This window comes from Myxine glutinosa, chromosome 1, assembly GCF_964187855.1.
Source record: "Myxine glutinosa chromosome 1, kmMyxGlut1.1, whole genome shotgun sequence".
Lineage (NCBI taxonomy): Eukaryota > Metazoa > Chordata > Myxini > Myxiniformes > Myxinidae > Myxine > Myxine glutinosa.
The window spans coordinates 33,934,749-34,078,927 of NC_136261.1; the positions used below are offsets into that span (position 1 = coordinate 33,934,749).

The following is a 144,179-nucleotide window of genomic DNA, read 5'->3' on the forward strand; positions in this document are numbered from 1 at the left end:
CCCCCCGTCATAGGTAGACGCACCGCAACATGTAGCCTCGCTGTAGTATAGTTACCAGCTGAATCGCTGTAGTCCACAGCAGGGCTCTGTAAGCTATTTGGGAGTAATACACATCACGACGTAAGGGTGACATTGTGTTTGGTCCATCCATTCCTTCTTGGGAGGGATTATGAGACGAATTTGGAGATAGAGGGGGATATGGGAGACAAGATGTAGAGACAGATTGTAAATACATGGGGGGCTAGGGTAGTGTAGCCAACGGTAGGGGTATGGACGGCTAGGGACGAGCTTGCTCTGCTCGCTCTTCCACGTCCCTCGCACCGCACCAGGCATGGTGGTGCCTGGTCACATTGTTTTTTTGTGTGCCACTGTGTGCTTTCCACTTGCTTGTGGTGCTTTGACTCCCCCCCCCCCCCCCACCCCAGGACCATTTTGGAAGCCGACCTGAGCAGCATCCATTCTGCACCCTTGTTCCGCCTGTGCAGCCAAACTGTGCAGCACCTTGCTACCATGTCCTTTTGCTGCACCCTTATTACATCTGTGCAGCTGACCTGTGCAGCACTTTGCTGCCAAATCTCTTGCTGCACCTTGCTTCACTTAAGGACCACAAGCCTTGTGGCCTTGCACCTCTGCTGTGCAGCATCTTGCTGCAAAATCATCTTGCACCTTCGGACCACTTGTTGAGTGGTATTGATGCCACGCAGTTGGACCATGTGAGAACGGCCCTGCTGGCCAATGGAAAGCAAATAAAAGCATTTTTATTATTGTGTGCTAGGGATAAAGAAGTTCTGCAAGTTTAGATGGCCCTGATGCTTCAAATGGCCTGTATGCCGGTCAGGGGGCCAGCCGGTTTGTTGGACGCACACAGAAGAAGCAAGAAGCAAGATGCAAGATGCAAGCAGCAAGTGTCACATTGAGTGTTTTGTTGTGTTTTCTCTCCCCTCCAATCTTCTCTTCCAAAAAGTACAGGTCCTGGGTCATAGAATTGTAAATATACGTGCGTGTAAATATAAGAATATTGCCCACCGGCTATGTGTTTAGTTTGAAAATTCCGGAAATACTCGAGTAGTTGTGGGTGTGAAACTGTTAGATAGCTGCTCAATGCAATAGGAGGGACATATTTAGTGCTAAAACTGTCGCACACATGGGTCAGAGTAAATGCTAGGGGGAACCACACCTATGTGTCACATTTAACGTAATGGTAATTTTGCATGCCAGGCTCTACCGGTTGTTCCACTGTTGGGGTCGACTCGGGACACGTCTGGTGAGAGAGGGGTGTAGTGTTGTGGTTTTGAGAATAAAGGATGACCCCCCCTCGTAGGTAGATGCACCACAACATGTAGCCTCGCTGTAGTATAGTTATTTCTTAGTTAATGTAAGGTAGTCTCCTTTCCTGTGTTAGTTTTGCGTTGAGTAGGCCAGTGAGCTTAGGTGTTCTTTTGGCGCTGAAATGCCACGTGCTCGGCCTGAACAAGTCTGGCAAGGCCGAAGGGAGGAGCTGCAGGCGGAGTGACCGGTAAGCGCGAGTCGCCAGTCAGAGCTCGAGCGGAGTGGCTCACCATGGCAACGGGAGGCGGAGCATGGAACATTCGGGTAAGGCCGGGGCGGAGCTATAAAACCCTGCCCCGAGCCCCCCGCGTCAGAACGCACGAGAACACGAGTTGAGCTGGAGAACGCGCAGGAGACGTGTCAGAACGAGAGAGAGACAGAAACACCCAGCCCCTGAACAAGTCGAAGTACTTGCAGTGAATTGCCTATTATCGTCGTTGTACACAAACTTTCCCCGTGCCCCGTGCCCTGCGCTCTGCGCTGTATTAATCGCGTTTGAGAAGACGACCCGTTCCGGGCCACAGACGCACGATCTCCTTCTGCCTGCCTTTTCCTGCATATGTGCCGTGACCGCCAGAGGGCCACACCGGGCGAGCTGCCCCGGAGCGACTGACGGCAAGGTGCGGTTGGCGCGTGAACTTTCTTCTTCCTTCTCCCCGAGTGAGTGAGGGGCCCTGTGTCTGGGTATAAGTTAAAACTGTTAAGCTTCTGCTCTGTGCCCCCTTTCCTTATCCTGATCACTGTACATTATAATAAATTGTGTTATTCTTCTTATTTGACCGTTCCCGTCCCTTCCATTAATTGGCCTCGCATAGTACGAATAAAACCGCTCGAATCAGGTTCCATAAAAGTAACGGCACGAGTCACGTGATACGCACACCACTCGGGTGTAATCGATAAGCGTGGCTTGTGCGAGGTCCGGTCCCCGTTTCTGTGGCAGCATGGGTCAAAGGTACGTGCGGCGTCGATCCGATACCCTTTTTCACGCTTGCTGCGGAAGTGGCGATTTGGCCTCGTGGACACGAAGCCCCAAGGGGAAAAAGGGGTTTAATCCCCCCATTTGTAACGTGGACGGGCTTCGGGAGATCCGCAACAATAGGTTACTCTCCATTTCATGGAGAGTAAACCTAATAATTGTCATGTGAAACCAAAACCACTTTCAACAGATTTCCATGAACTCTAAAGGAAAAAAACGACACTTATTACAGTATGAAAAACAAATCTGTCTTTAAATATCATCAATAATTAATTATTACTCAGTGTGACCCCGGCGGAGGGCTTCCTCGCGCCGGAGCTTGGAGCCGCGTGCGGACGGTGAACAAGACGACGGACAGATACCACATTTCCCCACACGAGGTTTTGGACAACTGCTGGGCTCTGAAGGCCGCATTGGGCTTGACGGTAGAGAATCGAAAGGAGGCCGTCTAATCTGCTCGCCTCACGCTTGTTGTGTTTTCGACGCGCGGAGTTCTACACCGCCATTTTGGACCACTTCCCGCATGAGTGGCCACCCCAGTTTCAACAGCCGCCAAGCTCCTGAAAGTACTCTTTGGGACGCCAAGCTAAGTGCCGGCTGAAGGGGTTTATTTTCATTTTATCTTTCCCTTGACACCACCCCCCCCCCCACCCCCCAGAATTTCCATGTTTTAATCGTTTCCCGGTGTGTACCCTGGATAAGAATAGGTACACCGTATCCCTGCGTGTCGTAAGAGACGACTAAGAGGGTTGGCGTCAGGAAGGGCATCCGGCCATAAAAAAAACATTGCCTCAAAAAGGGAACCATGACAATTACAACTACATATGGGCAGGGTACAGCCCGAAGTGGAGATCGGTTTCTGAGGTTTGGGACATGGAATGTAGGGACAATGACAGGGAGATCAGGAGAAGTGGTGGAAGTATTGGTCAGAAGAAGAGTGGACATATGTTGTGTGCAAGAGACGAGATGGAAGGGAAGTGGTGTGAGAATGGTGAAGGGTAGGCAGGGACAGAAATACAAGTTTGTGTGGCAAGGGTGCACGGAGGGCGTGAATGGTGTTGGTGTCCTGTTTTCTGAGGAGTTTGTAGACAGTGTGGTGAGTGTGACTAGAGTGAGTGATAGGTTGATGATGGTGAAAATGATGATTGGAAAGCTCTTGGTGAACGTCATCTCGGGATATGCTCCGCAGGTTGGTCGAAGCGATGAAGAAAAGGACAAGTTCTGGTGTGCGATAGAGAAGCTGATGGAAAACGTGAAAGATGAGGAAGTTGTTGTGGTAGGAGGAGACCTAAATGGACATGTGGGAAGGAGTATGGATGGTTTTGACGGAGTTCATGGGGGTTACGGATATGGTGTGAGAAATGGAGAAGGTGAAAGGATTTTGGAGTTTGCTGATGGAGCTGATTTGTTGATTTGTAATACTCAGTTCCAGAAAGAGGATAATAAGCTTGTTACATACACGTCAGGTGGGTCGACGACAACCGTTGACTACCTGATGGTGCGTAGGCGAGATAGGGGGCACCTTCGGGACACAAAGGTGATCCCGGGGGAGGAGGCTGTTTCACAGCACCACTTGGTTGTCTGCGACGTAAGGGTGAAAGGTGCGAGGAGAGCTCGGCGGGTGAAGTACCAACCGAGAATGAAGGTGTGGAGGTTGAAAGAGGTGACAGTAAGGGAGGCATTGAAAGTCGTTGGATGTCAATGAAAGCTTGCCTGTTGGGAGCCGTTGGTGAGGTATGTGGATGGACAAAAGGACCACCGAGGCACTCGGAAACATGGTGGTGGGATGATGAAGTTGGAAAGAGGATTGACGAGAAGAGGGAGAAGTTCAAGGAGTGGCAGAAGGCGAAGGGTACGGGAGCAGAAACAGCAGAGCATGAAAGTTATAAGGCAGCCAAGAAGGCTGCAAAGAAAGAGGTAGCAAAGGCGCAGGAGGCATGTAGGAAAATGTTCGGAGAACGCTTGGATTCGGAAGAGGGTCAGAAAGCAGTATTCAGGATTGCAAAGCAGATAGCGAAAGAGAGGTGTGATGTGATGGGGGTGAGTTGCTTGAAGGATGAAGTGGGACAAATCGTTGTCAACCCAGATGGAATTAAAGGAAGATGGAAAAGATATATGGAAATGCTGTTGAATACAGAGAATGAATGGGATGGCAACATAGAGAGTAACCCTGTTTTAGGACCGGCAGAGAAGATAACTGAGAAGGAAGTTGAGGAAGCGATAAAAGCAATGAAGGGTAGAAAAGCGGGAGGGCCGACGGGAGTTGTGGGAGATATGTTGAAGGCAGCAGGAAGTTGGGGTGTGAAGAGAATGACAGAGATCTGTAATCTGGTGGTGAAAAAAGGCCGCATTCCAGTGGATTGGGAACTGAGTACCCTCATCCCTCTATACAAGGGGAAAGGTGACCCTCTGGAGTGTGGCTCGTACCGAGCGATAAAGTTATTGGAGCATGGAATGAAGGTATTGGAAAGGGTGTTGGAGAGGAGGATAAGGAAGAAAGTGAAGATCGACGAAATGCAGTTTGGATTCATGCCAGGAAGAGGAACGACAGATGCGCTTTTCATTGTGAGGCAGTTGCAGGAGAAGTACATGGAGAAGAGGAAGAAGTTGTTTCTTGGGTTTGTTGATCTGGAGAAAGCATTCGATAGGGTACCACGCAAAGTATTGACATGGGCATTGAGGAAGTTAGGAGTGGAGGAATGGTTGATCAGAGTAGTGATGGCAATGTACAAAAGAGCGCGCACAGCTGTAAGGACGAAGGACGGGAACAGTGGTGAGTTTGAGGGGAAGGTGGGAGTGCATCAGGGGTCGGTACTAAGTCCACTACTATTTGTAGCTGTGATGGAGGTGTTGGCTCAGAACATAAAGGAGGGTTTACCGTGGGAGTTGTTGTATGCAGATGATCTGGTGTTGATTGCGGAAAGTATGGATGGACTGAAGGAAAAGATGAACACGTGGAAGGAATGTATGGAGACAAAAGGTCTGAAGGTGAATATCGGAATGACGAAGGTGATGGCAAGTGGTAAAGCATGTGGTGAGGTTGAAAGAACTGGGAAGTGGCCCTGTGCTGTGTGTAGGAAGGGTGTCGGAGTGAACTCCATTCAATGTACAATGTGTGCTGAGTGGGTTCATCAAAAATGTAGTGGTCTGAGAGGGTTATTAACCAGTGTGGCAGCTACATTCAAATGTAAGGTGTGCACAGAGGGAGCTGCAGATGGAGGAAATGTTGAGTTGGATCTTGGAGACGGCGTGAAGCTGGAAGGTGTGAAAACATTTTGCTACCTCGGAGACATGCTGAATGGAGAAGGTGGATCAGACTCGGCAACGGTTGCTCGAGTGAGATGTGCATGGAAGAAGTTTCGGCAACTGGGTGGCGTGCTGATGATGAGGGGAGTGTCGTTGAAGCTGAAGGGAAAGGTGTATGCTGCATGTGTGAGAAGTGTTATGATTTATGGGAGCGAGACATGGGTAATGAACGTAGAGCAGCAACGAAGGTTGGAAAGGGTGGAAATGCGAATGGTTCGGTGGATGTGTGGAGTTTCGTTGAGAGAGAGGAAGACAAATGATGAATTGCGAAAGATGATGGGAATAGAGCCTGTGATTGATGCTGTGAAGAGGAACAGGTTGAGATGGTTTGGTCATGTGTTGAGGAAGGATGAAAGTGACTGGTTGAGAAGAGTGATGGAAATGAATGTAGAAGGAAGCAGAGGACGGGGAAGACCGAAAAAGACTTGGCTAAAGATGGTGGAAGAAGAAATGCGGGCAAGGGGGTTAACAAGGAGAGATGCAGAAAATAGGGCAAAATGGAGAAGATTGTCATGGGGACCGCAAGGCTAACCCCCGCTCTAGCAGGGAAAATGGCCTTTAAAATGCATGTTGTTGTTGTTGTTGTGACCCCCTTTTGCCAAGAGAACTGCCTGAACTCCATTTGGGATTGATTTCATTAATTTATGGATTATGTTTGAGTTTATCTTTTCTCAAAACTGCACTCCAGAGCATAATCAGACTCCTCACATAAATTTTATATTTCTCTCAAATATGTTCACCCTTCAGTTATTATGTTAAGCCAAAGTATCAGTCAATAATAGCGATCATAAATTAAACAATATGGATACATATTTTCAATATTATGACAAATTGGTGTTTAAAATTGTGATTTGAGAAAGCTTGACATCATTTTAAGTAGACTCATACCTTTGCACCGCACTATATACATCACATACTCCACAATAAAGCTTTTATTCCTCCAAACATTTTGTCTAAGTGAAATATGTAAAGTTGCGCTCCTCCACCAGAGTGGTGTTGATGTTCCTCAGCTCTTCAAGAGAGCTGACAGACCGATATCCCAACTCAGCAAATGTCTCATGGCAAGCATTCTGCAGGAACTGAGCAATGTTATAATCCATCGAATGGCGCCAATTTTCAGCATTTTTCGCTGAGTCACGATGTGTCGAGTACGCAGAATGCCACCGAGTCTTGTCAGTCCCATGGGTGTTGAGTACAATCCAATTCGTAATAATAGGCTTCAATGGCAGCCCTACAAATTGGTATATCTCTCGGGCCTTCTCCAATGGCTTTCGAGCCAGATCTTCATATCGTACAAGCATATAACGTCCACTTAACCAGGCAGGTGGTTTCAAACCCAGGTGCATTGCCGGAAGAAAGGTTTTGCACATTGATGTAATGAGCAATGTGTTGGTTTGTGGAGGCATGGCTCCATTTTTTTTCCATGTCCTGTAGTCTTTGTATGACTGAAAAGCAGCCATTCGTGAAAAAAGCACTGCACGGGGATCTCGAACCAGGTGGATTACTTTGAGATCGAGACGTGAGTCTTCGGCCAAGAAACGAAGGTCAGCAACGTTGTTGAAGCGAACGGTTTTGAGCACCACGTGTGCACGCTTCTGGCACACTTCAGCGGCGAGTGTCAGGTTGAGATTACTGCACCTTTTAAAGCACACCGATTCGTCTTTAGCATTTTCGGCAGGACAAAGGGGTGGTGAGCATAAGGCTGTACTCGCAGCTCTCCTGAAAAGATGCTTTGTCTGGTGATGCTGAGGAAAAGGCTTCATGTAGGGCTCAAGGGAGTGCAGTTCACAGTCAAAAACATTCCGAAGCAAGTCACGGAATGCCCCCACCAGGACATTATAGTTTAACTTGCTTCCTAGAGGACCGGCCATTGACCAAAAAAACTTCTTGATGTGGTAGAGCGGCTCATACAGATAAAATATATCGGGATTTTGGTTGAAAAATTGCCCGAGGAATGAGGAACCAGATCGTGTCGTCGCGAGAATCAGAATATGCTTACGGGAAGCACTTTCCTCTGTTGGCTGGTTGTTGCTAGGATCGGGGCATGGGCAACCGAACCAGTGAGATACCTGACCCTCGTTCGGTGAACAGGAGCCTGTCCCACTCGAAACGTAACAATTTCCGAATCGATAACTCCTGATGGACTTCACGGCAACATATTGAATGCCAATAGTGAGGAACAAAAGGATGGCCAGGATTCTCCAGGAGCACCAAATAAACTTTGATTTCTTCTCATTTTCCTGCTTATTATAAGCGATCTGCAGGAAAACAAAAATGACAAAAAAAACTTTGAATAAGAACAGCACGCATCCTTTGTTATACTGCATTGCATTCTCTATGAGAGGAAATCTATAAATTAATGATGATGAGGAGTGAAGAGTGGTGGAGGGAGGTAAATGATGAGACAACAAAATTGAGAAAAGGAGGAAAATGGATGATAAGAGTGAGAAATGAAAAAAGGAAAGAGGGCAAAAGAGTGTGGGAGAAGGAAAATAAATTGGTAAGAGGAAAGATGTCTCTTATACAAACAGTATATCTTACTATAATTCACCAAATGTCCGTCCGTCTGTCTGTCTATCCATCTGTCCATTCCCAGGTACTGCAAAAAAGGCTGAACTGATTGCAACAAAATTTTGGGTGGGTAATCCTGGGACCCCCTGGAGTAAAATAGGCTATATTGTTTTCCCAATTTCAGCTTTGGTCTCCAGCATTTTCAGGTTTGGACTCCCACCTAACGTTATTGTCCCGGGTACCGCAAAAACGGCTGCACCGATCACAATGATTGGAGAACTCGCGAGATCTTGCCGGCGACGGCACGGTTTTTCGAAGCTGGACACGTTCTCCACGTTTTCAAAGTTAAGTAATTGTTCACAATTATATTTTTGTCGAAACTGCATTTATCTTTCGGTGTGTGTACATACGGTGTGTCCCCAGGAAGATTCTCTGTGTTAATCTTTCATAGATTAATCTTTTCTGTTTGCCCCGCGTGTGCGGCCTTGTAGCTCAGGCTTCCCCCCGTCGAAGTTTGTTCACTTAAGTTCCTGCCTTCACTGTTTTTGCTTGGTTCTTAGATTTTTCCCTTCTCCCCTGAACTTCCCCCAAAACAAAGAACAAAAAACAACAACATTTATTTCCTATTCTCCACGTGCGCTGTTTCGTGTGCTTCTGTCCACGTGCGCTGTCTCGCCCCGCCCCAATTATCTACATGCCTTCCATCTTTTGCCCTGTTCACATGACTCGTGGTTGTCCCTCTCGGCCCTCTCCCCGTTGGTATTTTTGTGAATATAAGATTGTTCTTCACGGTTCTGTTTAAATATGTTTAAACTTTCCCCATGCAGTGTTTTATTCAGTGGTATATTACAATACGCTGTTTTTCTTCCTATTTAAAAGGCTTTTTTCAATTTCCTCTTCAACTCATTCCACTTCAAAAAAAATTCAATCTCTTATAATTCTTCCTCACTCCATGCTCTAAATTCACATTCATTCCACCCCTCCTCCATCGTTCTTAAACGGATCGCTAACTTGAAAATCACAATGAACCCAATTTGTTATAAATGTTCGTCTTTCATTAATCATCCACTTTCTAAACTCCCACCTTGCCCCTCCCGTCCAAATCTTCCCCCTTGCCCTTCCACTCCGAAACTCCCCCCTTACCCCCTCCCCTCCTAAACTCCCCCCTCACCCCGCCCCTTCAAAACTCCCTCCCAACCCCTCCCCTTCAAATTATCCACCCTACCATCCCTCTCCAATTCTCCCCCATCCCCCCCTCCTCAAAGCTGACTCCACCCCACTTCATCTCCCTTCTATCTCATACCTCCACCTCCCCCAACCTTCTACTTTCCTCTGCCCCCCCCCTCAAACAACCCCTCACTGTGCCTCATCCCATCACCATCAAACCTTTCGTCCTCCTCATCCTTCCCTTTCTTGTAACTCTTCTGTAATCTCTGACACACTATCAACTGCTCTCCCTACCTCCCCCTCTCTCCTCATTAACGGTATGGACCTCAAACATCCGGTGGCCTTTGCTCAAACCTGATTGATCTCTCCATTCAGGTTGCTTCTGACAATCCAGACTTGATCTGCTTAACAGAAACTTTCCTCCTTAAAGATGTCTCTGATTCCTTAATATCTCTTCCTTGTTACTCCCTCCTCCGGTATGATAGACCTGAGTCTCATTCTGGTGGTAGGGTTACTATCTTTATCAAAAACTATCTTCCTCACTCTCCTTGCACTGTCCTCTCTCCACCCCACCCACAGGAATACCTCTGGCTACGGCTTCCTCTCCACTCCCACCTTTTGTTCATATGTGTTCTGTACCGTCCTCCAAACAGTGATGACAGTAGTGTAATAATGTTGCTTCTGGGACACCTCCGTTTAACATGGGAAATCCCTATCTAATGTCATTTACCCCCTTGTCTTTTTCAAAAATCATAAACACCTCTATTTCTCCCACCCTCATCTTTATGAACCTTTTGTCTGTAGTACCTATCCTTAATGTTGTTCATTAGACCACTCAAACACTACAAATATTTGTTTTCTCTTATAGACCTATCATCCTTCTTCTACATATCATCTGGCAGATTAATCTTTGACCCATTCACTTCCATATTGACCCTAAAGACCTCTATTTCTCTCACCCTGTTCTTTACGAACCTTCTAACCTTTTGACATGTTATCCTTATTCATTAGACCACTTAAACACCTGTGATCCTTCTGACCTCATGGACCTTTTAACCTTTTACTCTTAATATCATCTGGTGAATATAACCCACTCAAACATCGATCCGACAAATATTTGTTTATGCGTGGGAAATAATTTAATTCTCCTACAACTCTCCTCACCGTCTCATCCAACTCACCGGTATTTAAATTAATTCTCTTATTTGTTTTGTGAACTTTTTTACCAGTTGCCTTTTCAATTATACTTATTTGATATTTTTTACATTCATTTTGTTTTCCATTTATATACCACTCGAACCTTTTCTAATTAATAGCTCACTGTTGAGAAATGACGTTGTTTCACTTGGATAACTTCCAAGGAATTCTCTTTGTCTTGTTTCCTGTTTTTCACAAACACACGCCCTCAGTTTCCAAAAGCTGACAAGCACTTCAGTTCCCCGAAATACATTTTGTTCATTATAAAAAGAGAGGTCTCCGAATGGGACATTTAAACATTGTGAACGAAGATGAGCTTGTCTTATTCCAGTCTTTCCTCTGATGAAGAATACTCGCCAGGACATTGGTAAGTTCATTTGGTATTAAACACTGTTAATGAGAGCTTTGTATGTGATTAATTATACAACTAATAATTTATTTTTCCTATTCATTGCAGCAATTCAAATATTGTAAATATCCTGGCAGAATTTCAAGTTGTTTCTCAAGAGTTCCACAACGAACTGAATACGGGTTTGAATAACCTACCTCCGAGATGGTGGGCTCAGAATGAATTCAATGTTTCACCGTTCTTAGAAAATTCACGTGAAAGGTATGATAGAAAATAAAAAACGAGAGGTGTGTGCATGTGTGTGTGCATGTGTGTGTGTGTATGTGTATGTGTGTGCATGTGTGTCTGTGATTAAAATAGAGAGATCGAATTGTGAGGAACAGAAATGAAAAAATGAGATTGTGTGTGTGTGTGTGTGTGTGTGTGTGTATGTGTGTGTGTGTGTGTATGTGTGTGTGTATGTGTGTGTGTGTGTATGTGTGTGTGTGTGTGTGTGATGTTTTGTCAAGCTTACTTCAGCATAGTAATTTCTCCTTATTTTGTTTGCAGCCTCGAAGACCAAAGCTTGGAGTGGGACGATTTTGGACTCCATAGGAATGGTTATTTCCTACCAACCTGTGAACCTCTACATTTTCAACTCAACGATCTTGACGCTAAGCTGGATTTTTTCGAGGTAAGCATGTGTGTACGTGTGTGTGGTTCACCGTTTATAATAGGTACACCATATCCCTGCGCATCGTAAGAGGTGATTCAGGGTTGGTGTCAGGAAGGGCATCCGACCCTATATTAATAATAATAATAATAATACATTTATTTTGTATAGCGCTTTTCAAGACGCTTTGACATGGAACATAAATATGAAATAAATGTCTCTCCCCTCTTGTCTTTAATAGAAAGAGATTCAAAACCTGAAGACATCTGCTGAACCAACCTTTGACTTGTGCTGGGAAGAAATTGATGACTTATGCTGGGGAGAAGTTGAATGTATACCTCAAGAAAAATGTTTTAATAATATAAAGATTTTAATGTTTTCAATATTTATATATATTTGTTTTGTTTACAATTATTTAATTCTTAATTACAAAAAGAGAATAAAGGAGGGAACGGGGAGGTGCACCCCTGCCAAAGACCCTTCACCCCCCTCATCCCACCCCTCCCCTCCCCTTGTGTGTGTGGGGAAGGTGGGGGTGGGATGAGGGGGGTGAAGGGTCAAGGGTGGGGGTGCACGGAGGGTGGGGGATGATGGGTGTGGTCTGTGTGGGCGGGGTCTGTGTGGGCGGGGTCTGTGTGGGCGGGGTCTGTGTGGGCGGGGTCTGTGTGGGCGGGGTCGGTGTGGGCGTGGCTTATGATTTTTTATTTATTTAATTTTTTTTATTATTACCACGAATTAAATTAGCTAATATGGGTGGGGTGAATAGAAATGTTGTTTAATGAATTATTAGCTTTGTTTTTTGTAATTCTTGCGAGTAAAATGAACCCAAGATTTCTTCTCGATTTATATCATTTAATTTGTAAGTCCAAGGGTTTGTAGCCATTACATCAACGATTATAAATAATTCATTAGTCCATTTTTGTGTATAACCTTTCTCAAAATGGCTTTTCCATTTGTATATCCTTACAATATCACCAACTTTAAACTTGGGCTTTCTCAAATTAATCTCCTTTTCATATTCTAATTTTGTAAATGTTTCTGATGGTTTTGATTGTGTTGATGAATGAACTGTATTATTGTAATTATCTACAATATCCTGAATTAAATACACCCATTTTTGAGAACCGAGTTGTGTGAATTTTTTATATAATTTCTCTTTTAAAGTACGATTAAAACGCTCAATAACAACTGCCTTTCCTTCATTAAAGGTGCTGTATAATTTAATACCCTTCCCCTTAAGAAATTTCATGAATATTTTGTTATAGAACTCTGTTCCCTCATCAGTCCATAACTTCTTTGGTTTCCTTTTATCCCGATCAAATATTAGCTTAAAGGCTAACATTAAAGTATCACCCCTTTTATTTTTTAAAGGGACAACCCAGGCAAATCTACTCCTCAAATCAATAACGGTTAAAGCATACCTGTATCCCCTGTCATTATTCAATTCAATTAAATCAGCGGACCATATGTGGTCAGTGTATTTAGAATAAACCTTCCTTCTTTTAAACTTTGTGATTATAGGTTTGTGTAATTCTTCAGCCAAAAGCTCCTCAGTCTTGATGGCATCATTAGAGCCTAATAGTTTTTTGAGGAATAACCAAGACCAAGTTTCAATTTAGCATTTATCAAATTTCTCACAATAAACCTATCAACTTTCTCTCTCAACGTTGGATTTTGTATCAAAGACAAATTATACAACATTTCGCTGTCGGCTTTATGTTTTTCAGTCAACGTAGTGGTTTTCCCATAAGCAATATCATGCTTCATACACACTTCGTCAACCCTATTTGTAGGTTTAGACCAAGGTTTAGGATTGTCAGCCTCATCTAATCTTTTATCCAAGTTTGTTCCTGGACCACAGAAAGAATACCCTGGAAGGTGTAATTCCCCTGGAATTCCAGTTGTTGTAAATTTACTTCCTGACAGAAACTTTTGTATGTCTCCTCCTCTTTTAGGAGAGATGAATTGGCACTTTTTAGAGCCACATACTTGACATATTCCTTTTTGATAAACTCTATTATTTTTAGCTTTAACATAAGAGATATTTTTAGATTTAGTTTTCTTTTTACATTTGAGACAATAACTCATATTTATTTATCAGAAAAATTCCGACAGAGTATCAAAACCTTTTTGGTTTTCAACATATACATTTCAATCTTTATTTTTAAAACATAAAGAATCCTAAGGAATGCCTTCACTCTCTCCTCCATTTATTTACAAATAAAAACTAACTAAAGTCAATGACACCAACATCATCAATCACATAATCTTTTCCTTCTTCTTCTTCTTCTTCTTCACCACTTTCTCGTTTAAATCTCTGAAATTGAAGACATTGACGTTCTTATTTTTGAAACCATTATCTTCATAAGAGTTGTTAATTCTTTAATTTCCTCTTCGGTGCGTTGAGATTGATTTATTTGCTTTAATACACTCAATCTTTTATGAATCTCAGTGATTTCCATCTTTTTATATTTTTCCTCCCTCTCTCTTTGCTCCCTCTCCTCCTCCTCCATTTTCTCCCTCTCCTCCTTCTCCTTTTTCTCCCTTTTCTCCCTTTCCTCCTTCTCCCTTTTCTCCCTTTCCTCCTTCTCCTTTTTCTCCCTTTCCTCCTTCTCCTTTTTCTCCCTCTCCTCCTTCTCCTTTTTCTCCCTCTCCTCCTTCTCCTCCTTTTTCTCCCTCTCCTCCTTCTCCTCCCTCTCCCTTTCCTCCTTCTCCTTTTTCTCTCTTTCCTCCTTCTCTTCTTCAACTCCTTCCTCATCCCTTGCTACCCTTGAGTTTGAACCCCAAAGAATATTATACATATACTCATCTGGATTTTGAGATATTCTTGTATCTATAATTATTTTTCTCATAATAGGATACCAATAAGATTTGTTGACGATTTCTAAAAGAGTTTTATATTTCATAACTTTGAGAAGTTCATTTTTATTTAATATTTTAAACAAGTCTCTATTTGTGGGTTTAACAATATCAGTATAAGGCCAGTTTTTTATGACAAAATTCCCATGTATATGCTCCAAATCATAAGGTATGTAATACCGAGCACCCTTTTCTTGTAGGTATCCTTGAATACAAAAATTATAATTCTCTTGTAGTCTTCTTCCTGCCATTTATGTATCAGAAATATATGTGAGATTAATATTATGACAGGTAATACCACCCCATCTTCCCACTACCAAATCGGTTTGTATTCCTCGGCTTTCTATCCTTATCTCATTACCTTCCTTCTTTGTCATGCGAACCATCGCTATACTATCATATATTTTTATTTTCTTAAAATCACGTATTTGTTGTTTACTAATTGTACTTCCACATAAATCCTTATCTTCACCAAGTGGATAATATTCTTCTTTACGAGACTGATTTAAATCATGTAGGTCTTCTATGTTTATTGAAAAAGACCAATTATACCCTAAATCAGGCATATCATACCCCCATTTATTAATTCGCATATTAACTAAATGTCCTTCTTTATAAAATTTAATTGTAAGCAGGTAGTTAAATTCAATGAGGAAAGGTGTATGGTCAGTATAACCAGGTGTTGTGGTTGTAAATTTTACTTGTTTCACAAAACGTGCTGTTTTCTTTAAAGATATATATTGTGATAAATCACTGAATCTAATCAAGTCATTCGCATCTGTAGGGTTTGGATAATTGATTAATTTATAAGTATTCTTCATATTAATATTTTTACTTACACTATATTTTTGTCGTTCAGCCTGTGCCTTTGTATAATAATTTGATAAATCAATATCCTGAGAGGATTTTCCAAAGATAGAACCATCTTTTCCAACATAGGTCATTTATATTAGATAAAAAATGATATCATAAAAATTTTCATTATTGTTGAGTTGAAATAATACATATAAACATAATTGGCCACAACATTTAGAATTAATTTCTTGAACTTGGAATGTTTGATAAACACCATTCTGTAAGAATTGTATTACTTCAACAGGTGGTGGCATACCATAACTATCAAAATAATATTTATCCTGACTATTATGAATACAAACCCAATGAGAACCATTCTGTGTGTCTAAATTCATAATAATATTCTTTGTATTCTTATTTATATGTGTTAATTCATCTCTCATACAAATAACCACATTATCAATTTTTAGTGTTTTACAATACTTAGCTAGTTCTATATTTGACGTTGTATTCTTTCCAAATTGTTTAAACCATTTATCCATTTATTTATGAGAAAGATACAATCCATTACCCCGTTTAGTTAGTTTAACACCCGCTTGAGCGATAGAGGAAAGCATATCTCCAACCAACAATCTAGCTTTATCAGGTAGACTTTCAAGTTTTTGAGCAAAATCTACAATTACACCACTTCCACTAATTTGTTTCTCCAACTCCTTGTTATGTCTTTCCAATTCTTTTTGAGCTTTTAGTTGTGCCTTCCTTTCGTTAGCAGTTTTTACCGCTGCTGAAATACCACCAGTCAATGCTCCCGCCGCACTTAAACCAGCAAATAAAGGAATTAGAAACGGGAGAAATCCTCCTCTTGACTCGTCTATTGAATATTTCTTTAACATAGGTTTCGTCATTTTAATTTTAAGTGATCCAACATCATTTAGTGTTTTTACTTGTGTGTGTGTGAGTAAAACATCAATTCTTACAGCTCCTTTTCTTTGAATTGTATTAACATTAATAATACAAGGCTTTTGATTTTGAATACAAGATGTTAATTTATTAAGATTGATTTGATTAACATATACCCCAACCATTTATTTATGAGAAAAAACCTATGTGATATTAATCATAACACCATTATCTGTATTAATCTGTAATTCTGTTTCCTCCAAAAGCAAACAATATGCATTAACCTCTTCACTCTCCCCTCTTTCAATGTATAGAGAAGTATCCACTCGATTAGACTTTATAGTTTCCTTTTGAGAACTCAGGTCAATTGCGTAGATTGTATAAAGTTTTTGAAACGCAACCATATCCAAAATAGGATCATTATTACCATTACTTTCACACACCTTTTGGTAGGACTTGTAGGCTTCCGCATAATCATTTTTTTCCCAATCAATTTCCAATCTATCTCGTGGATAAAATGTGCCATCAAGAGAAACCCGAAGTTGTTTCACCTTAGCATTATCACTCAGCGCATTATTCTTATTAGTACCGTCCTCTCCATCTGGTTTTTTAAAAATGAGCCAGAGGTATCGTGGCTTTCCTTGAAGAACACCCAAATTCCAAGTGTAGGTAGTGTGTTCCAGTTTAACGTGTTGACATCTTCTTTTAAGGTATGATACATTTAGCGGTTTCTTTGAGTTAAGTCTTCTATTTAACATCTCTTCCGTTTTAAGATTAGGAGTATATTCACTGATATACCAACACAAATCATTAATAACAAATTTATTGTTGTCTCCAAAAGCATTTTCATCCCCAAAAAGCAACCTATTTACATTATCATTCCTTTGTAGTTGAAATCTAATTTTAAGACCATACAAAACTTTATCATAATCGCAAAATCCAAATATACCTTTAAGAGGTACTGCTACGGTAAAACTATTCACTGCTTTTGTTTCATCATTATACATTGACTTCCTTTGACTATAACCAGGGTCTGCGTTTGTACCCGTTGACATATCAGGAATAAAACCTTCAACAGCTCCCTTACCCATTCTATCACTAAACGAATATAGTGTAAATTTCATCATTTCAGATGTAGCAGAGACATAATCAACCGCTTCAACCTCTTGTGTTCCAATATACAGGCGGACACTGTCAAACATTTTCCAGAAGAAATCATTTACGAGTGTAGCATTAGTATTATTCGCAGCCTTAGTGAATTTAAATTTACACAGCAAGAAACTATCAGCTATATTCAAGTAAGTTTGTTGATTATTTATTTCAAAACTTTTTGTTCCATTTGAATTCCAGTCTGTTCCTGTTATAGCATTTACCTTAAAATAGTCTTCCTTTTTAGTGGAGTTTGAAATGATAATCGTATCATCCAAATCATAGATACTATCAATCGCTTCCATACTTGTATTTATATAGCATTAAAATTGTTGAAACCCTGACCCAAGTATTTTAATGATTTTTTGTCGTTCTTGTGAAGATAGTTGAGTTTTACCTTTTTTTATTTCTTTGATTGCTTGTAATTTATGAGACTCCTTTTGAGCATCTTTTATACTCTTTATAGCACCCGCAACGGAGCCCACGGCAGAAGCAGTTGAACCAATTAGGTCTTTATGTTTAAGGATGGTTGAACCAATACCCATTAGAGTATCAATTATCCCATCTCCTTTATTTCGAAATTGATGACCTACACCTCGTTGTCTCTTAGGTTTATAGTATCCTCTACCCACATACCTTGTATAGTCTGGTGAAAGGAACATGCCCTCCCCTGTAATTATTTTATATTTTCCCAACTCGTGTTTTCTCACAATAACCATTATTTATTTATTGAAAAACTTCACGTAGGTGAATTCTGATGGATATAATTTCATCATTAAAGGATATCATACGATTATCTTGGTCGGTTATCCTAAAATTTACTCTGTATATGGTTTTTCCTGACACAGGTAAATAGACAAGATTTTTTGGTTCCATATTAAATTTATAACCAATCGGGGTTGAGTATGCACTGAATGAAAATATTGTATTTGTTCTTATTCCATCGTTATAAGCACCATCAATCAAATCACAATGAATTAATACTGAATTTATACCGGAGGATATTTGGATAACATTATCACTGTAAAACGTCCCGTTATTTTCAATCTTTTTTGAAGAGAAACCCAATAGCTCTCTAAACGAATTTTCAATCGTGAAATCAACTTTATAATTATTTTTAAGTTTAATAGTTGATTTTGAAGTGTGTTTTTGAATATCTATTACAATATTTTTTGGTTCATCACCTTTTTCTTTCATAAGGCGAGAGACTTCTGAAGATATTTGAGAAATCTCGTAAGCTCCAGGTGAAACAGTTATAGTTTTATATCCACTTCCTGGATTATAACTAAACTTGCTGTTTTTCTCTGTGATATTAAACAAGGTATTATAAGTTTCCATCGACAATAAAGATGCCTCATATGAGGTAAGGGGGTCAAGTTGTAGTGGGTAAGGGAATGAAGCTGTGTAATCGCTCGTTGTGAAATTAAAACTAAGAATTGTGCTTCTCATCTTATTTAATATCTAATAAAATATCTTTGTATTGACATTTATTAATTATTTTCATATTCATCAACTGATCTAAAATGGCTGAGGATTCATTAAAACAATTGTTGTTTCCAGCCTTCTTACTACCTAACAACAATAATAGCCTATTAACTAATTGTGATGGGTCATTTGGAAGAAAACTAACACCTGAACCAAGTTTACTTAAAGCATCAATAATATGTTTCTCCTTCTCATTCTTCTTACTTTTACCAGCAACAGAAACTCCATAATCAAGTGCATTTAACAACTCAATATATACCCTATCTTCCTCTCTTTCCATATCAAGTGGTTCCTCAAAATATTTTGAACCGCTGAATCCGGGGTTTGTTAGAAGAAACATTAATCTTGGAGTTAATTTAACATTTGGTTGAGTAGAACTCAAGAACATCAATTCATCATTAAATATCAATACCTTTTCTTCCACAAGATGAAACACTGCTGGTTCTTCTGTTGGAATGAGACCTGCTCTGGTTTTTGAACCCGCCGAATATTCATTGTTTTGAAGAGCTTCCACAACATAATTAGGGGGTTGATTTACCTGCTCAAGTTTCCGAAATAATCCCTCGTCATCATATTCTAATTCACCAAGTTCTTGTTTTGTTATCTGACTAAAATCTTTGAGCATTTGAAGTTTTTTCGGAGTAAATTCTACCGTGGGAACTGTAGGTGAGTGTTGAGTTTTCAAAAGTGGTTTAAAGAATTTCTCTTGTTTTCTTTCAAAGGCTTCTTCACCAGTTAGTTTCTGTCTCCGTTTCTTCTTTATCTCTTCCTGTTGTTTAACAACTTTTGAAACTAATTGTTGATGTTCCTTAAACTTTCTTTCTCTTTCTTCGGTATTCATTTTCTGTATTTATTTATTGAAAAATATCATTTAGTATCTCATCTTGTTTCACAACAATATATTTATATTTTCCAATCGTGTGTTTCATATAATTTTCAAATTCTTTTTTACTACATAACGTAGAGCAATTATCTCTCCAAAAATTATTTACATCTATTGAATTTAACTTAAATAAAATAAAAGTATTGGCATTGTTTCTTATTGAGCGTCGAGGGAGTTGAAAATATGATTGACTAAGATATATACAATTACAAGAAGAATGTCTCCCTCTTGTATAGTAGCTATCCATTACTGTTTGGTTTCTCTCATTAACACAATCATCAAAGATGACGAGGTTCTTTTTTGATTTATCTAAATCTTGAGGTGAAGGTATATCATCCGTATTATCACTGAGAATACAAGTTATGGGTTTCGATTTTGATTTCTGTGTATCACAAAATAATTGTATTATATCTTCAATATTATAATCATTCAGTTTGTTTTGAAGTTTAAATAAACCGATAATGTCTTCCTTTTTAAGACCTGCATTAAAACCCTGTGAGAGTAGTTGATACTCGGGTTGAAAACTTGACTTTGTAAAAATTATTAAATTATCATAATCTAAAAAATTAGGACCAAGGAGCATCTTTAAAAGTAAACAGGTTTTCCCACATCCGCTTGAACCAACTATTAGACATCTCAATGAATTTGGAATGTTTTTATGGTTATTAAACTTTATCTTATTTTCCCAAACGGGTAAAAAATCATTCATTTATATATTTGGAAAACAAGTCATCTAACTTTTTTTGAGCTATTTTAGAAACTCTATATTTTATCCTGAGTTCGGGTTTAATTTCAAAATAATTCATTATTTTATTTATATAGTATCTTGTATTAACATTTCCATTAAAATTATTTTGAATAATAAATATCATTAAACCCTTATACATTTCCTCAATACAAAGAGTCTCTTTCCTTGTAAGAAATGGTGTATTATCACCATAATGCTTAACATTCATCTCTCTTATTAATCTTGTAAAGTAATTCATTTTTGGTTCTAATTTAAAAGAGTTATATGTTTTTTTATATTTCTTATTATCATTAATTAGAATATAATCACAGAATAAACATTGTTTATATGAACCCTCATTATTAAGCCCTATTCTATCACAAGCTGGACAATTCTCTAATTTATCATATGGAGAGTCTGGAAATTCTAAATATCCTTCAGAACTTATCATATTTATATAGTAAATTTTTACTTAAACTAAACGCAAGTTTATTCATTAATAAATACAATGTTTCAAAGCACAAAAGACAAATTTCAATCAATCTCTACTTCGGTGGAAGATATAGAAAAATATGTCAAAGATGTTAAATTGAACAAAGATAAATATGGAAATTTTTGGGTAAAACCAGTTATGGAAAATAACATGAGCCCCTCTATTTCATTTAAAGGAAGAGCTCTAACTATACCTGGAAAGACATCCATTAAAGTAAATCTAACAAAAGTTTCTCCTCTACTCCTGGCAATTTATTCAAAGCTTGAAAAAGTGATTGACCACGATACTTTGAAAAAGAATGATAAGACCATTAATAATTCTAGAGGAGACATTTGTATTTTCTTTAATAATCCAAAGGGTGTAGATCTAAGTAAAATGAATGATGTTAATATTTCTGGTGAAATGTCATTTCGTTCTATGATAGTTAGAGATTATTTAAAGATAACTTTTGATATTAAAAATGTAGAGATTGAATCCGTTAATGAAAGAAAGTATATTGGTATAGATGGAAAGGTTTTTTCTGCTAATTAAATATGAGTCATTACAGCAGTGAAGATTTTACTATTTCATTGAACTCGGACGATAGTGATGATAGTATTTCATTGAACTCGGACGATGGTGATGATAGTATTTCATTGAACACAGATGATAGTTATGATACTAATAGTTTGTGCTCAAATGATAGTTATGAGAGTAGCTTTATTGATGACTCTGAGTATGATTCTGAGTATTCATGTGATAGTTATGACTTAGATGATTCTGAGTGAAAAAGTGTTTTAGTTTAAGCACAGTGATATATATAAAACGGAGCTGTAAAGCTCAAAAGTGTTTTATTTTAAGCACAGTGATATATATAAAACACCACGTTTTCTCACGCTATAAATATGGTTTATTGTGATACTTGCGAGAAGGAAGTAAAATATTATAAACAACATATTCTCACCGCAAAACATACATACAACATTTTAAACAAACTTTCCCCTCTTCCACCTGAAACAAAACACTGTTCTACATGTAATAAAAATATCCTCAAGAAAGGCTTCAAAATACATCTTAAAACAAATCTACATTTATCAAATTTTATCACAACTAAAAACTCTGATGGAGCATTCAAAGGACATATTAAAATAAGAGTCTTTAACTTCAAACCTCCTGAACCAGAGTCTATAGTTGATGCTGTAGAAATAGTTAAACCTGCTGTTCAAACGTTGATTGAAAAAACACTAAAGGAAATGAAACCACTTAAATTTTATATGGGAGTAAAATTAGAAATGACAAAGGATGAAGGAGTTATAGATGCACCATACATGAGAACTGAGCCACACTTTATATCTTCATATCAAGATTTTAAAACATCAGGAGTCTATGATGAACTTATTAAACAAGAGCAAGATGTGGATAATTCAATCGTAGGAAGTGGATTCAATATAGGAAAAATTATTTACATAGACATTCATATTCTTAAATCAGATCCTCTAAAAGCTTCTTCTTACATTGATTTACCCAGTGTTATCAAAAATAGAAAAGCAGTTATCAATATCAAAAATAAAGACAATAAATGTTTTCTCTGGTCTATTTTAGCACACTTACATCCTCCACATTTTCATGATGAAAGAGTATCTCATTATAAAAAATATGAGAATACATTAAATACGAAAGATCTAAAGTTTCCGATGACTTTAAATGATATTCCTAAATTTGAAAAGATGAATAATTTATCAGTTAATGTTTATGGTCTAACAGAAACAAACAACATCCAGGTTTTAAAGCTTTCTGACAATTGTAAACAAACTCATATTAATCTTCTATATTTTAATTCAGGCGAAAATTCACATTATACATACATCAAAGATATTGCTAAATTAATAAAACCACAAGTCTGTAAGAGAACAAATAAAATATATATTTGTTTGCGTTGTCTTAACTTCTTCAATTCACAAGAAAGATTAGATAAACATTCAAATTATTGTGGCGAACATAAATCAACGGTAATCAATATGCCTAAAGAAGGCTCAAAGATCACATTCAAAGATGAAAATAAAAAGATCAAACATCCATTTGTTATATATGCTGATTTTGAAAGTATTTTAGAAAAAATTGATACTGCTTCTCAAGATCCAAAAGAATCATACACAAATAAATATCAAAAACATACTCCTTGTGGTTTTTGTTATTATATCAAATCATCCGTTGGTGATAAATATAACAAGTTAGAGATGTATAGAGGCTCAAATACCCCAGAGGAGTTTGTGAAACGACTAGAAAAAGACTGTGTTCGATTAACCAAGATAATGAGAGAAACCAATAAACCAATGTCCTTAACAAGTAAAGAAAAAAGGGAATTTATAAAAAACAATGTCTGTCATATTTGTGAGGAGAAAATTGGTAAAGGTCTAAAGGTTAGAGACCATTGTCATCTCACTGGTAAATATAGAGGTCCGGCTCATCAAAGTTGTAATATTAATTATCAACTCCCCTCTTTCATTCCTGTCTTTCTTCATAACAACGCTCATTATGATACACATCTATTTATCAAGGAACTCTCAAAGACTTCTGGAAGTATCTCAGCAATTCCAAACACGGATCAGAAATACATTTCATTCACAAAAACAATTCACACATCTCCTATTACTCATATCAGATTTCTTGATACATTTAAATTCATGGCAAGTCCATTGGTTAACTTGGTTCAAAATCTAAAAGAGTTTCCATGTCTTTCAGAGTATTTTTTAGATAAAGATTTTCTAACACAAAAGGGAATTTACCCCTATGACTATATGGACTCATTTGAGAGATTCAATGAAACACAACTTCCTTCAAAAGAAAATTTCTATAACAAATTAAATAATAGTCATATATCTGATAAAGATTATGTACACGCACAAAATGTTTGGGAAAAATATAACATCAAGAATCTTGGCGAGTATCACGATTTGTATCTCAAAACTGATGTGCTTTTATTGGCCGATGTATTTGAAGCCTTTAGATCTGTTTGTCGCACTGGATATGGATTGGATCCTGCTCACTACTACACAGCACCTGGATTGGCCTGGAGTGCGATGTTGAAAATGACAAAACAAGATTTGGATTTGATAACCGATGTTGATATGCTTTTGATGATTGAAAAGGCAAAAAGAGGTGGAATTTCACAAGTCTGCTCGAGTAGATACGCAAAAGCAAATAACAAATATCTTCCAAATTATGATCCAACGAAAGAGAGTTCTTACTTGATGTACTATGACGCGAACAACCTGTATGGCTGGGCAATGTCTCAGGCTCTTCCTTATGGAAAACTTAGATGGGTAAAGGAAAAAGACTACAAAAACGTTTTACAAGATGTATGTATCTCTACACAAAAAGAATTGGATGAAGAAAAAGTTGGTTATTATTTTGAAATTGATTTAAAATATCCAGAGGAACTCCATAACCTACACAAAGATCTCCCATTTGCTTGTGAGAAAGAAAGTCCAAAGAAAGAATGGTTGAGTGATTATCAACGATCGTTTGATATAGGTGAATCAACAGAAAAATTACTTACTACATTATATAACAAGAAAAATTATGTTCTACACCAAAGAAATTTGCGACAATATTTATCAAAAGGTCTAAGAGTAGAGAAGATCCATAGGGTTCTAAAGTTCAATCAAAGTCATTGGTTAAAGGGGTACATTGATTTTAATACACAAAGAAGAACAGAGTCAAAAACAGATTTTGAGAAAGACTTTTATAAATTGATGAATAATGCGGTCTTTGGTAAGACTATGGAGAATGTGAGGAAAAGACAAAATATCAGACTATCAACATCTTGGGAACAAGCATCAAAATTAATTAATAGACCGAGTTTTACTCGAGCTGAGGTCTTTACTGAGAACTTTTGTGCGATCCATTTGATTAAAGAGAGTATTGAAATGAACAAACCTATTTATATTGGAACAACAATTCTTGATTTATCAAAGTCATTAATGTATGATTACTTTTATAATAACTTGAGGAAGAAATATCAAAATGATGTTAATCTACTTTATATGGATACAGATAGTTTTATTTTGAAAATTAATACCAACGATGTTTATTCAGACATGAAAAGAGACATTAATATCTATGACACGAGTAATTACAGTCCAGAGAGTGAGTTGTTCTCTTCTAAAAATAAAAAGGTGATTGGAAAGTTCAAGGATGAATTAGGAGGAAATGTTATGAGTGAATTTGTGGGATTGAGGTCAAAGGCTTATGCTTATAAATACATTGTGAATAACGTTGAAAAGACTGATAAGAAGTTAAAAGGTGTAAAGAAAAATGTTATTAAAGAAACAATAAACTTTAAGGATTATTATAACTGTTTAACAACAAAGAAAGAAGAGTTTAGAAAGATTAATGGAATAAGAAGTTATAAACATCAATTATATTCAGAAGAGATAAATAAGAAAGCATTGGGGGCTTTTGATGATAAGAGGTTTATTTTAGAAAATGGAATTGATAGTCTCCCTTATGGTTATATAAGTATATAAGTGATAAGATATATATATAAGTGATAAGATATACATAAGTGATAAGATATATATAAGTGATAAGATATATATAAGTGATAAGTTAAAAAGGGGGGGGGGTTGGGGATTTTAACGGGCTACCGCCGCCTTTTTTACTATTATATAAATGATAGAACCAAGTATCAACCAGACTAAAGAGTGGAGGTGTAATCAACCTTGGTATATAAATGGAAAACATAATGAATGTGAAAAATATCAAATAGGTATAATTGAAAAGGCAACTGGTAAAAAAATTCACAAAACAAATAAGAGAATTAATTTAAATACCGGTGAATTGGGTAAAAAAGATGGAAATATTTTTGAGTGGACGGAAAACTTTGATGGTTGTCAGGAAAATATATACTTTAATTTTAAAATGGTATGTGGCACTGGAGGTGCTCAAACAAGAACATTGAGGGAGGTTTACCATTTTATCTTAGCTCAGTTAAAATATCTTAATAAAGAACCAAACTCAAACATATTTTTTGTTAATATATTAGATGGTGAAGAGAGTGGCAAGAGAATTAAATTATTTCCCACGCATAAACAAATATTTGTCGGATCGATGTTTGAGTGGGTTATATTCACCAGATGATATTAAGAGTAAAAGGTTAAAAGGTCCATGAGGTCAGAAGGATCACAGGTGTTTAAGTGGTCTAATGAATAAGGATAACATGTCAAAAGGTTAGAAGGTTCGTAAAGAACAGGGTGAGAGAAATAGAGGTCTTTAGGGTCAATATGGAAGTGAATGGGTCAAAGATTAATCTGCCAGATGATATGTAGAAGAAGGATGATAGGTCTATAAGAGAAAACAAATATTTGTAGTGTTTGAGTGGTCTAATGAACAACATTAAGGATAGGTACTACAGACAAAAGGTTCATAAAGATGAGGGTGGGAGAAATAGAGGTGTTTATGATTTTTGAAAAAGACAAGGGGGTAAATGACATTAGATAGGGATTTCCCATGTTAAACGGAGGTGTCCCAGAAGCAACATTATTACACTACTGATGACTCCATTTACATTTTGCTGTCTGACAACATGGACAAACTTCTATCAACTCATCCAAACTCTCTCTTCCTCAGATGTGGCGACTTCAAATGTCATCATGCCAGCTGGCTGGGTGGGGTTTCCTCTCTCACCAGCCATGGCACCTCAGCAAAAGACTTCTGCGCTTCATTGGGACTGACACAATCTGTCAATTTGCTGACCCGGATCTCAGTCAATGGAGTATCTTATCTTCTAGACTTGGTTATGACAAACCTCCCTGCAAATGTCTGCTGGTCTTCTTCTGCTACAATCAGTTCTTCTGATCATGTGCTTGTTAAAGTGGACATCTCTCTGGCCATTCTCAGAGAGCCTCCTCAGTGCCGACGAGTCTGGCATTTCACTCAGGCTGACTGGCACGGTCTGCAAGCAGCCATCAATCGTCTGGACTGGTCTCCCATCTATACTGCCTCTGACATCAATTCTTCCTGGGTATTCTTCCAAAGCAAACTGCTCTCTCTCATGCACAGATTTATCCCATCTCGTCTTCAGTTGTCTTACCCTTCCTCCCATCCATGGTACACTGAATCTTGTGGTGAGGCAGTTGCCCTGAAACAACTTGCCTTTGCCTCTTGGAAGGCAAATCCAACTGAAGGCAATCTCAGTTCCTTCCACCAAGCTCGGAACAAGTGTGTGTCTACCCTCAGGAGTGCCAGGAAGCACTATCTCTCCACACTCAAGAATGAATTCTCAAACCTGTCTCCTTCCTTCAAATCCTGGTGGCATCTGGCCAAATCCGTTTCTGGTGTTTGTTCCCCATCCATCCCCTCCCTTACCTCAAATGGCCACACAGTTGACACCGCACATGACAAAGCCGAATGCCTCAACTCGGTGTTTGCCTCAAAATCTTTGTTCCCAAACCCATCTCTCTCTGTTCCCACCTTACCCAGTCGAACCCAACTGCATCTGGACTCTATGTCCTTCTCTCCTGACAAGGTGGATAAGTTTTTGTCAAACCTCGACTCTGATTCTGCAACTGGACCAGACGGCATGAGACCACGGGTCCTAAAATCCTGCTCTGCCGCTCTATCTCACCCTCTCTCTGTACTCTTCACCCTCTCTTTTGTTCAAGGTCACCTGCCAGCATCTTGGAAATCAGGAAACATTACCGCTTTACACAAAAAATGTGCAAAAACAGATCCTTGCAACTAAAGACCAATCAGCCTGCTCCCAATTATCAGCAAAGTCATGGAATCCATCATTGCTTCGGATATCAAATCCTTCCTCTTCTCCAATGGCTTGATCTCCGATCATCTATTTGGATTCAGACCAGGTCATTCTCCTCTGGACATTTTGCTTCTGCTGTCTCAACAATGGATGGAGGTCCTCAATGCCAAACAGGAAATCAGAGCTGTCTCCCTTGACATATCACATGCCTTCGATACCGTCTGTCACCCAGCTCTGCTCACCAAACTCTCATCCTTTTGTATTATTGGAATTCTCCACGCATGGCTGGCGGACTTCCTCTCTAGTCATAGTCAACGTGTGGCCCTGAATGGGTTTCTCTCATCTCCTCTTCCTGTTCAGTCTGGAGTTCCCCAAGGCAGTGTTCTGGGCACTGTGCTTTTTCTGGTCTTCATCAATGATCTCCATGACTCTCTTGAAAATCCTCTGTATCTCTTTGCTGATGACTCTACTCTCTGTCACTCCATTCCTCATCCCTCAGATCGGCAGTCTGCAGCCTCCTCACTCTCTGCAGACCTGGACAAAATCACAGACTGGGCAAACAAGTGGAACATGTCTTTCAATCCTGACAAATCTCACACTCTTACGATGTCTCTCCGAAAAGACCGACTGGACTACCCTCCCATCCACTTTCTGAATAATCCTCTCCAATAAGTTCTGTCACTCAAGCTTTTGGGTCTCACTATCTGCCATGATCTTTCCTGGGAAAACCACATTTCAAATCTGGCCTCCAAAGCCAGTCGCCGACTGGGCATCCTCCGTCGTGCGAAGTCCTTCCTTGGCACAACTGAGCGCCTCACCACATACAAGGCTTTCATCCGCACCTCAATGGAATACTGCTCTCCCCTCTGGGCTGGTGCTCCTGCCTCACACCTAGCTCGTCTTCACACTGTTGAAACCAAAGTGTTCAGAATCATTGGAATCTCCCGCGATGAAGCTAACTCCGAGGGCCTTTCACTCACTCACCGCAGGCAGGTTGGTGGTCTTTCTGTCTTCTACCGACTCCTCTCTGGCCTTGCTCCCCTAGCTCTGTCTGGGCTCTGTCCCCCAAATATTCCTACAGGTCGCACAAGATCTGCCTGCAACCCTCCTATGGTTAAACTGCCAAAATCAAGACTCTCTGCTCACCTTCACTCCATCATTCCTCTTTTCTCCCACCTCTGGAACAAACTCCCTCACTCTCTTCAATCCCACTCCTACCTCCAGGTCTTCAAAACAGCTGTTCAACACCATCTCTTATCTTCCCCCATCCAAAACCTTGATCTTTTCTACCCCCGCTAATTTCACCCCAAATCCACTTATTTGAAATACCAACTTCTTTCCTGGGAGTCCTTGGTGTCCTTGTGTTTTATACTTCTCCCCCCCCCCTTCCCACGCCTCCGCAGCCCCCAAGCCATCTCCCTCCCACACATCTCCCATAGTCCCTGCCCTCAAATGTTGTGTTTGTGTGCTTCCCCTTCTCTCCCCATCTTGTCTACCGCTCCCTCTTTTTATATATTTTGTTTGTCTGTTTGATTTGTTTGTGTGATAAATGTTAGCTCTTTCACGAGCCTCGATTCTGTCTCCAAAAAAAAAAAAAAAAAAAAAAACATCGCTATGCTATCATATTTTTTTTATATTTCCTAACTCATGTATTTGTTGTTTGCAAATTGTACTTCCACATAACTCCTTATCCTCACCAAGTGGATAATATTCTTCTTTATGAGACTGATTAAAATCATGTAGGTCTGCTAAATTTATTGAAAAAAACCAATTATACCCTAAATCAAGCATATCATACCCCCACTTATCTATTCGCATATTAACTATATGTCCTTCTTCATAAAATTCAATTGGAAGCAGATCGTTAAATTTAATTAGGAAAGGTGTATGGTCTGGATAACCAGGTGTTGTGGTTGTAAATTTTACTTGTTCAACAAAACGTGCTTTTTTCTTTATGAATATATATTGCGATAAATCACTTAATCTCACCAAATCATTCACATCAGTAGGACCCGGATAATTGATTAATTTATAAGTATTCTTCATATTAATATTTTTACTTATACTATATTTTTGTCGTTCAGCCTGTGCCTTTGTAAAATAATTTGATAAATCAATATCCTGAGGGGATTCTCCAAAGATAGAACCATCTTTTCCAACATGTCATTTATATTAGATTTAAAATGACATCATAAAAATTTTAATTATTGTTGAGTTGAAATAATACATATAAACATAATTGACCACAACATTTAGAATTAATTTCTTGAACTTAAAATGTTTGATAAATACCATTCTGTAAGAATTGTATTACTTCAACAGGTGGTGGCATACCATAACTATCAAAATAATATTTATCCTGACTATTATGAATACAAACCCAATGAGAACCATTCTGTGTGTCTAAATTCATAATAATATTCTTTGTATTATTGGACAACTTTGTTAATTCATCTCTCATACAGATTACCACATTATCAATTTTTAGTTTTTTACAATACTTGGCAAGTTCTACATTTGACGTTGTATTCTTTCCAAATTGTTTAAACCACTGTTCCATTTATTTATGAGAAAGATACAATCCATTACCACGTTTAGTTAGTTTAACACCCGCTTGAGCAATAGAGGAAAGCATATCTCCAACCAACAATCTAGCTTTATCAGGTAGGCGTTCAAGTTTTTGAGCAAAATACACAATTACACCACTTCCAATAATTTGTTTCTCCAACTCCTTGTTATGTCTTTCCAATTCTTTTTGAGCTTTTAGTTGTGCCTTCCTTTTGTTAGCAGTTTTTACCGCTGCCGAAATACCACCAGTCAATGCTCCCACTGCACTTAAACCAGCAAATAAATGAATTAGAAACGGGAGAAATCCTCCACTCGTTTCTCTTGTTGAATATTTCTTTAACATAGGTTTTGTCATTTTAATTTTAAGTGAACCAGCATCATTTAGTGTTTTTACCTGCTCTCTTGTGAGTAAAACATCAATTCTTACTGCTCCTTTTCTTTCAATTGTATTAACATTAATAATACAAGGCTTTTGATTTTGAATACAAGATGTTAATTTATTAAGATTGATTTGATTAACATATACCCCAGTTTCTTCTTTCCTACTCATTTATTTGTTAGAAAAAATCTATGTGATATTAATCATAACACCATTATCTGTATTAATCTACAATTCTGTTTCTTCCAAAAACAAACAATATGCATCAACTTCTTCATTCTCTCCTCTTTCAATGTATAGAGAAGTATCCACTCCATTATACTTTATAGTTTCCTTTTGAGAACTCAAGTCAATTGTGTAGATTGTATAAAGTTTTTGAAATGCAACCATATGCAAAATAGGATCATTATAACCGTTGCTTTCACACACCTTTTGGTAGGACTTGTCGGCTTCCGCATAATCATTTTTTCCCAATCAATTTCCAATCTATCTCGCGGATAAAATGTGCCATCAAGAGAAACCCGAAGTTGTTTCACCTTAGCATTATCACTCAGCGCATTATTCTTATCAGTACCTTCATCTCCATCTGCTTTCTTAAAAATGAGCCATAGGTATCGTGGCTTTCCTTGAAGAACACCTAAATTCCAAGTGTAGGTAGTGTATTCCAGTTTAACGTGTTGGCATCTTCGTTTAAGGTATGATACATTTAGCGGTTTCTTTGAGTTAAGTCTTCTATTCAACATCTCTTCTGTTTTAAGATTAGGAGTATATTCACTAATATACCAACACAAATCATTAATAACAAATTTATTATTTTCACCAAAAGCATTTTCAACCCCAAAAAGCAACCTATTTACATTATCATTCCTTTGTAGTTGAAATCTAATTTTAAGCCCATACAAAACTTTATCATAATCACAAAATCCAAATATACCTTTAAGGGGAACTGCTACGGTAAAACTATTCTCTGCTTTTGTTTCATCATTATACATTGCCTTCCTTTGACTATAACCAGGGTCTGCATTTGTTCCCATTGACAGATCAGGAATAAAACCTTCAACAGCTCCCTTACCCATTCTATCACTAAACGAATATAGTGTAAATTTCATCATTTCAGATGCAGCAGAGACATAATCAACTGCTTCAACCTCTTGTGTTCCAAATTACAAATGGACACTATCAAACATTTTCCAAAAGAAATCATTTACGAGTGTAGTATAAGTGTTATTCGCAGTCTTAGTGAATTTAAATTTACACAACAAGACTCTATCAGCTAGTTTCAAGTAAGTTTGTTGATTATTTATTTCAAAACTTTTTGTTCCGTTTGAATTCCAGTCTGTTCCTGTTATAGCATTTACCTTAAAATAGTCTTCCTTATTAGTGGAGTTTGAAATGATAATCGTATCATCCAAATCATAGATACTATCAATCGCTTCCATACTTGTATTTATATCGCATTAAAATCGTTGAAGCCCTGACCCAAGTATTTGAATGATTTTTTGTCGTTCATGTGAAGATAGTTGAGTTTTGCCTTTTTAAATTTCTTTGATTGCTTGTAATTTATGAGACTCCTTTTGAGCATCTTTTATACTCTTTATAGCACCCGCAACTGAGCCCACGGCAGAAGCAGTTGAACCAATTAGGTCTTTATGTTTAAGAATGGTTGAACAAATACCCATGAGAGTATCAATTATCCCATCTCCTTTTTTTCTAAATTGATGTCCTACACCTCGTTGTCTCATAGGTTTATAGTATCCTCTTCCACAAAACATACCTTCACCCTTATAGTATGGTGAAAGGAACATGCCCTCTCCAATCCCATCTTTCGTAATTACAGACTTGGCATTTAATATGGAATATTTTTTTGTGGGGGTGAACTTACTTTTCAAGATGTCTTAGAACCAAAAGTTCATTGGAATTATGTTGAAAATATTCTAGATTTTGTTAATGTGATCTTTAAAAGAAACAAAAACCACATTTGACATTTTGAAACAAATAAATTGATCCTTGAAAGTGATGTAAACTGATATCGAACTCAATTCATGGACAGTACTGTGTTAAACTTCTGTACGTTTTCCAGAAGTATCTCTTTATTTTGCACATTAGCCAAATTTTTTTTTTTTTTAAACAAAAGTTAAATTACGACTGGGATTACGGACAGTAAAATTACAGTTCAGTACTTCGTGTAACCCCCACGAGCATTCAGGAGAGCACGTACACGTTGAGGCATGCTGTTCACGAGATTTGCCAAGGTTTGGACAGGAATCGCTTGCCATGCAGTGACAATAGCCTGCTGCAATTCACGCACAGTGGTCGGCTGCTGGTCCAAGTGGTCGATTTGATGCGTTAATTCTGCCCACAAGTTCTCTATCGGATTCATATCCGGGGACATGGCAGGCCACTCCATATGTTCTACACCACGGTCAGCAAGAAAGTGTTGGATCATGCGAGCACGATGAGGCCGTGCATTGTCATCTTGGAAGACAAAGTTTCCTCGAAAGGCTGCACGAGCAAATGGAAGCAATGTTTCTTCCAGAATTGCCCTGTACTTGAACTGGTTCAGGTTTCCATTCAGAACAACCAGGTCAGTTTTGCCCCCTGCATGAAAAGCAGCCCAAACAGTCACCCCACCACCTCCAGCTTGGACTCTTGGCACTATACAATCTTTGTTGTAGGCTTCATGCACTTGTCTGCACACTCGGACGCGGCCATCTTGATGATAGACCAGAAATCTAGACTCGTCACTGAAGATCACGTGATTCCAGTGTCCTGGCTGCCATTGACGGTGCTCTCTGGCCCACTGCAATCGGCGACGGCGGTGTTGTCTGGTCAGGCATGGCTTTCTCAGCGGACACCTGGGACGATAGCCTGCTTGAACCAGCTGTTGGTTGACTAGCCTTCTGGATACAGGCACATTTGTCAGTTGCTGCCACTCAGCCCTAAGCCGATTAGCTGACTTGGTACGGCCATTGCGGACTAACCGGTGCAGCTGGCGATCATCCCTCCTTGTGGTTCTGCGGGGACGTCCTGGCCTCGGTATTGGAGTAGGGACACCCCTCTAAGCATTTCGTTTCACGATCTTTTACACCTGACCTTGAGTGATGCCATACTGCCGAGCAATAGCACGCTGTTTCATGCCGTAATTTCGTAAAGCCACCACTCCATGACAAACAGCATTGTCGAGTTGACGGACCATCTCCAGAGGAAGCGGCAATAACTTTTGGAGACGTGCAGCAGTCGTTTTCCACTAATACAGAATGCAACAACCCTTGTATACCCGACTGTGAAGCCAATCACCTGTGATATAATCCTGTTGTTGACTTCTTGCTGCGACAGACAATCAGTGACATGGTTCTTTCAACAAATAAATCACCAAAGTGTAAAAGAAACTCACCAGATTGATATACTGAGTTAAGAAAGTAAACCCAAGTAAAGAAAAAAAATAATTCCATATTAAATGCCAAGTCTGTATTTTATATTTTCCCAACTCGTGTTTCCTCACAATAACCATTATTTATTTATTGGAAAACTTCACGTCGGTGAATTCTGATGGATATAATTTCGTCATTGAAAGAAATCATCCAATTATCTTGATCGATTATCCTAAAATTTACTCTGTATATGGTTTTTCCTGACACAGGTAAATAGACAAGATTTTTTGGTTCCATATTGAATTTATAACCAATCGGGGTTGAGTATGCGCTTAATGAAAATATTGTATTTGTTCTCATTCCATCGTTATAAGCACCATCAATCAAATCACAATGACTTCACACCGAATTTATACCGGAGGATATTTGAATGACATTATCACTGTAAAACGTCCCATTAGTTTAAATCTTTTTTGAAGAGAAACCCAATAGCTCTCTGAACTAATTTTCAATCGTGAAATCAACTTTATAATTATTTTTAAGTTTAATAGTGATTCTGAAGTGTGTTTTTGAATAGCTATTACAATATTTTTTGGTTCATCACCTTGTTCTTTCATAAGGCGAGAGACTTCAGAAGATATTTGAGAAATCTCGTGAGCTCTGGGTGAAACTGTTATAGTTTTATATCCACTTCCTGAATTATAACTAAACTTGTGGTTTTTCTCTGTGATATTAAACAAGGTATTATAAGTTTCCATTGACAATAAAGATGCCTCATATTCTTTTGTGGGGTTAAGTTGCAGTGGGTAGGGGAATTAAGCTGTGTAATCACTTGTCGTGAAATTAAAACTAAGAATTGTGATTCTCATTCTTATTTAATATGTAATAAAATATCTTTGTATTGACATTTATTAATTATTTTCATGTTCATCAACTGATCTAAAATGGCGGATGCTTCATTAAAGCAATTGTTGTTTCCAGCCTTCTTACTACCTAACAGCAATAATAGCCTCTTAACTAATTGTGATAGATCATTTGGAAGAAAACTAACACCTGAACCAAGCTTACTTAAAGCATCAATAATATGTTTCTCCTTCTCATTCTTCTTACTTTTACCAGCATTAGAAACTCCATAATCAAGTGAGTTTAGTAAATCAATATATACCCTATCTTCCGCATTTTCCATATCAAGCGGTTCCTCAAAATATTTTGAATTAGTATATCCATCTTTTGTGAGAAGAAACATTAATCTTGGAGTTAATCCAACATTTGGTTGAGTTAAACTCAAAAACATTAATTGATCATTATGTATCAATACCTTTTCTACAACAAGAATGAATACTGCTTGTCCTTCTTTTGGAATGAGACCTGCTATGGTTTTTGAATTCGTTAAATGTTCATTATTTTGAAGAGCCTTCACAACAAAATTAGTGGGTTGATTTATCTCCTCAAGTTGCCAAAATAATCCTTCATCATCATATTCTAATTCTCCAAGTTCTTGCTCTGTCATTTGACTAAAATCTTTGAGCATTTGAATTTTTTTCGGAGTAAATTATATCGTGGGAACTGCAGGTGAAATCATTTGTTGAGTTTTTTAAAGTGGTTTAAAATTTTTATCTTGTTTTCTTTCAAACGCTTCTTCACCCGTCACTTTCTGTCTCTTTTCCTTCTTGATGTCTTCCTGTTGCTTTACAACTTTTGAAACCAACTCTTGATGTTCCTTAAACTTTCTTGCTCTTTCTTCGGTATTCATTTTCTGTATTTATTTATTGAAAAATATCATTTACTGAATTGTAAAGGTTAATGGGGAAATTTTCCTTTTTTTCGTCATTATAATAGATGTGTTGAAATAAATCCTTTTCTTTAAATATTTCATCAAATTCTTTATTAGCATTAATACGAGTTGTTATTTCTTCTTCACTAATACTTGTATCTCTACTTTTCATACGTTTGCATTGAGTCTCCTCATCAATATCAAAACCAAATGATAAAATCTTAACTCCATCACCACGCAAATGTTTAATAATTTGTCTCATTCCTTCAGGATTAGTTTCTAAAATCCCAAGACCGTTAGATTTTAGTTTATTTAACTCACTCTTACAATGTGAATATTTTGTCGAACCAAGAGAGACCTCCTCAAATATTTGACCTTCATTCTTCAATCGCATATGTTCCTCCATTGACATGTCATAATAATCTTCATCTTCTACTTCTCCATGTCGCATGGTTCTAGTTGTTGTAGATACAATACGAATCACGGGATGTTTTTTAATAAAACTTGCAATCTTTTAATTTTTACTATTCAAGAACCTAGTTTTATGAAAGTTTTTTCCAAAAGCAGATTTACCCACAAGATTAATAATAATTGTTGTCATTTATATATGTAATTATCTTTAAAATTAAAATACATCCTTTAATATCTCATCTTGTTTTACAATAACCTATTTATATCTTCCAGTCGAATGCTTCATATAATTTTCAAATTCCTTCTTACTACATAACGTAGAACAATTATCTCTCCAAAAATTATTTGTATCTATTGAATTTAACTTAAAAAAAATAAAAGTATTAGCATTGTTTCTTATTGAGCGCCGAGGGAGTTGAAAATATGACTGACAGATAAATACAATTACAAGAAGAATGTCTCTCCCTCTTGTGTAGTAGCTATCCATTACTGTTTGGTTTCTCTCATTAACACAATCATCAAAGATAACAAGATTCTTTTTTGATTTATCTAAATCTTGAGGTGAAGGTTAACCAAAGCTTTCAGAATTATTGGAATCTCCCGCGATGAAGCTATCTCTGAGGGCCTTTCACTCACTCACCGCAGGCAGGTAGGTGGTCTTTCTGTCTTCTACCGACTCCTCTCCGGCCTTGCACCCCCAGCTCTCTCTGTGCTCTGTCCCCCAAATATTCCTACAGGTCGCACAAGATCTGCCAGCAACCCTCTGATGGTTAAACTGCCGAAATCTCGGCTCTCCGCTCACCTTCACTCTTTCATTCCTCTTTTCTCCCGCCTCTGGAACAAACTCCCTCACTCCCTTCAATCCCACTCCTCTCTCCAGGTCTTTAAAACAGCTGTTCACCACCATCTCTTATCTTCCCCCATCCAAAACCTTGATCTTTTCTACCCCCGCTAATTCACCCCAGATCCACCTTGTTTGAAATTCCAACTTCTTTCCTGGAAGTCCTGGCAGTGTCCATATGTTTTATACCTCTCCCACTGCCCCCTTCCCACGCCCCCCCCCCAAAGCCCTAGCCCTCTCTCAGATCTCTCGATGTCTCCATGTCTCTCGGTCCCTGCTCTCAAATGTTGTGTTTGTGTCCTTCCCCCTCTCTCCCCATCTTGTCTACCGCTCCCTATGTTATATGTTTTATGTGTCGGTTTGTCTTTCTGTGTGATTAATGTTCGCTCTTTCACGAGCCTCGATATTGTATACAAAACAACAAAAAAAAAAAAAAAAAAAAAAAAAAAAAAAAAGGTATATCATCCGTATTATCACTGAGAATACAAGTAATAGGTTTTGATTTCTTTGTTTTCTGTGTAGCACAAAATAATTGTATTATATCTTCAATATTGTAATCATTTAGTTTGTTTTGAAGTTTAAATAAACCGATAATGTCTTCCTTTTTAAGACCCGCATTAAAACCCTGTGAGAGTAGTTAATACTCGGGTTGAAAACTTGATTTCGTAAAAATTATTAAATTATCATAATCTAAAAAATTAGGATTAAGGAACATCTTTAAAAGCAAACAGGTTTTTCCGCATCCGCTTGAACCAACTATTAGACATCTCAATGAATTTGGAAGATTTTTATGGTTATTAAATTTGATCTTATTTTCCCAAACGGGTAAAAAATCATTCATTTATATATTTTGAAAAAAGGAGATCGAACATTTTTTGAGCTTTTTTAGAAACTCAATATTTTATCCTGAGTTCAGATTTAATTTCAAAATAATCCATTATTTTATTTATATCGTATCTTGCATTAACATTTCCATTAAAATTATTTTGAATAATAAATATCATTAAACCCTTATGCATTTCCTCAATACGAATAATCTCTTCCCTTGTAAGAAATGGTGTATTATCATCATAATGCTTAACATTCATCTCTCTTATTAATCTTGTAAAGTCACTCATTTTTGGTTCTAATTTAAAAGAATTATATATATATTTATATTTTTTATTATCATGAATGAAAAGATAATCACAGAATAAACATTGTTTATGCGCTTTTGACTCTGTATTTAATCCCACTCCATCACAAGCCGGACAATTCTCTAATTTATCATATGGAGAGTCTGGAAATTCTAAATATCCTTCAGAACTTATCATATTTATACTATTGGGGTCACCCGTGGTTATCCCATGGGCATGGACGTGTGTGACATTTGGACATCTTGATTTAGATGCTGCACATTAAATTTTACAAAATGGTTACTGGCAATTCATCAGATCCAGAAATGGTGTAATGAACACAATTTATTTATTTCACATAATATGTGACCCCTCACTCCTCTCCACCTGACACTCTCCTCTCTCCACCCTCAAGCCTCTCCAATCCCACTCCTCCTCACACTGCCCTCCAATACCTCCTCACACTGCCCTCCAATACCTCCTCACACTCCTCTCCAATACTCCCTCACACTCCTCTCCAACCCCTCACACTCCTCTCCAATCCCTCACACTCCTCTCCAATTCCTCACACTCCCCTCCAATCCCTCACACTCCTCTCCAATCGCTCACACTCCTCTCCAATCCCTCACACTCCTCTCCAATCCCTCATACTCCCCTCCAATCGTGCCTCACTCGCCTCTCCAAGCGCTCCTCACTCGCCTCTCCAATCGCTCCTTACTCTCCTCTCCAATTGGCCCTCACTCTCCAACCCCTCGCTCATCTCCAACCCCTACCCCTCTCCAACCCCTCGCTCCTCTCCAACCCCTCACACTCCTCTCCAATACCTCCTCACACTCCTCTCCAACACCTCCTCACACTCCACTCCAATCGCGCCTCACTTTCCTCTTGTTTGTGTGGATATGTGTGTGCGTGTGGGTGGTGGGGTGTGGGGGTGTTTGTGTGTGGGTGTGTGTGTGTGTGGATATGTGTGTGTGTGTTGGGGGTGGGGTGTGTGTGTGTGTTGGGGGTGGGGTGTGTGTGTGTATGTGTGTGTGTGTGTGTGTGTAGGGGGGGGATGTGTGTGTGTGAGTGTGGGGGGGGGGGGCAGGGGAGGGATGTGTGTGTGTGGGGGGGGGGGGGAGGTTGGTGTGTGTGTGTGTGTGTGTGTGTTAGGGGTCGGGTGTGTGTGTGTGTGTGTGTGTGTTGGTGGCGGGAGGGGGGGTGGGGGATGTGTGCGTGTGCTTGTGTGGGGGGGGGGGGGGTGTGGGGGTGTGTGTGCGTGTGTGTATGTGTGTGCATGTGGGTTTGTGTGTGTATGCATGTGGGGATGTGTTTGTGTGTGTATGTGGATGTTTGGATGTGCTTGTGTGTGGATGTGTGTGTGGGTGGGGGGTTGGGGGGGGGGTGGATATGTGTGTGTTTGTGTGGGGGGGGGGGGCGTTGGGGTGTGCGTGTGGAGGAGGGGGGGTTGGATGTTTGTATGTGTGGAGTGGTGTGTGTGTGTGTGTGTGGGGGGGGGGGGGGTGTGTGGGTGTGTGTGGGTGTGGGGGGGATGTGTGTGTGTGTGTGTGTGTGTGTGTGTGGATGTGTGTGGATGTGTGGATGTGCGTGTGTGTGGATGTGTGTGTGGGTGTGGGGGGGGGTGGATATGTGTGTGTGTGTGGGGGGGGGGAAGGGGGGTTGGGGTGTGCGTGTGGAGGAGGGGGGGTTGGATGTGTGTGTGTGTGTGTGTGTTTGTATGTGTGGAGGCGTGTGCGTGTGGGGGGAGGGGTGTGGGGGGGTTTGTGTGTGGTTCGGGGTGGGGGGGATGTGTGTGGGTGTGGGTGTGTGTGTGTGTGTGTGTGTGTGTGTGTGTCGGGGTTGTATCCAAGGGGGTTGTGTCAAAGCATGTCCAATGAAAGTGGGGTTGTATCAAAAGTGGGGTTGTATCAAAAGAGGGGTTGTATCAAAAGTGGGGTTGTATCAAAAGTGGGGTTGTATCAAAAGTGGGGTTGTATCAAAAGTGGGGTTGTATCAAAAGTGGGGTTGTATCAAAAGTGGGTGCGAGTAAACCGGTCATCACTGCCAGCAGTTTTAAAGTGGCAGTTCTAGTTGTTTTTTGTTACCGCAATAACTTAATAACAGCTGAAGGGAACTAAATCAAACTTGGTACAAGTATGGATAAATGATGTAAAGATAAATGGATTACATTATGGGGTCAAGAGGTCAGAGGTCCCGTTTCGTAAAAGTTCTGTTGCTGTGCTAACATGTGAACCAGTGATGGGATTTTGACAAAACTTGGTACAAGTATATTTTTTTAATGAAAAGATGAACTGACTAGATTTCAGCATCAAATGGCAAAGGTCATGTCAGGGAAAAAGGTGATACTTGAGAACAGCTGAAGAGATTTAAATCAAACTTGGTACAAGTATGTATAATGATGTAACAATGTGGGCACAGGCATATCGGTCAACGTTGCGACATTGAAGAGTGCTGTTCTAGTTCTCTCTGTCATCAAACCACTATATCTGTCATATTTTTATTCATATATCTATGACTTGGAGATATCCGTCTGCATGAGGCTGATGCTGATCAACACCATGTAAGGCTCAAAGATCAATGCCAAACCTTAATGGTAAGTAAAAAACAACAGTTGCTTTAACATTTTGTCATCACTTGTGCACTTTGTTGCATTCAGCGGTGAATAAATACACACAAACTAATCTACACATTTATACATGTACATATACAGAATTGGGCCAGGACCATTACCTCCGACAATCCCAAAAGAAGGTAGCAAAAATTGGAGAGGTTAAAGGCACTGCAAGTCAGAGTCTATACTAGCTGTCTGCAAGGTAGACAAACTACCTGAAAGTTTAAGGGCAAGGGGAAAAAAGAAACTGCTTATCAACAAAACAAAGAGAAATGAGTTTGAGCAGAAATGTCCCCAAAACTCAAGAATATCCTCAACTACTGAAGAGTGACAGCTTTTGGAAGTACTGGTTAAGATTTACTGACTACCTGCGATTAAGTTGGTAATTAAACATTTAGTATTGTAGTATTACAAAACAAGCGACGTTTAACAGTCATGGCTTATTTAGACGCAGCTTCAATTTTGAAAACTTTGGCAGAGAACGAGATAACCTGTTCCGAAAAGTGCATCTCCAACAATTCCAACATTGCTGAATGTTAGTTCAGAACTTCAACAGGAACGAGTGAATACCTCTTTGGTGAAAGTATTTGTTTTAACAGCGATGAAGGAGCTTGTTCGCATATTAGATGTGGGGCAAGGATATTAGCAGCGAATTAACACAATTGAACATGGGACATCAGCATCAATAGCTTAGTCACACTGAAATGGAAACACCAACCGATCAAATTCAATGTAGCCTAACAATCAAAATCAACAAAATTAACTCGATATCTGTGATCACAAAGCGATCGCCAAGGTTAAGCCTCCCAGGCATTCACGATGCAATAATTGCCATATTATTTTCGGACAAACATATGACCTTGACCTTCAACATCTGGGGATAGAGGGTAAATTAAGAAAATGTGTCCACATCTAAAATATATCCATTAAGCTCAACATCAGGAAAATCAGAGGAAAATTATTCAAGTTATGATCAAAAAGGTGTTTGTTGTTAATGAGGTCACAATCCGAAAAACGTAGGCCTTGGGCACAAATACAATATCAGGTGCACAACTTCAATGCAAGTCCACTATTATGATGTACGAATATCTTATAAAGCCAAACGGTCTTTGAGATTCCCCATTGGCAAAACTGAGCGATGAGGAAAAACGTGTTTTTTTCAGACTGCCATTTGACCTTGACCTTTAACCCAGAGGTGTATGATGTAAATTAAGCATAAATGCGACTTGATCTAGGCCTGCCTTTCTCAACGGGGGTCTGAGGACCCCAAGGGGGCCACAGAGTGCCGCCAGGGGGTCCGCGAAATGGCAGAGGAAAATTATTGACTCTGCGATTGTTAACCATATAGTGCTTCCATTGGTTAATTTTTAGTACTTGTACAACCACTCACTATGGGTGCGGCAGGGTGAGTCATGTCAGGGAGGGGGGTGATATCACACATCGCGAAAAACCTTTGTGGAGGAGGGATATTGTTTTGTAATAACATTAATATTATGCTATTGTAGCGGTTACCGGAAGCATGACACAATTACCTTGCACCGGCCGATGACGCAACTGGCGAGCGGTCACTTGTCCAGACTCGCCCGGGCGTGTCCAGACTTGCCTTTCCCTGGCGAACACTTAGCTTACCTATTTGCATACCACGCCCCGCCTGAGAGGCGTGGCTTTTGTGTGTTGAGCTTTACTTATAAATTGCCGCCCGTTCAATGGGCTGATTCAGTGCTTTTGAGTTCTTTCGAGTGAGCTGGAAATAAATAGCTCAGTGAAACTTCATTCCTGGCGTCGTTCATTTTGTCCGGTTTTATCGTGCGAGCATAGCTCCCACAATTGGTGACCCCTTTTCAAGAACATGGCGATGGAGTCATCTGTAGCTTTGAAGCTCCCGGGCTTTTGGGAATCGCATGCGGCCGTCTGGTTCGCCCAAGCGGATTCTCTCTTCGCCCTGCGGAACATCACGGAGGACACGACGCGCTACCACCATGTGGTCTCCGTGCTCAACGCCTCCACCGCAGCCCGGGTCCTGAGCTTCCCACAGAACCCGCCGAACGCCGACAAATACGGCGCGCTCAAAGGCCTACTCCTCGGTGCGTTTGGACTCACGGAGACCGAACGCGCGCGACAACTACTCGACCTCCCGGAGCTGGGTGAGGCCGGTCCATCCGAGCGCATCGACCACATGCTGGCTCTAATCGGCGACCACAGCCCAGATTTCCTCTTCCGCGAGCTGTTCCTCCGGCAGCTACCCGGACAGGTATGGTTAGCTTTGGCTAACTCGCCCATCACGGACCCTCGCGCCCTGGCCAAGGAGGCCGATAAATTTTTCTCGGCCAGGCGACACGTCAGAGCGGCCGCCTGGAACCCTGGGCCGACCGAGGCAATGCCCGCGCCACGACCGGCGCCACCACCGGCCGAGTCAGGGCCACTGGCGGCAGCGGCCGCCGCGATGCCCCGTCGACCGAACCCGACGCGATCGCCGGAGCCTCCACCAGAGCGGACCATGTGCTATTACCACGTCAGGTTCCGGCAGAAGGCCAGAATGTGCTGCCCACCATGCACTTTCGGCAGGTCGGGAAACGACCAGGCCAGCGCTCGCTGCCTGCCATGAGCGTCGGCCATTCAGGCAGCCTTCTTTTATCACGGACACAGCGGCCGGGCGGCGTTTTTTGTGCGACACCGGCGCTCAGCTGAGCGTGATACCTGCCTCGGTGCAGGACAAACAGGCCGCGCTGTGCGGCCCCGCCTTGGTCGCCGCAAACGGGTCCTCCATCCGCACCTTTGGTTCGCGCAGCGTCGCATTCTGCTTCGGGGGCCAGCGCTTCAGGTGGGACTGCAGCACGGCGAATGTGCCCATGGCCTTGCTGGGAGCAGATTTTCTTTGCGCGCATGGGCTTTTGGTCGACGTGAAACGGCGTCGGCTCATCAATGCGGAGACCTTCAGCTCGCTCGCTTGCTCATTGAGCGGCTCCGCACCAACCAAGCTAGCCTGCGCGCTCCCGGCCGTGGACCATTTCACCCGCCTACTCAACGAGTTTCCCACCCTCACGCAGCCGACGTTTTTGGCCGTCGCCGTCAAGCATGGTGTCAAATACCACATCCCGACCACAGGTCCACCGGTCTACGCCAGGGCTCGCTGCCTCGACTCGGCCAAACTCGCCGTGGCGAAGGCGGAATTTGATGCGCTGGAGCGATTGGGCATTGTGCGGCGCTCGAATAGTGCGTGGGCCTCGCCCCTGCACATCGTGCCCAAACCGGGTGGCGGATGGCGACCATGCGGCGATTACCGCCGCCTCAACGATGCCACCACCCCCGACCGGTACCCGATACCACACATACAGGACTTTTCCACCCATTTGGCGGGGCGGGTGATCTTTTCCAAGGTCGACCTCATCCGGGGCTACCACCAGGTACCCGTCCGGCCAGCCAACGTGCCGAAGACGGCGGTAATTACACCTTTTGGCCTCTTCGAGTTCCTTCGCATGCCGTTCAGCCTTAAGAACGCAGCCCAGGCCTTCCAGCAGCTGATGCACAGCGTGCTGCGCAACCTCACCTTCCTTTTCATTTACCTGGACGACATTCTTGTCGCCAGCACTTCCCGGGCGGAGCACCTCATCCACCTGCGCACACTTTTTGAGCGCCTCGGCCAGCACGGCCTCATCATCAACCCGGCGAAATGCCAGTTCGGCATAACGGCCGTCGACTTCCTGGGGCACTGTATCACGAAAGCATGGGGCCGTCCCGCTGCCCACCAAGGTGGAGGCAGTCACAAGTTTCCCGCGCCCCCGCTCCATCAAGGTCCTACAGGAATTTTTGGGGATGGTATATTTCTACCACCGGTTCGTGCCTCGCGCCGCCCAACTCATGCGCCTCCTGTACGAAGCCCTCCGGGGCAAGCCGGCCAAGCACGACGTCGCCTGGACCACAGAGATGGACGCGGCGTTCACGGGTGCTAAGCTGGCCCTCGCCAACGTGACCATGTTGGTGCACCCGGCGCTCGACACACCCATCACCCTCACCACCGATGCTTCCGACTACGCGGTGGGTGCCGTGCATGAACAGTGGGTGAACGGGGCTTGGCAACCGCTGGCCTTCTTCAGCCGGCAGCTTCGCCCTAACGAGCGCAAGTGTAGCACTTTCGACCACGAGCTCCTCGGCCTTTACCTGGCTGTTCGCCACTTCCGCCCTCTTTTGGAGGGCCGCCCATTCACGGCGTTTGTGGACCACAAATCCCTGGTCTTCACCATGGCCAAGGTTATGGAGCCGTGGTCGGCCCGCCAGCAGCGCCACCTCTCCGCCATGTCCGAATTTACGACGGACATCCGGCACGTCGCGGGCAAGGACAACGCTGTGGCCGATTGCCTCTCCCGGTCCGGCACGAACACCGTCCACCTGGGTGTGGACTTCGCCCGCATGGCGGCCGACCAGACCGCCGACTCCACGGTGCAAGCCATCCGGACAGCGGACACAGGCCTGCGGTTGGCCGACACCCCCTTCGAGGACACAGGCACGGTTCTCCTGTTCGACATTTCCCTGGGCCAACCTCGCCCCATCGTGCCCACCGGATGGCAGCGGCACATTTTTGACGCCCTCCATGGCCTTTCCCACCCGGGCCGGAAAGCATCACAGAAGCTCATGGCAGCAAAGTTCGTCTGGCACGGGCTCCGTAAGGACGTCCGCGACTGGGCCAATGCCTGTGTCGCCTGCCAACGCGCGAAGGTCCACCGGCACACACAGGCCCCGTTGGCACCATTCGACGTGCCCCCGCGGCGCTTCAACCACGTCAATGTGGACCTGGTGGGACCCCTGCCCTCCTTGCGGGGCTTCACCCACCTCCTCACGATGGTGGACAGGACCACCAGGTGGCCGGAGGCCATCCCGCTGGCATCAATGACATCCGCCGACGTGGCGCAGGCCTTCATTGGCACCTGGATTACCCGTTTCGGCGTGCCCTCGGACATCTCCTCCGACAGAGGCCCGCAATTCGCCTCTGAGCTTTGGGGCGCGGTCGCCCAGGCCTTGGGGGTCAAGGTACACCGCACCACGGCCTACCACCCCCAAGCCAACAGCTTGTGAGAGCCGTTCCACCGCTCGATGAAGGCCGCTCTCAGGGCCAGCCTCCAGGACGACGGCTGGGCCGACAGGCTCCCGTGGGTCCTATTGGGCCTCCGAACGGCCCCTAAAGAGGACCTCCAGGCTTCCACCGCCGAGCTGGTCTACGGCCAGCCACTGCGCGTGCCGGACGAATTCATCCCTGACGCCACCGGCCCCTGGTCCGCGGCTCACAAACGCTCGGTCCGCCAGGAGGCTGCCAGGAGATTTGCCCACATGCCCACGTCCCACCACAGCTGCCCCCAACCCCACGTCCCCCCAGCACTTCGCACTGCGGAGTACATTTTTATCCGGCACGACGCACACCGGGGACCGCTCCGGCCACCGTACGATGGACCTTTCCGGGTCCTGAAGAGGGACGACAAGTCGTTCATCATCGACATCGGCGGCAAGCCGGACCGCTTCTCCATGGACCGCCTCAAGCTGGCCCATTTGGACCTCGACCAACCTCCACGATTGGCCCTTCCTCCACGACGGGGCCGTCCCCCGTCAACCAAGCCCCCCGTCCGACCATCCACCACCACGCCACCTACCACCCCACACGAATCGCCAGGGGTCATTTCGGCTGGGTCATCAAGACCCCCCTCAAATTGACTCTCCCGGTGTATGTTTATTCTGGGGGGGCGAATGTAGCGGTTACCGGAAGCATGACACAATTAGCTTGCACCAGCCGATGACGCAACCGGCGAGCGGTCACTTGTCCGGACTCGACCGGGCGTGTCCAGACTTGCCTTTCCCGGGCGAACACTTGGCTTACCTATTTGCATACCACGCCCCGCCTGAGAGGCGTGGCTTTTGTGTGTTGAGCTTTACTTATAAATTGCTGCCCGTTCAATGGGCTGATTCAGTGCTTTTGAGTTCTTTCGAGTGAGCTGGAAATAAATAGCTCAGTGAAACTTCATTCCTGGCGTCGTTCATTTTGTCCGGTTTTATCGTGCGAGCAGAGCTCCCACACTATTATCATTAGTGTTTTTATAACTTTTGGTATCAGAAGCGGCCTTGGAAAAATGCCATGAAAATGCCACGTTAACGGCAGGAAGGGTCATGTTATTAACGCTTGTGGGGTATATAGACGACAGTAGATCTTCGCTGAGTTCCGTTCATTGACATGATAAGCATAGATTTCCTCACACATGTCCAGATTCCTCCAAATTTATTTCAGTTTAGTGTTAAACAGCATTAGCGACTCTTTCAAAAGGTAATCATAAGTGTTTGGGGTTTATATTTGTATTTCTGGAATGTGCCGGTGCCCCCACGAAACGTCATCTATATTACTAGTACCGACTGCAAAGCCGCAATGAGCCGGCGAAGCCAAAGCCTCTTGCCACTATTTTACCCATCACTATGGCATCAGTAGGTTAGGTAGTTGGTAGTAGGTAGGTGTAGTAGGTACCGTACCTGGTAAGACTTGGTAAAAGAGAAGAGCAGACAGTCCTCCCCAATACCTGCATACAATAAATGTCACAAGAAGCTTAAGGAAGTAACTATACGATGTGCTAGCTTAAGGCCTATTTTAAGAAATTTTAACTGGGCTTAACATACGTTTTCACCGTATGTGTGTAGTCTTCTAACTTCAGTCGCTGCCAGGGCTGGTTCTCTCTGGGCACTGCGGCTTCCTCCACCAGAAGAAGTTAGTTTGCAGTGATTAATTCGGTGAATTCCGTCTCAACTTCGGATATTTCCGGCCGTGAAAAACTATCCATATTTCTAAACTAAATATGTAAACCGCTTATACCATATTTCTGGCCTTGAAAAACTATCCCCGACGGCCTCGAGATTTCTAAAAAATAATTCTTCGTCAATGTTTTTTTTTTTTTTTTTTTTTTTTTTTTTTTTTTGGATACTGAATCGAGGCTCGTGAAAGAGCTAAGAATATTTGACGCCGTTTTCACCGTCCGAAACGCGTAATAAGCTTTAAAAAAATATTTTTTCAAATGCTCGAATCTCATTGGTTCTTGTGTTTGATGACGATTTTCGTTGAAGATAACGAGATTGGTCTTAACGTATTTTAATTACTAATTAGAGGTTCATTAGATTGTGAATCAAAGAATGACGGGTGAAACAAACTCCTATTGAACTCTTTCGCAATTGTTTTATGCAAACTTCCACATCCGGTCGATGGCGGCCACCATTGAGTGATTTCATTTTAGAAATATTTTTGCAAATGCTCGACTCTCATTGGGTCCGGTGTTTGGTGACGTGTTTCGTTGAAGATAACCAGGCCCGTGCGGGCCGATGTTGGTCTTAAAGTATTTTAATAATACATTGGAGGTACATAAGATTGTGAATCAAACAATGACGGGTGAAAGAAACTCCTAAAGAACGTTTTAAATTTGTTATGCATACTTCCACATCCGCAAGATGGTGGCCTCCACTGCGCTTCGGATTCTCGAGCCAAGGCATAATCAGGTTTTCAACAGAATACGTACGCGTTCATTGACAACACCGGCTTCGCCGGCTATAATAGGCTACGGTGATTCTGTTGGACGTCTGTTCCGGGGGTGTGGCTTACTCGGTTTGCAGAGTAGCTCCACCCACTCCTCCTTCTCGAATAGCTTTGAGGCCTGTTTAGTTAGGCCCGTGCTGTCTTTCTCTCTCACACAGGTTTATTTCAATTCTAATTCGATATATCATTTCATTTTTCGCAGTCGCTAACATAGTTTTAGACTCGGTTGAAAAAAAACGGGAAGAAAATCCGATCCGATCTTTCGGATCTTGAGTCTCTCTCACGCCTTTATCTCCAATCTAACTCACCATCTGATTTCATTTTTATTGATGGTTTTAGACTCGGTGTCAGCAACGCGGGAAAACGCAGAGATATATTTTTAAAAATACACCATATCACCGCCCAACACCGCCAACAAGTATCATACACCGCCCAACATGACACAGATGGCAACATGTCGACATTATCGCTTTTTCTTTAAACCGAGTGAACCGAGTGAACCGAGCCGAACCGAATAAACCGAGTGAATTCACCGAGCGAATTTCATCCAATTCCACCGAGTTTCATGAAATTACCGAGAGATATTTCTTCGTTTTTATTTTATTAGTTACCAGCAGAAGTACCCAGCGTTGCCGGGCGGGGGAGGGGTGAAGGGCACGAACACTTTAAACATGTATATACATGTGGGATGTGGGATATATACATGTGGGACATGTGTACGTGTGTGTGTGTACGTGTGTGTGTGTGTGTGTGTGTGTGCATATATGTGTGTGTGCGTGCATATATGTGTGTGTATGTGTATGTAGGCTAACCCCCGCTCTAGCAGGGAAAATGGCCTTAAAATGCATGTTGTTGTTGTATGTGTATGTGTATATATATATATGTCTGTGTGTGTGTGTATGTGTATAAATATGTGTGTGTGTGTGTATATGTGTCTGTACGTGTGTGTGTGTTTTTGTGTGTGTGTGTGTGTGTGTGTGTGTGTGTGTGTGTGTGTGTGTGTGCATGTGTGTCGATGTACGTGTGTGTGTGTGTGTGTGTGTGTGTGTGTGTGTGTGTGTGTGTGTGTATATGTGTGTGGGTGTATATGTGTGTGTATATGTAAACATGGGCCGGTGTGTGTGTAAAGTGTGAGGAGGTATTGGAGAGGAAAATGCAGAGATATATATTTTAAAATCGCGCCATGATGATAAACGAAAATACACCGCCTAAAATAACAGTCGACATATATTTAAAATTCGTCACACACATCCATGCCCGTGGGATTCCCACGGGTGACCCCGCTAGTTATATTATATTATTATATCTCTATTATAATAGCCGTAGATGATTCTGTCTGTCTGTCTGTCTGTTGGGCGTCTGTCCGGGGTGTGGCTTACTCGGTTTGCAGAGTAGCTCCACCCATAGCTCCACCCATTCTGGGAGAGGCTTCATATGATTATAAACAAATATTCACCATTTTATTAACTCGCATAGCTTTGAGGCCTGTTTTGTAGGCCCGTGGTGTCTTGTTCTCTCTCCCAGTTTTATTTCAAATCAAATTCGATATATCATTTCATTTTTCACAGTCGCTAACATAGTTTTAGACTCGGTTGAAAAAAAACGGGAAGAAAATCCGATGAAAGTTGCCGTTTATAGAACGAAATGATTTCTCAAACGCCTGTAACTTCAAGGCCATTGAGTCTCTCTCATGCCTTTATCTCCAATCTAACTCACCATCTGATTTCATTTTTATCGATGGTTTTAGACTCGGTGTCAGCAATAATTGAGAACATTCCACACACGCGGGAAAATGCAGAGATATATTTTTAAAAATCGCGTCATGGTGTATCATACACCGCCCAACATGACAACGACGGCAACGTATCGATATATATTAAAATTTCGATATTAAAGCGCGGCGTTACGCGCGCTGCTTGTGAGCAAGGAGGAAGCGGACAAGCGGTAACATATAAACGTCTTTATTGTAAGACTACACTGTAACACTGAAAATGCTCCGGGCTGGTCGCCCGGTGTATATCATGAGGCCACGCCTACCCCTCGGGCGTGGCCACCGCCCACTTGGTGCGTGGAATGATGTCACCACGCCAGTGGGCTTTTGTGTCCGCCACACGTGCCCCCCCAGAATTCCCGCACACCTGGAAGGCCAGTTTGCGGGGCAGACGAATGACCCGGCCGAAGCGCCCCCTGGCGATCGGCGGCGTCCGGGGTGCAGGGATGCCAGGTGGGATGCCCCTGGCTGCCCCTGGGATGGGTGCAGGACCGGGGGGCGGCGTGGCGGCGGGGCTGGGCGGTGACGGGGGTCCGCCCGCAGGAGGGCGGCCCCAACGTGGGGGTCGGGCCACTGGCGGTGGATGGTCCACATCGAGGTGGGCCGGCTTGAGGCGGTCTACCGAAACGCGGTCAGGAGTACCGCCGATGTCCAGGGTGAAGTGCTTCGCCCCGGTCTCCAGCACGCGGAAAGGCCCGTCGTACGGGGGCCGCAGTGGTGTCCGATGGGCATCGTGGCGGACGAAGACGTACTCCGCCGTGCGAAGCTCCGGGGCGACGTGCGTCGGTGGGTGCCCGTGGCATGCCGTTGGCACCGGGGCGAACCTCTGGGCGGTCTCTTGCAGAGCGGAGCGCTGCTGTGCCGCGGACCATGGTGCCGTGGAGTCGGGGAGGAACTCGCCCGGCACCCGCAGCGGTTGCCCAAAGACCAACTCCGCCGCGGATGCGCGCAGGTCCTCCTTGGGCGCCGTCCGGAGGCCCAGCAGGACCCAGGGGAGCCTGTCGACCCAGCTGCCGTCGCGGAGGGTGGCCCGTAGCGCGGCCTTCAATGAGTGGTGAAATCGCTCACACAGGCCGTTAGCCTGGGGGTGGTAGGCCGTGGTTCGGTGCAGCCGGACCCCGAGCCCCTGCGCAACCGCCCCCCAGAGCTCCGAGGTGAACTGGGGGCCGCGGTCGGATGAGATGTCTGAGGGGGCGCCGAACCGGGCGACCCAGGTGGCGATGAAAGCCTGCGCGACATCGGCCGCCATTGTCGACGCCAAGGGCACGGCCTCCGGCCACCGGGTGGTGCGGTCCACCATGGTGAGGACGTAGGTGAAACCCCGCGAGGGGGGCAGAGGTCCCACCAGGTCCACGTGGACGTGGTCAAACCGGCGTTCCGGCACCGTGAACGGGGCCAACGGGGCCTGGGTGTGCCGGTGCACCTTGGCGCGCTGGCACGCGAGGCACGTCCTGGCCCAGCCGCGGACGGCCTTCCGGAGGCCATGCCAGACGAACTTGTTGGCGATCAGCCTTTGGGAGGCCCTCGCGCCCGGGTGGGACAGGCCGTGGATGGCGTCAAACACCTGGCGCTGCCAGCCCGCGGGCACGATGGGGCGAGGACGCCCGAGGGAGACGTCGCACAAGAGGGCAGCGCCCGCGCCGTCGAACGGCACCTCGGTGACGCGGAGGCCCGTGGCGGCGGTCCGCAAGGCCTGGACGTCGGGGTCAGCGGCCTGGTCCGCTGCCATCCGGGCATAGTCGATGCCGAGGTGGACTGCGTGGGCGACAGCCCGGGAAAGGCAATCCGCCACCGGGTTGTCCTTCCCCGCGACGTGCTGGATGTCCGTCGTGTACTCGGACACGGCCGAGAGGTGACGCTGCTGCCGGGCCGACCATGGCTCGGTGACCTTGCCCATCGCGAAGATCAGCGGCTTGTGGTCGACGAAGGCAGTGAACGCCCGGCCCTCGAGCAGATGGCGGAAGTGCCTGACCGCCAAGTGAAGTCCGAGCAACTCGCGGTCGAAGGTACTGTAACGGCGTTCGGGCGGGCGAAGCTGCCGGCTAAAGAACGCCAGCGGTTGCCAAGCTCCACGCACCCATTGCTCGTGCACCGCGCCCACCGCGTAGTCCGAGGCATCGGTGGTGAGGGCGATCGGTGCATCGGGCGCCGGGTGCGCGAGCATGGTGGCGTTAGCCAAGGCGAGCTTCGCGCCCGTGAACGCCGTGTCCATCTGCTCGGTCCAGGTAACGTCGCCTTTGCCCGGCTTACCTCGGAGAGCTTCGTGCAGGGGGCGCAGGAGCTGGGCGATACGGGGCAGGAACCGATGGTAAAAGTTCACCATGCCCAGGAACTCCTGCAGCCCTCTGATCGTGCGGGGGCGCGGAAACCCCTTCACCGCCTCCACCTTGGCCGGCAGGGGGACGGCTCCGTGCCTGGTGACACGGTGCCCCAGAAAATCGATTGTGGTGGCGCCGAACCGGCACTTTGCGGGGTTTACAATCAGGCCATGCTGGCCCAGGCGTTCGAAGAGCGTGCGGAGGTGGCGTAGGTGCTCTTCGCGGGACGCGCTGGCGACGAGGATATCGTCCAGGTAGACGTAGACAAAGTCCAAGTCGCGCAGGACGCTGTCCATCAGTCGCTGGAACGCCTGAGCCGCATTCTTCAGACCGAAGGGCATGCGCAGGAACTCGAAGAGTCCGAATGGCGTGATGACCGCCGTCTTCGGGATGTCCTCCGGCCTGACGGGGACCTGATGGTAGCCGCGTATGAGGTCCACCTTCGAGAAGAAGGACCTGCCCGCCAAACGGGCGGAAAAGTCCTGAATGTGGGGGACGGGGTAGCGGTCGGGAGTCGTGGCGTCATTGAGACGGCGATAGTCCCCGCACGGTCGCCATCCCCCGCCGGGCTTCGGCACGATGTGCAGCGGCGACGCCCAAGCGCTCTCTGAGCGCCGAACGATGCCGAGTCGCTCCAGGGTAGCGAACACCGCTTTTGCCACCGCCAGCTTTGTCGGCTCGAGGCGGCGTGCTCGGGCGTAGACCGGTGGCCCGACGGTGGGGATGTGATGGGCCACCCCGTGCTTGACGGCCCCCGCTGAGAAGGTGGGCCGCGTGAGGGCCGGGAAGCTGGCGAGGAGGCGGGTGAATGCGTCCGCTGCCGGAAGCGTACAGACCAACGTGGCCGGAACCGAATCGTTCGGCAAGCCGCTTGGCAAGCCGCCCGTTGAGCTGGGCAACGCACAAGCGAGCGAGCTAAACGTCTCGGCCTGGACAAGCCGTCTGCGCTTGACGTCGACCAGGAACCCATTAGCGCACAGGAAGTCCGCGCCAAGCAGTGCCATGGGCACGTCGGCGGTGACGAACGTCCATCGGAAAACCTGCCCTCCAAACCGCAGAGAGAGGCAGCGTTTTCCGTACGTACGGATGGGCGTCCCGTTCGCGGCAAGCAGCGCGGGGCCCCCACCCGCGGCGTGCTTGTCTGACGTGCCGGCGGGAATGACACTCACCTGCGCTCCCGTGTCGCACAGGTAACGGCGCCCGGAGAAGGTGTCCGTTATGAACAGCAGGCTGCTCGAACGGCCGGCGCTCATCGCCACTATTGAGCGCCGGCCCGGGCGTTTCCCGACCCGTTGAAGGAGCACGGCGGATGACACCGCCGAGCTTCGTGGCCGAACCTGGCGTGGAACCAGCACCAGGTGGTGGAGCTGGGGGAGCGCGGCTGGCTCCGCCAGGCCGGTGGAGTTGGCGGGTTTCCCCGCGGTGGCGGTTTTCGCCGCGGCGGTGGGCGGGGCGTGGCGGCGCTCACGAGGCGCGTATCAGCATGCTGCTGAACATCAGCGTGCTGTAGAAGCGGATGCTGTGGAACATGCTGCTGAACATCAGCGTCGAGGGCCGTGACGGCCACGCCGACGCTCGCCCGCGTGTCCGAAGCGGCGAAGTACCTGTCCGCCTCGGCTGCCAATGCTCGGGGTTCCGTTCGCTCGGTCCCGGCCAACGCGAGGCGAACCTGCGCTGGAAGTTGGCGCCGGAAAAGCGCCCGGAATAGCGAACCGGGGGCCTCGTCGCCCAACAGGGACAGCATATGGTCCATTCGGACCGACGGGCGCATCTCACCGAGCTCGGGGAGATCCAGGAGGCGGTCGGCACGTGCGTCGTCCGTGAGGCCGAACGTGGCTAGGAGTAGCTGCTTGAGTGTCTCGTACTTGTGGCCGTCCGGTGGGTGGCGAAGGACGGACACAACTCGAGCGGCCGTGCCGGGCCCGAGGGAGGCGACGACATGGCAGTAGCGCAGGTCGTCGTTGGTGAGGCGCCGAAGCTGAAACTGGGCTTCGGCTTGAACGAACCAGACCTCGGCCTGGGCCTCCCAAAATTCGGGAAGTTTAATCGCCATTGCCATGGCGTCGTGTTCGGAAGGATCGCTACAGCAGATCCAACGTCGAGGGTCACCAGTAAAGCGCGGCGTTACGCGCGCTGCTTGTGAGCAAGGAGGAAGCGGACAAGCGGTAACATATAAACGTCTTTATTGTAAGACTACACTGTAACACTGAAAATGCTCCGGGCTGGTCGCCCGGTGTATATCATGAGGCCACACCTACCCCTCGGGCGTGGCCACCGCCCACTTGGTGCGTGGAATGATGTCACCACGCCAGTGGGCTTTTGTGTCCGCCACAATATATCATTTCATTTTTCACAGTCGCTAACATAGTTTTAGACTCGGTTGAAAAAGAACGTGAAGAAAATCCGATGAAAGTTGCCATTTATAGAACGAAATGAATTCTCAAAGGCCTGTAACTTCAAGGCCATTGAATCTCTCTCACGCCTTTATCTCCAATATCTGATTTCATTTTTATCGATGGTTTTGGACTCGGTGTCAGCAATAATTGAGAACATTCCACACCCGCGGGAAAATGCAGAGATATATTTAGAAAAATCGCGTCATGGTGTATCATACACCGCCCAACATGACACCGACGGCAACGTGTCGATATATATTTAAAATTCGATATATCATTTCATTTTTCACAGTCGCTAACATAGTTTTAGACTCGGTTGAAAAAAAATGGGAAGAAAATCCGATGAAAGTTGCCGTTTATAGAACGAAATGAATTCTCAAAGGCCTGTAACTTCAAGGCCATTGAGTCTCTCTCACGCCTACGCCTTTATCTCCAATCTAACTCACCATCTGATTTCATTTTTATTCATGGTTTTAGACTCGGTGTCAGCAACGCGGGAAAACGCAGAGATATATTTTTTAAAATACACCATATCACTGCCCAACAGCCAACAATTATCATACACCGCCCAACATGACACAGATGGCAACATGTCGACATTATCGCTTTTTCTTTAAACCGAGTGAACCGAGCCGAACCGAATAAACCGAGTGAATTCACCGTTTACTTTTGATGACAGTCGTCACAAAACGACATATATTTCTTCGTTTTTATTTCATTCAACATTATTAGCCGGAAGTAAAATATGGTTCAGGAAATATATCACCGCCCAACAGCCAACAGGTATCATACACCGCCCAACATGACACAGACGGCAACATTTCGACATTATCGCTTTTTCTTTAAACCGAGTGAACCGAGCCGAACCGAACAAACCGAGTGAATTCACCGTTTACTTTTAATGACAGTCGTCACAAAACGACATATATTTATTCGTTTTTATTTCATTCAACATTATTAGCCGGTAGTAAAATATGGTTCAGGAAATTACCGAGAGATATTTCTTCGTTTTTTTATTTATTAGTTATTTGCGCATACACTTTAAATAGGTTTATTTGAAATGTTTAATTTTCATAATGTAATTAATTTGTCATTTGATGATACACTTCCGCTTGATACACTTGATACACTTTCGAGACACTTCCTCTTGACTCGTGACAATTCATGCGTTGCGTGGAAACTTCCATTTCCAAAATGAATGACAGTCGATGAAGAACGCAGACTTGAACAGGATGCAGCAAGAAAACGAATGAGAAGGGCGAACGAGTCCGTCGTCGTACGTCAATGCAGACTTGAACAGGATGCAGCAAGAAAACGAATGAGACGGGAGAACGAGTCCATCGACGAACGTCAATGCAGACTTGAACAGGATGCAGCAAGAAAACGAATGAGATAGGAGAACGAGACAGTTGAGGAACGTGAACACAGACTAGCACAGGATGCTGCTGCAACAACGATGAGGAGGGAGAACGAGACAGTTGAGGAACGTGAACACAGACTCGCACAGGATGCTGCTGCAACAACGATGAGGAGGGAGAACGAGACAGTCGAGGAACGTGAACACAGACTCGCACAGGATGCTGCTGCAACAACGATGAGGAGGGAGAACGAGACCCTCGACGAACGTGAACACAGACTCGCACAGGATGCTGCTGCAACAACGATGAGGAGGGAGAACGAGACCCTCGACGAACGTGAACACAGACTCGCACAGGATGCTGCTGCAACAACGTTGAGGAGGGAGAACAAGACCCTCGACGAATGTGAACACAGACTCGCACAGGATGCTGCTGCAACAACGATGAGGAGGGAGAACGAGACCCTCGACGAACGTGAACACAGACTCGCACAGGATGCTGCTGCAACAACGATGAGGAGGGAGAACGAGACCCTCGACGAACGTGAACACAGACTCGCACAGGATGCTGCTGCAACAACGATGAGGTGCGAGAACGAGACCGTCGATGAACGCCAACACAGACTCGCACGGCATGCTGAGCAACAAAGACGTTGGAGTGCTCAGCAAACATATACAACCGCAGCCATAATGAATCCGGCCGAAGTATCCGATAATATTGTTCAAGAGCATAATTGCGGTCCAATGACGTCACCATGTGTGTACTGTTCTGCACACCATTTCACAAATGAATCAACAGGACAAGGGGATGGATTTACACTGTGTTGTTCCAAGGGAAAAGTTAAATTGCCTCCACTATTTGCCGTACCTGCTCGACTGCAACAACTTTATCAGGGTGACGATGGAAAATGTCGCAACTTCCGAGACAATATCCGGAATTACAATTCGGCATTAGCTTTTGCATCAATGGGTGCTCAGATCTCATCTCCTCCAGGAAATGGACCGTACTGTTTCAAAATCCACGGTCAAATTTACCATCGCTGTGGTCCATTACATCCATCACATGTACATGAACAAGCACAATTTGCACAATTATTTATTTTGGATACAGCTCAAGCTACAAAGGAACGTATGAATCGACCTGAGAATCACAGATGTTTGCAAGAATTGATGGCAGAACTGCACAACATACTATCTGACGTTAATCCTTATGTCACATGTTACAAGACTATGTTCGAGCGTGAACAGGAAGAAATCAGGAAAGCTGTCCTTGAAGATCGCCTCCCTTCTACCTTGGAAATGCATTTTCGTCGACTGTGTGCAGACGACCAAAGACGTTACAACATACCAACTGCTGATGAAATTGCTGCTGTCTTCGTTAGTGGACAAGATGGTGAACCACCTGCAAACAGGGATTACCAGGTTCATTTGCATGACCAGGGCTTACACAATCTCTCTCCACTTTCCTCTCACATTGATCCCATGACATATCCCATTCTCTTTCCACATGGCGAGCCTGGATGGATGATAAACATGCCTCACCAGCGACAGACTGCGGTTCGAAACAAGGTAACTCATCGTGAATTCTATGCCTACCGACTGGCTATTCGAAATGAATTCAGCACTATCCATTCTTCGGGGAAATTGTTCCAGCAGTATGTTGTCGACGGATATTGCAAGGCAGAAGCAAATCGACTGCAATACTTCAAACAAAATCAGGAAACCCTTAGAGCCATGGAATACAGAGGACTACTGGACCACGTCCAGAACGTTGCTGCTGATAACCAATGTCCTGTCGGTCGTATCGTCATTTTGCCTTCGAGTTTTGCAGGGAGTCCAAGAGCTATGCAGCAGAACTACCAAGATGCTATGGCCATTGTTCGCAAATTCGGAAAACCAGATATTTTCATCACGTTCACGTGTAATCCAAAATGGACAGAGATACAAGAAAACATCGGACAACACCAACGAGCTGAAGGCAGACCAGATTTAGTGGCACGCGTGTTTCATCTGAAATTAAGAGTTAATCAACGATATAACGAAGAAGCACGTGTTGGGCAAAGTACGTGCATTTCTCTACGTCGTCGAGTATCAGAAGCGTGGCCTACCGCATGCCCACATATTACTCATGCTGTGCCAAGAAGATAAAATTTGTACCGCTGAAGACATTGACAGAATTGTTTCCGCACAAATTCCTAATTCAAATGAGTCACCAGAGATCCATTCCTTGGTGAAGTCTCACATGATACATGGTCCGTGTGGCACTTTAAATCTCCATTCGATTTGTGTGAAAGATGGAGTGTGCAGTAAAGGCTTTCCAAAAGCATATGCTGCAGAGACACTTGCGAGCATAGATGGCTATGCCCTTTACAAGCGTCCCCCAAATGGACCCACCATAACCGTTCATGGAACCGATGTTGATTGCCAATATGTGGTCCCATTCAATGCTTATTTACTGAAGAAGTACAGAGCACACATCAACATTGAGGTTTGCGCAAGCATAAAGAGTATAAAGTACTTATTTAAATATGTGTACAAGGGACACTTCTGTGCCAGCATCGAAATTCGAGAGCGCGGGAGAGTGGAGGTGGACGAAATAAAGACCTATTTGGACTGCAGATATGTCAGTGCCCCAGAGGCAGCATGGAGATTGATGGAATTTGAAATGCACAAACAGTCCCATTCCATCACCAGACTTGCGGTACACTTACCTGAATTGCAGACTGTTGTGTTCAGGGATGGTAACGAGGAAGAAGCCATTGTACGACATAGGGGTACAACACTTACAGCTTGGTTTCAGTTAAACCAGAGAGACCCTGAGGCACGAAGTTATCTGTACCATGACATTCCAAAATATTACGTATTTGAAAATGGACGAAAGACATGGAAACTTCGACGCCAGGGCGGCAACAAGGTTATCGGACGCATGGTTTCGGCAAGCCCTATGGACATTGAGCGCTTTCATCTTCGTGTACTCCTGCTGCACTGCCCTGGTAAAACATCATTTGAAGATCTCAGAACCGTAGATGGAGCAGTTTGTGAAACATACAAGGATGCAGCCAGGAAATTACATTTAACAGAAGATGATACAGAATGGGACAGGTCCTTAGCTGATGGAGTTATCTTTGCCATGCCACAACAATTGAGATCTCTTTTTGCAACCCTATGCATATTCTGCACACCAACAGACACGTCGGCACTGTGGGAAAAATATAAAAACGACCTTTGCAAAGATTTTGTGCACAGCGGCCATATCTTGGAACAGAGTATTTTCATGGCATTGCGAGAAATACAGTCCTTCCTCCTGAGACATGGACAGACCTTGGAAGCATTTCAGTTACCAGTACCTCCAGACACTGTTGAAGATCTTTCGAGCGATGATTATCAGTATGTGCCGGGAGATGAACATGAAAAAGGTGAAAACAACAGACAACTACTAATTGATGACCAAATCAAAATTGTAGATGAGGTTCATTGTAGGGACCAGTACACAGGCAACCGGTTGTTTTTCGTTGATGGACCGAGTGGAAGTGGCAAGACCTTTCTCTATAATACGCTTCTGCACATCTTGCGAGGCCAGTGTCGTTTGGTTCTTCCAATGGCGTACTCGGGCTTTGCAGCAACATTGCTAGCAGGGGGCCGTACATCGCACCATCGATTTAAATTGCCAGTGCCCATTTTGGAAAACTCCACATGCAACATATCATCTACAAGTAAAGATGCAGATGCTCTAAGGAAGGCCAACCTATTCATTTGGGATGAAGCACCTATGGCTCCAGCATATGCTTTAGCGGCTGTTGATCGATGTCTCCGGGATGTAACCAGCAACAACATTCCTTTTGGTGGAAAGGTCTTACTTCTTGGTGGGGACTTCAGGCTGGTTTTGCCCGTTGTACCTCACGCTGCACCTGCAGCAATCATCGCCACATGCATCAAGCGTAGCAAGTTGTGGCCAAAATTCAAACAGCTGAACTTAACATCAAACATGAGAGCTAATGATGACGAAGAATTCTCAAAATGGTTACTGTCGGTTGGAAATGGGACTGTGGAAACAATTCCTGACTCAGATTTAATACGACTGCCTGATCGTATCTGTGTAGAAGACAACATTTCTTTAGCAGAGGCTGTTTTCGGTAATTTGAACGAAATCCATTCAAACTATGATGCGCTGGCACAACGAGCCGTGTTGTGTCCAAAGAATGAATCCACATTTGTGATCAACGATGAGATACTGGATGCATTTCCTGGGGAAGAAAAGACATACTTCAGCACTGATTCCATTGTCTGTGATGACCCTGAAGAGGCACTAAATTATCCTATGGAATTCCTAAATCAATTAACTCCTTCTGGAATGCCATTGCACAAACTTCGTCTCAAAGATGGTGCTGTCATCATGTTACTCCGTAACTTTGATCCGAAACAGGGACTGTGCAATGGTGCAAGATTGGTTGTTAAAAGATTGTTGCCAAACATAACAGATGGAGAAATCATTTCTGGCAGTCACAAAGGAACACGCACATTTATACCCAGGATTAGTATTGCACCTTCCGATACAACACTACCATTCGTACTCAAACGCCATCAATTTCCAGTTCGTGTGGCATTCTCTTTCTCAATAAACAAGAGTCAAGGTCAAACATTACACAAAGTTGGGATTTACTTACCAGAACCCGTCTTCAGCCATGGCCAATTATATGTTGCATTGTCGCGTGCTAAACGATTTGAGGATGTCAAGGTAAAGGTAGTCAGTAATGGCCAACAGGGAAAAATTGATGGCCACAGTGGAAACTTCAATGTTGTTTACCCGGAGGTCCTGCAGTGGCACCATTCAGGCAACAAAAGGAGGGCACGAAGGAAAATAGTTAATTACTCCGACACATTTAGTTGCGGTGATTGAAAAATCACCGGACCATTGTTGCTGTTTTGATGCTTTTTACTGCTGTTTTGATGCTTTTTCACTGCTGTTTTGATGCTTTTTCACTGCTGTTTTTTCACTGCTGTTCTGATGCTTTTTCACTGCTGTTTTGATGCTTTTTCACTGCTGTTTTTATGCTTTTTCACTGCTGTTTTGATGCTTTTTCACTGCTGTTTTGACGCTTTCCACTGTTGTTTTGATAGTGTTTTGATGCTTTTTCACTGCTGTTTTGATGCTGTTTCACAGTTGTTCTGATGCTTTTTTGCCGTTTTTTTAAATATAAAAATCTCATTTCAAAAAAAAAAATTCAAAAAAAATCTCACAATGATGTATAATTCACCGAAAACGTTGAAGCAACCGCATAATATTACGGTGATGTTTAATTCTGAGTGAGAATAGTTCTAAATTTTAAAAACTTTCTTCTGATATTTGTGATTTATTTCAAACAAACTGTATTTCCCATCTACACTGGCATGTATTCCTATTAACGTTATGTAAAGTACATAAATTGTGTGGATTACATCATTTGTGGATGTGATCAATTGCCAGTAACCATTTTATATAACTGAATGTGCAGGTGCAGCATCTAACTCAATATGTCGAAATGTCACACACATCCATGCCCGTGGGATTCCCACGGGTGACCCTGCTAGCCTATATTATAATAGCCGTAGGTGATTCTGTTGGACGTCTGTCCGGGGGTGTGGCTTAGTCGGTTTGCAGAGTAGCTCCACCCATAGCTCCACCCATTCTTGGAGAGGCTTCATGTAAACAAATATCCACCATTTTATTACCTCGAATGGCTTTGAGGCCTGTTTAGTTAGGCCCATGCTGTCTTTCTCTCTCACACAGGTTTATTTCAATTCTAATTCGATATATCATTTTATTTTTAACAGTCGCTAACATAGTGTTAGACTCGGTTGAAAAAAAACGGGAAGAGAATCCCAAGAAAGTTTCCGTTTATAGAACGAAATGAATTCTCAAAGGCCTGTAAACTAAAGCCCATCTATTGAGAGTCACCCTCACGATTTTATCGAATTCACCATCTGATTTAATTTTTATCGATGGTTTTAGACTCGGTGTCAGAAATAATTGAGAACATTCACGCACATACGGGGAATTGCCGAGATATATTTATAAAAATCGCGCCACGATGATACACGAAAATACACCGCCTAAAATAACATTCGGGGAAAATGTCGACATATATTAAAAATTCGCTTTTTCTTTTCCGTTAAGATATATTACTTTTACCTTTTATGAGAGTCGGCACAAAAACGACATGTATATCTTCGTTCTTTCTTATTTCATTCAACATTATTATCCGGAAGTAAAATATGTTTCAGGAAATTACCGAGAGATATTTCTTCGTTTTTATTTCATCAGTTACGAGCAGAAGTACCCAGCGTTGCCGTGCGGGGGAGGGGGGAAGTGCACGTACACTTTAAACATGTATATACATGTGGGATGTGGGATATATACATGTGGGACGTGTGTGTGTGTGTGTGTGTGTGTGTGTGTGTGTGTGTGTGTGTGTGTGTGTGTGTGTGTGTGTGTATGTATGTGTGTCTACATGTGTGTGGGTGCACGTGTGTGTATGTGTGTGTATATATGTGTGTGTGTGTGTATATATGTGTGTGGGTGTACGTGTGTTTGTGTGTGTATGTGTATACATATATGTGTGTGTATACATATATGTGTGTGTGTATACATATATGTGTGTGTGTGTGTGTGTGTGTGTCTGTGAATAAGAGAGAGACCGAATTGTGAGGTACAGAAATGAAAAAACGAGGTGTGTGTGTGTGTGTGTGTGTGTGTGTGTGTGTGTGGGTGTACGTGTGTGTGTGTGTGTATGTGTGTGTATATGTGTGTGTGGGTGTGGGTGTACGTGTGTGTGTGTGTGTCTCTCTATATGTGTGTGTGGGTGTGGGTGTACGTGTGTGTGTGTGTGTGTACATGTGTGTGGGTGTGGGTGTACATGTGTGTGTGGGTGTGGGTGTGTGTGTGTATGTGTGTGTTTATGTGTGTATATGTGTGTATATATGTGTGTGGGTGTACGTGTGTGGGTGCACGTGTGTGTATGTGTGTGTATATATGTATGTGTGTGTATATATGTGTGTGGGTTTACGTGTGTTTGTGTGTGTATGTGTATACATATATGTGTGTATACATATATGTGTGTGTATACATGTATGTGTGTGTATACATATATGTGTGTGTGTGTCTGTGAATAAGAGAGAGACCGAATTGTGAGGTACAGAAATGAAAAAACGAGGTGTGTGTGTGTGTGTGTGTGTGTGTGTGTGTGTCTCTATATGTGTGTGTGGGTGTGGGTGTACGTGTGTGTGTGTGTGTGTGTGTGTGTGTCTGTGTGTGTGTGTGTGTGTGTGTGTGTATGTGTGTGTCTATATGTGTGTGTGTGTGTGTGTGTACGTGTGTGTGTGTGTGTGTGTGTGTGTGTGTGTATGTGTGTGTATATATGTGTGTGTGGGTGTGGGTGTACGTGTGTGTGTGTGTGTGTGTGTGTGTGTGGGTGTGGGTGTACATGTGGGTGTGGGTGTGGGTGTACATGTGTGTGTATGTATGTGTGTGTGTGTGTGTGTGTGTGTGTGTGTGTGTGTGTGTGTGTGTGTGTCTGTGTCTGTGAATAAGAGAGAGACAAAATTGTGAGGAACAGAAATGAAAAAACGAGATGTGTGTGTGTGTGTGTGTGTGTGTGTGTGTGTGTGTGTATGTTTGTGTATGTGTGTGTATATATGTGTTTGGGTGTACGTGTGTGGGTGTACGTATGTGTATGTATGTGTGTGTATATATGTGTGTGGTTGTACGTGTGTTTGTGTGTGTATGTGTGTGTGGGTGTGCACGCACATGCATTCACATGTTTTCAGAAGTAAATACATTGTGTAGATTACATCATTTGTGCATCTGATAAATTGCCAGTAACAATTTTGTGAAACTGAATGTGCAGGTGCAGCATCTAACTCAATATGTCGAAATGTCTCACACGTCCATGCCCGTGGGATTCCCACGGGTGACCCCAGGGCCGATTGGAGCGGAGAGTGAGGGCCGATTGGAGCGAAGGCGAGGGACGATTGGAGCGGAGAGTGAGGGCCGATTGGAACGGAGAGGAGTGTGAGGTGGTATTGGAGAGGGGTGTGAGGAGGTATTGGAGAGGAGTGTGAGGGGTTGGAGAGCAGTGTGAGGGGTTGGCGACGAGTATGAGGGCTTGGAGAGGAGTGTGAGGGGTTGGAGAGGGGTTGGCGTGTATACATATATGTGTGTGTGTATACATGTATGTGTGTGTGTATACATATATGTGTGTGTGTGTGTGTCTGTGAATAAGAGAGAGACCGAATTGTGAGGTACAGAAATGAAAAAACGAGGTGTGTGTGTGTGTGTGTGTGTGTGTGTGTGTGTGTGTCTCTATATGTGTGTGTGGGTGTGGTTGTACGTGTGTGTGTGTGTGTGTATGTGTGTGTCTATATGTGTGTGTGGGTGTACGTGTGTGTGTGTGTGTGTGTGTGTGTGTGTGTGTATGTGTGTGTATATATGTGTGTGTCTATATGTGGGTGTGGGTGTACGTGTGTGTGTGTGTGTGTGTGTTTATACCCCTCGCCAACCCTCATACCCCTCGCCAACTCCTCACACTGCTCTCCAACCCCTCACACTCCTCTCCAATACCTCCTCACACCCCTCTCCAATACCACCTCACACTCCTCTCCGTTCCAATCGGCCCTCACTCTCCGCTCCAATCGTCCCTCACCTTCGCTCCAATACCTCCTCACCAATATGTATACACACACATGCACAAAAACACACACACACATATATACACACACACACGTACACACACGTACAGACAAATGTACATCGACACACATGCACACACATGCACACACATACACACATATGCACACATATATATATATATATATATATATATATATATATATATATATATATATATATATACACACACACACACACACACACACACACACACACACACACACACACACACACACACACATACACATGTCCCACATGTATATATCCCACATACCACATGTATATACATGTTTAAAGTGTACGTGCCCTTCCCCCCTCCCCCGCCCGGCAACGCTGGGTACTTCTGCTGGTAACTAATAAAATAAAAACGAAGAAATATCTCTCGGTAATTTCATGAAACTCAGTGGAATTGGATGAAATTCGCCCGGTGAATTCACTCGGTTTATTCGGTTCGGCTCGGTTCACTCGGTTTGGCTCGGTTCACTCGGTTTAAAGAAAAAGCGATAATGTCGACATGTTGCCGTCTGTGTCATGTTGGGCGGTGTATGATACTTGTTGGCTGTTGGGCGGTGTTGGGCGGTGATATGGTGTATTTTAAAAAATATATCTGCGTTTTCCCGCGTTGCTGACACCGAGTCTAAAACCATGAATAAAAATGAAATCAGATGGTGAGTTAGATTGGAGATAAAGGCGTGAGAGAGACTCAATGGCCTTAAAGTTACAGGCCTTTGAGAATTCATTTCATTCTATAAACGGCAACTTTCATCGGATTTTCTTCCCGTTTTTTTTCAACCGAGTCTAAAACTATGTTAGCGACTGTGAAAAATGAAATGATATATCGAATTTGATTTGAAATAAAACTGGGAGAGAGAGCAAGACACCACGGGCCTACAAAACAGGCCTCAAAACTATGCGAGTTAATAAAATGGTGGATATTTGTTATAATTATATGAAGCCTCTCCCAGAATGGGTGGAGCTATGGGTGGAGCTACTCTGCAAACCGAGTAAGCCACACCCCGGACAGACGCCCAACAGACAGACAGGCAGACAGAATCATCTACGGCTATTATAATAGAGATATAATAATATAATCCATATTATAAGCATGAAAGGTTGTCTGTTTGTTTGTTTGTTCGTTCTGAAACAGCGTCGCCATTTCTCAACGGATCTTCACCAAATTTGGCACGGGGGTCCCTATGCACCACAGAATCACTGTTGAACCAAAACATTCCGCCACCCCCCACCCCCACGCCCCTGGGGACCAAATTTGCCATTTCTCAACGTATCATCACCAAATTTGGCACGGGGGTCCGTATGCACCACAGAATCACTGATGAACCAAAAAATTCCACCGCCCCCCACCCCCACCCCCTCGGGGACCAAATTTGCCATTTCTCAACAGATCTTCACCAAATTTGGCACGAGGGTCCCCATGCACCACAGAATCACTGATGAACAAAAAAACCAGACCACCCCCACCCACACCCCCCGGGGACCAAATTTGACATTTCTGCACTGCCTCCAAATCAAAGCTATTTCATCCTAGGATACTCACTCATGGGATGTTTCAGTAGGCAATTGTTCACAGCCATTTGCAATAATGTTTACAAATACTGGTATTTTCAGTGCAAAAGGTAAGATATAGTTATATTGATTTTGGTGTCTGTTTTTCAGTCAATACGCATATTGTTTTTCACTCAGTGTTGTCATATACTACTCAACACTAACGTTTCAATAGATTTGTGTTTTTGTCCTTTCTTACAGACAATCACTTCTCAGTAACTTCGTAAATGGGACCTAAGAGGCAACGTTCTGCAAGTGCAGATGCACATGCAATACAAGTACAACAAAAGAGACAAAGAGAGTCCTCAACAGAGAGAGAAGCTCGACTTGCAGCCCAGCGAGCCAGACAGGCACAACTGAGATCAGCTCGAACTCCTGCTCAAACACAAGCGCGAATTGCTGCACAGCAGACCAGACAGGCACAACTGAGATCAGCTCAAACTCCTGCTCAAACACAAGCGCGAATTGCTGCACAGCAGACCAGACAGTCACAACTCAGATCAGCTCAAACTCCTGCTCAAGCACAAGCGCGAATTGCTGCACAGCAGACCAGGCAGACAGCACTCAGGGCTGCAGAAACTCCGGCCCAGACAATTTCTCGAAAAGCAGCTGATTTAGCTAGACATTCAGCAGCCAGGGCAGCAGAAACTCTGGTCCAGACAAGAGCACGACTTGATGCACACTGCACCAGGCAGACAGCAGCGAGAGCAAGCAAGTGGCAGAACAAGAGGCTTGCTGCCTTTCAATATGACTCCTCCATCAACTATGAAGGTGATTCTATTGTTCACATAGGTGGAATGTATGTCATCTGTAAACACTGTAGAGCAAAGAAGTGGAAGGCTGAATCACCTGGAATGTGTTGTGCTGGAGGCAAAGTGCTTCCCCCACCCCTCACAGAACCACCTGAACCACTAAAGTCACTTTTAGCTGGCAGCAACAGAGACTCCCACCATTTCTTGGCAAACATACGAAAGTACAACTCCTGCTTTCAAATGACCTCATTTGGTACTGCAAGCATTGTGCAGCAACAAGGATGGATGCCAACTTTTAAGGTTCAGGGACAGGTTTACCATTTGGCTGGTTCGCTTTTGCCCTAACCTAATGAAGACCCAAAGTTTCTTCAAATTTATTTCCTGGGTGATGAGCAGCAGCAGGTACAGCAGCGCTGCAGAAATATTACAACTGTCAGAGAGGAAATTGTGCTGGCCCTTCAGCAGATACTCCATGCTCATAATAAGTATGTTAAGAGTTTTCGCACAACTTTGCATAACCTAACACAGCCAAACTGGAAAGTAATCATCCATGCTGACAGAACTCCAACAGGACAGCATCCACGGCGCTTTAGTGCTCCTACTGTTTCGGATGTGGCTGTCCTCATATCGGGACAATAATTCAATCGGCGAGACATCATTCTCCAGCAGCAAGTTGACAAACTGATTCGTATTTTTGAAATTAATAAGGCCTATGATGCCTTGCAGTATCATCTCATATTCTGGAAAGGTGAGGATGGATACCACTTTGAACACCAAAGACGTGATGGAAAAAAGTGTCTGCCAATGACTTATATTCCTACAGAATTATGGTCAGACAAATGGACAGTCATATTTTGCGATATGGTCAGCTCTTCCGCCAATTCATTGTTGACATGTATGACAAGATTGAGTCTGAGCGATTGTGCTACATCAGACACAACCACAAGAGATTAAGAGTGGAAAGCTATGTTCACCTTAGAGATGCAGTTGCAAATGATGGTCATGCTGCCAATGTTGGACAGTTGGTTATACTGCCCTCTTCCTTCGCAGGGGGTCCTCACTACATGCATGAGTACACACAGGATGCCATGACTTATGTTTGCTACTATGGTAGACCTGATCTGTTTATCACTTTTACCTGCAATCCTACATGGCCCGAGATCACAGCAGAACTTATGCTTGGTCAGACAGCCCAAGACAGGCATGATCTTCTTTCCAGAGTGTTTCGCCAGAAGCTTATTTCACTTATGAATCTCATCACAAAGGTGCTGTTTTTGGAGATTGCAGATGTTGCATGTACTCCATTGAATGGCAAAAGCGTGGATTGCCACACATTCACATTTTTGTCTGGCTTAAGGATAAGATTCATCCAGCTCAGGTAGATGATATCATTAGTGCAGAGATTCCAAATCCTACCGAGGACAAAGTATTGCACGAAGTAGTGGTGAAGCACATGCTCCATTGTCCCTGTGGTCACATCAACACTCATTCTCCTTGCATGAAAGTGGGAAAATGCACAAAATGAGACCCCAGACCTCTTACAGAAACTCAGACAGATCAGGATGGATATCCTTTGTACAGAAGAAGAAAGCCAGGTGATTGGGGCTTCACCACTACTCTCAGAGTAAAACAACAAGAAATTGTCATTGACAACCAGTGGGTGGTTCCCTTCAACCCTCTCCTTTCACGCATCTTCAAATCACACATCAATGTTGAAGCATACTACTCAGTCAAGTCTATCAAGTATGTCTTGAAGTACGTCAACAAAGGTACTGATCAGGCAGTCTTTGGTCTGCAGAGAGAGAGGAAACCAAAAATGATGAGGTATCAGCATATCAGATGGGTCGTTACATCAGCAGTAATGAGGTTGTGTGGCGTATTCTCAACTTTCCCATTCATGAACGCCAGCCCAGTGTTATGCATCTTGAGATCCATTTGGCAAATGGGGAAAGAGTTTACTTCACAGAAGAAACCGCGCTGCAGTGAGCCCAGCAGCCACCTAGGACCAAACTAACTGCATTCTTTGATTTGTGCAAACAGGATTCCTTTGATAGAAGTCTTCTCTACTATGAAGTGCCCAGATATTACACCTGGCAAGAAGGGAAAAAGGCATTTCATCCATGAAAGCAAGGTGCAACAATCCCTGGACACCCTCACATCAGATCCAGTCAAGTGTTAGGTCGTGTCTACACTGTTCATCCCAGCAACTCTGAGTGCTTTTATCTCAGACTCCTCCTGCACAACATTCATGGTCCAACCTCATTCTAGGATCTCAAGACAGTTGCTGGATATGTCTGTGCAACATACCGTGAAGCTTGCCTGAGAAGAGGTCTCTTGGAAGATGATGCACACTGGAACAGTACCTTGGAAGAGGCTGCAGTCTCGCATTCTCCAAGCAAGATGAGGAGCCTCTTTGCTATCATTATCTGTGCCTGTTCACCATCCAATCCTGAGCAACTTTGGCATAATCACCAGGACAGCATGGCCAGTAAATCAATACCAGTAAATACTGTCCATACCAGTAAATCCACCAAGGAATGGCTGAAAAGAAAGAAATGGAGGGTTGTGGAATGGCCAAGTCAAAGCCCGGATCTAAATCCCATCGAGATGTTGTGTGGGGATTTGAAACGAGCTGTGCATGCAAGAAACCCCTCAAACATCGCACAGCTGAAAGAATTCTGCATGGAGGAGTGGGCAAAAATTTCTCTCAGTCGATGTCAGAGACTGGTAGACAGTTATAAGAAATACCTACTTGAGGTTGTTTCTGCCAAAGGGGGCAATACCACTTATTAGAGCCAAGGGTGTACTTACTTTTACCAGATGTGAAATTTTATTTATGTTTATTTAAATTATACAATGGACTACAAAATGTAAATGTTTCATGATATTTGTTATATTATATCACCTTTATCTATCAATATTGTTGAAATGAAGATCAAATAGCTGTATGTTAAAATATGTTGAAAAAGTCAAAACTTTACATGGGGTGTACTTACTTTTTCACGTGACTGTATGTCAGGGATCTCCTTCGAACTTTTCTGTTGTTTCTTCGAAAAATGTTTTGGTGCATAATAATCTAGAGAAGTTACTCTTTCTATCCATATAAAAATCTCAGTTTTGGTCCTTGTGCTAATAGTTTGACTCTCTTCGGCTTTTTCTCGCTAAGAAAATGTCCCGAAGTGTCTGCTTTTGCCAGAACCAGTCACATATCTTACTATAATTCACCAAATGTCCGTCCGTCTGTCTGTCCGTACTTTCGAAGGTACCGCAAAAATGGCTGAACCGATCGCAACGATATTTTGGGTGGGTAAACCTAGGACCCCCTGGATTAAAATAGGCTATATTGTTTTTACAATTTTTCCAATTTTCCAGTTTTTCCAAACACAATGGAATAATATTTACCGATATGAACAGTGATGTGGCTTTTGTTGAAATTCTTCAAATATTGTTTAGATTTTGATGAGAATTACGAACCTGCAGCGAATCCGGAAGTGGACAGATGACGGCAATGCACGGGTTTGATAATATCCCAATACAACCGTCATTCAATCTAATGTTAAATTGTTAAACGTTAATCACGTTAATCGTTTTGTTAAAGTATCAATTGATGATTGGAATTGAGTGAATACAATTACAATTTTGAATTCGTAATTGTGTTCACCAAACCGTACGGAACTTCACATCAGGATTTAAATATTTGTTCATGTCACAAATGGTGTTAAAAGTTTATTTTTTATATTAATGTTATTTAATTTGTGATTGGAGTTATGCTGTTTGGAATGAAAAAAGAGATATCGAGTTCAAGTGAATGACGGATTGCCGTGATGGTTTCTACTTTCTAAACGTGAATTCGCGGATCGCCATATGCAGATTCGCCATTGTCTGGGAATGGAACACACGTACCTGTTTGTTTGCGAACGGGTACGTTTTTCATGGAAGTCCTTCACGAACTTGCTGTCCATGTCTGATGTGCGACTGAAGGTGCTGCAGTAATGTGGAATTTATTGGTTTCATGCTTTAGCATTCACCGTTTCTGCATTGTCTGTTTGCTTCTGGCCTCTCACCACTGTGTAGCATGGGTACCTCACTAGTCTTACTATAATTCACCAAATGTCCGTCCGGCTGTCTGTCTGTTCGTCTGAAGGTACCACAAAAACGGCTGAACCGATTGCAAAGATATTTTGGGTGGGTAATCCTAGGACCCCCTGGAGTAAAATAGGCTATTGAAGGAGCTGGGGCTCCCACGTCGATCGGAAGAATGGACGCAACAAAAAGCTGGAATTCATCCGAGTTGCTTTAGTCAAATCAAACACTCAGGCACTCTGAAAACCCGTTTATCGGGCAGCAATATATATACCTATTATCCCGGAGCGTTTGCCCAGGCCCGGCGCCAGGGGGCTGGCCCAGCGTCCTGGCTGCGGCCTGGCAAGTTGAGGGCGAGCCTGCCCGGGCATACCCGGGCATGCCCGGGCGTCCCGACCGAGGCCTGGCAAGTTGAGCGCGGGCCTGCCCGGGCGTCCTGGACGAGCCCGGCATGGTGATCGCTCCGCGTCCTTGATAGGTGCAAGGCGATTGTGAAAACCCAGCGGCAGCCGCTACACACGTCCCCCCAGAATCGACTTGCACCGGCAGGGTCAATTTGAGGGGGGTCCTGATGACCCGGCCGAAGCGACCCCTGGCGGGTCGTGGGAGGGGGTCCGGTGAGGTGGTGGGCGGTCGAGTGGGGGGCACCATGGACGGGGGGCGGCCTCGCCGCGGCGGAAGGGCCACCCGTGGTGGGTGGTCGACGTCCACGTGCGCCGGCTTGAGGCGGTCCACCGCAATCCGGTCCGACCTGCCGCCGATGTCGATGACGAACGACTTGTCGTCCCGTCGCAGCACCCGGAAGGGCCCGTCGTACGGCGGCTGGAGTGGCCACCGATGTGCGTCGTGACGCACAAAAACATACTCCGCTGTGCGGAGTGCTGGGGGGACGTAGGACTGGGGGTCACCGTGGTGGGATGTTGGCACGGGGGCAAACCGTCGGGCGGCCTCCTGGAGGTCCGCGCGCTGGTGAGTTGCGGACCAGGGACTGGTAGCGTCGGGCACGAATTCGCCCGGGACGCGTAGCGCCTGGCCATAGACAAGCTCGGCGGTGGATGCCTGGAGGTCCTCCTTGGGGGCCGTGCGGAGGCCCAAAAGGACCCACGGCAGCCGGTCGGCCCAACCGCCGTCTTTAAGGCCGGCCATGAGCGCGGCCTTCATGGAGCGGTGGAATCGCTCGCACAACCCGTTTGCTTGGGGGTGGTAGGCCGTAGTACGGTGGAGCTTGACCCCCAGGTTGCGGGCGACCGCGCCCCACAGCTCAGAGGTGAACTGTGGTCCGCGGTCTGACGAGATGTCCGCCGGTGCGCCGAAGCGGGCGACCCAGGTGGCGATGAAAGCCTGCGCCACGTCGGCGGTGGTGGTGGAGACGAGGGGAACGGCCTCCGGCCACCTGGTGGTCCTGTCCACCATGGTGAGCAGGTGTGTGAACCCCCGTGACGGGGGGAGGGGGCCCACCAGATCCACGTTGACGTGGTCGAAACGTCGTTCGGGCACGGTGAAAGGTGCCAGCGGGGCCTGGGTGTGTCGGTGGACCTTGGCCCGTTGGCAGGCCGTGCAGGTGCTGGTCCAATCGCGGACGTCCCGACGAAGGCCGTGCCAGACGAAACGCGCCGACACCAGCTTCTGGGAAGCTTTCCGGCCCGGGTGGGAAAGGCCGTGGAGGGAGGCGAAGATGCGGCGTTGCCAGGTGACGGGCACGATGGGGCGAGGCTGGCCTTGGGAGACGTCGCAGAGCAGGACAGTGTCCGCGCAGGGGATGTCGGCCAGGCGGAGGCCCGTGTCCACCGCCCGGAGGGCTTGCACCGTGGTGTCGGTGGTTTGGTCCGCCGCCATAAGCGCAAAATCCACGCCCAGGTGGACCGCGTTCGCGCTGGCCCGGGAAAGACAGTCGGCCACGGCGTTGTTTTTGCCGGCGACGTGCCGGATGTCCGTGGTAAACTCCGACACGGCGGAGAGGTGGCGCTGTTGGCGGGCCGACCATGGCTCCGTGACCATGGCCATGGCGTAAACCAACGGCTTGTGGTCGACGAACGCCGTGAAAGGTCGGCCCTCCAGGAGGTGGCGGAAATGGCGGACGGCCAGGTGTAGACCGAGGAGCTCCCGGTCAAACGTGCTGTATTTGAGCTCGTTCGGCCGGAGCTGCCGGCTGAAAAAAGCGAGTGGCTGCCAAACCCCATTCACCCATTGCTCATGTACGGCGCCCACCGCGTAGTCGGAGGCATCCGTGGTGAGGGCGATGGGAGCGTTGAGCACCGGGTGAGCGAGCAGTGTTGCGTCGGCGAGGGCCCGCTTTGAGCGTTGGAAGGCCGCATCCATTGCTGTGGACCAGGCGATGTCGTGCTTGGCCGGCTTGCCCCGGAGGGCTTCGTAGAGGGGCCGCATGAGTTGAGCAGCGCGGGGCACGAAGCGGTGATAAAAATTCACCATTCCCAGGAATTCCTGCAGGGCCTTTATGGTGCGGGGACGCGGGAACGTGGTGATGGCCTCGACCTTGGTTGGCAGCGGCACGGCCCCGTTCTTGGTGATGTGGTGGCCCAAAAAATCAACGGCCGTCGTGCCGAAGTGGCATTTGGCCGGGTTGACGATGAGGCCGTGCTCGCTGAGGCGCCCGAACAGTGTTCGGAGGTGGAGGAGGTGCTCGGCCCGGGACGTGCTGGCGACGAGGATGTCGTCCAGGTAAACGAAAAGGAACGGCAGGTCACGCAGCACGCCGTCCATCAAGCGTTGGAACGCCTGAGCCGCGTTCTTGAGACCAAACGGCATCCGCAAGAACTCGAATAAGCTGAACGGCGTGATGACTGCCGTTTTAGGGACGTCGGCCGCCCTGACAGGTACCTGGTGATATCCCCGTATGAGATCAATTTTCGAAAAAATGACCCGTCCCGCCAGACGGGCGGAGAAGTCTTGGATATGCGGGATCGGGTACCTGTCGGGGGTGGTAGCGTCATTGAGACGGCGGTAGTCGCCACACGGGCGCCATCCACCCCCCGGCTTGGGCACGATGTGCAGTGGCGAGGCCCACGCGCTATCGGAGCGCCGCACGATGCCGAGGTGCTCCAACGCGTCGAATTCGGCCTTCGCTACGGCGAGCTTGGCTGGGTCGAGGCGGCGGGCCCTGGCGTAGACCGGCGGGCCCGTGGTTGGTATGTGGTGCTCGATCCCATGCCGTACTGCGACGGCCGAAAACGTCGGCCGCGTGAGGGCCGGGAACTCCGTGAGCAGGCGAGCAAACTCGTTCGCCGCCGGGACGGTGCATGCCAGCTCGGTCGGCGCGGAGCTGCTCAATGTGCATACCAGGGAGCTGAAGGTTTCGGCGTTGATTAAACGACGCCGTTGGACGTCCACCAGCAGTCCGTGTGCGCAGAGGAAGTCGGCGCCGAGCAGAGCCATGGGCACGTTTGCGGTTACAAACGTCCAAGCAAAGCGTTGGCCGCCGAAGCAGAGGGTGACGTTGCGCGGGCCGAAGGTGCGGATGGTCGATCCGTTGGCCGCAACCAAGGAGGGGCCGCAAACCGCGGATTGCCTGTCCTGGTCAGAGGCGGGTATGACGCTCAGTTGGGCGCCGGTGTCGCACAGGAAGCGCCGTCCGGACGCTTTATCCGTGATGAACAGTAAGTTGCCCGTGTGGCCGGCGCTCATGGCTGGTAATGAACGCCGGCCCGGCCGTTTCCCGGCCTACCGAAGGTGCACGGGGGTCGGCATGTCCGGGCCTTCTGTCCGAACCTGGCATGATAGTAACACCACGCTTGGTCAGGTGGAGGCCCCGGTCGTCGTGCTGGAGGTGGTCGGCTCGGTGTAGCGGCCGCCAATTGCGTCGGCAGTTCGGCCGTCGACCGTGCCGGGTGCTCGGGCGCCATGGGTGTTGCGTCGGACGGCGGTGGGTCCCATGTCGCCGCTGCGACGCGCTGTCCTGCGGCGGAGATCTTGTCGGCTTCTCTGGCAAGGGCCCGGGGATCTGTGATCGTCGTGCTTGCCAGGGCGAGGCATACCGGGTTAGGCAGCTGACGGAGGAACAGCTCCCGGAACAGGAATGCCGGAGAGTGCTCGCCGAGCAGTGAAAGCATGTAATCCATTCGCTCGGAAGGGCGCGTGTCGCCGAGCTCAGGCAGGTCGAGCAGGCGCCGTGCGCGTTCCGCCGATGGGAGGGCGAAAGCATCGAGGAGAAGCTTCTTAATCGCGCCGTATTTGTCAGCGGCTGGCGGGCTCTCGAGGAGGCTCAGGGCGCGGGCTGCGGTAGCCGAACCGAGCGCAGCTACCACATGGTGGAAGCGGGTGTCGTCGGCCGTGATGCCTCGCAGGGCGAACAGGGACTCCGCCTGTGCGAACCAAACCGCCGCGTGAGCCTCCCAGAAGGTAGGCAGTTTAAGGGCGACTGCCGTGTCCATGTCGGTAGGTCACCAATGAAGGAGCTGGGGCTCCCACGTCGATCGGAAGAATGGACGCGACAAAAAGCTGGAATTCATCCGAGTTGCTTTAATCAAATCAAACACTCAGGCACTCTGAAAACCCGTTTATCGGGCAGCAATATATATACCTATTATCCCGGAGCGTTTGCCCAGGCCCGGCGCCAGGGGGCTGGCCCAGCGTCCTGGCTGCGGCCTGGCAAGTTGAGGGCGAGCCTGCCCGGGCATACCCGGGCATGCCCGGGCGTCCCGACCGAGGCCTGGCAAGTTGAGCGCGGGCCTGCCCGGGCGTCCTGGACGAGCCCGGCATGGTGATCGCTCCGCGTCCTTGATAGGTGCAAGGCGATTGTGAAAACCCAGCGGCAGCCGCTACACTATATTATTTTTTCCAATTTTTCCAATTTTTCAGTTTTTTCCAAAAACGATGGACTAATATTTACTGATATGAACAGTGATGTGGCTTTTGTTGAAATTCTATGTACCAGTAGAGAGTAGATCGACTCCCGATGAACTCTTCCTATATAAACGTGCGGCTCCGAAGTAACACAGCAGCGTGTGCAAAGCGACTGAGAAACAGGTGTAGCGGCCGCCTCCGTGTTCCAGATTCGGCGCACACTCTTCACACATAAACGTGCGACTGAGAAAGACATGTAGCGGCCGCTTCGTTTTGCAGAATTCAATCTTTTTTCAAAATGGGCGCCATGTACTGTTTAGATTTGATGATTTGCATGTGATATGATTCAACGGATGTTTATATGAATCGTTTAAAATAAAAAAGCCTTCAATTTCTGATATTTTGCCTTTTCATTTGGGCTTCCCAATGGAAGCCCAGCCCGTAGGGCGGGGTACCGTTGCTAGTATATATAATTTCCTTCTCATCTCACGGCACCCACCCCCCTCACCTCCCCCCACCGCAACCACGTGTTGTCTCACCCCTCCCCTTCTCTGTCCTCCATATCTCCTTCCTCTCTGGCAGATTCTAACCTTTCTCGTTCTTCCTCGGATCCGCTTTCACCTAACCTTCAAAGTATATATATACATATATTAATGAAGAAAATAAAAAGGAGGCCCCTCCTCCGGTACTACCAAATTCCTTATGCACCTCCCTGTTCCGTCGTTCTCTGCTTCACTTGCCTTGTTAATCTCCTATTCTTCTGCTCCTCCTCCTGAAGCTGTTATGCACTTCATCATCCCCCTTGTTATGCCTCCCTGCCCTCATTTCAATGAATACCCAGACAGTGTTCACGATTTTGTTTGAAAATGTTTAAACTTCCTTCTACCGTGCTGTATACACTCGCTAATTACAACTCACTCTTTTTCTTCCTTTTCAAAAGGCTGTTTGCAAATTGTTCATTAAATCATTCCGTTTAAATTTTTTTTAAATCTTGTACAACTCTTTCTTTCTCCATTCTCTAAACTCACCTTTATTCACCCCTCCTCTAATGTTTTCAAACATATCTCTGACTTGAAAATTATAAGATACCCAGTTTGTAATAAATGTTCAATTTTCTTTAATCGTTGAAAACTTTCAAACTCCCAACCGACACCCATCACCCCTACCCCTCTCCTTCAACCTCTTCACTCCTTCTAAACACCCCATCAACCCTCCCATTTAAATCTCCCTCCTCACCATTCTTCTTAAAATCTCCCCTATCACCCCTCCTCCTCAAAGTTTCCTCTTAACTCATCCACAAAGCTGCCTCCCCCATGCCTCCTCTCTCCTCCAACACATTCCTCCACCTCCTCCAACTTTCTACTTCGATCTGCCCCCCCTCAAACAACTCCTCACAGTGCCTCATCCCATCACCATCTAACTTTTTGTCCTGCTCATACTTCCCCTTCTCCAAGATATCTTCTGCAATCTCCAACACACTGTCCACAGCTCTCCCTACGTCCCTCTCTCCCCCCTCTTCTTAGCCTACCCATCCCCTCTCCTGTATCCGATGCACCCCCTCCCTCTTCCTTAACGATATGGACCTCAAACATCCATGGTCTTGGCTCAAACCTGATCTCTGCATACAGGTTGCTTTTCACAAACCAGACTTGATCTGCTTAACATAAACTTTCCTCCTTCAAGACGTCTCTGATTCCTTAATATTTCTCCCTGGTTACTCCCTCCTCCGGTATGATAGACCTGAGCCTCGTCCTGGTGGTGGGGTGGCTATCTTTATCAAAAACTCTCTTTGCCTCATGAAAGGGTAATCCAACTGAAGGCAATCTCAGGTCCTTTTGCAAAGCTGTGTGTTGTACCGTCCACCAGACAAGTGTCTACCCTCAGGAGACCCAGGAAACAATATCTTTCTACTCTCAAGAATGAACTCTCAAACCCGTCCCCCTCCTCCAAATCCTGGTGGCGGTGTCTGGTGAAATCTGTTTCTCATGTTTGTTACCCTTCCATTCCCTCTCTTCATCAAATGGCGACACAGCTTACTCCGCCCGTGAAAAAGCCGAATGCCTCAATTCTGTGTTTGCCTCAAAATCTTGAGTCTTGAGGAAGGGGGTGGTAAGGGAGGGGAGGAGGGGAGGTGGGGAGGAGGGGAGGTGGGGAAGAGGGGAGGTGGGGAAGAGGGGAGGAGGGGAGGGGAGGAGAGGGGGAAGGGGGAGGGAGAAGGAAGCGGAGGGGAGGGGGCAGAGGGGGTGAAGGGGGAGAGGGGGGTAAGGGGGAGGAAAGGGAGGGGATGGGGGAGGGGGGGGGGTGCAGGAGAGGAAGGGTGTTCATATACTGTATGTATATATATATATATCTGTGCAGCGTCTGTCCTGTGTTGTGTTGTCCTGTGTTGTCCTGTGTTGTCACTGAACTACTTTCTCAAACTTTTGTGAAATCGTACCAACCTTCTGGAATGCACATATCTCTCCCGTCGGTATGTCCTACGGGTATTTGTTTTGAAAAAAATGTTCAATTGTTTTTTTTTGAATTTTTTGGGGAATTTTTTTTTTTCAACTTCAATTGTTTATAAAATGTGATATCACGTATATTACAAATACATTTGTGCAAAATAATTGTTTGAATTATGATTGGTTTAAACCATGACAAAACGGCAACTCGGGTACAGTCATTTATCTATATATCTACACATCTGGGCAGTGTCTGTGTTGTCACTTAACGACTCCCTCAAACTTTTGTTTCCGTGGTTGTGAAGTGTTTTGATTTACGTGGTGGTGAGGTATTTATAATTACGTGGTGGTGAGGTATTTATAATTACGTGGTGGTGAAGTGTTTTTAAATGACGTGGTGGTGAGGTGTTTTTAATTTCGTGGCTGTGAGGTGTTTCTTTTACGTGTTTTATGGCTGTGAGGTGTTTTAGATTTTGTGGTGGTGAGGTGTTTTTATTACGTGTTTTATGGCTGTGAGGTGTTTTTATTACGTGTTTTATGGCTGTGAGGTGTTTTTATTACGTGTTTTATGGCTGTGATGTGTTTTTATTACGTGTTTTATGGCTGTGAGGTGTTTTTAATTTCGTGGTGGTGAGGTATTTTTATTACGCGTTTTATGGCTGTGAGGTGTTTTTATTACATGTTTGATGGCTGTGAGGTGTTTTGAATTACTTGGTGGTGAGGTGTTTTGAATTATGTGGTGGTGAGGTGTTTTGAATTACTTGGTGGTGAGGTGTTTTGAATTACTTGGTGGTGAGGTGTTTTGAATTACTTGGTGGTGAGGTGTTTTGAATTACGTGGTGGTGTATAATCATTCCTAATTTCCAGTCTGCACCGACCCCTCCCCTATGTATGTGCTGAGGAGTTCTTTCTTGAAAAAAAAAAAACATTCAACCTGAATCTTCAACCTAAATTGCCTATAAAAATGTAATATCACAAACACAACAAATACATTTGTGCAAAGTAATTGTTTGTATTATGATTGGTGTAAATCATGACAACACAGCAACTCAGGTACAGTCATTAGCCTAAGCTAAAATAAGCCCGTTCCTCAGTAACGACGCGCGAGCCGAGCCAAGCTTGTGTGTATATATATATATATATATATATATATATATATATATATATATATATATATATATATATACACAGTCACGTGAAAAAGTAAGTACACCCCATGTAAAGTTTTGACTTTTTCAACATATTTCAACATACAACTATTTGATCTTAATTTTTTTTTTTTTTTTTTTGGATACAAGATCGAGGCTCGTGAAAGAGCTAACATTAATCACACAGAAAGACAAACCGACACATAAAACATATAACATGGGGAGCGGTAGACAAGATGGGGGGAGAGGGGGAGGAACACAAACACAACATCTGAGAGCAGGGACATCGAGAGATCTGTGGGAGGGAGAGGGCTTTGGGGAGGGGGGAAGGCATGGGAAGGGGGGGGGGGGGCGGGTGGGAGAGGTATAAAACATATGGACACTGCCGGGACAATATTGATTCAACAATTCAACAACAACATTTCAACAATATTGATAGATAACGGTGATATAATACAACAAATATCATGAAACATTTACATTTTGTAGTCCATTGTATAATTTAAATAAACATAAATGCAAATTTCGCATGTGGAAAAAGTAAGTACACCTCTACATTTATCACTACTTCAAATACCTAAAATTAGAATCAGGTGCATCAGCTCAGCTGCAAATGATTAGAACATCGTTAGAGAGGATCTTGGAGGAACCTGTCTTATTTAAACCTCAGACATTTAGTTTGGTTTGCTCTTTGTTGTTGAAGTGTGCGGCGTCACCATGCCTAGATCAAAAGAGCTCTCTGAGGCCTTTAGAAAGAAGGTTATAGATGCCTACGAGTCTGGGAAGGGATTTTAAAAGATCTACAAACAATTTGAAATCAATCATTCGACTGTCCAGAAGATCATCTACAAGTGCAGAAGATTCCAAACAACTGCCAACTTGTTCAGGCCAGGCCATCCCAGCAATTTCAGCCCGAGAGCAGACCGCAAGCTGCTGAAAGAAGTCTCTAAGAACCACAGAACGTCATCACGGGACCTACAGGTAGCTCTTGCCACTGTTGATGTCAAAGTGCACGAGTCTACCATTAGAAAGAGGCTGCACAAATTTGATCTACATGGGAGGTGTGCCAGGAGGAAACCTTTGCTGTCCAGAAAGAACATCAGGGCAAGACTAAAGTTTGCCAATGAACACATAGGCAAGGACCAGCACTTCTGGAACAATGTGCTCTGGACAGATGAGTCAAAGGTAGGGCTATTTGGCCACAGTACCAGAAGACATGTTTGGCGAAAACCAGAGACAGAATTTGACCACAAGAACCTGATACCAACTGTAAAGCATGGTGGTGGAAATATTATGGTTTGGGGCAGCTTTGCTGCATCAGGGCCTGGGCAGCTCACCATCATAGAATCCACTATGAATTCTTCACTGTACCAGAGGGTGCTTGAGGATAATGTGAGGCCATCTGTCGGAAAGTTGAAGCTCAACCGAATGTGGACCTTGCAACATGACAATGACCCTAAACATACCAGTAAATCCACCAAGGAATGGCTGAAAAGAAAGAAATGGAGGGAGGGGGAGGGGGAAAAGGGAGGGGGAGGGGAGAAGGAGAGGGGGGAGGGGAGAAGGGGAGGGGGGAGGGGGAGGGGAGAAGGAGAGGGGGGAGGGGGAGGGGAGAAGGAGAGGGGGGAGGGGGAGGGGAGAAGGGGAGGGGTATGGTGGAGGGGGTAGGGTGGAGGGGGAAGGGAGGGGGGATGGAGGGGGGAGGGGGAGGGGAGAAGGGGAGGGGTAGGGTGGAGGGGGAAGGGAGGGGGGGATGGAGGGGGGAGGGGGAAGGGGGAGGGAAGGGGATGGCCAGTCAACAATGACGTTGCAGTTCTAATGGTCGGAGAGCAGCACAACAATCGGACATAGTCCTGCATATTCGCAACAGCACGAAGCGGATTTTGGAGACTCACCGATCCTGTGACGTCCTCCAGTACCGGCGTTGCCGGGCGGGGGAAGGGAGACCCGTACATTCCCAACCCGTACATTCGCTCTCTCGACTCAAGCTCACTCGGACAAAAGCCTCGCACAAATTACACCGTGAAGGCCCAATGGTCACGTCTATGCCACAAATCACGGGCGCACTGAATTGAAAATATATAGAACGCTCATACTCCGTGAAAAGTGAAGCAGCCGTGTCGCCATCTTGGTCAGCACGACTCGACCAACTCGCTTTGCGGATCTCGTTTTGTGCGGCAATAAACTGCTCCAATCGGTTACGGAAGGGTTGTGGAAAGACGTTTCACAGCTGTTTCAAAGACATTTAATTCATATCGCACAAAATCGATACAAAACACGATCGCATAAAAGGTGAAAAAACGTGTGACGTGTGATGGGATGGAACATCACGTGATCGCTCTGAGCGAATCAGTCTGGCGGCGGGAATGGAACATCACGTGATCGCTCTGAGCGAATCAGCGAGCTGCTCTGGAACCGGCTGAGATTAGCGGGTACTTCGCTGAAATGCGCTGAGGTAAATATGAATAAAAAATATGGATCTCGTCAAATATGGTCTCGGCCATGTTAGTCCCAGGCTCAATGGCTATGTCTATGCCAAATATCAAGTACGTGAGCCTCTCCGTTTAGGAGTCTATCGGTAACATTACACACACACACACACACACACAAACTGTGTTTTATATGTACTAGGGCATGCCCGTACGTGGGTGCAATGCCCGTACGTGGGTACGTGGGTACGTGGGTGCGAGTACGGTGACAATCCCCCCCCCCTCTATTTACATGAAATGGTTTGGTCCATGAAATGGTTTGGTCCATTCGCAACGCCAAAGCGAACGGCGAACGCTTTACATGAAATGGTTTGGTCCATAAAATGTTTTGGTCCATTCGCAACGCCAAAGCGAACGGCGAACGGCTTGCGAGTACAGTGACAATCCCCCCCCTCTATTTACATGAAATGGTTTTAATTAGTTTTAAAACATAGTTTAACGCCAACATAGCGGCAACATAGTTTGCCAACGTGAAAAAATGAATACGCTCTCAAATGTGCCGTCCGAGGCAGAGTGTGTTCGCCACGTTCGGCACACGCGATAACTCGCTGCTCTCTGATTGGTTGAATCGTTTTTTGGACATAGCTCGGTAAGTACTTGTCCGATTAATATGAAACCTTGAAAAGGCACATCCTCGGGTCCCCAGCAATATACCTGGCAAGTTTAAAGTATATCGGACCCGTGGTTGTCGAGAAACAGCGGTCACAGACAAACATACAAACACACATACACACATACACACAGAGATTAATGGAATTATAGATAGATGTATGTATATATATATATATATATATATATATATATATATATATATATATTGTTACAGACGCGGCTTTGGTGTTATTTACCGAGCGGTTTGGTATGACCACGTCTGCACAAGTTACCCGATTATACCCGAACGTTGACTAATCGCGCTACGCTAGGTCAATGAAGGAAAAGACACACGGCTGGATTACAATGACACGACACCAAGGGTTACGGTTCTCAAGACCTCCGGAGGAGATTATATTAGGGCGGAAGGTCAGATTACAACTACAAGAGGGACATCATAGAAAGACAGGCACTTAGACACACTTATATTAACCCCAACAGACGACAGATAAACGGGACAAGGCTGACTCACACGGGGATTGATGGTAAGGACAGGCGGGTTGGTCGATGGCTCCAGGTGCACCTGGGCTCGGGGCAGAATCGACCCGGTCCGGTCCAGAGATGCGGGGAGGTATTCAGCGCTCGTACGTGGCAACTTCTCTCTCCAGGCTGGGGGCGCATCTCACGTCACATCCGGTGAGTCGTCGCGTATATCCGGCGGGGAGCGACACGCCCTCGGCTCGTTAGCTCCGCCCCAGATGGAATCGGTCCGTTGCTTCTCATTGGGTGCGTGGGGGGGTTACCAGGCTCCGCCCTTGACGAGGAGCTGACGGCCAGCCCCTTCGTGGTAACCCCGTCGGAGCGCATGGTCATGGCGGCTAACCGAGCCGGTGTGAGGACGCACACTCCCCGCGCCGCCCCCCTCTGCTGTTGTAGTTGTTGTTGTTGGAGCTTCTTCATGGGGAAGAGATGCGGAGAGGTATGGGGAGGTCCTAAACTCACTACTGGTGCCATATAATCACATTCTGGTGCAACGAAGAGTCAGAATTAATGGAAACGAGTCCTTAACTGACATAGACTAAGAATAACTAGCAAGATGTCCTATAGTTGTCTACGTGAGATGCGGTGAACCTGGGTGCGACATTTAATGGGGGGATTAGGGGAAGGTCGGGTCTACTGGGTGTTGTTTACAGACAATGGGACTAGGGAATGGGGGATTGGGGATAGTTGGGGAGTATTGGGGAAATAGGGGAATATTTACAAGCGGATATGGAGGCCAAATTCCATATTCGCAACATTGCACCCTTCTCTACCCTCGGGGCGTCCCGACCCGATAAATTCTTACCTATTTTAGTGTGGCACTCAGATGTAGTTCCCTCTACTATTAACTCTACCCTGAGTGCGACAGTTTTACAGATATTCACAAATGAGTAAATATGTCCCCCTGCGACGTTGCACCCTTCTCCTCACAGAAACACACCCACAGGATAACCGAATCCGGAAAGAATTCGCAAACTAAACATACAGCCGGTAGGGAGCATTATTTACAAGACTACGCTGATATTTACACTACGATCCAGGACCTGTTTTTGGAGGAACACATGCAGATGTTATGCATAGAGAGAGCACGCATGCTAGCATCGATACACCAACCCACGAGTGCTCTGTGGCCTACGGCCTTTAATAATGTGCAGAGCACCCCTTCCCAGCACCAAAAGCACCACCCCATCACACAGTCAGCACCATCCGGTGCACCAATAAAGTGTTTAGTGATCATTGTGTGGTGTCGCAGCCGGCCGATGTTCTGCCGCTGGTCTTGCCTTCGTGTGGTGCACTTGGCCTTCTTGTTTCCTTCAAAAAAATAAAGAAAGGCGCCAACCGCGTCCATTTCTCTATTGTGGCCATCAGGGGGCCAACTGTTAGTGGTTCACCTTGTATGGCATAGGTGCCACGTTGACCCATAGGTCCATCCATGGGTGGTGCTTGGCCGCAAGAACTGCGGTCCATGGTGGGTGGCCACAAACATTGCGGTCCATATGGTGTATCGATCCCAGCAGCAAGCAGCGAAAGTGCAGGCCCACAACTGCGGAGCCAGCACCTCTCTCTCCTCTCTCTCTGCCCCAAAGCCAGATCCTCGGAGGTGGGAGACAAAAGAAAAGACAAGTGAGTAAGGTGGTAAGGGCGCAAAAGTGCATGCAATGTAAGGTAATGCACACTGGGGGCACATGGGAACCAGGTGAGACAGGTACGTTCCTACCGTACGCCCCCCCCCCCCCCCACCAGGTAACCTACATGGCCCCTCCCTTACCCCTTACTGTATCCACAAAACACAACACTACCCATAAACATCTACTTTACAAATCCACAAACATCCCTACTGTCTTCCCCGTTCCTCCCATAAACCAAATTCGTCTTCTCTCCCTCCTAACCAATCAAATTTGCCATTCTCAACTCTCATCAAAATTTGCCATCTCCAACTCAACATCATAATTTGCCATTACCAATTCATCATCAGTCCCTCCTAGGGAGGGAGAGATGGAATCACCCCAATGTCTCATCCACGTCGTGATGCGTCTCACAAATCCAACAGCAATCCTTACTTCCTGCAACACAACAAAGAAAACACAGGTGTGGAGTCATCATCATCACCACAGGTAAGTGGCTGCGTATGGTGCGACAGGTTCATCAATCCTAACTATCTCCTAAATGACTTTAACAACTTTACACTACCCGGGGTCTTTCTCCGGCCAAACCATTGGCCCTCTTACACTATGGGTTCTAAAAACCAATTCCTATTGGCCAAACTGTGGTGCTTTTCAATTTGGGGTCTCACTCCCCCCGATTCATCTCTCGGTGCCCTCGTACAATTTCTGGGCTGCGACGTGTAACTCTCCCAGCAGGTCTACCCACCTGCACACCTCCACCACTGCAGTTGCCTCCGAGCTTACCTGCTCCTTACCCTAACCTAACTACCTGGGGAAGGCCCTCTGGCACTCTCCCCACTCGGTGCCCTCTCTGGCACTGGGCTGCCCGATCCACACCCGGGATCCTCAGGCACCCACTCACAACTACCGGCTCCCAGAGCCCACCTGCGGCCTCACCTGGCCGACATCCTCACAGTGCTGGAGTGCCCAACCAACTACACACACTAACAGGCTACACGCCCAGCCATTTCCACGACACTAATGCACCCATCCACAACACCAGTCTGCAACCGCACCACAAATGCCAATATCCAACCACAATTTACCTGTACCCTCTACCTAACACTTACACTACCCGCCCCGGGTACTCGTGAAAGGGGTCCACTCTTCCCCCCATCCACACCTTCGCACCATGCACACCACTCCGTACCACTTACTCCAACTCTCTCCACACACCTGCACTTGCACACCTGTGCTCTCACTCTTGGTGCCGCCTGCACCCTTCTCTCCCCAAGCGCATTCGCGCTGATCCACCACACTCATTACTCATACACTGCTCCACACTGCTCCACTTCTCACACAGCATCATCTCATCTAACTCCTCCCCTCTGAAACTTGCGCTTCCCAGTCGTCCCTTTAAACTATTGCGCTCCCACGTCATTATTAATCCACACTAATCTACCTGCGTCCCCACTACAGGTATCAGTCACTAACTAAACTTAACGTCACCTAATGTCATCTTCGCTAGATCCCTACACACGATATCCTAACCCACCCGGGCTAGTTTTCACTGCCATACACCCCATAATCTATAGCGCATTTGCCCCACATGGGAAGGGTGGCAGGGATGCCATTCTTACCCACCGGGCACATCGCTCACTACCAATTTTGCACATCAAATTTCAACAAATTAAAAATTTGCCAATCACTACCCATCATCTGCCAATCACTACTGCCAATCCTTTGCCAATCATCAAATTTTGCTTTTCTCTAATTTTGGGTCCAAAACACTAACCTCATCACCCAGTCTACTCACTACTGCCTCTCGGTGCGCCAATTCCCGTCCAAAGCCCGGCTTCGTAAAGCCAAGCCATGAATGCGGGTTGTTCTGCGCCAGCGGCTGGATGCGTCCGGCACTCGGTGCAGGGACGGGGGCTTACCCGGGCCGAGATCCCACGCACCATCTCGGCGTGGAGCCATCCCATGGCCCGATCTCGACCTGCCGGCACGTCTTAACAAAACGTGGTCACCATGACGACCCTTCCTATTGGGCTGCCAGCTCCGCCTAGTGGAGCACAGACGCGGCCGTTCAAAGCGAGGCCCGGCACGCACCGAGGGCCCGCTTCGGCTAAAAGTCGACCTAACTGCTGCTCCGTTTAACGTCGATGCTTCACCTGCATGCTTACACCCCGCAGCCCGTTCCTTGCTCACACATCCAGCCGTCTCCATGCTCCTCGTACCTTTCCTCACACACCCAGGTACTCTCATTCCACTCACAGCCTTGGTCACACACCTGACCACCGAACACCTTGGCACACATTCGTCGCTCGCACACCTCACCAACACACCTCTTCGCGCCCCTTCCTCGGTCACCTCCTCTGTGACAATCACAGGTGTGCTCCCACTCGCACACCCAACCATGTGCCTCACTACCAATTCCAGCGTGCATTCCCACTCACGCTCTACCATTCCAGGTGTGCATCCTTCCATTCCAGGTGTACATCCTCGTTCACCTGTCACAACCAACTCACGCTCCGTTTCACTCTCACTACTCTCACCTCCACTCTTGACAGCGCACTCACCCTTACTCTTGACAGCGCCCTCTTTCCTCATGCACCTGTCCGTCACACACCTTTCTCGCGCACACTCTCCCGTTACACCCTCTGTAACACTCACCACAGGTGTGCATTCTTCCTTGCCTTTGACAGCGCACTCTTTCCCCATGCACCTGTCCATCACACACCTTCCTCGCGCACACTCCTGCGCACACTCTCCCGTCACACCCTCTGTAACACTTACCACACCGCGCTTCCAGGTGCTCCCTCGCACACGCGCTACGACCGACTCACTCTCGCCAGCACACTCACTCCTCGGCGTGCACTTTTTCCTCACACACCCCAGAGTCGGACTTTCTCGCACACCTCCTTTTTTGCACACCAGACCTGTCGCACACTTCACCAACGGCCTCTCACGAACACCCGGGTCCATCTCGACCCCCAAGCTCATTAAATCCCCTGGCGCATCATACGCACGACCATATTGGTCACCACTTACACCGGGTCCTCTTCCTCTTCCCTTCTCCTCCATCACCTGCGAATCCCTCATCCGGTTAATGAGCACATCACCACGATCCAAACACAGACTTTGGACCAATTCTTTTATCTCCTCTTTTATCTCTTTCTTATCCCCTCTCCGTCGCTTCTTAATTTCGCTCACCCCTTCTTCCACTTCTTCTAATTTCTGCTTCACCTCTTTTATTCCCCGGTACGTCTCCTCAAGCTCGTCCTCCAAGGCTACCTTGACCGTTTCCATGTGCGTCCTCACCTGCCGGTCCTTCGTCTCCATTACCTCTATCACCTCGTCCAACCTCGTTGTCAGTCCCTCACGTACCATCTGACATTCCCTCTTCGTCGCTATCAAGTCATCTTTTAGTTCCTTCTGTGTCGCCTTTAACCCTCCTATTACCGCTGTGTTCTTCTTTACCTGGTCCGTTAGTTCTTTTTGTCCCTCCGTCAGCTGTTCCACCCCCAGCGTCAACTCCTCTATACCCCCTTGCAATTTTACAGTCCCCTTTCTCACCTCCTTCTCCATGCGCTCCTTACAGTGCCTCACCTCCTCGCGCACTCCTCCGACCTCCTCACTCACTCCTCTCCTGATCTCCTCTCCCATCACTTGCATCTCCTGCCCAGATGCCACCCTCATCTGCTCCATTTCCTCCCTGTGAGCATCCAGTTTGGTTTCTACCCCCATTCTGACCCCCTCTATCTGCTGCCCCATTTGTTTAACTTCCCTTTCCGCTTGGTCCCTCATGTCCCTCAATTTGCCTTCCATACTGTTTTCTAACCCCTCTAACCCCTTTTGCATCCCTTCCATTTGATTCTCTTGAGCGGCCATTCTGTTTTCTACCCCCATTAACCCCTCCTGTATTTCCCCTAATCTATCGTCCAATTTCCCAAATTTCTTGTCTAATCCCTTAAAATTATTGTCTAATCCCTCAAATTTGTTTCCTAATCCCTCTATTCTACTCCCTAACCCTCCGATCTGGGCCCCCATGTTTTGTTCTAACCGTTCGCTATTCTGGGCCATAAGGGCCTTCATTTGTATAAAAAAAAGGTTCAAATCCACCGGTGGCGTTACCACGGTCGCGGGCGTGGGCGCCGTGGCCATGTGCGAGGCGCCATTTTGTGCGTCTGCTACCCCGTGCGCGACGACGCTATTTTGCGAATCTGCTACCCTCACTGCTTCGCTCTCCTCTTGTCCCTCAATTTGGTCCTGGACCAACCCTGCCTCACTCTCCACTACCGGACCCCAGCTGTCTTGGTCTGCCATAGCGCGACTTTCAAAATTCGGGTTTTTATTTTCGTATAACAATTCAAATTTCGCCGTTATAATTTCGCGCGGGAAACGCGCTCCGAATCGATTCTACTACAAATTTGGGCCTAATAAATTTAGTCCCGGGTCCGAATTCCACTCCTCGACACCAATTGTTACAGACGCGGCTTTGGTGTTATTTACCGAGCGGTTTGGTATGACCACGTCTGCACAAGTTACCCGATTATACCCGAACGTTGACTAATCGCGCTATGCTAGGTCAATGAAGGAAAAGACACACGGCTGGATTACAATGACACGACACCAAGGGTTACGGTTCTCAAGACCTCCGGAGGAGATTATATTAGGGCGGAAGGTCAGATTACAACTACAAGAGGGACATCATAGAAAGACAGGCACTTAGACACACTTATATTAACCCCAACAGACGACAGATAAACGGGACAAGGCTGACTCACACGGGGATTGATGGTAAGGACAGGCGGGTTGGTCGATGGCTCCAGGTGCACCTGGGCTCGGGGCAGAATCGACCCGGTCCGGTCCAGAGATGCGGGGAGGTATTCAGCGCTCGTACGTGGCAACTTCTCTCTCCAGGCTGGGGGCGCATCTCACGTCACATCCGGTGAGTCGTCGCGTATATCCGGCGGGGAGCGACACGCCCTCGGCTCGTTAGCTCCGCCCCAGATGGAATCGGTCCGTTGCTTCTCATTGGGTGCGTGGGGGGGTTACCAGGCTCCGCCCTTGACGAGGAGCTGACGGCCAGCCCCTTCGTGGTAACCCCGTCGGAGCGCATGGTCATGGCGGCTAACCGAGCCGGTGTGAGGACGCACACTCCCCGCGCCGTCGCCGCGCCGCCCCCCTCTGCTGTTGTAGTTGTTGTTGTTGGAGCTTCTTCATGGGGAAGAGATGCGGAGAGGTATGGGGAGGTCCTAAACTCACTACTGGTGCCATATAATCACATTCTGGTGCAACGAAGAGTCAGAATTAATGGAAACGAGTCCTTAACTGACATAGACTAAGAATAACTAGCAAGATGTCCTATAGTTGTCTACGTGAGATGCGGTGAACCTGGGTGCGACATTTAATGGGGGGATTAGGGGAAGGTCGGCTCTACTGGGTGTTGTTTACAGACAATGGGACTAGGGAATGGGGGATTGGGGATAGTTGGGGAGTATTGGGGAAATAGGGGAATATTTACAAGCGGATATGGAGGCCAAATTCCATATTCGCAACAATATATATATATACGTATATATATATATATATATATATGTATATATATATATATATATATATATATATATATATATATATATATATATATATATATATATATATATATATATATGTATATATATATATATATATATGTATATATATATATATATATGTATATATATATATATATATGTATATATATATATATATATGTATATATATATATATATATATATATATATATATGTATATATATATATATATATATGTATATATATATATATATATATATATATATATATATATATATATATATATATATTGTCGCGCGGACCCTTCGGTTAATACCAGGGCTCGCAGATGGACCAGAACGGATTTACTTGAGGAGACGACCAAACATGGACTCAGCTATAAAATGCGGGAGGAAGAAGGGAAGTGGAAGCTGTGGCAAAAGCGCTTATCTTCAGCGAACCAACGGCAGCTGCAGGGAAATTAATCAACTCGACAAACAAGATTTAATGTACAAAAATAAACACGTTTATTCCCGGCACCCGATAACAAGGAACGCGATGGTAATCAAATAATGGGCCTAAATTGGGATCCCACACACCAGACTCCACTACAGGACATCGGAATGAATTACGAAAAGAAAAACGTTCATTATGCAATTGTGAATGTGGTGCGTCCTTATCTCTCCTGTCGTCTGGCGTCTCCAAGCTCCGCTGCACAGCACGAGTCCCCTCGCTCCAACACCACAGCACCGCAAAGGCCCGAGCCAACGCCCACTCTAGGCTCCTCGTCGACCGCCCACGAGGTCCGCGCACCACTCTAAGCTCCAGAAGCACCGATCGCACATGAGGCCCCAAAGCACCAAAAGCACCGCTCCAAGCACCACGCAGATGGTGAGCCAACGACCACCAGGACCTCTCAATACCAAGAAGAAAAGCACAGAGAGCACAAGACAGCCAGGGAGGGACGTGCACAAGAGGCAGCGACGAACCCAAAAGCTAGAACTCGAGCAAGAGCTGGACGTGCAAGAGTTTGAGGTGGACATGCAAGAGGGCCAGAGGGACGTGCTGCGCAAGAGAGAACTGGATGTGCAAGAGGGCCAGAGGGACGTGCTGCGCAAGGGAGAACTCGATGTGCAAGAGGGCCAGAGGGACGTGCTGCGCAAGAGAGAACTTGATGTGCAAGAGGGAAAATGTCGTTCGGCGCGCCCTCATATAACCTGGGCTGTGACGTCAGCCTTGGCGCACCACCAACCAGCGCCCTCCACCGAACCTTCCAGCTTCGCGCCTCCCGCACTCGTTGGCTGGAGGTTCGCGCCCACCATGCCGACCAATCACAGGCCTGTAGCGTGGTGATAGCTCAAGGCACTCGATGTGGCTAGGCCTGCCGGAGGTGTAGCTGGCTGCGGCCCATGCGGCGGTGCCCCGAACTGGTCTCTTGCCTGTTCTCTTCCGAAGTCCTTGTCAGGGAAGGGAATTATTTAATGTTGTACTAAGGGCCTGTTGTGAAATCCCCAGTTCACAGTTCAAATCATTACATTTCCACAAGCGCATTTCAAAACTCTCAATAATTAATCACTCATCCGTTTTTCCATTCTCCACGACCACATAAAAACACATAACCACAACACTAACACAAACGCCACCCACAAGACTCTGTGTGGCACCCATTCCATCCCCCTCACCGGCCATGTCATCACTCGCACCCACCTCCGAACTCCAAATTCCATGGGTGCCAGGCCATTCCACCGGCCATGAGCAGAGCTGGGTGCCAGACCGTATCGAAGGCACGTGATATGTCAAGGTAGACATCTCTGATTTCCTGTTTGGCATTGAGGACCTCCATCCATTGTTGAGACAGCATAAGCAGCATGTCCAGAGTAGAATGACCTGGTCTGAATCCAAATTGATGATCGGAGATCAAGCCATTGGAGAAGAGGAAGGATTTGATATCCGAAGCAATGATGGATTCCATGACTTTGCTGATAATTGGGAGCAGGCTGATTGGTCTGTAGTTGCAAGGATCTGTTTTTGCACCTTTTTTGTGTAAAGCGGTAATGTTTGCTGATTTCCAGGATGCTGGCAGATGACCTTGAGCAAAAGAGAGGGTGAAAAGAACAGAGAGAGGGTGAGATAGAGCCGCAGAGCAGGATTTTAGGACCCGTGGGCTGATGCCGTCTGGTCCAGTTGCAGAATCAGAGCCGAGGTTTGACAAAAACTCCTCCACCTTGTCAGGAGAGAAGGACACAGAGTCCAGGAGCAGTTGGGTTCGACTGGGTAAGGTGGGAACAGAGAGAGATGGCTTTGGGACACAAGATTATGAGGCAAACACAGAGTTGAGGCATTCGGCTTTGTCATGTGCGGTGTCAACTGTGTAGCCATTTGAGGTAAGGGAGGGGATGGAGGGGGAACAAACACCAGAAACGGATTTGACCAGACGCCCCCAGAATTTGGAGGAAGGAGACAGGTTTGAGAGTTCATTCTTGGGTGTGGATAGATAGTGCTTCCTGGCACTCCTGAGGGTAGACACACACTTGTTCCGAGCTTGGTGGAAGGAACTGAGATTGCCTTCAGTTGGATTTGCCTTCCAAGAGGCAAAGGCAAGTTGTTTCAGGGCAACTGCCTTGCCACAACATTCAGTGTACCATGGACGGGAGGAAGGGTAAGACAACGGAAGACGAGATGGGATAAATCTGTGCATGAGAGAGAGCAGTTTGCTTTGGAAGAATTCCCAGGAAGAATTGATGTCAGAGGCAGTGGAGATGGGAGACCAGTCCAGATGATTGATGGCTGCTTGAAGACTGTGCCAGTCGGCCTGAGTGAAATGCCAGACTCGTTGATGCTGAGGAGGCTCTCTGAGAATGGCCAGAGAGATGTCGACTTTAACAAGCACAAGATCAGAAGAACCGATTGGAGCAGGAGAAGAGCAGCAGACATTAGCAGGGAAGTTCGTCATAACCAAGTTTGGAAGTGAAGATACACCATTGGCAAAGATCCGGGTCGGGAAATTGACAGATTGTGTCAATCCTAGTGAGTCACAGAAGTCATTTGCTGAGGTGCCATGACTGGTGAGAGAGGAACCCACACCCAACCAGCTGGCATGATGACAGTTGAAGTCACCACATATGAGGAAGAGAGAGTTGGGATGAGTGGATAGAAGTTGGTGCATGTTGTCAGACAGTGAAATGTAAATGCAGTCATCACTGTTTGGAGGACGGTACAGAACACATATGAACAAAAGGTTAATGAGCGGAGAGGAAGCCGTAGCCAGAGGTACTCCTGGGGGTGAGGTGGTGAGAGGGCAGTTCGAGGAGAGTGAGGAAGAGAGTTTTTGATAAAGATAGCCACCCCACCACCAGGACGACGCTCAGGTCTATCATACCGGAGGAGGGAGTAACCAGGAAGAGATATTAAGGAATCAGAGACATCTTGAAGGAGAAAAGGTTCTGTTGAGGAGATCAAGTCTGGATTGTCAGAAGCAACCTGTATGGAGAGATCAGTCAGGTTTGAGCGAAGGCCCCGGATGTTTGAGGTCCATTCCGTTAATGAAGAGAGAGGGGGAGCATCAGGTACAGAACAGGGGAGGGGAGGGGTAGGGTAAGATGAAGGATGAGAGGGGGAGGTAGGGAGAGCAGTTGATAGTGTGTCAGAGATTACAGAAGCGTTACAAGAAAGGGAAGGATGAGGAGAACGAAGGTTTGATGGTGAAGGGATGAGGCACAGTGAGGGGTTGTTTGAAGGGGGGGGGGGTGCAGAGGAAAGTAGAAGGTTGGGGGAGGTGGAGGTATGAGATAGAAGGGAGACGAAGTGGGGAGGAGGCAGCTTTGAGGAGGAGGGGGGAGGAGGGAGAATTGGAGAGGAATGGTATGGGGGGAGATTTGAATGGGAGCGGTTGGGGGGGAGTTTTAAAGGGGAGGAGTGATGGTGGAGTTTAGGAGGGGAGGGGCAAGGGGAGAGTTTAAAAGTGGAGGGGAAAGGGGGGAGTTTAGGAGTGTAGGGGCAAGGGGGGGATTTGGAGGGGAGGGGCAAGGGGGGAGTTTAGGAGTGTAGGGGGAAGGGGGGGATTTGGAGGGGAGGGTTAGAGGGGAGTCTAGAAAGTGGATGGTTAATGAAAGATGAATATGGATAACAAATTGGGTTTATTGTGATTTTCAAGTTAGCAATCCGATTAAGAACGATGGAGGAGGGATGGAATGAATGTGAATTTAGAACATGTAGTGAGGGAGACGTGTAAGAGATTTAATTTTTTTTTTTTTTGAAGTGGAATGAGTTGGAGAGGAAATTGAAAAAAGCCTTTTAAATAGGAAGAAAATAGTTGTTGAAACCTTCAGAATCAAGCTTTCAGAATCATTGGAATCTCCTGCGATGAAGCGAACTCCGAGGGCCTTTCACTCACTCACCACAGGCAGGTAACTCCGTTCCCAGCTCTATCTGTGCTCTGCCCCCCAAATATTCCTACAGGCCACACAAGATCTGCCAGTAACCCTCTTCTGGTGAAATTGCCAAAATCAAGACTCTCTGCTCACCTTCACTCCTTCATTCCTCTTTACTCCCGCCTCTGGAACAAACTCCCTCACTCTCTTCAATCCCACTCCTCCCTCCAGATTTTTAAAACAGCTGTTCACCACCATCTCTTATCTTCCCCCATCCAAAACCTTGATCTATTCTACCCCCGTTAATTCACCCCAAATCCACTTTTTTTTTGAAATACCGACTTTTTTCTTTCCTAGAAGTTCCAGCAGTGTCCATCTGTTTTATACTTTCCGACCACCCCCCCCCCTCCCCTGCCTTCCCATGCCTCCTCCCCCCAAGCCCTCTCCCTTCCACAGATCTTCCGTTGTCCCTGTTCTCTGCTGTTGTACTTGTGTGCTTCCCTCTCTCTCCCCATCTTGTCTCACGCTCCCTTTTTTGTGTTTTCTGTGTCCGTTTTTTTTTGTGTGTGATTGATCTTAGCTCTTACACGAGCCTCGATCTTGTATACAAAAAAAGATAAAAACATTCTATGCCTTATTGCGATTACTATAGATATACATCACATGGGCACCCAGCACACTCTCACGGGGGAGGGGAGGGTAACGAACAACGAAGAAAACCTAACAGCACAAAGGCTGCGATGCTCCCAAATTTCTCTCCTCGTGGCGCCAACCGTCCTTTTGTCGCCACTGAGAAGCACGAGCAGGTAATGCCGATCCCAACACGGACCGGCAGAGTGAGGTCGATCGCCAGCATGGCAGAGTGACCCAGGCCAAGAGGGGAGCACACGTGCCAGGCCAACAATCCAGGCCCCAGGAGTGGAGCACGCGTGCCCAGCGAATCCAGCAGAGTCAGACAGGCCCAGAGCCAACAAAGAGACAGGCCCAGAGCGTAGCATTGCCGGTGTAGTGGCCTGCGAGAGGGAGACCAGCCAAGAGCACAAAATGTGCATGTACTCAGTGAGGCGAGAGAGACTGGGCAGAGAGAGAAGTGTCCACGTGCTGAGACGGCTGAGAGAGAGAGAGAAAGAGTCAATGTAGGTACGTGTTAGGTCCACAATGTTCAAGAACCAAGAGCCATCACAACTGCGACCGCCTGTGACCAAGAGCCCGGACCAAGAGACCAAATGAAACGTGACCGCCTGCGATGCCAGCCACGAACCAAGAGAGAGAATTAATCTCTTTAAAATCCCTTTGTTCACCCTCCAAATAAATATTGGAGGTCTCCTGGCTCCAGATTGGTGGAGCCAGTAACTCCGCCCACAAGCTACCCCACAGTGACTTTCACCCTAATTGGTGGGTTTCTGAACCTGGACACCATGGTGTGCATTGGAGCCTGGTGCATTATCCCTTATAAGTGGAGGATCTATATTTCCTTTCCCCAATGCACAAAGACATAAAATATGAATGAATGAATGATCGTTTTAAGGCCATTTTCCCCCGCTAGAGCGGGTGGTAGCCTTGCGGGCCCCATGACAATCATGGTTCCCTGTTTGAGGCAATGTTTTTTTTATGGCCGGATGCCCTTCCTGACGCCAACCCTTGGTCACGCTCTTTCGATGCGCAGGGATACGGTGTACCTATTCTAAACCGGGGTACACACCGGGATCATTCATCCCAGCAAGCTGGTACTCAATTTGCCGACCTCGGAAGGATGACAGGCTGAGTCAACCCCCCTGGCGTTAATTCAGCGATCGACCGGGATGCGAACCCAGGATCCCAAGCCGGCACCCTAACCGCTAAGCCAACACCAGGCTCAATAATAACCCAAAAAGACATAATAACCCAAAATAAGGGAAAGGGACTAAGGTGATGGTCTGCCATGAAATAACTCTTCTAAGTGACCTGTATGGTGGATGCCATTACTTTTTTTATGTTTTCCCAAAACCGCAACACGACCCACTCTCCTCTCCAGACTTGTCCCGGGTCGTTCACACATGTGAAACGCAAGGTGAGACGGTCATTTACCATTACCTTTAATGACAACAACAACGACAAAACAATAAAAAACATGGTGTGGGTGTCTATCCCCTATCTACTTACATTTGACTCTAAACCTTACCCTTTGCGTGTGCGACAATTTAAACTAGATATGTCCCACCTAATGCATTGGGGACTAACTAACAGACACGACAACCTTATAAAAAAATACAACTAAAATTGCCGGAATTTTTGAAACTACAACACATACCCGGTGGGCATACACAATAAAGCAACTTATTTACAAATACCGACCCAGGACCTCTAAATGAAAATTCAGCAAGAGGGCACCTTCTGAACATTCACCATTAACACGGCAGGCCATATGCCGTACACAGTCAATTTTTAAAAAATGTATAAAAATGGCCAGTCAAATGAAAACAAGTAAGCAGCTTAAAATGGCAGCGAGGCTGCAGCAAGCATGGTGGTTGGTCTGCAGAAAAACAAACAAAAACAAACTGTGGTCCTGGTCGGTCCATGCGCTGGCGCAGCATGGGGCAATCCGTTAAACATGCGTGTGTGACATGACAAGGCGGCAGCAGAAGGCAAGGCAAACAGGCAAGGCCAAAATATGGCATGGCAGACTGGCAAACTAGGCCGGCAGATGATGGTGCCCGGCCTCATACTTGTTATGGGGGCAGTAACGTGGGGCAGCAGATCAGGCGGCCGGTTGTGGCACTAACCTAATCCTAACTATGCCCGTTAAATGCCGCTAACGACCTCTACCCCCTTTTTCGTCTTTTTAACCTAATCCTACCCAATATGAGCCCTTAAACCACTGAAATAAAACCATTCCTCCAGGGTTCATTAATCCCTCCTAACTTCACCCATCTCCAGGGAGAACACCAAAACACACACGGTGCCAAATTAATGAGGTGGCGTGGCACCACGAGCCTCACCGGCGGGGCAGCCCGATGGGAGGTGTGCTTACCCCTACTAAACAATTTGGGACACAACGGGTCCTCGCGAAGGCCAATTAATCAACCCTGTTATCCAGCGGCCTCAAACACACACAATGGTACCAAGAGGAAGCATCCCTACTCTTTTACATACCCTCTGGGTCACGTGGTTCCCCCACGGACTCAGGCTCTCGCCTTTGGTTCCGCACATGGTGCCAAGGAATCCCCGACACCGTGCCTCCAGATGCGTGCTGCACGCCCGACACGCCACTCGTGCCGTGAACCTCCCGCAAAGTGCACCATGCGGGCCCCGCCCACAGCCGCGGTGGTCACGCCTGCTCTAGCCGTGCACAAAGCACCGGCCCCATGGCACGTTCCCGTTCCGTGCACCGTGCTTCCAAGCACGACTATCCCACATGTCTGAAGGTCTGGCGTACACACAACCCCGGATCCCCATGTGACCCCTACCCACAGTCTTGCAGGTGTCCCCGCTAACCCGCCAATTAGCACGAGGACATGGCGGGAATCTCCATAGCTTCCCGCAGCCTTTCTCCATGGTTCTCTCGGGATACCCCTTCGCCTAAATCTGGCCTTGCTGCCCCGTCCTTCTCTGTAAGGTTTACCGGAGCGATGAAACGCGCCCAATTGGCAGGGTTTCTGTTTCAACCGCCGGGTTCGATATAAAACCCGAGGGGAGCATTTCTAAACCCCTTTGACTTTTCTATCTTTGCAAAGGAGACCTGCATGTATGCTCCCCCATGCAGCGCCCCCCTGCACCACCCCTCCAGTCGGCTTTCTCCGTACGGGTTCAAATCGGTAACACTCTGGGGAAGCCGTTTTAAATTTAAAACGAAGTCTTCCGTCTCCACGAACGGCTCCCCCAGTCGTGTTCCTTCAATCTCCTCGAGATCCACTCTGATCGCGCCCTCGTGCACTGGCGCCACACTCTCTCTTTCGCACTCACTGGTGCACGCGTGCTTACTCATGCAGGCATGCACAGAGTGCGCAGCTTCGACGAAGCGGGCCGTCCGCTCACCGCTTGCCAAAGCACACAGCTCGCAAGTCGGGCACGCCGTTTCCACTAACCTGACCCGTGCTGCCGGCCCGGGTATGAGCTCGGATGGCGCGCCCGCAGACCTGCACACCACATACGTGCACTCTCACACTCAAGCACGCACACACCCCCATGGAGAGTCCCTGTAAAATTCCCGGACTCCCCATTGACACCATTGGTGAATGTGTTCGCGCACCTGGTCTTGGCGAAAAAGGCCAGCTCCGCCCCGTGATCTGACTCCTCTGCCGACTCCATCAGCACGGAAGTGCACACCTGTGGGGCCCCGCACTCCCTGCACGTAATTTACACCGCACGTTCTTCGATATCCTCCCTTCCCGCTTCTGTTATAAATAAACTATCATTCTCACGATGCGGCTTTTTACAATTCTCCATCTCCCGTGGCTCTGTCTATCCCTTCACCCGTAATGGCACTGTTCCCTTTTTCCCTCTATATTACCCCTGGCCTCACCAGCTGCCATTACACTCTGCTCACCATGCACAGACATCGGGTGAAATCTCACTCCTGGACACCAAATGTGTTACGGTGCTCGGACAGGAATTCTACTCCTGAACACCGAATATGTTATGGTCCGGGGTTCGGGTTTACTACGAGGGGGTTAACCTCCGTTCCCTCCCGACCTTACCGGACCTGCGGCTGCCGCGCATTAATAACTTTGTACTTAGCAGGTTGCGAACCAGCAACTACGAACACCGATTGCTCCGTCACACGATAGCCACGTGACGGTCCCAATCGGGAAATGCACCAAAGTACTCTCTGGCGGTACACCAATTTAGAGGGCTGAGCGAAAACCGTTGGTAACCGCTGAGGTAATGCTAATGTCGTTACAACCGATGTTAATCTTGGCGCTGGCATTGGCAGATCAATGAAGGAAAAGACTTTCACGGACAGAGGGAAAGGAAAACGTTTAACAATTTGATTTATTACAAATACTGACAATGTAATTATTCAATCAGAAAGAAAAAAGGACGAGAAGCAGGAACTCAGCTTCTTCTATGCCTTATTAAAATTACTTCAGATAAACACCACATGGGCCCAGCACACTTTCACGGGGAGGGGAGGGGAATGAACAACGAACGTAGGAAACCTGATAGCACAAAGGCTACGATGCTAGGGATGTCTCTCAGCACGGCAGAGTGAAGTCGATTATTATCAGCACTGACTTGGGAAGGTAGGTCGTGCGCACGTGCACCAAGAGAGAGTCCGGCAGCCAGTGGAGAACAATGAACATGTGCAAAACGAGCAAGTTCAAGGCCTTTGTCGTGTTTACTTTTTAATGGTTTCTCAAAACCGCAACAATACATATATACATACATACATACATGTGCTCATCTGTGAGCTGTTGAACATGTTTTTGAAATTTCATGCAGCTATAATACTGTGAGCACACTTGGGATGGATTGTTACAAATTCATGTAGGTGAGAGAAAATGAGGCATACAATGAAATGCCATTATTTTTTCTTTTTTAAAAGTTTTTCCTTTTTTGTATACATAATCGAGGCTCGTGAAAGAGCTAACATTTATCACACAAACAAATCAAACAGACAAACAACCAAAGTATATAAAAAAGGGAGCGGTAGACAAGATGGGGAGAGAAGGGGAAGCACATAAACACAACATTTGTGAGGGACATCAGGAATGTGTGGGAGGGAGAGGGCTTGGGGGGAGGCGGCATGGGAAGGGGTGTGGGGGGTGGGAGAAGTATAAACACAAAGACACGAAGGACTTATTTTTAGGATTATTGGGTGAATATCAAAGAGCAAAGGACAGTGAAAATGGTGTTCTTGACAAAGATAACCATACTACCTACAGAGTGGGGAGGGGTTCTTCAGGACAGGTGTTCATAATCATCAAAGATTGTCACAAATCAAAAACCAGAATATTTTCTACCCTCATTAACTTCACCCAAATACCTCCGACTTCCAATTTTCCAGTTTTCCCTCCTTGGTGTTTCCTTCCTTAGCCATCTCATCCACCCAGTGCATGTGTGTTTTGCCTGCTGTTTTTCTCTGTTATGTCCTGATCCATTCAGTGTATTGACTCTTCAACGAGCCTCGACTATGTATACAATAACAATAACAATAATAATATTTTATATATACATATATATATATATATATATATATATATATATATATATATATGGAACTTTCAAAAATCAAAAGCGAATAGCTCGGTAAAAACACGGAAGCATAGCAGGCAGCTGGTGAGAAGTACATTTCTGTTAAACATGTTCTTCATTGTCTGGAACTGGCACATTGACTTGGAACTGGCTGTTTTGTGCCAATCATGGACTATCTTCGACTGTAGGCACACAATACTCATTGGGTCTGGCATGTTTACAGTTTCCAAGAGACTTATGTGTGCATGCTTTTACCAACTCAGAAGAACACACACTCAGCTGAACTCCGCATAGAGTCATAGACAATGAGAAAGCAATTAATTCCTCTTACATTCCGTGTACATTATGATTGAGGGATTTTTTTTGGGAAATTTCCACCCACCATTGTTTCGATTCTGAAAAAAAGAAAGGGAGAACAGACATCTCAATGCATTGTAAAAAAACATGAAAATACTTTCAATGTTAAAGGTCTAAAGTTCCCAATGTCATTGACAGATATTCCAAAATTTGAGAAAATGAATAATCTATCTGTTAATGTATATGGAATAACGGATGGAAAGAAAGTTGAGATATTGAAAATTTCAAATAACTATAAAAATGATGAAACACATAGCTTACTCACTGGGATTGACACAATCTGTCAATTTTCCGACCCGGATCTCAGCCAATGGAGTTTCTTCTCTTCTAGATTTGGTTATGACAAACTTCCCTGCTAATGTCTGCTGCTCTTCTTCTGCTCCAATCGGTTCTTCTGATCATGTGCTTGTCAAAGTGGACATCTCTCTGGCCATTCTCAGAGAGCCTCCTCAGCGTCGAAGAGTCTGGCATTTCACTCAGGCCGACTGGGACGGGCTTCAAGCAGCCATCAATCGTCTGGATTGGTCTCCCATCTCCACTGCCTCTGACATCAATTCTTCCTGGGAATTCTTCCAAAGCAAACTGATCTCTCTCATGCACAGATTTATCCCATCTCGTCTTCAGTTGTCTTACCCTTCCTCCCGTCCATGGTACACCGAATCTTGTGGTGAGGCAGTTGCCCTGAAACAACTTGCCTTTGCCTCTTGGAAGGCTAATCCAACTGAAGGCAATCTCAGTTCCTTCCACCAAGCTCGGAACAAGTGTGTGTCTACCCTCAGGAGTGCCAGGAAGCACTATCTCTCCTCACTCAAGAACGAACTCTCAAACCTGTCTCCTTCCTCCAAATCATGGTGGCGTCTGGTCAAATCCGTTTCTGGTGTTTGTTCCCCCTCCATCCCCTCCCTTACCTCAAATGGCCACACAGTTGACATCGCACGTGACAAAGCCGAATGCCTCAACTCTGTGTTTGCCTCAAAATCTTTAGTCCCAAACCCATCTCTCTCTGTTCCCACCTTTCCCAGTCGAACCCAACTGCTCCTGGACTCTGTGTCCTTCTCTCCTGACAAGGTGGAGGAGTTTTTGTCTAACCTCGACTCTGATTCTGCAACTGGACCAGACGGCATCAGCCCACGGGTCCTAAAATCCTGCTCTGCCGCTCTATCTCACCCTCTCTCTGTTCTTTTCACCCTGTCTTTTGCTCAAGGTCATCTGCCAGCATCCTGGAAATCAGCAAACATTACCGCTTTACACAAAAAAGGTGCAAAAACAGATCCTTTTAACTACAGACCAATCAGCCTGCTCCCAATTATCAGCAAAGTCATGGAATCCATCATTGCTTCGGATATGAAATCTTTCCTCTTCTCCAATGGCTTGATCTCTGATCATCAATTTGGATTCAGACCAGGTCACTCTACTCTGGACATGCTGCTTCTCCTGTCTCAACAATGGATGGAGGTCCTCAATGCCAAACAGGAAATCAGAGCTGTCTCCCTCGACATATCACGTGCCTTCGATACGGTCTGGCACCCAGCTCTGCTCACCAAACTCTACTCCTATGGTATCCATGGAAATCTCCATGCATGGCTTGCGGACTTCCTCTCTGGTCGTAGTCAACGTGTGGCCCTGAATGGATTTCTCTCATCTCCCCTTCCTGTTCAGGCTGGAGTTCCCCAAGGCAGTGTGCTGGGCCCTGTGCTTTTTCTGGTCTTTATCAATGATCTCTCCGACTCTCTGGAAAATCCTCTCTATCTCTTTGGTGATGACTCCACTCTCTGCCGCTCCATTCCTCTTCCCTCAGATCGGCAGTCTGCAGCCTCCTCACTCTCTGAAGACCTGGACAAAATCACAGACTGGGCAAACAAGTGGAACATGTCTTTCAATCCTGACAAATCTCACACTCTTACTATGTCTCTCCGAAAAGATCGACTGGACAACCCTCCCATCTACTTTCTCAACAATCCTCTCCAAGAAGTTCTGTCGCTGAAGATTTTGGGTCTCACTATCTGCCATGATCTTTCTTGGGAAAACCACATTTCCAAGCTGGCCTGCAAAGCCAGTCGCCGACTGGGCATCCTCCGTCATGCGAAGTCCTTCCTTGGCACACCTGAGCTCCTCACCACGTACAAGGCTTTCATCCGCAGCTCAATGGAATACTGCTCTCCCCTCTGGGCTGGTGCTCCTGCCTCACACCTAGCTCGTCTTCACGCTGTTGAAAGCAAAGCATTCAGAATCATTGGAATCTCCCGTGATGAAGCTAACTCCAAGGGCCTCTCACTCACTCACCGCAGGCAGGTTGGTGGTCTTTCCGTCTTCTACCGACTCCTCTCCGGCCTTGCTCCCCCAGCTCTCTCTGTGCTCTGTCCCCCAAATATTCCTACAGGTCGCACAAGATCTGCCAGCAAGCCTCTGATGGTTAAACTGCCGAAATCTCGGCTCTCTGCTCACCTTCACTCCTTCATTCCTCTTTTCTCCCGCCTCTGGAACAAACTCCCACACTCCCTTCAATCCCACTCCTCCCTCCAGGTCTTTAAAACAGCTGTTCACCACCATCTCTTATCTTCCCCCATCCAAAACCTTGATCTTTTCTACCCCCACTAATTCACCCCAGATCCACCTTGTTTGTAATTCCAACTTCTTTCCTGGTAGTCCTGGCAGTGCCCATATGTTTTATGCCTCTCCCACCCCCTTTCCCATGCCTCCCCCCCAAAGCCCTCTCCCTCCCACAGATCTCTCGTTGTCTCCATGTCTCTCGGTTCCTGCTCTAAAATGTTGTGTTTGTGTCTTTCCCCCTCTCTCCCCATCTTGTCTACCGCTCCCGATGTTATTTGTTGTATGTGTCGGTTTGTCGGTTTGTCTTTCTGTGTGATAAATGTTCGCTCTTTCACGAGCCTCGATCTTGTATACAAAAAAAAAACAAAAAAAAAAACACACATTGATCTTCTGTGCTACAGTTTGGGGAATAAAATCGAAAAATAAAATAAAATCTATCCGTGCAAGCGGTCTCAACTTCTTTAACATGAAATTCTTGAAATCATTATTTAACATGCCAAAGAGAGATTAAACCAACATTCAAAATACTGGAGGAAGCATAAATCAGCGGTAATTAGTATGCCAATAGTAGGTTCAAACGTTGCATTCAAAAATGTAAATAAGTCAATAACGCATCCATTTGTGACATACACTGATTTTGAAAATATCCTTGAAAAGATAGATACTGTTTCTCCAAATCCAAATCAATCATACACAAATAAATACCAAAACCATATTCCTTGTGATTTCTATTATTATATCAATTCATCTGTTGGTGATGAATATATTGCTGTTGTTGTTCTCCTCGTCTTCCCTTTAAGGAGTGAGGATCGATGGTACCAAGCTCCTGCTTTATTAATTATTTATTGCTCCCTCTTTGTTGCTCTTGTTGTTTGTTGCTCTTGTCTTGGTGTTGTTCTTGTTGTTGTTGCTGTTGCTATTCCTCCCTATTATTATTTATTGCTCCTTGACCACAATACTCCTCCCACACCACTCAGTTAACTCTCTCCACCCTCCAACCACCCCACTTTACTTGTATCCCTCTTAAAACAATCATCCCATCTCAACCTACCACATCTCAACCTCTTTGCCATTCTTTCTTCCCCCCATCCACACCAAATGTCCAGCCCATCTCACTCGGGGCATTTCACCAATCTCCCCGTCAAGCTCATCTGCACACCAATCTCCTCTCTCAGGTCATCCATCCTCCTTCTGTCTGCCCTCTTCACTCCCACAATCCACCTCACCCAGTTGTTCTCCCAAACCTGCAGCCTCTGTTGTTGTTTCTCTGTCAGTGCCACCATCTCCAGATATAATAGGTTAGAATTCTATCGAGGAGAACATGCTTCCCAAGAGTTTGTCAAATGCCTTGAAAAATATTGCATTTCATAAACTAACATAATGTTAAAAAATATTTCTATCAATGCCATTAACAGTGAGAAAAATAAATTTAATATCTGTCACATTTGTGGGGATGAAATAATTATTGAAGGTCCAAAGGTAAGAAATCACTGCAATCTCACTGGGGAATATAGAGGTCCAGCTCATAAAATTTGTAATCTTAAATTTAAACTTCCCTCTTTCATTCCAGTCTTTCTTCACAACAACGCTCACCATGACACACATCAATATTATACAACAGGATTGTCTGTCTGTCTGTCTGTCTGTCGAGTGTCTCAAAACTACTCTCTCAGTAAGCACCTCGCCCCAAGCGCCCCCCGCCCTTCTGTGCAACGTTTTGGCGTCCCAGCAGGTGTCGTAAGGTAGGAAGGAGGTTTCAAAATTCCTTAATAAAATTATATTTTTGAAATACCATCGTGACGGAGCTGCTGCCGATGCGGAAGTGAACAAGATGACAACACTTTGCTGATTTGATCAAATCTCAATACAATCATGATTTAACTTTATATTTTGATATATTAATACTATTGTGTTAATACCCCCATCACACCAAACTAGTTCTCAATACGTTCGTGAAAATGTTGTCGAACGGGCTCCAACTGTGTATGAATGTAGTGGACGTAGTAGCAACTATTTACAGTCTTTTTACGAACTTCATGGACGGGCTCGGACGGGGAGGGTGCTCTAGAACTTTGAGCCTGCTCAAAATTTTATCCCGTCCATCCCGTTCTCCAACATCCCCATCTGACTTGGAGGCATCAGAGGCTCCAGGGGATACAGCTCTCTCCGTCTCCCTCTCTTGAATTGGACCTTCATGGGCAGGCTCAATAGTCTCAGCAACTTCAGGGGGATCTGCATGGCCTTCAGCAGGGCTAGTTGTGCTTGATTTCGCTAGCCCTGTCTTTCTGAATCGACTTCTCTTTGGAGGCATGATGATCGGAGATTGTATTGTAGATGTGTACAGCTCGGAGCCCTGAACTTGAATGAGGACTGGCTACAACGCGCTCGGTATTCATAGCAGTCGGGCCAGGACAGGCCAGGACGCGAGTACACACGCACTAGGGACGAGATGAGGACGTAGTGCGAACGAGTTGGTCGGGTTAAGAATTAGTTAGAACTGGCTTGGACGTATTGTGAACGAGGTAAAATGAGGTAGAACGAGGTTGAACTGGTTAAGAACGGGTTAGGCTATGAGCCAAGGGGGTTGGTCGGTACCATACAGATGGAGTAAGGCTCATTGTGATTTTTAGCAAGATATATGTCCCTAGATATGAAAAAAAAGTGATAGCAGTGTATAACTCTCGGCCATCTCTGTGTTATCACCCGAAATATTATTATACGCCCGCTTCGCTTCGCCAAAAAATGTGATATTTGCTAAAATTGGAATAAATATGTTTTTAAGGACCACAGAGTGCCAATAATTTGCATACTGGATGCCAACAAATATAGTAATAGAAATATAGAACATTTGTGGGGGTTATTTATCAAAATATTGATATAATGACAAAAAATATGTTAAATTTAGTGAAAAAGTGATCGAAATCGCTTCGAGTTCAGAATTCACATTGTACATTTTTGTCAATATTTCAAAAATGAAAACTCCCAGAGTAACATTTGACCCCTCAAAATCTTCGCAAGGAACCACTGCATTGGAATATATCATTACTTTGTAATATGGTGGTTGTTTGGGGCACATATTTTGGCAAAGTTCAAAATATGTTCAACCATACCCCCTAATTTTGATATTTTGGAACGAAACATAGCTTTTGAACATTTTAGGTTTATTCGTCTACTACTTTTGGTATTAGCTAGTATCCTAAAGTAGGTTTGTAACATCAGCTACATTATATTTCACAATGCATGCAAACTTGCTCCACACTCTAGGTTTATCATGATCTCTCGAACAAATACGATCTCGATCTCGATCTCGGCACTCTGTGGTCCTTAAAAACATATTTATTCCAATTTTAGCAAATATCACATTTTTTGGCGAAGCGAAGCAGGCGTATAATAATATTTCGGGTGATAACACAGAGATGGCCGAGAGTTATACACTGCTATCACTTTTTTTTCATATCTAGGGACATATATCTTGCTAAAAATCACAATGAGCCTTACTCCATCTGTATGGCACCGACCGGTCAATTTGGGGGGTCTGGCTCATAGCCTAGGTTGAGAACGGCTACGGACGGGCTCGAACTGCTTCGAAACGTTGTCGGCATGAGGTGAACGGGCACTTTTACACGATCTGAACTGGATACAAACGGACTGCAGACTGGCTAAGAACGAGATAAGAACGAGATAGACGTATTGAGGACTGCTTATGAACGAACTAGCATCGTATTTTACGCCAAACTACGCATTCTACCGTGATCACAGCCCGTTCTAGTATTTGTTTTAGAACGGGGTAGAACGGGATAGAACTACTTTGGTGTGATGCTAGCCTAACTTGTGATTGGAATGATGAATGATGCTATTTGGAATGAAAATTATGGATATACTAGCAGGAGTACCCGGCGTTGCGCGAAGGGGAGGGGGGCAAGTGGGGGGCAGGGGGGAGAAGGAGGCAGGAGAGGGAGGGGTGAGGAAGGGAGTGGGGGGAGTGGAAGGGGGTTCATCACCTTTTCGTCGAATATATGCTGCTGAATGTGCCGTTCATCACGTTTCTGAGTTAAGTGTGATGCCGATCAGGCAGAAGAAGAAGCCTTACTACCAACTTTGTACACTTCCGGAATTGTTTGATTTATTTGTGTTCAAATGTCTGGTGATTGTTTTGTATTTATGTATGCGAATGTGTACTTGTATATAACTTTCATTAATTAAAAAAGGCTTAGGCACTATCGAGTTTTTTTTTTTTTATCCAAAAAAATGAACTTTTTTTTTTCAATTATATTTTTTTGTTGTTGTTTTGCCTAAAACATGCCCAGACACTTACTGATGAACCTCTGAGAGTTTGACGAAAATCCGTTCAGCCATCTCTGAGAAAAATGGCAACACACAGACAGACACACAGACACACACACACACACACACACACACACACACACACACACACACACACACACACACACACACACACACACACACACACACACACACAGACCAACAGCTCTCTTATATAGCAGATGACATAAGGGTGAGAGGAAATGACAGTGTTTCCATCCGTGACATTCGCGGATTCCCCAGTTGCAGTTTCGCCATTGACTGGATATAGCAACATTCAGACTGGGTACGTTTTTGCGCAAGTCCTTCACGAATCTGCTGTCAATGCCTGATGTTCGCCTGAAAGTGGCACAGGAATGTGTAATTTTTATTGGTTCATGTTTTAGCATTCGCCATTTCCACATTTTTTTTGCTTTTGGCTTCCAACCTGTGCATATCACGGGTACCTCGCTCGAATTTTTTTATATAAAGAAATTGAGTAAAACCAGTGGATACATTTCAACCATTGCCAACACAGACCAGAAATACATCTCATTTACAAAAACAATTTACATATCTACAAAAACAATTTATACACCTAAAAAGAAAAGAATGTCAAAGAAAACCCATATTAGATTTCTTGATACATTTAAGTTTGTGTGAAGCCAATTATTTAAATTGGTGTCAACTACAAAAAAATTTCAAATTCTCCAATGTTATTTCTCAAATCAGGAAGAAATTGAACTCCTTCAACAAAAGGGTGTATATCACTATGATTATTTGAACTAATTTGAAAGGTTCAAAGAAACAGAACTCCCCTCTAAAGAATGTTTCTTTAATGAATTAAATAAAAGTCATATTACTAATAAAGAATATACCCAAGCAGAAAAGGTTTGGAAGAAATTTGATGTAAAAAATATTGGGGAATAACATGATTTGTATAGAAAGACTGATGTTATTTTATTCATTGATGTATTTGAGGCTTTTAGAATAATGTCATAATAAGCATTCATATGGATTAGACCCCGCTGACTATTTCACTGCTGTTGGAATGGCTTGGAGAGAGAGCTATGCTAAAGGAGATTAAACAGCCATTGGAATTCATTGGTGATTTAGATATGATTTTGATGATTGAGAAGGTTAAAAGATGTGGAATATCACGAGTCTGTTCTAAGTAATATGCAAAAGCAAACAACAAATATCTTCCTAACTATAATGCCACAAAAGATAGTTTTTAATTGATGTATTATGATGCCAACAATTTGTATGGATTGGCGATGTCTCAATCTTTACCGTATGGAAAACTGAAATGAGTTAAAGAGAAACATTATGAAAGTTTTACAAAACATTGTTATGTCTTCACAAAAGGAATTAGATAAAGAATAAGTTGGGTATTACTTTGACGTTTATTTATAGCATCTACAAGAACTCCACAACAATCTACATCTACAAGAACTCCACTCCCGCACTCTCACCACCTTAAACTCCTCGGTTAAAACCTGCCATATGTCTCTGATAAGAAACGTCCAATAAAAGATTGGCTCAGCAGTTACCAACAATCACTTCTGACCACAAATTCATATAAACCAACAGAAAAAACTTTTAATGACATTATATTGTGGCGGACACAAAAGCCCACTGGCGTGGTGACATCATTCCGCGCACCAAGTGGGCGGTGGCCACGCCCGAGGGGTAGGCGTGGCCTCATGATATACACCGGGCGCGCAGCCCGGAGCGCGCCAGTGTTACAGTGAGCTCCTGAAATAAAGACGCTTATAAGTTACCGCTTGTCCGCTTCCTCCTTGCTCGCAAGCAGCGCGCGTAACGCCGCGCTTTACTGGTGACCCCCTCGACATTGGATCTGCCGGAGCGATCCTTCCACACGCGACGCCATTGCCATGGCCAACTTCATCAAACTTCCCGAATTTTGGGAGGCTCAGGCCGAAGTCTGGTTCGTCCAGGCCGAAGCCCAATTTCAGCTTCGGCGCCTCACCGGCGATGACACGCGCTATTGCCACGTCGTCGCCTCCCTCGGGCCCAGCACGGCCGCTCGAAATGTGTCCGTCCTTCGCCACCCACCGGACGGCCACAAGTACGAGGCACTCAAGCGGCTACTCCTAGCCACGTTCGGCCTCACGGACGACGCATGGGCCGACCGCCTCCTGGATCTCCCCGAGCTCGGTGACACGCACCCGTCGGTCCGAATGGACCATATGCTGTCACTGTTGGGCGACGAAGCCCCCGGTTCTCTATTCCGGGCGCTTTTCCGTCGCCAACTTCCAGCGCAGGTTCGCCTCGCGTTGGCCGGGACCGGGCTAACTGAACCCCGAGCATTGGCAGCCGAGGCGGACAAGTACTTTGCCGCTTCGGACACGCGGGCGAGAGTCGGCGTGGCCGTCACGGCCCTCGTGGCTGATGCTGCTGATGCTGCTGATCCACAGCATCAGCTTATACAGCATACGCAGCATGCTGATACGCACCTCGTGACCGCCGCCATGCCCCGCCCACCGCCGCGGCGAAAACCGCCGCCGCGGGGAAACCCGCCAACTCCACCGGCCTGGCGGAGCCAGCCGCGCTCCTCCAGCTCCACCACCTGGTGCTGGTTCCACGCCAAGTTCGGCCACGAAGCTCGGCAGTGTCATCCGCCATGCTCCTTCAACAGGTCGGGAAACGCCCGGGCCGGCGCTCAATAGTGGCGATGAGCGCCGGCCGTTCGAGCAGCCTGCTGTTCATAACGGACACCTTCTCCGGGCGCCGTTACCTGTGCGACACGGGAGCGCAGGTGAGTGTCATTCCTGCCAGCACGTCAGACAAGCACGCCGCGGGTGGGGGCCCCGCGCTGCTTGCCGCGAACGGGACGCCCATCCGTACGTACGGAAAACGCTGCCTCTCTCTGCGGTTCGGAGGGCAGGTTTTCCGATGGACGTTCGTCACCGCCGACGTGCCCATGGCACTGCTTGGCGCGGACTTCCTGTGCGCTAATGGGCTCCTGGTCGACGTCAAGCACAGACGTCTTGTCCAGGCCGAGACGTTCAGCTCGCTCGCTTGTGCGTTGCCCAGCTCAACGAGCGGCTTGCCAAGCGGCTTGCCGAATGGTTCGGTTCCGGCCACGTTGGTCTGTACGCTTCCGGCAGCGGACGCATTCACCCTCCTCCTCGCCGGCTTCCCGGCCCTCACGCGGCCCACCTTCATGGCGGGGGCCGTCAAGCACGGGGTGGCCCATCACATCCCCACCGTCGGGCCACTGGTCTACGCCCGGGCACGCCGCCTCGAGCCGACGAAGCTGGCGGTGGCAAAAGCGGCGTTCGCTACCCTGGAGCGACTCGGCATCATTCGGCGCTCAGAGAGCGCTTGGGCATCGCCGCTGCACATCGTGCCAAAGCCCGGCGGGGGATGGCGACCGTGCGGGGACTATCGCCGTCTCAATGACGCCACGACTCCCGACCGCTACCCCGTCCCCCACATTCAGGACTTTTCCGCCCGTTTGGCGGGCATGTCCTTCTTCTCGAAGGTGGACCTCATACGCGGCTACCATCAGGTCCCCGTCAGGCCAGAGGACGTCCCGAAGACGGCGGTCATCACGCCATTCGGACTCTTCGAGTTCCTGCGCATGCCCTTCGGTCTGAAGAATGCGGCTCAGGCGCTCCAGCGACTGATGGACAGCGTCCTGCGCGACTTGGATTTTGTCTACGTCTACCTGGACGATATCCTCGTCACCAGCGCGTCCCGCGAAGAGCACCTACGCCACCTCCGCACGCTCTTCGAACGCCTGGGCAAGCATGGCCTGATTGTGAACCCCGCAAAGTGCTGGTTCGGCGCCACCATAATCGATTTTCTGGGGCACCGTGTCACCAGGCACGGAGCCGTCCCCCTGCCGGCCAAGGTGGAGGCGGTGAAGGGGTTTCCGTGCCCCCGCACGATCAGAGGGCTGCAGGAGTTCCTGGGCATGGTGAACTTTTACCATCGGTTCCTGCCCCGTATCGCCCAGCTCCTGCGCCCCCTGCACGAAGCTCTCCGAGGTAAGCCGGGCAAAGGCGACGTTACCTGGACCGAGCAGATGGACACGGCGTTCACGGGCGCGAAGCTCGCCTTGGCTAACGCCACCATGCTCGCGCACCCGGCACCCGATGCACCGATCGCCCTCACCACCGATGCCTCGGACTACGCGGTGGGTGCGGTGCACGAGCAATGGGTGCGTGGAGCTTGGCAACCGCTGGCGTTCTTTAGCCGGCAGCTTCGCCCGCCCGAACGCCGTTACAGTACCTTCGACCGCGAGTTGCTCGGGCTTCACTTGGCGGTCAGGCACTTCCGCCATCTGCTCGAGGGCCGTGCGTTCACTGCCTTCGTCGACCACAAGCCGCTGATCTTCGCGATGGGCAAGGTCACCGAGCCGTGGTCGGCCCGGCAGCAGCGTCACCTCTCGGCCGTGTCCGAGTACATGACGGACATCCAGCACGTCGCGGGGAAGGACAACCCGGTGGCGGATTGCCTTTCCCGGGCCGTCGCCCACGCAGTCCACCTCGGCATCGACTATGACCGGATGGCAGTGGACCAGGCCGCTGAGCCCGACGTCCAGGCCTTGCGGACCGCCGTCACGGGCCTCCGCGTCACCGAGGTGGCATTCGACGACGCGGGTGCGGCCCTCTTGTGCGACGTCTCCCTCGGGCGTCCTCGCCCCATCGTGCCCGCGGGCTGGCAGCGCCAGGTGTTTGACGCCATCCACGGCCTGTCCCACCCGGGCGCGAGGGCCTCCCAAAGGCTGATCGCCGGCAAGTTCGTCTGGCATGGCCTCCGGAAGGCCGTCCGCGGCTGGGCCAGGACGTGCCTCGCGTGCCAGCGCGCCAAGGTGCACCGGCACACCCAGGCCCCGTTGGCCCCGTTCACGGTGCCGGAACGCCGGTTTGACCACGTCCACGTGGAACTGGTGGGACCTCTGCCCCCCTCGCGGGGTTTCACCTACGTCCTCACCATGGTGGACCGCACCACCCGGTGGCCGGAGGCCGTGCCCTTGGCGTCGACAATGGCGGCCGATGTCGCGCAGGCTTTCATCGCCACCTGGGTCGCCCGTTTCGGCGCCCCTCAGACATCTCGTCCGACCGCGGCCCTCAGTTCACCTCGGAGCTCTGGGGGGCGGTCGTGCAGGGGCTCGGGGTCCGGCTGCACCGAACCACGGCCTACCACCCCCAGGCTAACGGCCTGTTTGAGCGATTTCACCGCTCATTGAAGGCCGCGCTCCGGGCCACCCTCCGTGACGGCGGCTGGGTCGACAGGCTCCCCTGGGTCCTGCTGGGCCTCCGGACGGCGCCCAAGGATGACCTGCGCGCATCCGCGGCGGAGTTGGTCTTCGGGCAACCGCTGCGGGTGCCGGGCGAGTTCCTCCCCGACTCCACGGCACCATGGTCCGCGGCACAGCAGCGCTCCGCTCTGCAAGAGACCGCCCAGAGGTTCGCCCCGGTGCCAACGGCATGCCACAGGCACCCACCGACGCACGTCGCCCCGGAGCTTCGCACGGCGGAGTACGTCTTCGTCCTCCACGATGCCCACCGGACACCACTGCGGCCCCCATACGACGGGCCTTTCCGCGTGCTGGAGACCGGGGCGAAGCACTTCACCCTGGACATCGGCGGTACTCCTGACCGCGTTTCGGTAGACCGCCTCAAGCCGGCCCACCTCGACGTGGACCATCCACCGCCAGTGGCCCGACCCCCACGTCGGGGCCGCCCCACTGCGGACGGACCCCCGGCACCGCCCAGCCCCACCGCCACACCGCCCCCCGTTCCTGCACCCATCCCAGGGGCAGCCAGGGGCATCCCACCTGGCATCCCTGCACCCCGGATGCCGCCGATCGCTAGGGGGCGCTTCGGCCGGGTCATTCGTCTGCCCCGCAAACTGGCCCTCCAGGTGCGTGGGAATTCTGGGGGGGCGCGTGTGGCGGACACAAAAGCCCACTGGCGTGGTGACATCATTCCGCGCACCAAGTGGGCGGTGGCCACGCCCGAGGGGTAGGCGTGGCCTCATGATATACACCGGGCGCGCAGCCCGGAGCGCGCCAGTGTTACAGTGAGCTCCTGAAATAAAGACGCTTATAAGTTACCGATTGTCCGCTTCCTCCTTGCTCGCAAGCAGCGCGCGTAACGCTGCGCTTTAATATGATAAAAAGAATTATATTATGCATCAAAGGAACTTGAGACAATTTTTTTCTGCTAACTTGAGAGTAAAGAAAATTAATTTGGCTCTATTCATTGTTCCCTCTATCCTTCCAAGTCTTCCAGTCCCTGCCACTGTAAAGCATCCCCATAACATGATGTTGACACCACCATGTTTCATGGTATGGATGGTGTTAGATGGGTGCTGAGCTGTGCTCAGTTTCTGCCAGATGTAGCACTTTGCATTCAGGCTAAATAGTTCAATTTTTGTCTTATCAAACCACATAATCTTTTGCCTCATGCTCTGAGTCTTTCACGTGCCTTTTTGTAAACTCAAAGCGTGCTGTCATGTGCCATTTTCTCAGAAGTGGCTTCCATCTGGCCACTCTCCCATAAAGCCTAGATTTGTGAAGTGCTGCAGAGACTGTCGTCCTTCCGGCAGGTCCTCCCATCTCAGCCAAGGAACTCCATAGTTCTATTGGAGTGGTCATTGGTTTCTTGTTCACCTCCCTGACCAAGGTCCGTCTTGCTTGTTGCTCAGTTTGGTTGGATGACCAGCCTTTGGAAGAGTCTGGGTGGTTCCATATTGTTTCATTTCCTAATGATAGAGCTCACTGTGTTGTTGGGAACTTTCAACGTTCTAGAAATTGTTTTATACCCTTCCCCAGATCTATGCCTCCTCACAATTATATCTCCGAGTTATATGGACAGTTCCTTGGACTTCATTGCGGAGTTTCTGCTCTGGCATGCACTGTCAACTGTGGAAACTTATATAGAAAGGTGTGTTTCTTTCTAAACAATGTCCTGGTCACAGGTGGACTCCAATCAAGGTGTAGAAATCTCTCAATGATGATCAAAGGAAATTGGATGCACCTGAGCTCATTTGGGAGTGTTATAGCAAAGGGGTTGAATATACACTACCGGTCAAAAGTTTTAGAACACCTCAATTTTTCCAGTTTTGATTGAAATTTAAGCAATTCAACTCCAGTGAATAACATGAAATGGTACAAAGGTAAGCAGGAAGACAGACAGACCATTATAACCCTTAAAAGTGTAGGTATTTCCTTTCGAGAAATTGCAAATAAAGTCAAGGTGTCAGTGAGTACAGTTTCCTACACCATCAAAAGGCACTTGGAAACTGGAGGAAACTCTGACATGAAGAGGTCTGGCAGACCCAAAGCCACAACAGAATCAGAAGACAAGTTTCTGAGAGTCAACAGCTTGCGTGATAAGTGGCTCACAGGACAACAGCTTCAAGCACAGCTGAACACTGGTCGAAGTAAGCAAGTCTCAGTTTCAACTGTGAAGAGAAGACTTCGAGCTGCAGGTTTGACAGGTCGAGTGGCAGTAAGAATGCCATTGCTAAGATGGCAAAATAAGAAAAAGAGGCTTGCCTGGGCCATGAAGCACCACCAGTGGACTACTGAAGACTGGAAGAAGGTCTTATGGACCGATAAATCAAAATGTGAAATCTTTGGTTCATCATACAGGGTTTTTGTACGCCGTCGAGTGGGCGAAAAGATGGTTCCTCGGTGTGTGACACCAACTGTCAAACATGGAGGAAGAAGCGTGATGGTCTGGGGCTCTTTTGCTGGATCCAGAGTCGGCGACTTGCACAGAGTGACTGGCACCCTGAACCAAAAGGGCAACCACAGCATTTAGCAGCACAATGCAATACCCTCTGGTTTGCGCCTAGTTGGTCAGGGGATCATCCTACAGCAAGATAATGATCCCTAAACACTCCTACGGGCTCTGTCAAAATTACCTTCGAGGAAAAGAACAAGACGGTAGGCTTCAAATCAGGGGAATGACCAGCACAGTCTCCAGACTTAAACCCCATCGAGCTGGTTTGGGATGAACTGGACAGAAGGGTGAAAGCAAAGCAACCTACAAGTGCAGCACATTTGTGGGAACTTCTTCAACAGTGTTGGGAAGAACTTCCCAAACAACATTTGATTTCCATTGCAGAAAGAATGCCACGAGTGTGTTCGGCGGTTATATCTGCAAAAGGTGGCCACTTTGCTGAGTCAAAAAATTAAATTAAATTTTGTTAAACAAAATGATTCTTTGATTTCTTTTTTTATCTCCAATTGTTTATTTGTTCTATGCTTAATTTCAGAGTACATTGACACATTAAACTGCGTAAATTTCAATAAAAACTGGAAAAATTGAGGTGTTCTAAAACTATTGACCGGTAGTGTGTATTGGGTCAAGACATTTCAGCTTTACATTTTTAATTATTTTGTAAAAATTTGAATACTTTCCGAAGGCGCTAACATAATTTCAAAACACACCTGGTCACAAGTGTGCCTCACAGACCGAGTCCTCAGTCGAGGTCCTCAGCATCATCCCGTTTCGGCCCTTCAACCTCGATATGGTCAGTAAAGGTGGACCAGCAGGGGCACATACACATCCACAAGCAGCAAGCAGCCACACCCAGATGCGTACATACACCCACCCCCAGCCAGTGAGAACACAGACTACAACAACAAAACCACCTCCACTCCCAGAATCCACAGCCCCTCAACCACACACTCACACAAAAAAAAAAGAAAAAAAAAAGAAACCGACCACCACCCTTACAACATGCACCGCTCAAACATAAACACATTCATGCAAAACCACACCCTCTCCTGCAAAACACACACACACACACACACACACACACACACACACACATCCATTCACACATCGCCATTTCTCTTCCGTGCTCAGTCACTACCCTATACGGCTGAAATGAACCACCAACCTCAACCTCAACCTACACGGTTCGACGTGCCTCCATAAACTTCCTCCATATCCAAAGTGAGCCTTTAAAGGCAACCTGGGCAACTTTGTCATACATCCTCCTTATTCCTGTACCACACACTCCAAGCCGAGCAAGAAATACAGAAAAGGTATTGCCAATATACCCTCTACACCCCACCTCAAATGGCTGACATAAAACTCGCCAACCCTTCTCCCGACACTCTGCCTCCAGCTCACTGTACTTTCCTCTCTTCCTCTCATGCACCTCCTCCATGTTCTCTTCCCAAGGTACAGACAATTCCCTTAAGATGACCTGTCTTGTTGCACCTGACCAAATGACAATGTCAGGCCGCAACCTTGTCACACAGATCTTCTCTGGGAATACCAATTGTGGCTTTAGGTCTGCCACCACCTGCCAATCACAAGCTTCTGACAGCCCTCTTGCTTTCTACCTCCTCCTCTTTCCACCTCTTACCACTTGGCCCCTCTTTGACAAAACACCTCTCCCCCATCAGTCTCCTTCTCCACTCTTCTCTCTCTTGATCTCAGCACCTCTTGTTTATTGCACCATCTGCACCACCACCGCCAGCACCTGATCATGCCGCCACTTGTATCTTCCTGCTACCAATGAAACTGAGCATGCACTCAGTGCATGCTGCACCATTCCCAAACCTCCCCACAAAGAACATCTCTCCTCCTACAACAACCACCACAATCTTCGTTTTCCTGGTGATGGAAGCACATCATATGTTGCCCGCAACAGGAAACTCAACAATATTGGCTCCATCCTCCAAATGTCTTGCCACTTCAATGTCCTCACCCGCACACCTTCCCATCTAGTCCAAGCAACTTGCGGTACCTGTCTGACTGCTTTCACATATCTCTCCTCCTCCTCCTTTCTTCTCACCTCCCTCTCAACCATCTTCCACCTCTGTCACACATGCCTTTCCCCATCGTTCATGCTTCATCCACCCCAAGCCATGCTTTCCATGCTGTACTATCCCCACGACCTCCTCCTGTTGCAACCGCTCCTCCATCTCGTCCACCTCTGCTCTTGCAATCCACTTCCGACTTCCCTTCTTCTCTGGGAGAGCATTCTTTACCACTGCATCACTTGAATCCCGCAACATCATTAACTCCCGCACCATCACCACCTTAAACTCCTCGGTTAATGATGTCAAGGGAAACTGGAGTTTTCCACTCAGACCATAAAAGGCAATGTTCGTCAAACAGCGTGGCACTCCCGACCACCTCCTCACAAATCCGCTCACCACAACCTCCATCTTCTCTACATGCCCAATTGCAATGTCATACATCAATGGCCACAATACTCGTGGCATCAATCCAAACTTCAAACACCATACCTTCAACCTACCTGGCAAACCACATCCATCAATCCTCTTCAAACCTCTCAAAAGCTTGTTCCTCACTCCTCCACCCTTCCCACATCATTCAACTCCACTGTATACCATCTTCCCAAACTCTTCACAGGGGCCTCTGTCAATGATGGAACCACCTCCCCTACCAGCTCAAACCTGTGCATGTTATCCACCGCTCCTCGTCTCACGACCACACTCCTCAACTTGCTAGATCGACACCCCACAAACAAACTTCAAGTATATCAGGAAAGAACAATATAATATGAGAGTTACAAGATAAACTTGAAAAATGATTCACACCATTTATAAACTAGAACAGCACTCGGTAGAGCGCATATCTAAACAGTTTAGGTTTTGTACTCGGTAGAGCACATATCTAAACAGTTTACGTTTTGTACTCGGTAGAGCACACATCTAAACAGTTTACGTTTTGTACTCGGTGGAGCGCATATCTAAACAGTTTACGTTTTGTACTCGGTAGAGCGCATATCTAAACAGTTTACGTTTTGTACTCGGTAGAGTCCATATCTAAACAGTTTACGTTTTGTACTCGGTGGAGTGCATATCTAAACAGTTTACGTTTTGTACTCGGTGGAGCGCATATCTAAACAGTTTACGTTTTGTACTCGGTAGAGCGCATATCTAAACAGTTTACGTTTTGTACTCGGTAGAGCGCATATCTAAACAGTTTACGTTTTGTATCCCACTAATAGGCTGGGTCTGGATTCAGACCTGAAACAGAATCAAATCAGCTCGTACTTGTCACCTATCCAACTCCTCCACCTAGTTTTTTCGTAACTAGTCCACAACTTTTTAAAATGTCATGCTATATATCGTTTTTGATCCCATCTCTCAATGGTGAAGAATCACTTTTGAAAAAATTAAAATGATCGTATCAGGCAGGACCTTATCCAGATCTTCACCAAAATATAATCATTTCGTCCTTGGCACACACCCAACCTGTCCACCAAATTTCGTCTGAATTCGTCGACAACGTTTTGAGAAATACTGCTCACAGACAGACAGACATGTGTGAAAACATAACCATCCACCTTTGCTAAGAGTAAACTGCACCAACGATTAATAACATTTAATCTGGTTAAACTCTTCAGTCTACAGAGTCAAAAGTGTTTCAATTAGAATAATGAGGGATGAGAAATAAAACCTTACCAAATATTGACCTTTGTTCACCAGAGCTGCTGTGAGTGTACTGATCGAGTTTCGGGTTATTATATAGTTGTTCACATTCAGGTTGGTGACGTGTATACTTCCACAGCTGATGCTCAATTTGGAGAAATCACAGCCTTGGTTAAAATAAAAAAGACCTTCATCAAACTGGACCATCCACATTCTGACATTTAGATGCCACACCTCAACTAATCAATCATGTACAACAACAACAACACCAGGCATTTTAAGGCCATTGTCCCTGCAAGAGTGGGGGTTAGCCTTGCGGTCCCCATGACAATGTTCTCAATTTTGCCCTATTTTCTGCATCTCCCCTTGTTAACCCCCTTGCCCGCATTTCTTCTTGGACCATCTTTAGCCAAGTCTTTCTCGGTCTTCCCCGTCCTCTATTTCCTTCTACATTCATTTCCATCACTCTTTTCAACCAGTCACTTTCATCCTTCCTCAACACATGACCAAACCATCTCAACCTGTTTCTCTTCACAGCATCCATCACAGGCTCTATTCCCATCATCTTTCGCAATTCATCATTTGTCTTCTTCTCTCTCAACGATACTCCGCACATCCACCGAACCATTCGCATTTCCACCCTTTCCAGCCTTCGTTGCTGTTCTACGTTCATTACCCATGTCTCGCTCCCATAAATCATAACACTTCTCACACATGCAGCATACACCTTTCCCTTCAGCTTCAATGACACTCCCCTCTTCGTCAGCACACCACTCAGTTCCCGAAACTTCTTCCATGCACATCTCACCCGAGCAACCGTTGCCGAGTCTGATCCGCCTTCTCCATTCAGCATGTCTCCAAGGTAATAAAATGTTTTCACACCTTCCAGCTTCACGCCATCTCCAAGATCCAACTCAACATTTCCTCCATCTGCAGCTCCCTCTGTGCACACCTTACACTTGAATGTAGCTGCCACACTGGTTAATGACCCTCTCAAACCACTACATTTTTGACGAACCCACTCAACGCACATTGTACATTGAATGGAGTTCACTCCGACACCCTTCCTGCACACAGTACACGACCACTTCCCAGTTCTTTCCACCTCACCACATGCTTTACCACTTGCCATCACCTTAGTTTTTCTGATATTCACCTTCAGACCTTTTGTCTCCATACATTCCTTCCACTTGTTCATCTTCTCCTTCAGACCATCCATACTTTCTGCAATCAACACCAGATCATCTGCAAACAACAACTCCCACGGTAAACCCTCCTTTACGTTCTGAGCCAGCACCTCCATCACAGCTACAAATAGTAGTGGACTTAGTACCGACCCCTGATGCACTCCCACCTTCACCTCAAACTCACCACTGTTCCCGTCCTTCGTCCTTACAGCTGTGCGCGCTCTTTTGTACATTGCCATCACTACTCTGATCAACCATTCCTCCAATCCTAACTTCCTCAATGCCTATGTCACTACTTCACGTGGAACCCTATCGAATGCTTTCTCCAGATCAGCAAACCCAAGAAACAACTTCTTCCTCTTCTCCATATACTCCATATACTTCTCCATATACTAATCAATCATATACTGTGCAAATAAATGTATTTTCAATGTGGATGAATCACCTGTATGATAAGAGCGTGGACGTACTCAGCAAACGAACTTTGTTGCAATTTATTTATTTGTTTTATAAATTTCAGAACACCTCACAAAAGACAGACAAAGGTTTATGATGGGTGTTATTATTCCAGTGCGTCTGCCAGCACCCATTCTCAAAGAGTTTGAGGAGCACAGTCACTGGGTCATCCACAAAACCACCAACAGATTCTCGACCATCCCAATCGACCAAGCCCATGAACAAAATAACAAGAAGACGTCATGCGTAGCACGATTCTTGCAAAATCCGCCCTCCCCCAAAAGTTTTCCAATGATACAGCAAATGGCCACTTCATTTTGGAGATCGTGTTGAGGATGTTTTCCCGCCCGTCTCGATCACCCGATATTTCACATCGCCTCAGGACTCTGCGCTTCGGCCCCTCCATCCATCCGAAGCGCAGCTTCACTCGTTAACAGTTAAAAATAAAACTCCCACGTTCACGATCGGTTGACTTATTGTGCTTTGAATCGTTTCATGGCCAAATAATTCAGGTAATGAAGCTTGTCCCAAAACCTCGACATGTCAATGCGTTGGACATTTTGTCTCGGGTATGATATTTTAACAATACAGGTGATGGACATGACACAAAGTCCCGTATGGATTGCTGAATACAACAAGGTCCAGAAGCGAGACGAACTTTGAACCGTTTAATATCCAGATTGAGTGAATTATCTTATGTTTACAAAAAGTATTCACACACTGGAAGACGTGAAGGTTTGAAAAATTCTGGATGCTTCCAACCAGGTGAAGTCCGATTGGGTGGATTAGTGACGTGGCTGATGATGCTCTGAACAATCTAAATGGCGATCATCACGTGGTACGAGCAAAGGTAGCTCTATAATACATTAATGACACGTGCTCATGTTAGCAGCACAGACAAGCATGACGTCGTTATATATGTTAACATAATGGTTACCTGCCCTGCCATCTCCTTCAATAATCCCGGATGTTTATCCGGCCCCAAAGCTTTATCTTCTTTCGTCAACTCCAGAAAACACACCAGGTAATGTGAAAAAACAACGGAATAACTCATACGGGTTGACAGGATGTCCAGTTTAACGTCCATCCGAGGGAAGGTGCTGATGTTATTGGCCTATGTTGACCTTTTGGCCTATATTGACCAAGTATACTTGGTGTTTGAATTCAGTGACCAGATATGCAAGTCCTTTTCAAATTTCAAGTCAATTGGATGAAAATTGAGGATTTTAGAAATTGGGCCTATGTTGACCTTTTGGCCTATGTTGACCTTTTGGCATATGTTGACCTCAAGAATACTTGGTGGTTGAATTCAGTGACCAGATATGCAAGTCCGCTTCAAATTTCAAATCAATTGGATGAAAATTGAGGATTTTAGAAATTTGGCCTATGTTGACCTTTTGGCCTATGTTGACCTTTTGGCATATGTTGACTTCAAGAATACTTGGTGGTTGAATTCAGTGACCAGATACGCAAGTCCTCTTCAAATTTCAAGTCAATTGGATGAATATTGAGGATTTTAGAAATTTGGCCTATGTTGACCATTTGGCCTATGTTGACCATTTGGCCGATGTTGACCTCAAAAATACTTGGTGGTTGAATTCAGTGACCAGATATGCAAGTCCTCCTCAAATTTCACGTCAATTGGATGAAAATTGAGGATTTTAGAAATTTGGCCTATGTTGACCATTTGGCTGATGTTGACCTCAAAAATACTTGGTGGTTGAATTCAGTGACCAGATATGCAAGTGGTCTTCAAATTTCAAGTCAATCGGATGAAAATTGAGGATTTTAGAAGTTTAGCAAATTTGGTGACCTTTGGCCTATGTTGACCTTTTGACCTATTGACCCAAAAACAATAGGATTCTTCCTTTTGACGAACGCTACCACTTGGTGAAGTTTCGTGAAGATCGGTTGAAAATTGTGACCTGTAGGCCGGTGACAAACAAACAAACAAGAAGACGTCATGCGTAGCACGATACTTGCAAAATCCACCCTCCCCCAAAAGTTTTACAATGATACATGATGGCCTATGTTGACCTTTTGGCCTATGGTGACCTCAAAAATACTTGGTGGTTGAATTCAGTAACTAGATATGCAAGTCCTCTTCAAATTTCACATCAATGAGATGAAAATTTAGGATTTTAGAAATGTGGCCTATGTTGACCTTCCGATGTTGACCTCAAAAATTATTGGTGGTTGAATTCAATGACCAGATATGCAAGTGGTCTTCAAATTTCAAGTCAATTGGATGAAAAATGAGGATTTTATAAATTTGGCCTATGTTGACCTTTTGGCCTATGTTGACCTTTTGGCCTATGTTGACATCAAATATAGTTTGTGGTTGAATTCAGTGACCAGATATGCAAGTCCTCTTCAAATTTCAAGTCAATTGGATGAAAAATGAGGATTTTAGAAATTTGGCCTATGTTGACCTTTTGGCCTATGTTGAGCTTTTGGCCTATGTTCACCAAAAATATAATTTGTGGTTGAATTCAGTGACCAGATATGCAAGTCCTCTTCAAATTTAAAGTCAATTGGATGAAAATTGAGGATTTTAGAAATTTGGCCTATGTTGACCTTTTGGCCTAAGTTGACTTCAAGAATACTTGGTGGTTGAATTCAGTGACCAGATATCCAAGTCCTCTTCAAATTTCAAGTGAATTGGATAAAAATTGAAGATTTTAGAAATTTGGCCTATGTTGACCATTTGGCCTATGTTGACATCAAGAATACTTGGTGGTTGAATTCAGTGACCAGATGTGCAAGTCCTCTCCAAATTTCAAGTCAATTGGATGAAAATTGAGGATTTTAGAAATTTGGCCTATGTTGACCATTTGGCCTATGTTGACCTCAAAAATTCTTGGTGGTTGAATTCAATGACCAGATATGCAAGTGGTCTTCAAATTTCAAGTCAATCGGATGAAAATTGAGGATTTTAGAAATTTAGCAAAGTTGGTGACCTTTGGCCTATGTTGACCTTTTGACCTATTGACCCCAAAAACAATAGGCTTCTGGTATTTGACCAACTCTACCAATTGGTGAAGTTTGGTGAACATCGGTTGAAAATTGTGACCTGTAGGCCGGTGACAAACAAACAAGAAAACGTCATGCGTAGCACGATACTTGCAAAATACGCCCTACCCCAAAAGTTTTCAATGTGACATGATCGCCTATGGTGACCTCAAAAATACTTGGTGGTTGAATTCAGTGACCAGATATGCAAGTCTTCTTCAAATTTCATGTCAATTGGATGAAAATTGAGGATTTTAGAAATTTGGCCTATGTTGACCTTTTGACCTATGTTCACCTAAAATATAATTTGTGGTTGAATTCAGTGACGAGATATGCAAGTCCTTTTCAAATTTCAAGTCAATTGGATGAAAATTGAGGATTTTAGAAATTTGGCCTATGTTGACCATTTGGCCTATGTTGACCTCAAGATTACTTGGTGGTTGAATTCAATGCAAGTCCTCTCCAAATTTCAAGTCAATTGGATGAAAATTGAGAATTTTAGAAATTTGGCCTATGTTGACCATTTGGCCTATGTTGACCTCAAAATTACCTAGTGGTTGAATTCAGTGACCAGATATGCAAGTGGTCTTCAAATGTCAAGTCAATCGGATGAAAATTGGGGATTTTAGAAATTTAGCAAATTTGGTGACCTTTGGCCTATGTTGACCTTTTGACCTATTGACCCCAAAAACAAAAGGCTTCTGGCATTTGACCAACGCTACCATTTGGTGAAGTTTGGTGAAGATCGGTTGAAAATTGTGACCTGTAGGCCGGTGACAAACAAACAAACAAACAAACAGATAGTCACAAACACAACCGATCAATATACTTGAAAAATCTTCGATTTTGTAAGTAACAAGAAGCCGTCATGTGTAGCACGATACTTGCAAAATCCGCCCTCCCCCACCCTCCCCTCCCCCAAAAGTTTACCATTGATACAGCAAATTGTCCATTTCATGAAGATTTAAATTTACAATCTTGATCAAAGCTCGGGTCAACAGGATGAAAAGTGATGATTTTTCAGATGAAAAATGAGGATTTTAGAAATTTGGCCCATGTTGACCTTTTGGCCTATGTTGACCTTTTGGCCTATGTTCACCTAAAATATAATATGTGGTTGAATTCAGTGACCAGATATGCAAGTCCTCTTCAAATTTTAAGTCAATTGGATGAAAATTGAGGATTTTAGAAATTTGGCCTATGTTGACCATTTGGCCTATGTTGACCTCAAGAATACTTGGTGTTTGCATTCAGTGACCAGATATGCAAGTCCTCTTCAAATTTCAAGTCAATTGGATGAAAATTGAGGATTTTAGAAATTTGGCCTATGTTGACCATTTGGCCTATGTTCACCTAAAATATAATTTGTGGTTGAATTCAGTGACCAGATATGCAAGTCTTTTTCAAATTTCAAGTCAATTGGATGAGAATTGAGGATTTAAGAAATTTGGCCTATGTTGACCTTTTGGCCTAAGTTGACCTCAAGAATACTTGTTGGTTGAATTCAGTGACCAGATATGCAAGTCCTCTTCAAATTTCAAGTCAATTGGATGAAAAATGAGGATTTTAGAAATTTGGCCTATGTTGACCTTTTGGCCTATGTTGACCTTTTGGCCTATGTTCACCAAAAATATAATTTGTGGTTGAATTCAGGGACCAGATATGCAAGTCCTCTTCAAATTTCAAGTCAATTGGATGAAAATTGAGGATTTTATAAATTTGGCCTATGTTGATCTTTTGGCCGATGTTGACCTCAAAAATACTTGGTGGGTGAATTCAGTGAGCAGATATGCAAATGCTGTTCAATTTTCAAGTCAATCGGATGAAAATTGAGGATTTTAGAATTTTGGCCTATGTTGACCATTTGGCCTATGTTGACCTCAAAAATGCTTAGTGGTTGAATTCAGTGACCAGATATGCAAGTGGTCTTCAAATTTCACGTCAATCGGATGAAAATTGAGGATTTTAGAAATTTAGCAAATTTGGTGACATTTGGCCTATGTTGACCTTTTGACCTATTGACCCCAAAACAATAGGCTTCTGGCATTTGACCAACTCTACAATTTGTTGAAGTTTCGTGAAGATCGGTTGAAAATTGTGACCTGTAGGCCGGTGACAAACAAACAAACAAACAAGAAAACGTCATGCGTAGCACGATACTTGCAAAATACGCCCTCCCCCAAAAGTTTACCATTGATACAGCAAATTGTCCATTTCATGAAGATTTAAAATTTACAATCTTGATCAAAGCTCGGGTCAACAGGATGAAAAGTGACGATTTTAGAAATTTGGCCCATGTTGACCTTTTGGCCTATGTTGACCTCAAGAACACTTGGTGGTTGAAGTCAGTGACCAGATATGCAAGTCCTCTTCAAATTTCAAGTCAATTGGATGAAAATTGAGGACTTTAGAAATTTGGCCTATGTTGATCTTTTGGCCTATGTTGACCTCAAATATACTTGGTGGTTGAATTCAGTGACCAATTATGCAAGTCCTCTTCAAATTTCAAGTCAATTGAAAGGATAGGCAATTGAATTGATAGGATAGGATAGGCAGCCGTGAGGAGAATGGCGCGCTGGTTGTGTGAAGACTGCAGTACCTCAGAGATCGCGTTGAGGAGATTTTCCCGCCCGTCTCGATCACCCGATATTTCACATCTCCTCAGGACTCTGCGCTTCGGCCCCTCCATCCATCCGAAGCGCAGCTTGACTCAGCTGTGAGACGAGGCATCCTTGAGGATAATGGCGCGCTGGTTGCCTGAAGACTGCAGTACCTCAGAGATCGCGTTGAGGAGATTTTCCCGCCCGCCTCGATCACCCGATATTTCACATCTCCTCAGGACTCTGCGCTTCGGCCCCTCCACCCATCCGAAGCGCAGCTTGACTCAGCTGTGAGACGAGGCATCCTTGAGGATAATGGCGCGCTGGTTGCCTGAAGACCACAGTACCTCAGCGATCGTGTTGAGGAGATTTTCCCGCCCGTCTCGATCACCCGATATTTCACATCTCCTCAGGACTCTGCGCTTCGGGCCCCTCCATCCATCCCAAGCGCAGCTTAACTCGTTAACAGTTAAAATAAACTTCACGAACGGTTGACTTATTGTGCTTTCAATCGTTTCATGGCCAAATAATTGAGGTGATGAAGCTTGTCCCGAAACCTCGATATGTCAATGCGTTGGACATTTTGTCTCGGGAATGATATTATAACAATACAGGTGATGGACATGACACAAAGTCCCGTGTGGAATGCCGAAAACAACAAGGTCCAGGTGCGAGACGGACTTTGAACCGTTTAATATCCAGATTTAGTGAATTATCTTATGTTTACAAAAAGTATTCACACACTGGAAGACGTGAAGGTTTGAAAAATTCTGGATGCTTCCAACCAGGTGAAGTCCGATTGGGTGGATCAGTGACGTGGCTGATGTTGCTCTGAACAATCTAAATGGCGATCATCACGTGGTACGAGCAAAGGTAGCTCTATAATACATTAATGACACGGGCGCATGTTAGCAGCACAGACAGGCATGACGTCATTATATATGTTAACAGTTTCAAGTCCTTTTCAAGATATGCAAGTCCTTTTCAAATTTCAAGTCAATTGGATGAAAATTTAGGATTTTAGAAATTTGGCCTATGTTGACCATTTGGCCTATATTGACCTCAAAAATGCTTGGTGGTTGAATTCAGTGGCCAGATATGCAGGTGGTCTTCAAATTTCAAGTCAATCGGATGAAAATTGAGGATTTTAGAAATTTGGCCTATGTTGACCATTTGGCCTATGTTGACCTCAAAAATTCTTGGTGGTTGAATTCAATGACCAGATATGCAAGTGGTCTTCAAATTTCAAGTCAATCGGATGAAAATTGAGGATTTTAGAAATTTAGCAAAGTTGGTGACCTTTGGCCTATGTTGACCTTTTGACCTATTGACCCCAAAAACAATAGGCTTCTGGCATTTGACGAACTCTACCACTTGGTGAAGTTTGGTGAAGATCGGTTGAAAATTGTGACCTGTAGGCCGGTGACAAACAAACAAACAAGCAAACAAACAAACAAACAAACAAACAAGAAAATGTCATGCGTAGCACGATACTTGCAAAATACGCCGTCCCCCAAAAGTTTACCATTGATACAGCAAATTGTCCATTTCATGAAGATTTAAATTTACAATCTTGATCAAAGCTCGGGTCAACAGGATGAAAAGTGACGATTTTATAAATTTGGCCCATGTTGACCTTTTGGCCTATGTTGAGCTCATGAACACTTGGTGGTTGAAGTCAGTGACCAGATATGCAAGTCCTCTTCAAATTTCAAGTCAATTGGATGAAAATTGAGGATTTTAGAAATTTGGCCTATGTTGACCATTTGGCCTATGTTGACCTCAAAAATACTTGGTGGTTGAATTCAGTGAACAGATATGCAAGTGGCCTTCAAATTTCAAGTCAATTGAATGAAAATTGAGGATTTTAGAAATTTGGTCTATGTTGACCTTTTGGCCTATGTTGACCTCAAAGATACTTGGTGGTTGAATTCAGTGACCAGATATGCAAGTCCTCTTCAAATTTCAAGTCAATTGGATGAAAATTGAGGATTTTAGAAATTTGGCCTATGTTGACCTTTTGACCTATGTTCACCTAAAATATAATTTGTGGTTGAATTCAGTGACGAGATATGCAAGTCCTTTTCAAATTTCAAGTCAATTGGATGAAAATTGAGGATTTTAGAAATTTGGCCTATGTTGACCATTTGGCCTATGTTGACCTCAAGAATACTTGGTGGTTGAATTCAATGCAAGTCCTCTCCAAATTTCAAGTCAATTGGATGAAAATTGAGAATTTTAGAAATTTGGCCTATGTTGACCATTTGGCCTATGTTGACCTCAAAATTACTTAGTGGTTGAATTCAGTGACCAGATATGCAAGTGGTCTTCAAATGTCAAGTCAATCGGATGAAAATTGGGGATTTTAGAAATTTAGCAAATTTGGTGACCTTTGGCCTATGTTGACCTTTTGACCTATTGACCCTAAAACAATAGGCTTCTGGCATTTGACCAACTCTACCATTTGGTGAAGTTTGGTGAAGATCGGTTGAAAATTGTGACCTGTAGGCCGGTGACAAACAAACAAACAAGAAAACGTCATGCGTAGCACGATACTTGCAAAATCCACCCTCCCCCAAAAGTTTACCATTGATACAGCAAATTGTCCATTTCATGAAGATTTAAATTTACAATCTTGATCAAAGCTCGGGTCAACAGGATGAAAAGTGACGATTTTTCAGATGAAAAATGATGATTTTGGAAGGTTGACCTTCAGTTGACCTTTGACCTTTTGACCTCAAAAATAGTTAGTTTCCCTATTTAGTGACTCAATGTGCAAATGCTGTTCAATTTTCAAGTCAATTCGATGAAAATAGAGGATTTTAGAAATTTGGCCTATATTGACCTTTTGGCCTATGTTGACCTCAAGAACACTTGGTGGTTGAATTCAGTGACCAGATATGCAAGTCCTCTTCAAATTTCAAGTCAATTGAAAGGATAGGCAATTGAATTGATAGGATAGGATAGGCAGCCGTGAGGAGAATGGCGCGCTGGTTGTGTGAAGACTGCAGTACCTCAGAGATCGCGTTGAGGAGATTTTCCCGCCCGTCTCGATCACCCGATATTTCACATCTCCTCAGGACTCTGCGCTTCGGCCCCTCCATCCATCCGAAGCGCAGCTTGACTCAGCTGTGAGACGAGGCATCCTTGAGGATAATGGCGCGCTGGTTGCCTGAAGACCACAGTACCTCAGCGATCGTGTTGAGGAGATTTTCCCGCCCGTCTCGATCACCCGATATTTCACATCTCCTCAGGACTCTGCGCTTCGGCCCCTCCACCCATCCCAAGCGCAGCTTAACTCGTTAACAGTTAAAATAAACTTCACGAACGGTTGACTTATTGTGCTTTCAATCGTTTCATGGCCAAATAATTGAGGTGATGAAGCTTGTCCCGAAACCTCGATATGTCAATGCGTTGGACATTTTGTCTCGGGAATGATATTATAACAATACAGGTGATGGACATGACACAAAGTCCCGTGTGGAATGCCGAATACAACAAGGTCCAGATGCGAGACGGACTTTGAACCGTTTAATATCCAGATTTAGTGAATTATCTTATGTTTACAAAAAGTATTCACACACTGGAAGACGTGAAGGTTTGAAAAATTCTGGATGCTTCCAACCAGGTGAAGTCCGATTGGGTGGATCAGTGACGTGGCTGATGTTGCTCTGAACAATCTAAATGGCGATCATCACGTGGTACGAGCAAAGGTAGCTCTATAATACATTAATGACACGGGCTCATGTTAGCAGCACAGACAGGCATGACGTCATTATATATGTTAACAGTTTCAAGTCATTTTCAAGATATGCAAGTCCTTTTCAAATTTCAAGTCAATTGGATGAAAATTGAGGATTTTAGAAATTTGGCCTATGTTGACCATTTGGCCTATGTTGACCTCAAGAGAACTTGGTGGTTGAATTCAATGCAAGTCCTCTCCAAATTTCAAGTCAATTGGATGAAAATTTAGGATTTTAGAAATTTGGCCTATGTTGACCATTTGGCCTATGTTGACCTCAAAAATGCTTGGTGGTTGAATTCAGTGACCAGATATGCAGGTGGTCTTCAAATTTCAAGTCAATCGGATGAAAATTGAGGATTTTAGAAATTTGGCCTATGTTGACCATTTGGCCTATGTTGACCTCAAAAATTCTAGGTGGTTGAATTCAATGACCAGGTATGCAAGTGGTCTTCAAATTTCAAGTCAATCGGATGAAAATTGAGGATTTTAGAAATTTAGCAAAGTTGGTGACCTTTGGCCTATGTTGACCTTTTGACCTATTGACCCCAAAAACAAAAGGCTTCTGGCATTTGACCAACTCTACCACTTGGTGAAGTTTGGTGAAGATCGGTTGAAAATTGTGACCTGTAGGCCGGTGACAAACAAACAAACAAACAAACAAACAGATAGAGTCACAAACACAACCGACCAATATACTTGTAAAATCTTCGATTTTGCAAGTAACAAGTAACTTTCAATCCTGACAAATCTCACACTCTTACAATGTCTCTCCGAAAGGACCGACTGGACAACCCTCCCATCTACTTTCTCAACAATCCTCTCCAAGAAGTTCTGTCGCTCAAGCTTTTGGGTCTCACTATCTGCCATGATCTTTCTTGGGAAAACCACATTTCCAAGCTGGCCTCCAAAGCCAGTCGCCGACTGGGCATCTGCCGTCGTGCGAAGTCCTTCCTTGGCACACCTGAGCTCCTCACCACATACAAGGCTTTCATCCGCAGCTCAATGGAATACTGTTCCCCCCTCTGGGCTGGTGCTCCTGCCTCACACCTTGCTCGGCTTCACGCTGTTGAGGCCAAAGCTTTCAGAATCATTGGAATCTCCTGCGATGTAGTCAACGCCGAGGGCCTTTCACTCACTCACCGCAGGCAGGTTGGTGGTCTTTCTGTCTTCTACCGACTCCTCTCCGGCCTTGCTCCCCAAGCTCTCTCTGTGCTCTGTCCCCCCAATATTCCTTCAGGTCGCACAAGATCTGCCTGCAACCCTCTTCTGGTTAAACTGCCAAAGTCTAGGCTCTCTGCTCACCTCCACTCTTTCATTCCCCTTTTCTCCCGCCTCTGGAACAAACTCCCCCACTCCCTTCAATCCCACTCCTCCCTCCAGGTCTTTAAAACAGCTGTTCACCACCATCTCTTATCTTCCCCCATCGAAAACCTTGATCTTTTCTACCCCCGGTAATTCACCCCAGAGTCCTTGCAGTGTTCATATGTTTTAATCCTCTCCCACCTCCCCCCAAGTCCTCCCGATGTCCCTGCTCTCAAATGTTGTGTTTGTGTCCTTCCCCCTCTCTTTTGTGTCCTTCCCCCTCTCTCCCCATCTTGTCTACCGCTCCCCTTGTTTTTTGTGTTTTGTGTGTCGGTTTGTCTTTTTGTGTGATTAATGTTAGCTCTTTCACGAGCCTCGATCTTGTATACAAAAAAAAAAAAAAAAAAAAAAAAAAACAAACAAACAGAGTCACAAACACAACCGACCAATATACTTGAAAAATCTTCGATTTTGCAAGTAACAAACAAACAAGAAAACGTCATGCGTAGCACGATACTTGCAAAATACGCCCTCCCCCAAAAGTTTTCAATGTGACATGATGGCCTATGGTGACCTCAAAAATACTTGGTGGTTGAATTCAGTGACCAGATATGCAAGTCCTCTTCAAATTTCATGTCAATTGGATGAAAACTGAGGATTTTAGAAATTTGGCCTATGTTGACCTTTTGGCCTATGTTGACCTCAAAGATACTTGGTGGTTGAATTCACTGACCAGATATGCAAGTCCTCTTCAAATTTCAAGTCAATTGGATGAAAATTGAGGATTTTAGAAATTTGGCCTATGTTGACCTTTTGACCTATGTTCACCTAAAATATAATTTGTGGTTGAATTCAGTGACGAGATATGCAAGTCCTTTTCAAATTTCAAGTCAATTGGATGAAAATTGAGGATTTTAGAAATTTGGCCTATGTTGACCATTTGGCCTATGTTGAGCTCAAGATTACTTGGTGGTTGAATTCAATGCAAGTCCTCTCCAAATTTCAAGTCAATTGGATGAAAATTGAGAATTTTAGAAATTTGGCCTATGTTGACCATTTGGCCTATGTTGACCTCAAAATTACCTAGTGGTTGAATTCAGTGACCAGATATGCAAGTGGTCTTCAAATGTCAAGTCAATCGGATGAAAATTGGGGATTTTAGAAATTTAGCAAATTTGGTGACCTTTGGCCTATGTTGACCTTTTGACCTATTGACCCCAAAAACAAAAGGCTTCTGGCATTTGACCAACGCTACCATTTGGTGAAGTTTGGTGAAGATCGGTTGAAAATTGTGACCTGTAGGCCGGTGACAAACAAACAAACAAACAAACAGATAGTCACAAACACAACCGATCAATATACTTGAAAAATCTTCGATTTTGTAAGTAACAAGAAGCCGTCATGTGTAGCACGATACTTGCAAAATCCGCCCTCCCCCACCCTCCCCTCCCCCAAAAGTTTACCATTGATACAGCAAATTGTCCATTTCATGAAGATTTAAATTTACAATCTTGATCAAAGCTCGGGTCAACAGGATGAAAAGTGATGATTTTTCAGATGAAAAATGAGGATTTTAGAAATTTGGCCCATGTTGACCTTTTGGCCTATGTTGACCTTTTGGCCTATGTTCACCTAAAATATAATATGTGGTTGAATTCAGTGACCAGATATGCAAGTCCTCTTCAAATTTTAAGTCAATTGGATGAAAATTGAGGATTTTAGAAATTTGGCCTATGTTGACCATTTGGCCTATGTTGACCTCAAGAATACTTGGTGTTTGCATTCAGTGACCAGATATGCAAGTCCTCTTCAAATTTCAAGTCAATTGGATGAAAATTGAGGATTTTAGAAATTTGGCCTATGTTGACCATTTGGCCTATGTTCACCTAAAATATAATTTGTGGTTGAATTCAGTGACCAGATATGCAAGTCTTTTTCAAATTTCAAGTCAATTGGATGAGAATTGAGGATTTAAGAAATTTGGCCTATGTTGACCTTTTGGCCTAAGTTGACCTCAAGAATACTTGTTGGTTGAATTCAGTGACCAGATATGCAAGTCCTCTTCAAATTTCAAGTCAATTGGATGAAAAATGAGGATTTTAGAAATTTGGCCTATGTTGACCTTTTGGCCTATGTTGACCTTTTGGCCTATGTTCACCAAAAATATAATTTGTGGTTGAATTCAGGGACCAGATATGCAAGTCCTCTTCAAATTTCAAGTCAATTGGATGAAAATTGAGGATTTTATAAATTTGGCCTATGTTGATCTTTTGGCCGATGTTGACCTCAAAAATACTTGGTGGGTGAATTCAGTGAGCAGATATGCAAATGCTGTTCAATTTTCAAGTCAATCGGATGAAAATTGAGGATTTTAGAATTTTGGCCTATGTTGACCATTTGGCCTATGTTGACCTCAAAAATGCTTAGTGGTTGAATTCAGTGACCAGATATGCAAGTGGTCTTCAAATTTCACGTCAATCGGATGAAAATTGAGGATTTTAGAAATTTAGCAAATTTGGTGACCTTTGGCCTATGTTGACCTTTTGACCTATTGACCCCAAAACAATAGGCTTCTGGCATTTGACCAACTCTACAATTTGTTGAAGTTTCGTGAAGATCGGTTGAAAATTGTGACCTGTAGGCCGGTGACAAACAAACAAACAAACAAGAAAACGTCATGCGTAGCACGATACTTGCAAAATACGCCCTCCCCCAAAAGTTTACCATTGATACAGCAAATTGTCCATTTCATGAAGATTTAAAATTTACAATCTTGATCAAAGCTCGGGTCAACAGGATGAAAAGTGACGATTTTAGAAATTTGGCCCATGTTGACCTTTTGGCCTATGTTGACCTCAAGAACACTTGGTGGTTGAAGTCAGTGACCAGATATGCAAGTCCTCTTCAAATTTCAAGTCAATTGGATGAAAATTGAGGACTTTAGAAATTTGGCCTATGTTGATCTTTTGGCCTATGTTGACCTCAAATATACTTGGTGGTTGAATTCAGTGACCAATTATGCAAGTCCTCTTCAAATTTCAAGTCAATTGAAAGGATAGGCAATTGAATTGATAGGATAGGATAGGCAGCCGTGAGGAGAATGGCGCGCTGGTTGTGTGAAGACTGCAGTACCTCAGAGATCGCGTTGAGGAGATTTTCCCGCCCGTCTCGATCACCCGATATTTCACATCTCCTCAGGACTCTGCGCTTCGGCCCCTCCATCCATCCGAAGCGCAGCTTGACTCAGCTGTGAGACGAGGCATCCTTGAGGATAATGGCGCGCTGGTTGCCTGAAGACTGCAGTACCTCAGAGATCGCGTTGAGGAGATTTTCCCGCCCGCCTCGATCACCCGATATTTCACATCTCCTCAGGACTCTGCGCTTCGGCCCCTCCACCCATCCGAAGCGCAGCTTGACTCAGCTGTGAGACGAGGCATCCTTGAGGATAATGGCGCGCTGGTTGCCTGAAGACCACAGTACCTCAGCGATCGTGTTGAGGAGATTTTCCCGCCCGTCTCGATCACCCGATATTTCACATCTCCTCAGGACTCTGCGCTTCGGGCCCCTCCATCCATCCCAAGCGCAGCTTAACTCGTTAACAGTTAAAATAAACTTCACGAACGGTTGACTTATTGTGCTTTCAATCGTTTCATGGCCAAATAATTGAGGTGATGAAGCTTGTCCCGAAACCTCGATATGTCAATGCGTTGGACATTTTGTCTCGGGAATGATATTATAACAATACAGGTGATGGACATGACACAAAGTCCCGTGTGGAATGCCGAAAACAACAAGGTCCAGATGCGAGACGGACTTTGAACCGTTTAATATCCAGATTTAGTGAATTATCTTATGTTTACAAAAAGTATTCACACACTGGAAGACGTGAAGGTTTGAAAAATTCTGGATGCTTCCAACCAGGTGAAGTCCGATTGGGTGGATCAGTGACGTGGCTGATGTTGCTCTGAACAATCTAAATGGCGATCATCACGTGGTACGAGCAAAGGTAGCTCTATAATACATTAATGACACGGGCGCATGTTAGCAGCACAGACAGGCATGACGTCATTATATATGTTAACAGTTTCAAGTCCTTTTCAAGATATGCAAGTCCTTTTCAAATTTCAAGTCAATTGGATGAAAATTGAGGATTTTAGAAATTTGGCCTATGTTGACCATTTGGCCTATGTTGACCTCAAGAGTACTTGGTGGTTGAATTCAATGCAAGTCCTCTCCAAATTTCAAGTCAATTGGATGAAAATTTAGGATTTTAGAAATTTGGCCTATGTTGACCATTTGGCCTATATTGACCTCAAAAATGCTTGGTGGTTGAATTCAGTGGCCAGATATGCAGGTGGTCTTCAAATTTCAAGTCAATCGGATGAAAATTGAGGATTTTAGAAATTTGGCCTATGTTGACCATTTGGCCTATGTTGACCTCAAAAATTCTTGGTGGTTGAATTCAATGACCAGATATGCAAGTGGTCTTCAAATTTCAAGTCAATCGGATGAAAATTGAGGATTTTAGAAATTTAGCAAAGTTGGTGACCTTTGGCCTATGTTGACCTTTTGACCTATTGACCCCAAAAACAATAGGCTTCTGGCATTTGACGAACTCTACCACTTGGTGAAGTTTGGTGAAGATCGGTTGAAAATTGTGACCTGTAGGCCGGTGACAAACAAACAAACAAGCAAACAAACAAACAAACAAACAAACAAGAAAATGTCATGCGTAGCACGATACTTGCAAAATACGCCGTCCCCCAAAAGTTTACCATTGATACAGCAAATTGTCCATTTCATGAAGATTTAAATTTACAATCTTGATCAAAGCTCGGGTCAACAGGATGAAAAGTGACGATTTTATAAATTTGGCCCATGTTGACCTTTTGGCCTATGTTGAGCTCATGAACACTTGGTGGTTGAAGTCAGTGACCAGATATGCAAGTCCTCTTCAAATTTCAAGTCAATTGGATGAAAATTGAGGATTTTAGAAATTTGGCCTATGTTGACCATTTGGCCTATGTTGACCTCAAAAATACTTGGTGGTTGAATTCAGTGAACAGATATGCAAGTGGCCTTCAAATTTCAAGTCAATTGAATGAAAATTGAGGATTTTAGAAATTTGGTCTATGTTGACCTTTTGGCCTATGTTGACCTCAAAGATACTTGGTGGTTGAATTCAGTGACCAGATATGCAAGTCCTCTTCAAATTTCAAGTCAATTGGATGAAAATTGAGGATTTTAGAAATTTGGCCTATGTTGACCTTTTGACCTATGTTCACCTAAAATATAATTTGTGGTTGAATTCAGTGACGAGATATGCAAGTCCTTTTCAAATTTCAAGTCAATTGGATGAAAATTGAGGATTTTAGAAATTTGGCCTATGTTGACCATTTGGCCTATGTTGACCTCAAGAATACTTGGTGGTTGAATTCAATGCAAGTCCTCTCCAAATTTCAAGTCAATTGGATGAAAATTGAGAATTTTAGAAATTTGGCCTATGTTGACCATTTGGCCTATGTTGACCTCAAAATTACTTAGTGGTTGAATTCAGTGACCAGATATGCAAGTGGTCTTCAAATGTCAAGTCAATCGGATGAAAATTGGGGATTTTAGAAATTTAGCAAATTTGGTGACCTTTGGCCTATGTTGACCTTTTGACCTATTGACCCTAAAACAATAGGCTTCTGGCATTTGACCAACTCTACCATTTGGTGAAGTTTGGTGAAGATCGGTTGAAAATTGTGACCTGTAGGCCGGTGACAAACAAACAAACAAGAAAACGTCATGCGTAGCACGATACTTGCAAAATCCACCCTCCCCCAAAAGTTTACCATTGATACAGCAAATTGTCCATTTCATGAAGATTTAAATTTACAATCTTGATCAAAGCTCGGGTCAACAGGATGAAAAGTGACGATTTTTCAGATGAAAAATGATGATTTTGGAAGGTTGACCTTCAGTTGACCTTTGACCTTTTGACCTCAAAAATAGTTAGTTTCCCTATTTAGTGACTCAATGTGCAAATGCTGTTCAATTTTCAAGTCAATTCGATGAAAATAGAGGATTTTAGAAATTTGGCCTATGTTGACCTTTTGGCCTATGTTGACCTCAAGAACACTTGGTGGTTGAATTCAGTGACCAGATATGCAAGTCCTCTTCAAATTTCAAGTCAATTGAAAGGATAGGCAATTGAATTGATAGGATAGGATAGGCAGCCGTGAGGAGAATGGCGCGCTGGTTGTGTGAAGACTGCAGTACCTCAGAGATCGCGTTGAGGAGATTTTCCCGCCCGTCTCGATCACCCGATATTTCACATCTCCTCAGGACTCTGCGCTTCGGCCCCTCCATCCATCCGAAGCGCAGCTTGACTCAGCTGTGAGACGAGGCATCCTTGAGGATAATGGCGCGCTGGTTGCCTGAAGACCACAGTACCTCAGCGATCGTGTTGAGGAGATTTTCCCGCCCGTCTCGATCACCCGATATTTCACATCTCCTCAGGACTCTGCGCTTCGGCCCCTCCACCCATCCCAAGCGCAGCTTAACTCGTTAACAGTTAAAATAAACTTCACGAACGGTTGACTTATTGTGCTTTCAATCGTTTCATGGCCAAATAATTGAGGTGATGAAGCTTGTCCCGAAACCTCGATATGTCAATGCGTTGGACATTTTGTCTCGGGAATGATATTATAACAATACAGGTGATGGACATGACACAAAGTCCCGTGTGGAATGCCGAATACAACAAGGTCAAGATGCGAGACGGACTTTGAACCGTTTAATATCCAGATTTAGTGAATTATCTTATGTTTACAAAAAGTATTCACACACTGGAAGACGTGAAGGTTTGAAAAATTCTGGATGCTTCCAACCAGGTGAAGTCCGATTGGGTGGATCAGTGACGTGGCTGATGTTGCTCTGAACAATCTAAATGGCGATCATCACGTGGTACGAGCAAAGGTAGCTCTATAATACATTAATGACACGGGCTCATGTTAGCAGCACAGACAGGCATGACGTCATTATATATGTTAACAGTTTCAAGTCATTTTCAAGATATGCAAGTCCTTTTCAAATTTCAAGTCAATTGGATGAAAATTGAGGATTTTAGAAATTTGGCCTATGTTGACCATTTGGCCTATGTTGACCTCAAGAGAACTTGGTGGTTGAATTCAATGCAAGTCCTCTCCAAATTTCAAGTCAATTGGATGAAAATTTAGGATTTTAGAAATTTGGCCTATGTTGACCATTTGGCCTATGTTGACCTCAAAAATGCTTGGTGGTTGAATTCAGTGACCAGATATGCAGGTGGTCTTCAAATTTCAAGTCAATCGGATGAAAATTGAGGATTTTAGAAATTTGGCCTATGTTGACCATTTGGCCTATGTTGACCTCAAAAATTCTAGGTGGTTGAATTCAATGACCAGGTATGCAAGTGGTCTTCAAATTTCAAGTCAATCGGATGAAAATTGAGGATTTTAGAAATTTAGCAAAGTTGGTGACCTTTGGCCTATGTTGACCTTTTGACCTATTGACCCCAAAAACAAAAGGCTTCTGGCATTTGACCAACTCTACCACTTGGTGAAGTTTGGTGAAGATCGGTTGAAAATTGTGACCTGTAGGCCGGTGACAAACAAACAAACAAACAAACAAACAGATAGAGTCACAAACACAACCGACCAATATACTTGAAAAATCTTCGATTTTGCAAGTAACAAGCAAACAAACAAACAGACAGACAGACAGAGTCACAAACACAACCGACCAATATACTTGTAAAATCTTCGATTTTGCAAGTAACAAGTAACTTTCAATCCTGACAAATCTCACACTCTTACAATGTCTCTCCGAAAGGACCGACTGGACAACCCTCCCATCTACTTTCTCAACAATCCTCTCCAAGAAGTTCTGTCGCTCAAGCTTTTGGGTCTCACTATCTGCCATGATCTTTCTTGGGAAAACCACATTTCCAAGCTGGCCTCCAAAGCCAGTCGCCGACTGGGCATCCGCCGTCGTGCGAAGTCCTTCCTTGGCACACCTGAGCTCCTCACCACATACAAGGCTTTCATCCGCAGCTCAATGGAATACTGTTCCCCCCTCTGGGCTGGTGCTCCTGCCTCACACCTTGCTCGGCTTCACGCTGTTGAGGCCAAAGCTTTCAGAATCATTGGAATCTCCTGCGATGTAGTCAACGCCGAGGGCCTTTCACTCACTCACCGCAGGCAGGTTGGTGGTCTTTCTGTCTTCTACCGACTCCTCTCCGGCCTTGCTCCCCCAGCTCTCTCTGTGCTCTGTCCCCCCAATATTCCTTCAGGTCGCACAAGATCTGCCTGCAACCCTCTTCTGGTTAAACTGCCAAAGTCTAGGCTCTCTGCTCACCTTCACTCTTTCATTCCCCTTTTCTCCCGCCTCTGGAACAAACTCCCCCACTCCCTTCAATCCCACTCCTCCCTCCAGGTCTTTAAAACAGCTGTTCACCACCATCTCTTATCTTCCCCCATCGAAAACCTTGATCTTTTCTACCCCCGGTAATTCACCCCAGAGTCCTTGCAGTGTTCATATGTTTTAATCCTCTCCCACCTCCCCCCAAGTCCTCCCGATGTCCCTGCTCTCAAATGTTGTGTTTGTGTCCTTCCCCCTCTCTTTTGTGTCCTTCCCCCTCTCTCCCCATCTTGTCTACCGCTCCCCTTGTTTTTTGTGTTTTGTGTGTCGGTTTGTCTTTTTGTGTGATTAATGTTAGCTCTTTCACGAGCCTCGATCTTGTATACAAAAAAAACAAAAAAAAAAACAAACAAACAAACAAACAGAGTCACAAACACAACCGACCAATATACTTGAAAAATCTTCGATTTTGCAAGTAACAAACAAACAAGAAAACGTCATGCGTAGCACGATACTTGCAAAATACGCCCTCCCCCAAAAGTTTTCAATGTGACATGATGGCCTATGGTGACCTCAAAAATACTTGGTGGTTGAATTCAGTGACCAGATATGCAAGTCCTCTTCAAATTTCATGTCAATTGGATGAAAACTGAGGATTTTAGAAATTTGGCCTATGTTGACCTTTTGGCCTATGTTGACCTCAAAGATACTTGGTGGTTGAATTCACTGACCAGATATGCAAGTCCTCTTCAAATTTCAAGTCAATTGGATGAAAATTGAGGATTTTAGAAATTTGGCCTATGTTGACCTTTTGACCTATGTTCACCTAAAATATAATTTGTGGTTGAATTCAGTGATGAGATATGCAAGTCCTTTTCAAATTTCAAGTCAATTGGATGAAAATTGAGGATTTTAGAAATTTGGCCTATGTTGACCATTTGGCCTATGTTGACCTCAAGAATACTTGGTGGTTGAATTCAATGCAAGTCCTCTCCAAATTTAAAGTCAATTGGATGAAAATTGAGGATTTTAGAAATTTGGCCTATGTTGACCATTTGGCCTATGTTGACCTCAAAAATTCTTGGTGGTTGAATTCAATGACCAGATATGCAAGTGGTCTTCAAATTTCAAGTCAATCGGATGAAAATTGAGGATTTTAGAAATTTAGCAAAGTTGGTGACCTTTGGCCTATGTTGACCTTTTGACCTATTGACCCCAAAACAATAGTCTTCTGACATTTTACCAACTCTACCACTTGGTGAAGTTTGGTGAAGATCGGTTGAAAATTGTGACCTGTAGGCCGGTGACAAACAAACAAACAAACAAGAAAACGTCATGCGTAGCACGATACTTGCAAAATACGCCCTCCCCCAAAAGTTTTCAATGTGACATGATGGCCTATGGTGACCTCAAAAATACTTGGTGGTTGAATTCAGTGACCAGATATGCAAGTCCTCTTCAAATTTCATGTCAATTGGATGAAAATTGAGGATTTTAGAAATTTGGCCGATGTTGACCTTTTGGCCTATGTTGACCTCAAAGATACTTGGTGGTTGAATTCACTGACCAGATATGCAAGTCCTCTTCAAATTTCAAGTCAATTGGATGAAAATTGAGGATTTTAGAAATTTGGCCTATGTTGACCTTTTGACCTATGTTCACCTAAAATATAATTTGTGGTTGAATTCAGTGACGAGATATGCAAGTCCTTTTCAAATTTCAAGTCAATTGGATGAAAATTGAGGATTTTAGAAATTTGGCCTATGTTGACCATTTGGCCTATGTTGACCTCAAGAATACTTGGTGGTTGAATTCAGTGACCAGTGACCAAGTCCTCTTCAAATTTCAAGTCAATTGGTTGAAAATTGAGGATTTTAGAAATTTGGCCTATGTTGACCTTTTGGCCTATGTTGACCTCAAGAATACTTGGTGGTTGAATTCAGTGACCAGATATGCAAGTCCTCTTCAAATTTCAAGTCAATTGGATGAAAATTGAGGATTTTAGAAATTTGGCCTATGTTGACCTCAAAAATACTTGGTGGTTGAATTCAGTGACCAGATATGGAAGTGGTCTTCAAATTTCAAGTCAATCGGATGAAAATTGAGGATTTTAGAAATTTATCAAATTTGGTGACCTTTGGCCTATGTTGACCTTTTGACCTATTGACCCCAAAAACAATAGGCTTCTTGCGTTTGACCAACTCTACCATTTGGTGAAGTTTCGTGAAGATCGGTTGAAAATTGTGACCTGTAGACCGGTGACAAACAAACAAACAGACAAACAAACAAGAAAACGTCATGCGTAGCACGATACTTGCAAAATACGCCGTCCCCCAAAAGTTTACCATTGATACAGCAAATTGTCCATTTCATGAAGATTTAAATTTACAATCTTGATCAAAGCTCGGGTCAACAGGATGAAAAGTGACGATTTTTCAGATGAAAAATGATGATTTTGGAAGGTTGACCTTGAGTTGACCTTTGACCTTTTGACCTCAAAAATAGTTAGTTTCCCTATTTAGTGACTCAATGTGCAAATGCTGTTCAATTTTCAAGTGAATTCGATGAAAATAGAGGATTTTACAAATTTGACCTATGTTGACCTTTTGGCCTAAGTTGACTTCAAGAATACTTGGTGGTTGAATTCAGTGACCAGATATGCAAGTCCTCTTCAAATTTAAAGTCAATTGGATAAAAATTGAGGATTTTAGAAATTTGACCTATGTTGACCTTTTGGCCTAAGTTGACTTCAAGAATACTTGGTGGTTGAATTCAGTGACCAGATATGCAAGTCCTCTTCAAATTTAAAGTCAATTGGATAAAAATTGAGGATTTTAGAAATTTGGCCTATGTTGACCATTTGGCCTATGTTGACTTCAAAAATTCTTGGTGGTTGAATTCAATGACCAGATATGCAAGTGGTCTTCAAATTTCAAGTCAATCGGATGAAAATGGAGGATTTTAGAAATTTAGCAAAGTTGGTGACCTTTGGTCTATGTTGACCTTTTGACCTATTGACCCCAAATACAATAGGCTTCTGGCATTTGACCATCTCTACCACTTGGTGAAGTTTGGTGAAGATCGGTTGAAAATTGTGACCTGTAGGCCGGTGACAAACTAACAGAGTCACAAACACAACCGACCAATATACTTCAAAAATCTTCGATTTTGCAAGTAACAAACAGACAGAACCACAAACACAACCGACAAATATACTTGAAAAATCTTCGATTTTGCAAGTAACAAACAGACAGACAGACAGACAGACAGACAGAACCACAAACACAACCGACCAATATACTTGAAAAATCTTCGATTTTGCAAGTCACAAACAGACAGACAGACAGAACCACAAACACAACCGCCCAATATACTTGAAAAATCTTCGATTTTGCAAGTGACAAACAAACAGACAGACAGAACCACAAACACAACCGCCCAATATACTTGAAAAATCTTCGATTTTGCAAGTAACAAACAAACAAACAGACAGACAGACAGAACCACAAACACAACCGACCAATATACTTTAAAAATCTTCGATTTTGCAAGTAACAAACAGGCAAACAGACAGAACCACAAACACAACCGACCAATATACTTGAAAAATCTTCGATTTTGCAAGTAACAAACAGACAGACAGACAGAACCACAAACACAACCGACCAATATACTTGAAAAATCTTCGATTTTGCAAGTAACAAACAGACAGACAGACAGACAGAACCACAAACACAACCGACCAATATACTTGAAAAATCTTCGATTTTGCAAGTGACAAACAAACAGACAGACAGAACCACAAACACAACCGACCAATATACTTGAAAAATCTTCGATTTTGCAAGTAACAAACAGACAGACAGACAGACAGAACCACAAACACAACCGACCAATATACTTGAAAAATCTTCGATTTTGCAAGTAATGAAGCGGTCAATGGTTCTGGGGATGCAGTCGGTCAGACTGAAAATCCTTAAGCCTTCAGGAAATGGATGGTCTCAGTCTCAGGGACTGAACAAGCAAGGTTACTGAAGGAGTTTGAAGAGGACAACGTCCCAAAAGATAA

General features: G+C 45.2%; 1 protein-coding gene and 1 long non-coding RNA gene across 3 annotated transcripts; one reads left to right on the plus strand and one right to left on the minus strand.

The window, feature by feature from the left end:
- Positions 1-6,235: 6,235 nt before the first annotated feature.
- Positions 6,236-119,515, minus strand: LOC137422693 (carbohydrate sulfotransferase 1-like). Its single transcript, XM_078770625.1, has 2 exons — positions 119,452-119,515; positions 6,236-7,869 (listed from the first exon to the last, which is right to left on the minus strand). Exon 2 carries the CDS (start codon positions 7,480-7,482, stop codon positions 6,565-6,567), a length of 918 nt encoding a protein of 305 aa, XP_078626751.1. The 5' UTR covers positions 7,483-7,869; positions 119,452-119,515; the 3' UTR covers positions 6,236-6,564.
- LOC144889712 (uncharacterized) lies at positions 10,288-11,929 on the plus strand. Of its 2 annotated transcripts, XR_013622016.1 has the most exons (4): positions 10,288-10,853; positions 10,944-11,096; positions 11,385-11,508; positions 11,729-11,929. It is a non-coding gene; the product is annotated as an uncharacterized LOC144889712 (long non-coding RNA). The 2 variants fall into 2 exon arrangements; XR_013622015.1 differs by having other exon boundaries at positions 10,303-11,096; positions 11,729-11,928.
- Positions 119,516-144,179: the final 24,664 nt, after the last annotated feature.

Bases quoted from the DNA above. Each gene is read 5' to 3' on its own strand.
- LOC137422693 (XM_078770625.1), bottom strand. From the start codon at position 7,482: ATGGCCGGTCCTCTAGGAAGCAAGTTAAACTATAATGTCCTGGTGGGG.